General features: G+C 37.1%; 3 protein-coding genes and 2 long non-coding RNA genes across 17 annotated transcripts; 3 read left to right on the forward strand and 2 right to left on the reverse strand.

Moving 5' to 3' along the window:
- The first annotated feature begins 5,071 nt into the window (after window positions 1–5,071).
- On the forward strand, window positions 5,072–11,500 carry LOC127505156 (protein LKAAEAR1-like). Its single transcript, XM_051880496.1, has 3 exons — window positions 5,072–5,372; window positions 7,951–8,073; window positions 11,282–11,500. Exons 1-3 carry the CDS (start codon window positions 5,097–5,099, stop codon window positions 11,339–11,341), a joined length of 459 nt encoding a protein of 152 aa, XP_051736456.1. The 5' UTR covers window positions 5,072–5,096; the 3' UTR covers window positions 11,342–11,500.
- A 3,301-nt stretch (window positions 11,501–14,801) lies between these two features.
- On the forward strand, window positions 14,802–65,078 carry rgs19 (regulator of G protein signaling 19). Of its 12 annotated transcripts, none has more exons than XM_051879321.1 (7): window positions 14,816–14,992; window positions 24,340–24,376; window positions 28,195–28,305; window positions 51,231–51,370; window positions 55,038–55,121; window positions 55,275–55,509; window positions 60,266–65,078. In XM_051879321.1, the coding sequence occupies exons 3-7, from the start codon at window positions 28,291–28,293 to the stop codon at window positions 60,452–60,454; spliced, it is 663 nt and encodes a 220-aa protein (XP_051735281.1). In that variant the 5' UTR covers window positions 14,816–14,992; window positions 24,340–24,376; window positions 28,195–28,290; the 3' UTR covers window positions 60,455–65,078. The 12 variants fall into 12 exon arrangements, 11 of the variants coding, with proteins under 11 accessions (XP_051735277.1, XP_051735278.1, XP_051735280.1 ...); XR_007927401.1 differs by lacking the exon at window positions 28,195–28,305 and having other exon boundaries at window positions 14,818–14,992; window positions 60,266–60,990; window positions 64,830–65,078; XM_051879320.1 differs by lacking the exon at window positions 24,340–24,376 and having other exon boundaries at window positions 14,810–14,992.
- Window positions 24,311–28,179, reverse strand: LOC127504560 (uncharacterized). Its single transcript, XR_007927402.1, has 2 exons — window positions 25,046–28,179; window positions 24,311–24,779 (listed from the first exon to the last, which is right to left on the reverse strand). It is a non-coding gene; the product is annotated as an uncharacterized LOC127504560 (long non-coding RNA).
- Window positions 65,079–76,720: 11,642 nt separating the features above from the next.
- On the reverse strand, window positions 76,721–88,342 carry tcea2 (transcription elongation factor A (SII), 2). Its single transcript, XM_051879326.1, has 10 exons — window positions 88,096–88,342; window positions 87,563–87,625; window positions 85,838–85,943; window positions 85,497–85,590; window positions 83,101–83,237; window positions 79,561–79,617; window positions 78,881–79,035; window positions 77,971–78,117; window positions 77,571–77,642; window positions 76,721–77,355 (listed from the first exon to the last, which is right to left on the reverse strand). Exons 1-10 carry the CDS (start codon window positions 88,162–88,164, stop codon window positions 77,347–77,349), a joined length of 909 nt encoding a protein of 302 aa, XP_051735286.1. The 5' UTR covers window positions 88,165–88,342; the 3' UTR covers window positions 76,721–77,346.
- Window positions 88,343–88,409: 67 nt separating this feature from the next.
- Window positions 88,410–99,270, forward strand: LOC127504562 (uncharacterized). 2 transcript variants are annotated; one of them, XR_007927403.1, is made up of 2 exons: window positions 88,410–88,552; window positions 98,843–99,270. It is a non-coding gene; the product is annotated as an uncharacterized LOC127504562 (long non-coding RNA). The 2 variants fall into 2 exon arrangements; XR_007927404.1 differs by having other exon boundaries at window positions 88,428–88,552; window positions 98,846–99,270.
- Window positions 99,271–107,532: the final 8,262 nt, after the last annotated feature.

The raw sequence follows: 107,532 nt of genomic DNA on the forward strand, positions 1-107,532 counted from the left end.
GAGTGCAATGGGCTCAATTACTGATTCTAATATTTTCAGCCAAATTCTAATAGGGATTTCTACAGGACATTGCCATTTTATGGTGTAGAAGGCCCTGCATGCTTTGTCTCTCAGTTCTGTCACAGCATTATTAAAGTTTCCTGTGGATGTATGTGTTATCTGGTTAGTGCCTAATGTAAATGTGTGTTGTGTTCCCTGGGATCTGGATCTTTTCTGAAATACCATAATTTTGGTTTTATTCAGGTTGACTGTCAGGGCAGGTCTGGCAGTATTGCTCTAGCAGGCCCAGGTTCTGCTGTAAACCATGTTGAGTGGGAGACAACAGAACCAGATCATCTGCATACAGCAGGCATCTGATCTGTGAGTTGTGTAGGGTGAGGCCAGGGGCTGCAGATCGCTCCAGACTGCTTGCCAATTCACTGATGTAGATGTTAAATAATGTTGGGCTTAAGCAGCAGCCCTGTCTCACTCCACGCTCCTGGGAAAGATACCCTGTATGTTTGGTGCTGATTTTTATGCTACATTTACTTTCAGTGTACATTGATTTGATAAGGTCATAGGTTTTACCTCCTATGCCACTTCAATAATTTTGTAAAATAGTCCTTGGTGCCAAATTGAGTCAAAAGCTTTTTTGAAGTTGATAAAGCATGCACATATTTTACCTTTATCTTGGTTAACATGTTTTTCAATTAGAGTATGTAATGTATAGATGTGATCAGATGTATGACTGTATGTATGTATGACTCTCTCTCTCTCTCTCTCTCTCTCTCTCTCTCCACTATATACTAAAGTGCTAAGCAGCCTGCATCAAAGAGTGAGACCGTGTCAGATATTAGTGCTGGAAACCCACACACACTCAAGCAACTACACATTTCAACAATTTATATTGAAAGTTCAACTTTTTTCTAGCATGGTATGGAGTTTCTAAAGATTAATAAAAACACCCACAGAGACTGTGAATCATTTCTTCCAAGAGCTTTTAGAGCCTTTATAGGCTCAGAGCCAAACAGGGAGAGCTCTTAGAAACACACTTTTCAAATATGAACTTCTGGAGTAGATGGACAATTTGTCCTCACTCTATAAACAAAGGATGTGATAGTTTCAGTGGGTTGTTAAACAAATATTCTGGGTTCAGAACTAGTTAAATTCAATTGACAGCACTTATGACACAATGTTAATTTCAACTTGTCACTCCGTTTCTTTAAAAAAGCAAAAATCGATGAGGCACACAATGGAAGTAAATGGAGACTTAATATTATAGACTACAAACATTCTGTATTAAACCTACACTCAAAAAATAATAAACTTAATATGATGCATATTTGTTAGTCATACATAAATGAAACAAGAATGACATTTATGTAATAGTACTAATAAACATAATGTGTTTTAAATACAATAAACAGGTTTATATATTTGTCATTAATAAATCCATTTTATTATATGTAAACCAATCTTAAACATTTAACTAAATGAAGCTTGCTTGTTGAACCATGTTTATATTTGTAATTGATTAAATGTAATTGTTTGTGCTTATTCCAAGGAATTTTAATAAATAGATTTTGAAAATATGATTATTTATAAAACTGTTAGTTCCTGTCCTTGATTCTGATTCATGATAAAACACAGCTATGACCGCTTCACCCAACGGTTCTGTGTATCACTACACAACACCCTTAGCAACCACTCTTAGCAACGTAAACTGTTTGTTCTCAGTTGATATTGTTCATTGAATCTTACTGTATTATATAGAACTAGAAGAGTATTGTGAGAAAGAGATCGAGTGAGCGAGTTCATCACCTGCATTCAGATTTAGCATTTTCCTTCAGGTCAGTCCTATGTTCATAATAAAAAAAAATCTGTTTAAATGTCCGATGTATTATCTTGTCCTTTTAACAGTTAAGGGGTTTTCCCGTGACTGACAGCGCTAGTCAAAGCATTTGTCAGTTGCATCTTGTTCCGTGTTCACAACAATTCAGTCTTTTCAATGTAAAAGTCTTCGCTACTGACTGACACACTCATAAAGACGGTCTTTGCCGCCATCTAATGGCGTAATAATGTAACTTCTGTTGCTGTTCACGGTCAGGGTCTATTTTTTTTCTGGCGGAAGGAAGGCTTTAGTGAAAGTTTACTTCATGAAAGTTGCATTGATACATATTTTTGGCTTTAATATTTTCTATTGTGTGGTAACTGTTTTATAAAAGCAATAAGGTACGAGAGGCTAGTGCTGTATCGTGAATAAGTCATGGCTGAAGGGGTTACTCCGCTTCACGTCGTGCCTAACAACGCCCTTCAGCCATGACTTATTCACGATACAGCACAGCCTCAAGTACCTTATTGCTTACTTAAATAACATCAAATAGATGCAGATATTTAATAAACTATGCCATGATTTGTTTGTTTTTTTAGTATTTTAAATCAACATCATTGTATTATTTTAGCTGTAAAGTTTTTATTGTCATTTCACGGTCGTTTTAAGTTTTTAGTTATTGTATTGTCACGGAAACAAGTTGTAAAATAAGATGAAACTTTCCATTTTTTCCACATTATATAGTTCACAGATCACAGCGGGAGTTCTGTGTGTTACTGTGGGATCCATAGTGATGGTGAACATTGAACTTTGCACAGCAATCTGAGATCAATGTTAACTGCATGGCGACATGAGCAGCCAGTCCAATTTCCCCCCAGCAGCGCCAGCAGTGCACCAATTATAACCCAGCAGAGGGAGGTGAGAAGAAAGACATGCAGGTTTGAAGTTCATTTTCAGGAAGTGCGTGTATGTTTGAATTCCTGTCCTTGTTTGTTTACTCATTGCAGAACAGGATGCGAACAGGCAGCATGTATCTCATCTCTCATCTTCTCAGCACCTGTCGTGAGGAGGAGCTGGGACTCGTGCCAATCGCCCGCTCCTCGCTTCACATAAACATATTAACCAACCAAGTATCTTACACACATGCAAAACTCTCTTTTGTAATGCTTTATTGCAGTTATTGTTCACTTCATCTGTTTCATAACTCTGTTTACCTCAAAAAATACCATAACTCCATTAAAAAATGTATTGCTTTGGTACTGTGGTATCAATGACAATACCATGGGACTTAGATATATAACACGATAGCCCTATTCCTATAAGCCTACTCCATTCTTGGAAGAATACAGATTACCATATTCAGAATTTCTTTCATGTTGCGAGCTGTGGTTTTTATTCACTGAAGTGTGTTTCAGACTAATTGTAATAGGATATGAAACTACTGCAATGTCATTTCACCCATTAACACTTTCATGGTACAGAACTGGTTCATTGCTTTTGTCTACAAGACAAAGATCAAGTCTCCATGACGACTTTAGTAAACAGCGCGTGTTCACTTCTTCAACAGCAGAAGGGAGGCCTCATTTGAGTTTTGTGAGGTAAAACGTTTCAAATTATAGCCTCAGATATGTTTAGCATATAGTTTAATGTTTAATAGACAGATCCAGGAGGGTTATAAATCTAGAAAAATGAGGATTATGTTTTACTTTGATGTTATGAAGTTTTTGATTTATCACAGCAACTTGAATCATTTGAATTCATTCAACAAATTCAATCATTTGTTCACTGATCATTTCGGCATGTTACATTGTTAAGCCAACAGGTGGTGACATGAGTATCATTTGTGCGTTATGAATGACTCAAATCACTCTCTCATTCAACCAAAATATTATTTGTTTTTAACAATTAAACGTTAAAGCTGCAGTTTGTAACTTTTTTTGGTTAAAATGATCAAAATCAATTTTTGAGCAAGTACATAACCAGCCAGTGTTCAAAACTATCTCCTTTCCTTAACCCGATTCACAATGGTAAGATTGTAATAATGTTTTATAATCTGGATGGTACTGGTGGGTTTCTGCGGGAAATTCGAGCATGCAGCCGTTCGTCTTTGTGTCATTACATCACGTCTGTTTACATAAAGAAGGCGGATCATTTATAGCCTTTTCTCACAGCAACTGCAATAATTAAACTTATTTTGATGGCAATTGCAATCCAGAAAGGTCCAAATGACAATCATCAGTGACAACTGGAGATTCACCCAGTTAGAAGGAAAAGACTTCGGACTCCAGAGTGGCTACAGAAATTGAAATCTACAGGTAACGCAAATACACACTAAATACACATAGTCACGCAATGTTGATGTTGTTAACATTAACAATTTGAGAACAAAGTATAACAATAATAATCACTTGCATGGTTTGACTTGATCCGAGCTAAGCGATTGTTAGATTTAATCACCGTTGGCAGCGCGATTTATTGTAATGCTTTTTTTCTCAGTTGGTCAGAACAAAAGTGGCAGACGTTACTTACTTGTTGAGATGACACTTTCCGGTGAAAATTCTTATTTTGGTCATACTTCCAAGACATATAATCTGTGATTCCGAAGTACAGTATCCACATCGGTGCGGTGACTGACAGCAAACATTAGATTCATCCGCCTGAGGAGCCGTGCTGAGACACAACCCACGTAAAAAGAATAATTCCGCAAATAACTGCAATTGCAGGTTTCAAACAGAGATGGCGACAAAGACGCAAAACTTAGTACAGTATCCACACCGGTGCGGTGACTGACAGCAAACATTAGATTCATCCGCGCTGAGGAGCCGTGCTGATGCACAACCCACGTAAAAAGAATAATTCCGCAAATAACTGCAATTGCAGGTTTCAAACAGAGATGGCGACAAAGACGCAAAACTTACAGACTGCAGCTTTAAAAACAATTCGATACGGTCTTATTTTACTTTATTAAAAAATAAAATATGTATTTTTTTACAAATCTTTAACAAATGGTGTTCAAAGTGTGAGCAGTGAGTGAGAACAAATAATTTACCACTGGCAACATGGAAAATAAAAGTTATCTGAAAAACAGGCTATTGTTTTAGGATAACCTCATAGCCTATTCAAAGTTTGCTTTTCTTCCCTACAATGTACAAACTATTGTTATTGTTTTGTATGAAACAAAAAGTAGGCTATTGTGTTCTTTTCAATTTGAAAAGCTAATTTAACATAAATAAAATGTTGTTTTAGGCCTATAGCTTATAATTTCGCCCTGTTGTGGAAGTGAAAGATGGCAGGGCGAAAATCACGGAACAGTATTTCTGTGAAGATGTGCCCTCAGCAGAGAGCTCGTCACGAAGCCTACAACGAGCCGTCTAAAGAAACACAGAGATGGATGGCAGAGGCAAGACAGCGCGTGTGCACGCATCTAAATCATCAAAAATCCCGTCAGGTCTGCGACCCCACCGCTGCTGCCGAGCGTCAAAATCAACTCGCAGCACAATTAAAAGCCGCCGAGGCGAGGAATCGTGTTAGACAACTGAGACTACACTATCAAGACCTAAAGGCAAGGTGTTTGTTTGTTTGGTTGGTTGGTAGGTTCCCTCAGTATATTAGTTTTTACGTTGCCCTGGCCCATAGCAGTTAGTTATACAGCCGTAGCCACAGGTAGCCTATTGGCAGTGACATACATTTTGTGTTTCACAAAGTTTGCTGCTTGAGTTGTTGTGGTGTTGATTCACATTGTTTCTAGATAGTTCACCCAAAAATGAAAATTATCCCATCATTTACTCACCTTCAATCCATCCTAGGTGTAGGTGACTTTCTTCTTTCAGTGATTCTAGTTTATAAAGTTATAAATATGGATATTTTCCTTACAAAAATGCATCACTTCACTTCAGAAGATCTTTATTAACCCCCTGGAGCTGGATGGATTACTTTTATAGTATTTTTTGGGATTGAAAATATTCACTCCCATTATAAAGAAAGAGCCAGAATATTTTTTTAATAAAACTGAAAACTGCTTGTCATATACGGTCATACCAAAATTTTTTTTATATTTTTGATATATTTTTACTAGTGTGTGAAGGACACTATAGTTAATTTATGTAAGTGAGGATAGCAAAATAAAGTAAACTGTGACATATAAATTCTTCATACAGCGGACTACCAGTAAAATTGATAAAAATTTGGAACCAAAAATTATTTAGACACTTTGACCTGACCATGTTTTGTTTAAGTGTTATCTGACATAATTAAGATTAAAGTTTTCTGACACAGTTTAACTCTGAGATATTGTCATATTTTATTACCATTTTTTTTTAAACTATAGTGAATAAACTGTATTAATGAACGAAATGTTCAAGGTGTCTGAATACATTTTGGTTTGACTGTACACCTAGGATGGCTTGAGGGTGAGTAAATTATGTGATCATTTTTATTTTAGGGTGAACTATCCCTTTAATTGGCCAAAAGTGTTGGTTACCTCTGAAGAAAGTGCAGCCATCATTGCTTTGCATCATAATGGCCTCACATGCACGGAAATTGCTGCAAAAAATATTACGTCTGAAAGAACCATTTACCAGATCATCAAGAACTTCAAAGGAGAGAGGTTCAACTGCAATGAAGAAGGCTTCAGGGTGTCCCAGAGTGTCCAGCAAGTGCCAGGACAGTCTCCTTCTGTGTCACCACCAGTGCAGAAGTGCTCAGTATTGTCAGCAGGTGGGTGTGAGTGCATCTGCACGCAGTCAGGCCAAGACTTTTGGACAGTGGCCTGGTGGACAATGGCCTTTTTCTTGGAGAGAAGCCACTTCAGAAAAAGATCAAGGAAATTCTGCAGGAAGTACAAGGATTGGACAGCAGAAGACAAAGTTATTTTCTTTTTTGAGGCCCCCGTCAGACTGTTTGAGACATCTGGAAAATTGTTTGTCTAGAGAAGAAAAGGTGAACGCTACCATGAGTCCTGTGTCGTGCCAACAGTGAAGCATCCTGAGACCATCCATGTGTGGGGTTGCTTTTCACCCAAGTGACCTCTCTCAGAATTCTGCCCCAAAACAATGACAGGAATAAAGAATGGGATCAAACCGTCCCGCAAGAGCAACTTCTTCCAAAGAACCAAGAGAAATTTGATGATGATCCATGCATTTTCCAGCATGATGGAGCACCGTGACAAGGCAAGAATGATAATGATGTGGCTCGGAGATCATTACATTGAAATTTTGGATCTGTGGACAGGCAACTCCCCGGATCTTAATCCCATAGAGAACCGGTGGTCAATCCTCAAAAGGCAAGCGGACAAGCAGAAGCCCACAAATTGGAATGAGGAATGAATCGCCATCAGTCAGGATTTGGCCCAGAAGCTGATGTCCAGCATGCCAGAGTGACTTGCAGAGGTAATGAAGAAGAAGGGACAACACTGCACATATTGACTCTTTGCATATATTGAATGTTTTTGCAAATAAAGCCTTTAAAATTTATGAAATGCTTATTGTTTTAAGGTATACCATGAAAAAAAATCTACAAATACTGAAGCAGCAAACTTTGCAAAACACTAAATTTATGCCACTGCCAATTCTTTTGGCAACGGCTGTACATAGTTATCTGTGATTAATTAATTTATTTTTACATAATACATACAGCTGGGCGGCCACATACATGTAAAATAAAACTGCTTTATTGGGTTACTTATATGACTGGAGTCTTCATCTCAATTAAAGTTGGCATGAAATGAAATTTCACCCTTTCTATTTTCTAAGTGCAAGCTATTGATCTTACTGTACACAATTTGTGCATGCATATGTTTTTTTTTTTTACCTTGCTAATAATGTTTAATCAAAATGTTATAACTCAATCTTCTGTTGAAACAGACTTTTCTTGTAAAATGTACTCCAATTATAAGTGTTTTATTTACAATGTTAAGACAATAATTTTACAGTAATTTCATGTAATTTTATTTGGGGTTAAAAAAATAAAATAATAAGTGCACCTTTAATCAAAAAAACATTACATGACCCTCTGGATTCACACAAGCGTGAACATGTTATTGTTATAAATCTCACCCAGTTCTTTGGAAGGATACTCAATAGAGCATTTGCCTCTTTGACGCTTGCCTAAAAGTCTAATCTCTCTCTTTTGCAAATTTTCAGGAGCAGGAAATTAACTTAATGATTTCATGCCAGTCTAACGCGCAGAGGGCTGTACGCCTGGAGCATTTACTCACTGTGAGAGAGAGGAAGATAAACCACACAGACTGCATGGACCAATTCCAGGTGGATATTTTTACTTAAAATGTATTAAATCTAGGCCTGGGCGATAAAACGGTATCGATATTTATCGACGGTACGTCTTATTCGATAACAATAGAAAAAATGTTTGATATAACTCTCGATATAGTTTCACTTAAATGCATTAAAATTTAAACAGACATTAAGTTCAGTTGCATGAACAACTCTCAAGCTCGCTCCGTCCCTGGATCACAAACAGACGAGTGACAAGCAAACAAGTTGCTGGGGAGTTCAGATGCGCAATCGCCACGTGAGATCAGAACACACAAACAAATGAAAATGAGTGCTGTACCTGCCGGCGACGAGGAGATTGTGTTAAAAAAAGGACATATCAGCTCATCAGTGTGGCAGTTTCTTGCTTTACTTACGTCTTACAGTTGATCTACTTCAAAGTTCGTCTTGAGAGGGCAGTTGTCATGTAGGTATTAACAGCTGCACAAACAGTGTTTTCAACCACACAGTATCTTTATTTCTGTGTTATAAATATTAAAATTATCACAGAAGTACTGAGATAAAAGTTTATAGTTCATATAAAAACACTAATGTCTATGTTATCCATCAAAATAGAGCAAATAAGCTTTTGAAAGAAACTTGAACGCGTTGAAAATGACGCATTAATCGATTACATTGTTTCACCACCAGGTGGCGATAAGTGACTGTATTTGACGTTGAATCTTCATTCAACAGATTCTTTCAAATACACTGATTCATCCAGTAATGAAACAAGAGTATTTATGGGCGTGTCATTTAATCATAGGCTACATCCAAACAGATTTTTTTTTTTTTTAAATAATTATTTCAAATATATTTAATTTTGTTGCAAAAGACTGCAGCAATTAATGTTTTGTCAGAACCTCTAGTAAATTACGTTATTTTGTTTAGTTGACATTCAGAATTGTGATCTCGGTTTGAAACAAACAAAATTCTCAATTTATCCAGAATTGTGCAGCTCTAAGTTTCTTTAACACTTATTTATTTAATCTTCATATAAAATATAAGAAAGATTTGTTTACATTTTATTTAGCTTTGTTTTAAAAAGTATTATTGTTTGCCTTAATTAAAAATGCATTGGTTAAATAAAAAAAAATAAAAAAATTCTACTAAAATATTTTCAATAATTATCGATACCGATCAATATGAAACATTATATTGTGATATTTTTTTTAGCTGTATCGCCCAGCCCTAATTAAATCTCATAGATACCCAATAATTTTCTTTTATTATCAGTATAAATGTACTGTAGCTCCAGGAAATGTGCGAGTCAAGCCCCAAAATGTTCTTCGAAGCCTGCTCTACAACAGAAGTGGGAGCAGAGGGACTCTGATCTTTGCTTCATTTCCCCTTTCCCACTGCTGTAATGTCGTAATAACGTTAAGCAGCCTCCAGTTGACAATTTCTCATTGACCGTCACAGTCCTGATGCTATCTGCTAAATAAGCATGACCAGAGAGAGAGAGAGAGAGAGAGAGAAAGCTCCAGATCTCACATATTCTAACAGGTGGAGGGACATGTTCCAATTATCTCTCCTCAGCAGGCAGATATTTAAGTGATTGCTTCTGATTTGTCTCAGCCTTTATTTTACCCTAAAGGGTTCTTCAAAAAAAAAACTTCATAAGAATCTTGACAACAGGGGTTCTAACCTGACTGTCCTTTCAAAGTCATGTTATCTTTAGTAGTAAAATGTCAATGCAGTGCCAAGTGTCATCTGTGTAACATTGGCAGACTTGGTCAAACTGCTGCCATGCGAGACCCTACACTGATGGAACTGACAAGAGCACACTTAAATCAAACATGCATGATTTATTGATCTGTAGATCAATACTTGAGGTCTTCAATAAATATAAAACTTAAAACAGTTCAATTCAAGAGATGGTATGTATTTTTAATGCTAAATGCTTCTGTAAGCGTTTGCAGGTTCCTTTTTTTTCACTTAAAGGAATAGCTTACCCAAAAAGTTTGTCTTTTGAAAATGTTGTCATCATGCACTCATCCTCATGTTCCATGTTCCAAACCTGACTTTCGTTATTTTTCTGTGGAATACAAAAGTAGATATTTTGAAGAATATCTTAGTGGTTTTTGTTGCCCAAATAATGAAAGCAATGTTGTTTTAGTATTATTTATTTATCTATTAGTTTATTTAATATTTTAAATTAGCTTTTATATTTTCAGTTTTTCGTTTAAATTTTCGTTTAATTTTTAGTGATTTTGTTATGTGCTTTTTATAATACTATTTGTTTTTATTTTTTGTTTGTGTATTAGTTCAGTGTTTTTATTTATTTATAGTTAGTAATTTTATTTAAATCATGACAACTCTCTGAATAGTTTTAAATCATGACAACTCTCTGAATAGCATGTTATTGAATATGGCAATGTTAATGTATTCGGTCTTGGCAGACTAGATTTGCTATGCTGGCGCTGCCGCTGCTGCTGTTGATTATTGCTGCTGCTGTGAGAATGTAAGATATGCTGCTGCTGCATAAATAGACATACATAAACCCCGTAGCAGATCTAGGCAGGTGGAGCTGGGGAGGTTGAGGGGTTCAGACCTACTCTGATAGCACGACTACAACACTGAACCACACTATTTGAATGTTGAGCAAGCAATCTCATTGGCTGCAGGATAAGCGAAGGGGCCAATCAGCTCGTGTCATGCGGTAATAATGTGATTGATTGCAGACTGCATGTAAAGGACTTATCAGCCTGCGCCCTCTAGAGTTTCATGACTGAACCAGATATTAAGTTTTTCATCTAATATTTATGTTTTATTTTATTGCAATTAACAAAAAAGTTTTTAATAGTTTTAGTTTTAGTTTACGACAATAACGCTAAATCAAAGTCATTGTTTTGGACCTCACTGACTTATTTTTTATTGTACACACAAAACAGTTTTCAAACATTCTTCAGTATCTTTTGTGTTCTACAGAAGAAAGAGAGTCATGCAAGTTTGGAATGACACGAGGGCGATTAAATGAAGACAGAATTTTCATTTTTGGATGAACTATCCCCTTAATTCGACTGCTTATGAAACGTTTATGTTGTAGCGTTCCTCATTTGCAAGTCGCTTTGGATAAAAGTGTCTGCTACGTGAATAGATGTACATATAAATAAACTTGGAAGTGCATTTTTAAGAACATGAACTTTTCAAATACATTTTTGACATTTTCTGTTGCTTATCTTTTTTGTGTTCTATTTAGAGACGAAGAGTTGAAGAGATCCTAGAGGATGAGAAAGGCCTGACCATCAACCGCAGATGACTGAAGACAAAGAAACATATTTTCTGAATGATCTGAGACTGAAAATGCAGACTATATTGTGGCCCTGCATACCATTTTTTATGTTTGATTGTACTTTCTAGCCAATGAACTTTGGTTTCTAGCATGCAAGATATGAACAGTAAATGTGTTTCCATCATAGTTTATGCGCATATTTTCTTATCGGATGAAAAAATGTATCCACTTCAATTGAGCACATAAGATTTTTATGTGCATTTTTAGAATTTATGCTCATCTTGGTGTTTCTATCCAGCTGTGTTTTATGCGATATCCGAAAATGCACATAGGTGGAAACATAGCTAATGTTGCAAATTTCAACATTTTACCGTACTACCACAGACCAATAAAGCATTTATGTTTAGGGATGTAGGGGTTTCAAAATTCCGGATGAGGCAATAAGCTGATAATTATTTTCTCATTAATGGCCAATATTAAAGTTCTATAATATTTTGTCAAAAGACAACGAGCGCAGCGCTGAAAAGGGGCGGGGCTACATAAGCTCTATAGAGTACCTCAGGGATGACGTGTTTTTGTAGGCCAACCCGGAAGTTAGCGGCGCACAGGTTCCCTCGATCGAAAGCCTATGCATTTTTCCCATAGACTTTTGGAAAATCGCAAAAAATAAGCTCTGTGTTTAACAAAGGGTTATGACACTTTGTTCATGCATGCATTGTTCATGCATGCATGCACTCCACTTTGTATGACACACGTTTTGTCTATCAAGATTATCTTTGCAAGTTAACACAACATTTATACATTTTGAAGCCTAAATAAAGTCGTCAGATATAAAAAGCTAACAGTAGGCTATAAACGGACTACAGCACACCATGGTCGTGGATCAACGTCACCACCACCAAGCTTCCTCAAACTTTATTTAAAAAACAACTTTATTTAAAAACATGCTCGCTGATTATGATCTGCGCTGTGTATGAATACTTATCCATTTTTTCATGAGAAATGCTGTCCAAATGTCCTGTTTGTCATGATGACATCTAAAGTCCCCGCCAAAGGAAGTAGTCCCTTTTAGCAATTTGTTAGCAACCGCCGTTTTCAAGACACAATAAAGGTTTAAAAAATCACAAGTGGGTTATAACTGGTGTGTTTTATGTCATAGATCAAAACGTGAAAATATTTAGAGGCTTTGTTAACCACAGACCTTATTTCAGGCGATTTAGCAAAAACCCATTCAAAAAACCCATAGACTTTAGGCGATGGAACCGAAAGTACTAAAATGCTAACTGGCTTCCGGGTTTTGCCTACAAAAACACGTCATCCCTGAGGTACTCTATAGTATTCATTGTAATTTTAGTTTAAGTTTTAGTAATTTTATGTTCTTTTGCCATTTTTAATAGTTTTTTATTTTAAATATTTAAAATATATATATTTTGCCAAGGCAACATTTATAATTTTATTTCCGCTTTATTTCAATTAACACAAACACTTTTTAATACTTTTTAGTTTTATAGTTAATAATAACAACACTGGTTAGATGACAGCAAAGGTAATCTAAATGTAAAATATATTGAATGTATTGCAAATTGACTGGTATAGGAATACATCCTAAATTCTGTTCATTTTTATAGATATTAATTTATATTTGAGCAATATCAAATTAGAGGACTAGGACTAAGTGTTGTAGAAAATCCACTGTGCAGCACTTGCAATAACCAGAGGTCTGAACCTCTGTTCTTATTGTATCATATTTCATAGTTTCTGCTATATCTCCAAACTGGGTTTTGGAAACCAACAGGGGATGCCAAAGTGGAGACTGGATGTTCAGTAATACCATCTCAGCAGATTATGATCGAGAACAAAACACATCTAGCCAAAATGAAAGTCTTCAGCTGAAGCATGGAGGATTTCAGGGTGAAAAAAAGAAGAAAAAAAAAGGCCCAGACTGACATTACCGACAAATAGATGTGAGAGTAAAGAACAGGGCAGCTTGCCATGTCAGTAGCAGTCAAACACAGGATTCTGGCAGCAAGGCTTTTTGTGTGTGAAGTGTCTGTAAGCATCAGGGGGTGAATCTGGCAGCGGGGGGTCAGACGGAGTCTGTAAGGTGTGCATGAGTCTAGTGTCCGAGTAATAGAACTGCCCTTTAATCACCTTGATGTTATAACAGAAAGGGAGCGAATGATAGTTGCAGTGTGTCAAAGTGCTTTAAGTTGAGAATTACACTCATTTCTTCACCCTGAGTGAACATATTGGTTCTCTGCTTCAGAGAGAGGTAAACAAAGTCAGAATTCAACCTAATTATGGCTTAAAGTCATTATGTCAGTATTGTAATTAGAGGGGAGGGAGGGTGAAAGATTGGTCAATTTCATGTCTCTTAGATTAAAGATGGGGTGACGCTGAAGATGACAGGAAGCAGATAACACAATTAGCTGAGCTGCTAAAGGTGGGGAGAGAAAATTGCCTGCAGCCTTAACAACATAGACTATCATTAATTATACCTAAAGGAATGGCTTTTTAAAGACATTCTTATTGTGCTGTGCTTAACTAAATGCTCAACGAAATAGGTGCTTTTAGGAGGGATATGCGTTTAATCATATGATAAATCAAACTGCGGACTTAATGGTGTATAGGAGAGGGAGTTCAGCCCTACAATGAGGCAGAGAGCTTTACTGACACCAAGTGGTCGTCACATAGGTGTCCCCTCGTAACCCTCAGCCATTTCCTATAGACTCACCCTGTAACTGTTGAACAGTGGAGTTTTATCAAGAGCTACTTCAGTTAGTTCACAATAGTCTGTTGTAGCAGTATATTAGTAAAAGCACAACGCAATAACGCAATAAAACGAATCTAGATCATTTAAAGTAATAAAACTTGCATATTAACACAGTTAAGTTACATCTCTTTGATACTTATGTTTTTATATCTTCCGGAATCTTGCAGAAATGCTGTTGGGGGATTTTTTTCGACTCGTTGTTTTTCTTAGTGTTTGTCGCCCCCTGCTGGATATTTACAAGATTTCTATAAAGACATGATTATAATCTATGAAGTAATTTTGATTAAATTAATAGAAATTATTTAAATCATCATGTCTGCTTTGTGGTCAGTAAAACTGTTTATATAGTCTACATGTAAAAAAAAAAAAAAATCACATATTTGAGTTGGGTAGAAGTTATGTGAATGTTAGGGTTATTCACACACACACATATGTATAAGAGAGACTACATGAAAGGGAAATGACTGGCAATAGGTAGGCTACATAAAAGTCAGATAATGCAAGGCCCAGTCGGCGTTATGACTCTATGGCTGAAGTCCCAAACATTTAGTAACCCCTCCATAAAGTGCTTATTAAACATACAGTTTTATTTTGTTACTTTAATCAACACATTGTGTAGGGCACTATTTCAACTGTCTGATTATGGGCAGATCAACTTGAAAAGTTCCGCTGAAAATGACAATTACTGAGGAAGTCCTTCGTCAATCGACTGAATAGAACTGTCTAAATCAGCGCATGCGCAATTCATCCCCAGCCTGCCTCCGTAAGGGTGTCGATTCTCAAGCTGGAACATTGGAGGAAAAAAAAAGATACTGTATTTTACACACAAAACAGGCAAAAACAAACGGATGTGCTTCAGAAAACGAAACGGCTACCGCCCTCCAGATCATTTTAATGCCAAAATTGTAAGTATTGTCATCGTTAGCGTTTTTCAACAGCATGAACGTTGAGTTTCCAGTGGATGGTGGGTTCTTTTCCGTTTTTTTCCCGAAGAATGGGTCGTCCTCCGTAAATCCCAATGTTCTGTCTCTACATTTGTTTTTTTGTACAGTCTTATGGGCAGGAACTTACTTCTATTGCTTGGTGAAAACGAAGCTTTCTTAGAAATAGAGCGGTTGAATGTCTTCGAGAGAGACTACAGCGCTTATTCGCAGTCGAGCAGGGAATACCGCTTATTTTCGCGTCTCCCGTTTCGCTTCATCAGGATGGGATAGATATGTGGTTGAAGGGCTAAACTGAGTTGTCATCTGCTGTAAGATGTATTTTGTGAGCCCCATGCAGTAGTCGTGCGCCCGGTGTGTGTGTCAGGGGCATTACGGGTTTGATTTTTCCTCACAAAAACAATATTTGCATAACACATTATGGTTTCACCACAGTCGATGTTTTAAATCTCTATCCGTGTTGGTTTTGGGGCATTTCAGTTCACCGGAGAGTGAAAGCTAATGCACAGATTATAGCGTTGTATGAGGGGGATATTTTCAATTCAAACATCTAGGAAGTGGGGGAGGATAAAGCTCAGGTTATCATCTGTCACTGCCGTATTTCTATTTCTGTATTTCTATAAATTAACCGTATATTTTACGTAACAATAAGAATAAACCCCGAGCGCCTTTTTGCGTGTATTCGCGTGTCTTTTTCGTCTCGAAATATGTTCTTTTTCCATTTAGCTGGCTGTGTAGTAAAGCGCGTTCGCGATGCACGCGCGGGACCTTCGGGTGAATGAATTCTGTGTGCGCGTTCTCGTGGCTATCGGGGGGCGGGGCCCGTGGTGTCGCGTGGCGGCGTAGCTTTGAACGCGTTCGCGCGTGTCGCTGCAGAAATGGAGGGGAGACAGCGCTCGTGCACCTCTGACGTCAGAGAGAGAATTCCCGAGGTTAAGAGATATTTATGTCCAATCAATGACTATACGTGACCTTTTGGCTTATCTGAGGAAGTCAAGCCTGGATTTTTTTGTTGACCACACCACAGGCATGTCTGTTATTTGACGGAGAGGTGAATTCGGGTTGATTGGGACACATTTTTCCTAGTGATCCCAATCAAACTGAATTCACCCTAATCATCATAGTGTATGTAGCCTTCTTAGTTTGTGGAGACAACAGCAAGGTCTATATTTAGCGAAAAGAATGACATGTTTTGAAACACCAAGTAAGCTTCCACGTGGGCATGCCAGTCAAAGCTCAGCTGCTTTGATATCTTCAGCATCTCTGCTGTACCAGGAATCAGGTTTAGTGAGCTTAGTACATTTGTTCCACCAAGTTCACAGAGAATGTTTGCATTGTCTTTATTTTAATGGTGCATTTGGCATTTATTAAACCATATATCTCCTTAAAATGTGAGAAGAGACCAATCTAGTCAGGGAATAAAGACCTTGAAAACTAGCGAAACCAAATTTAAATCATCAACCAAGAACTAGAGGTTATTATTATTGGTGTTCTTTCTTGTGTTGATGTATTTCCCATTGAAAAAGCAAGTTTGAGCAAAATAATTCTCTCTTTTTTTTTCTTTTTTTTTTTAAATAAAGAATTTAGTTATGTCACAGCCATGAATCATGATTTGCTGCATAGGCATTTGGAGGTGGTATAGGGGGCGGGGCATTCTCATTCTAGAAAGCATTTGATTGGACAAAAATCTGTAGTGCAGGATGAGTCATTTTCATTTTTTTTTTTTTTTTGTCTGTAATGGCAAGAAGAGTAAAAAACATGTTTTAAATGCAAAGCAATGCAAATGTTTTCTCTATAGAATTTGTTTTTTTCCAAGAGTGGAGACCCCATCCTCACTTTAATATATATAAATATATATATTTTTAATTAAATTAACTAAATATTGAATTGATATCTCATTGTATTTTTAGTAAGTTCATTCAATGAAGGATTCAGTTAAAACCGGTAACTAATGCATCTTTCTAAATGCATTTTTCTTTTCCGATAATCTGAATGTCACGAAAAAAAAAAAAAGATTTGAGAATTTCATTGTGACTTTGAAAGAATCTGTTCATAAAGCCCTGGCTTCATTGTTTTACGTGTACTCTAGTGTACGCGCACAGTCGAACACAGCCTTGGAAAGTATACTTCATTTGACTCGTACGCATACAAAAGGCGTTCGACGCGTGCACAGTTTTGAGCAATCTCTCGCCACGAGTTACAACCCATGCAAACATCTTTGTATTCTTGCGTGCTAGAGTTGAGGGTACTTTCTAACCTCTTCACACAATCTCTCATCTGTGTAGGCCGTCACTGTAGCTTGCATCCGTTTCAGTCTGTTCTGTTTATGCAGTTTTTTTTTGACTACCTTGTGAATAGAGTACCTCAGGGATGACGTGTTTTTGTAGGCAAAACCCGGAAGCGAGTTAGCATTTTAGTACTTTCGGTTCCATCACCTAAAGTCAATGGGTTTTTTGAATGGGTTTTTGCTAAATCGCCTGAAATAAGGTCTGTGGTTAACAAAGCCTCTAAATATTTTCACGTTTTGATCTATGACATAAAACACACCAGTTATAACCCACTTGTGATTTTTTAAACCTTTATTGTGTCTTGAAAACGGCGGTTGCTAACAAATTGCTAAAAGGGACTACTTCCTTTGGCGGGGACTTTAGATGTCATCATGACAAACAGGACATTTAGACAGCATTTCTCATGAAAAAATGAATAAGTATTCATACACAGCGCAGATCATAATCAGCGAGCATGTTTTTAAATAAAGTTGTTTTTTAAATAAAGTTTGAGGAAGCTTGGTGGTGGTGACGTTGATCCACAACCATGGTGTGCTGTAGTCTGTTTATAGCCTACTGTTAGCTTTTTATATCTGACGACTTTATTTAGGCTTCAAAATGTATAAATGTAGTGTCAACTTGTAAAGATTATCTTGATAGACAAAACATGTAAGTGTCATAACCCTTTGTTAAACACAGAGCTTATTTTTTGCGATTTTCCAAAAGTCTATGGGAAAAATGCATAGGCTTTCGATCGAGGGAACCTGTGCGCCGCTAACTTCCGGGTTGGCCTACAAAAACACGTCATCCCTGAGGTACTCTATCGACGCCCTCAGGGCAACCGTGAGGGCGCCTTGTGGATAAACTAATTACTGCAAAAAAATAAAATGCACATGTGCAATCTTATAAAAATCTGGCAGCGCACTGACCCTCGCGTACGCGTAAAAAGTGAACTATACTTTGGGCTTTAGTGTCATTTGTTCATGAATCGGACTACTCTGGTCGTGTTTTATGTTTGTTTTTGTGTGCAGCAACAAAAACAACTGAATATAGAAAGATATGTTTTCTTCACATTTCACAGTACATTCAGGGCTGGACATATATGTCGCACATGTTACAAAAAATCATCTGTATATTGTCTGTATGCGATGAATAAATTTACCAGTGTAGCACACATGCGACAGTTTTGTACGGAGCCCCGGACATGACATGCAGGAAAAAAATAGTAGGCTAAATGGTGCACATGATTTACTAATTCGTTCCCTCGATTTACTAAAACATGCACACGATTTACTAATTCATTCCCTCGATTTACTAAAACGTGTGCACGATTTACTATTTCATTCCCTTGATTTTTAAATCATGCACACGAATTAGTAAATCATGCACACAAATTAGTAAATCGAGGTAACGAATTAGTAAATTGTGCGCACGATTAAATTTTTTTTCTTGCATGTCATGCGCGGGGCTCCGTAGTTTTGCATGTGTGTGAGACAGAGCAGTATTGCAGTGCTCTGTTTCCACTCCCTGCAGGCAAACTTTTTTTCCCACTCATATGCTCTGCAGCTTTCATGGTGACGAAACGAGAGCCATTTCATACATATCGCGTTATGTAAATATATTTGTGCAGCAAATTAGATGCTGCTTAAAGTTTATTGACACATTAGAGTGATAAAGAAACACGCAAGAATGAGAAAAAGCACAGAACGCTATTAAGCGCATGCGAAAAAACTCAATGCTGCCCTCACAGACACAATGACTCAAGCCTTGTTTTTACTTTCGCCTAGCACCGCTGACTTACACCTCAGTTGTGTTTATAGTTGACACACTCGCCGTTTTACTATTTTCTGAAATGATGGGGGGATGTTTGGAGAAAAAAATCCTAATCCAACAAAGTAGTGGTGAGAAGTATTTTGGTGGAATAATTTCAGATCATATTGTCAAACTTCAAATCTAGTTTTTGTTTTTATTTCAAGCATGTTATGGAAGATTGAAAAGCTGTTTTGGAAGGATGTGGATACTTATATTGACGCTGTTTGATAAAAATGTGTGTATTTCATGTTTGTTTGTTTGTTTTTTGTTTTGTTTTTTTACTTTAAAGATATTAATGGAATAAAGACAGCCTATACAGATTAATAATAAAGACATTAGGAATAAATATATATTATAAATATATTAAAGCATAATAGTGCAATATATAGCACAGTTAATAGTTTCTTGGGAACATACCATATGCACAAGAAAAATGGGCTCTTTATTAACCATATTTTTATTAGACGTCTATTCATGTTTATTTAATTTATTTTGGCCCATAAACTCAAAAAAAAAAAAAAATAGGCATAAGATAAAACAATATAACTAAATACTAAATACACTGTAAGAAAAAAAAAAATATTTTGGTCACTTCTCCCACCCGTAGACCCGTAGGTTATTGATGTGATTGATAACATAATTAGCATACATACATAGCATGCATGACGAACTTCACTATTCATGGTTGTTTTCAGAAATGGTTTCAGGTGTTTAATTGTGTGGCCTGTGCTACAGAACTTTCAACAGCTGTAGCACCAGTACTATGTTCAAAAAAAGTTAATGTACAGCTCTTCATTTCACCACATTCAATTGAGACTGCAGCAGGCACAGAAAGTGGCACAGGAAACAGTGCTATTTTTTATTATTAACTTTTAGAAGTGCACATATTGATGGCTTCAACGTTTATAGACATGGAGTAAAAGCCACTATACTAAAGTTTTGATTTTATGGGATTGTTACGCTGTTCTTTTTCAGTTGGGGTAGAGCTTCAGTCACTTTTTTTTATTTACAAGGGTGTGTAAAGTAGACAGGAAATCATGCTCTGACAAGTTTTCTGTTTCTGTTTCCTCACAAGTACATATTTAGTACTTTCAGATTTAGATTTAAGGGTTAGCACACCCAAAAATGAAAATTCTGTCATTAATTACTCACCCTCATGTCATTTCACACCTGTAAGACCTTCATTCATCTTCAGAACACAAATTAAGATATTTTTGATGAAATCCGAGAGGTTTTTTATCCTGCATTGAAAGCAACAAAATTACCACATTCAATGTCCAGAAAAGTGGTAAAACATCGTTAGAACAGTCAACGTGACTACAGTGATTCAACCTTAATGTTATGAAGCGACGAGAATAACAAAACAAAAATAACGACTTTATTCAACAATTTTTGCTCTTCCCTGTCAGTCTGTTAAGCAGTTGGCGCAGTGCTGTGTTTTCATGTTTGCATCTGAACGGCGGCTCATTATTTGCCGGCTCCTGCGTCAGCATCACACGCATGCCTCATGATGCTCACGTGAAGAGGCGTCGGCCAATACTGAGCTGGCGTTCGGACGTAAAACCTGGAAGCTGCAACGAAAATAGCAGAGGAGAGACGCGGAGAGCCGAATTTGTTGAACAAAGTCGTTATTTTTGTTTTGTTTTTGCACACAAAAAGTATTCTTGTCACTTCATAACATTAAGGTTGAACCACTGTAGTCAAAATAGTTGACTATTTTAAAGATGTTTTTACTACTTTTCTGGACATTGAATGTGGTAATTTCATTGCTTTCAATGGAGGATAAAAAAACATCTCAGATTTCATCAAAAATATCTTAATTTGTGTTCTGAAGATGAACGAAGGTCTTATGAGTGTGGAACAACATGAGGGTGAGTAAATAATGACAGAAATCTCATTTTTGGGTGAACTAACCCTTTAAATGATCTAAAAATTTGCATTGCTTTTGCATATTTTTATTAAAAATTAGGAGTTCCGTCAGTATGATTTGCAGAGATGATATCTTAAACCACATCCTATTGCAAGAAAAAAAAACTCATTCTGTTTGCTGTATAGGCATTATTCAACAGCAGTTCCTGAATGAACAAAACCAGTGAAAATAGAAAAGCAATGTGACCAGTCACTGGAGCAGAATCCTGAATAAATGATTCCCTTATTCAGGGCCTTCAGGGTTGTGCAGGGTTCATAAGGGGCTAGTCGTCCTCTCTGAAGCACTAATTCAATCAGAACACCGCTTAGCAAACACAGCTCTTTTAAAAACAAAAGTGTTTTGCCATTTCAAATTGCAAAGGAGGCATTTTTACATTATAGACAGTAAGCTAAAGTTAAACACTGGCTTTATGAGACAGTAGTTTCTCTGAGTTGTTGTTGCTATAGGGGATTGCTTGAACAGAGATCTGAAAGTGTTATTTCATTCACTCATTCATTCATTATTTTGCAGGTGGTATTAGGGGGCAAGACAATCTCATTTTTGAGACATTTGATTGGATGAAAATCTTTGTAGTGCAGTCATGACCTAAACATACTATATTTTTTTCTTTTTGCATTTCTGTGTTGTCAAAAGTAAGGACTTCGATACCAAGTCGGTGCTGAAATTTTAAAAATGTGACACTTTGAGCACTGTTGAGAGGATTCGTAAAAACCTCTGATTGGCCATTGTGTTCATGCGCTCATCAGATATGTCTGTGATTGGCTACAATGATCAACGCACGGGAGTGTTTGAAAGCACACGGAAGTGTTTGAATTTGAAAGCAGGAGCATTTGAAAGCAGGAGTCTGTCAGTGGAATGGTCCGCGATAGACGCCTGCTTTCAAATTCTCCCGTGTGTATCTGTGTCACACCGTGTCCTAACCAGACGCGACAAAAGGAATCTTTTCCATGTTAATTGGAGTTTTTGTCCTAATGAGCCGCAACGGCGACATGCAACGATTCTATTTTAGAAACGGTTTCTATCACCGTGTCCTAACCAGACGTGATGCGATAAGATTCCAGCGACGAGCAATTTGACTGTCCACACTAGACGCACTGGTTCAGTCACTCCGTATGTAGCTACTTTAAATAATGTTTAAATAGTGTGATATTTATGAATTTGACAATGTATTTGCCCATTTCATTGTGTCTGCTGTGCTCTTGCTGAGAGAGCCCGCCCACACTCTCTTCTGATTGGCTCTGTTTTTTGATTGATTTTATCACTTCTCATTGTCACGTTGTGTCTAGTGTGGACAGTCAAATTGCTCGTCGCTGGAATCTTACTGCATCGCGTCTGTAAGCGTGTAAGCGCTCACTGAAGAGCGTCATTGATGTATATTTTACAACATGTTTTTGAAGCATTGATCATTGTAGCCAATCACAGACATATCTGATGAGCGCGTGAACACAATGGCCAATCAGAGGTGTTTACGAATCCGTTCAACTGCGCTCAAAGAGTCACATTTTTAAAATTTCAGTACCAAATTGGTACCGAAGTAGGTACTTTTTGACAGCACTATTTTGAATTCAAATATTTTTCTATTGCATTATTTTTGCAAAAACAAACATACAGAACGACCAGTGAATGACTCGTTGAACTTTATGAATGGCGGGCATGCCAAAGCATTTTTGTTTCAAATCGCACACTAATCAGGAATGTGCTTTTGGTTTCTAGGAAGACTGTAGTTTCTTTGAATAAAAGTGTCAGTCAAATGATTAATTAGTTAGGTCTAATAAAAGTGTTTTATTGGGATTATTGACAAGCTTTATGTGTAAAACTGATTATTATTATCAATAAAGATAAAATGGTTGAAAAGGGAAGGATAGGGTTGTTAAATTGTCAGAAAGTTGATTAAAGGGACAAATGCTGTCCAGGAACAACCAAGAATGTTTTTCATGATGCTGCTTGTTTTATGATGAAACACAGTGCTGGTGTCTTTGCTCTGCAAAACCAAGCCTCGACTTGAACGCCTCGCTTGTCAAAATAATTCCAATAGGCATTGTTTTCACATCATATGCTGAAGTAAAACTTAACAAATAGTTTTACAGACTTTCATTGAGAAGTAGAATCAGGACCCAAAGTAGTTTTGTTGATGGTTTTCAAGGATGAGGTCATGTCATAGATCTTTTGACTCTAGCAAATGAAAAATGAATATGCGGCAAAATACAAACAAGCATTTTGCTGTGTCTAACTATGCATGATTATGTTGAACTTTACTATGTTGCATTTAGCATTGTTTATATCCCTGCTGTCCGTAACCCTGTCAGACCCCGAACAGAACTAATTTTGGGTCACGACCCAACAGTTGAGAGCCGAAGAATTCAAGTGTACACAACTTGAGTTCATTGCGCCATTGTTGTTTTGTAGTTTTTCATGTTTTGGTCTAATGAAAAAGGCTGGGGTGCAAGTCTCTAACAGATTATCCTGGTGTCGCTGTAAGGAAAAAACAGATTTTAAGGAGGAAGCTCGAGTCACTTGTGTCATTTTGGAGCCATATTGCTCTCTTTCCTTCACTCTCTCTCTCTCTCTTTTCTTTCATCACAGTCCTCTTTCCTCCTCTTGTCTTCACTCTCTTTCACAATCACATCCTTTCACATTCTTCTCTGTCTCTTCTGTGCTTCCTGTTTCTATTTCTCTCTTTACACTAATTTTACATGGAAATGATTATCACATTCTCCGTTTCAATCGATCATGTCTCGCAAAACATCATACTGGTGGCTATTTTCCATGCAGCTTTCAAGCTTTAGGAAAAAGGTCAAAAGCTCCATAAAAGTGCCATGAAGTGGTTTATACAAATATTCCAAGTGTTCTGAAGTCATATGAATCCTTTGTGTGAGAAATAGACTAAAATTTAAGTAATTTCAATAAAAATCCTACTCCGTTCTTCTTGATGCATTCATGAGAAATGTAGTAACATATGATTCATGAACCAGCCGTTTATTTTAAACAGATCATTTCACTGAATCAGTTGATTTGGTTCACAAAATAAGTCTGAATGATTGGACTCTCAAATTCAGAATTCTGACTCAGTGATTCAGTTGCATTGGTTCTCAAGTGGGGAAAGATTATAATCTTAATTATCTCAAATAATGATAATTTTAGTCTGTTCCTCTCACAAATCTGTTGTATGTAGAATTAGGTTAATATGAACAACGGTGCTTTTGTGTTGTTTTTGAAAATTGAAAGCATTCTCCATTCTATGTAATTGAATTGAAAAGAGTAACCAGCACAGTCTTCAAAATATCTTCTTTTATATTCCACAGAGGAACGAAAGTCATACAGGTTTGGAACAACATGAGGGTGAGTAAATGATGACAGAATATTCATTTTGGGTCGAACAATTCTTTTAACTCTTTGCTATGGAAAACCAGATTAGTTCCGGCATTTGTAAAGGTGTCCAAATGCAATTTCATGAATACATCACTGAAATATCACGTTGTGTTCGTAGAGAGGCTGGCTAAAAGAGATCACTCCCTCTTTCCCACTTTGAGCACTTATGTTTTTGCCTTCCATCTCTGCTTTTTCTTACGCATGTCCTCGCCAATGTCTGCTTTTCTTCCCTGGTCTTCCGTTGAACGTTTCCTCTTTTCATGTGTAGCTCCCCTTCCTCCTCTCTCCTTCACAGAGTTAAAAGGGAAGTAGGAGATTTTGGTCATAGCAGACTCAGCAGTGCCTTTAGTTCCCTACGTAGTCACAAACCCTTCTACAGAAGATATAGTAGAGGTTAGCTGACAGTCCAGAGATATTATCTACCCCCAAAACCTGAAACCATGTAAGTATCAGTCTACCTGATCTATAGTTCTATTAAAAGTTTATAGTTTTAATAATACTATTGAGGGTAGTAACAATATATTTGTCCTTCTTATAATGGAATTAACAGTAGTGTATGTGGAAGTACTATTAGAAACATGATATTTATTATATTTGAGATCACATGCCAGTTTCTCATTGGGTTATGAACCGACTGACCTTTTAGCTCGCATCTGTGTGTATCTGAGGGTGGCACAGGATCGTGGCAGCTGGCTGAACATCTGGGGCTGATTTTTCATGATTTGTAGGTGATTCTTGGCAGAACTTTATTTAACGTGAGAAGGCAGGACACAAGTTTAGAGAAGTGATATATGGTGATTTAGTAAAATTTGATATTGGGTAAGTTAGAGTTCTCAAAAGGTATTGGACTTGGATGTTTGGAAGAATAGATTTGATTTCATGTCAATTGTGTGGTTTTCTGTATCATATGAATAAATAAGCTTTCCATTGATGTATGGTTTGTTAGGATAGGACAATATTTGGTCGAGATACAACTATTTGAAAATCTGTAATCTGAGGGTGAAAAAAAAAATCAAAATATTGAGAAAATCGCCTTTAAATTTGTCCTCAGCAATGCATATCCACTCACAAAAATAAATTTTTTATATATTTACGGTAGAAAATTTACAAAATATCTTCATGGAACATGATCTTTACTTAATATCCTAATGATTTTTGGCATAAAAGAAATATCGATAATTTTGACCCATACAATGTATTTTTGGCTATTGCTACAAATTTACCCGTGTGACTTGTGACTGGTTTTGTGGTCCAGGGTCACATTTGATTCGATGTGGAAACAAGACTGATGTGTATGTTGATGTATAGTTTATAGTTTAGCCAACAAAACAATGAAAACACATGTTACCAGAGCTTTCCTTATAAAGTTCCAGTGGATGAGAAACTCCAGAAAATGTTGGTTGTGTAAAACAGACCTGACCTGTGACTTTAAGATACACCCTATTGAACAGACTGTACTTCATACCCAGGGTTCACATTGGTCCTGGAAAACCTGGAAATACCAGAGAATTTCAAAAATGTAATTTACAGGCCTGGAAAAGTCATGGAAATTGATTAAATCATAAAAAGGTGATTGAAAAGTCATGGAAATGTCTTTAGTCAGTGCAATTATCGATCATAAATGTAAAAGTAATGGGAAAATAATGGAAATTCACTGGTCAGAAAATGCAAAAACACTCAGAGCCCTTTCTCCATTCCTGTCAAATTAAGATAAATATGTAAGCTAAATAACCTGAGACGATGAGATGAACTGTCAGGTGTGGTTGAGAGATGAGGCAAGGACTGAAGCTTGGGACACATTTAACAACTAGCTAAAACATTCTAAGACTGAGTACAACACACAAAGACTGTTTCCTTCGACTGAAACAGATTTATGTACTTACACACGGAATTTGAACACCGACTGTAATCGCCGACTGAACGCAACTGGCTCTGACTAGACGCGTTTGAGCACGATCAGTCATACGTATTAATTTACATTCATAATCGGCCTTGCAATCGTTAAGTGTGTGCGCAGCTTTAGTTGCAGAGTTTAAAGGCCTTTTTATTAAAAACAAACAAAAACTACCCCGTAGGAGAAAACACTGTTCAACAGCAGGGCAAGGCTAGATACAATAGGGAACATATGATGACGATCTGACACAAGACAGAGCACACAGTGGGAATAATAAATAGGAAAGGAAATAAGGAGGGTACAGAGGGAGAGCAGGTGGGGAAAATGAATTACAATTATCTCTCCTAACGTTTGCTCACTCAATGTATTTGTGTTTTTACAATGGGGTAATTTTGTTGCACAGTAGCTTACACACAGCACAAAGGAGCTTGATTTCAAACTTTAAACTGAATTTACAAAAAAGACAAGTTGTCTTTTAAACAAATAAAAAAAAAAAAACAGATAAACAAATTGCAAATAGTAGCACAAATAATACAATATAAATATACAAATGAAATAAACAGTGTTTTAAGTTTTTCAGGTAGGTACAACAGTCATATTCAGCTACAGAAATACTAGAGAAATTGAATCAAGTAATCAAATGCCTAATAACACTGGATAGTCTTCATTGTAACCTGTAAGGATAGTGAGGGAATGAACACTCAACCTGTTTGCTCACAACAAAAGACAAAACATGGAGCATGACTGTCCGGACCTCGACACTGAACCAAAACTGATCTAGACAGGGATCCAGACACCAATCTCCACATGACACAGATGAGAGAGCACACAGCCCAAACACAACACACAAAGACAAGACGATACATGAGTGTCAGGCTTCTGTCACCAAACTAAGACCAACGAGAGTGACAAAACCCTGACATGAGCTTCCAGCAGAAAGTGCTTTGTTCGTCCACAATGAATATGCGGAAACTGCTTGATACAGTCAAAACAAATTAGAACATATCTGAAATTATTATAAAATCATTATACACTACCTTTAAAAGTTTGGGGTCTGTAAGATTTTTTAAATACTTTTATTCAGCAATGATGCATTCAATTAAATGAAAAGTAACAGTAATACCATTTACAGATGTTACAAAAGTTTTCAATTTCAAATGAATGCTTTCCATTCATCAAAGAATCCTGAAAAAAATGTATCATGGTTTCCACAAATATATTAAGCAACTGTTTTTGCCATTGCTAATAATAATAAATGTTTCTTGAGCAGCAAATCAACATATTAGAATGATTTCTGAAAGATTGTGTGACACTGAAGACTTTAGTAATGGTGCTGAAAATTCAGCTTTGCCATTCCAGGAAAAATTACATTTTATAATAACACATAATTAACACTGTTTTTTCTGTATTTGATCAAATAAATGCACCCTTGGAGAGACTTTCAAAAACATTGAAAAATCGCTCCCAAACTTTTGAACTGTAGTGTAAATGTGGAGGAGGAGTTAGGGTGGAGGAAATGGGCATTGGACAAGCAGTTTGGAAAATGGATGGATGTGTAAAATTCTCTGTTAAATCCCATACAGTGGTGAATTTGTTTGCAGATGTTCATTTTAATCTCTCTCTTACCAATTATTTAAAAACCTAACGTTTCTGCCAACATATACTTATTTTAGTAGACGATTAAAATTAACATGCCTGACTAAATTAGCTTAATTCCTAAAACACAGTCATAGATTTAATTGTGAGCATTTGCTTGATGTGACTAATATAAAGTCTTTCTCTCTTTTTCTCCCTCACCATTCTCTCTCCCTATTTGTGTGTCTGTGTCTTACTGTTGCCCTGTTTGTGTGTTCCTGTGCATTCCGGCCTGGGCTATATGTGTTTGTGTGTGAAGGAGAGGTCCGCGGCCAGCGGGGGGATGACATGCATGTGTCCAGGCATTTAACATCATTGAGGATTTTAAGACTAGTAGGCTGCCCTCCGCCAAGCCATGATGGACATTCTGGTAACTGGCCTTTTCTCTCATTGCTGTTTGTGTTTGGGGTGTTTTTGTGGTGGTTTGTTTGAGTGTTAATGGAGTGTTATGATGTGGTTTGTTCATTTTGGTTACTTCAAGTGGTGTCCTGATAGATACTGATAAACACTGTTTGTTGTATCCAGGTCCAGACGGAATTGGAATTGGAACCCCCATAATTCACAAAGTTCCCGTTTTATTAAAGGGTTAGTTCACCCAAAAATGAAAATTCACTAATGCTTTAGTATGGGGAACAATTCTCACTTTTAACTAGTTGCTTATTAGCTTGCATATTAGCTGTTTATTAGTACTTATAAAGCACATATATTAATGGGTTAGTTCACCCAAAAATGAAAATTCTGTCATTAATTACTCATCCTCATGTTGTTCCACACCCAAAAGACCTTCATTCATCTTCAGAACACAAATTAAGATATTTTTAATAAAATCCGAGGCCTGCATTGACAGCAAGATAATTAACACTTTCAAAACCCAGAAAGGTACTAAAGACGTATTTAAAAAAGTTCATGTCACTACAGTGGTTCAATGTTAATGTTATGAAGCAACGAGAAAACAAAATAATGACTTTATTCAACAATATCTAGTGAAGGGTGATTTCAAAACACTGCTTCATGAAGCTTCAAAGCTTTACGAATCTTTTGTTTCGAATCAGTGGTTCAGGGCGCCAACATCATGTGACTTCAGTAAACGAGGCTTCATTACATCATAAATGTTTCGAAATTTCAATAGTTCACGTGACTTTGGCAGTTTGATACATGCTCCGAACCACTGATTTGAAACTGTTTTGAAATCGCCCATCACGAGATATTGTTGGATAAAGTCGTTATTTTGTTGTTTTTTGGCGCACAAAAAGTATTTTCGTCACTTCATAACATTAAGGTTGAACCACTGTAGTCACATGAACTGTTTTAAATACATCTTTAGTAGCTTTCTGGGCTTTGAAAGTGTTAATTATCTTGCTGCAATGGAGGCCTCAGTGAGACATCGGATTTTATCAAAAATATCTTAATTTGTGTTCTGAAGATGAACGAAGGTCTTACGGGTGTGGAACGACATGAGGGTGAGTAATTAATGACAGAAATTTCATTTTTGGATGAACTGTCCCTGTTTTGGCTAATTTGATAATGCTACCAATAAGAGTGAAGCACTTCTAGCTCAGTCTACTGCATTTTACCAAGTTTAAATCCATTCCAGAGATTTTCCCTCCAAAATCAGTGCAGAAAATGTGAAACATGTCCGCAGACTCCATCTGGTCCTGGTTATACCCATATATCATGATGTTTAGCCTTATTTGTGTGTTTTCTTTTTTTCACTGACAATGCTTTTTGTTTGTAATACTTGAGAGAATAATTTGGTCCTTGCTGGAGATGTTTACAGCATGTGAAGTTCTGCTCTCCTCTCCTTGAGTCTCCTCTTTTCTCCTCGCATCACATCTGGTCTCCTCTGCTCTGTTCTCCTTTTGTCTCCTGTCCTTTCCCTGTTCCACACACACAAACACTCAAAAACCTCCCATAAACTTTTTTTTTTTTTTAGATTAGCCCAAATTAAGCTTAATTATAATTACTACCTCCCACAAGGCATCTTTTGACATTTTTTTGTATTTTAATTTAGACAGCATCTGTCTTTATCATGTTTTGAAGATGTTTTACTAAATTTCTGGCATTTTCAGAAAGGTGTCACTCCTCAAGCACACTTCCGTCCTGGCTAGTCTCGGTCCATCAAAGCTCACAGAACAGCAGAGATGGATGAAAAACAAGAGATCTATAGATTATCATTAAAAGACAAAGACTGCTAGGAAGACGGCAAGAAAGACAGAAAGGAGAAGTCAGAAAAAGAGGGAGGGACAAGTCACATGATTCATGGACAGTCCGGCATGGCATCTGGATAAAGTTAGAGGAAAGCAAGATTTAGATCTAAAAACAGACAAGCAGACAGACATTCATTCTGTTTGTGTGTGTGTGTAAGGGAGTTTTCCTCTTGTCTTTAGTGGCACAGAGCAGCTTACTCATACTGTATCTCCAGCAGTTTATTTAGTTGCACGTCTTTCTGCAGAGCTCCTCCCAGCTCCATAGACTACAGTTTGACTCATACATTTAAATATAAAGCAAACATCAGTGCACATTCTCTCTCTCTCTCTCCCTCCCCCTCTCCTGGGTTAAGTTTCTTGCCCTCAGGAGATCTCTGAGTTTCTCACGCTTGATGCCAGGTTGGGGGTTCTCTGTGCTAGTGCTCTCAAGCCTGTTGGTTTTGATACTCCTTTTAGAAAACAAGCGGCTACGTATTTTTAAAAAGGGATGGATGTGGTGTAGCCTAGTGGATCTGGGCTGGTTTCCAGAAAGCTGCAGGTTCCATGCCAACAAGGATTGATTCATGGTCACCATAGTGGTGTGCTGTAGTGGTCATGCATGAATGTTGCAGAAACATGTGCTATGTTTGGAACAGAATGCCAGTGCACTGCATACTGGTCATTATACACAGTGTCCTCCTTATTTTGCAATGCGGAAGTAAGCTATTTTCTTTAAATGTGTGAGATTTCTGATTTATTTTCCGCTATAGGTAAATAATTTGAAGAATAACAAAATGCAGTAAATGGTAAAACTATACTACATGTGTTTATGATTATGATAATTAAATAATACGATAAAATAATATGATAACAAATAAATAATTCAATTCAATGGAATCTTTATTAGCAGTAATGTGTGTACTAGTAGCTAACTGCTGAAGATACTGTTAAACTTAAATTTGTTCTCATTTTGCAAAGTGAACTGATGTCACCCAATTTGCCCAGTCGAGTGTTTCTGCTCAGCCTCATGCTGTAACCTCCAAACAAACGTGATAGTTTAGTCATGTGACAGAGTGGAAGAGTGCAGCTCTGTATTGCTTTAAAGGGTTGTTATGTGTGTTTGCAGTGATTTAAGACCAAAGTGTATCCAGTTCCTGGTGGGCCGCTGCTCTGCTGCGGTTGCTTTTTAGTAAAACCACTTCCTTTTCTCATTGGTTCTTTGAGGCAGCTCCCTTTTATTTTGAACTCTTACTTTCATAGACCACTAATGCTTCTGTTTTTTTTTTTATTCTCTGATGCCCTCAGAGTGTGTATGTGAAGTTTTAGCTCAAAATACCCCACATATCTTTTTTTATAGCATTTTAATGCCACTTTTTGGGGGTGAGCAAAAATGCGCCGTTTTTGTGTGTGTCCCTTTAAATACAAATGAGCTGCTGCTCCTAGCCCCCTTTCAAGAAGAGGGCGGAGCTTCAAGAGCCCACGCTCCGCCATACTGACAAGAACAAAACAGGACAATCTCATGCACTGAAAATGTAGAAACTGTCAGTAGCGGTGTTCAGTTCAAACTGGAGTCAGATAATGATAGGCACAGAGCCAGAGAATATATGCTGCATGGCGATAGAACAGGTAGGCCTATAGTTTAGTTCAGAGGTCTCCAAACTTGGTCCTGGAGGGCCGCTGTCCTGAAAAAGTTTAGCTCCAACTCCAATTAAACACACCTGAATCAGCTAATCAAGGTCTCACTATGTTTACAAGAAACTTTTAAGCAGGTGCGTTGGAGCTGGTTGGAGCTAAACTCTGAGTTTGGAGATCTCTTGTTTAGTTTAATTACGGTTGTATCTTATGTTGTTATATTGCTTTTATCCACTATTAATACAAGCCTGTTGTAGTATACCCCGTCCGAATGATGGCCAAAACTTTACTGATGAGTTTTGTGAAGTTTATTGTACATCACACAAAAGATGAAGCGTCCGTTTTCAATCCAGAAAATCACAGTAAGAGACAGAGAATAAAACACAGTACAAGAAGTGCACATTAAAGTCTTATCCATAAACTCTCTCTCCCCCTTGCATTATCATCAACATACACAGCGAATTACACAAAAACACTCGTTACAACTAACAGTAAACAAATGAATACAGACCTTATGCCTTTTCGGGGGGTGCTTAATAAACTAGTAAACTTTATATCTTTTAAAGCAACTCCGATGAACTGTAATAAAGTGCTTGTGACCAATATCGCTCTAGAGACTATATGTAGTTCCAAATGTAGATTCGGGAGGAGCCTAAACATTCAGTCCTGTCAATCATTATTACGAGCGTATATAAGCAGCAGTCACTGCGTCATCCTAGCGACAATTCTTCCAGCATCCCTCCTCCTCCCCATCTCCTCCTCTATTTCTCTTATTCTTCCTCTGCGCAGTACTGTTATAGGGGGGTTTAGCTCGGAGCCTCCTTCGAGGACAGCAAGCCAAGTTTGTTTACCATTAACTATTAAGAGTGAATGGGCAGGCGAACTCGTGAAAAGCTGGACCGTGAACAGTTTGTACTGATCCATCCTTGAGTAACTGTGTTTTGTAAACGCCATTTATTGTTTGAATTTCATGATAAAATGGACAGAATTTGAAAACTGAAACTTTAATTCTTATCAGAAGTAATAAAGCACAAATCTTTTTGCGATTATTGGATGGGAGGCGCTACAAATAATATTTGATGTAGGAAAAAAAAAACACAGACCTGGCAACCCTGGCTTGAACTACGGGTGATTCATAGGGTCAAAAAGAGTCTGCTTTAACGTCACTATTTTTAAACTGTTAATGCATTAAAATTCAACACAAGAGTGATTTTCTTCACACACAGTATGTATGAGTTGCAGTCTGAACACGTCTTTCCGCACCCTTTTGATTGACAGGATATAATCGGCCCTGACCATCGGCAGTTTTTAAACAATCGGCCGATGGCCAATAGTGATAATAATAGCTTTTATCGGCCGATACCGATTGTCAGCCGATACATCGATGCATCTTTAGTGCATTCCCTTCAAAAATAAAACTATTCCACTGCGTGGAGTTGTTTACGAGACATTCTTGTCTCTATAGCTGCCCCGGCCTGAAAAAAAATGGCGACATTGTACAACTCACTTAGGGAAACTATGCTAATACAGCAGAGTCCGGCAGCAGTCGTGGGTGGGGCCTAGGCATTTTGTGACATTGCAATAGGTAGAATCTGCAAACGGCTTGTTCTGAGACTTTGCATATGATTTATGGGGATTAAAAAAAGAGGAGTGGTGGATTTTTGTAATTATATAGTAGTTGTGTACACACACTGCCAACACACATTTATGTTCAAACACAATGTAAAAGTGAATTTTGCATAATAGGCATTTAAGTCCTTGTTTTTGCTTTTTACCTGATAAACGTGGAGTGGTTACCACATTGCCATCGGCTAAATTGAATTTCAATTCTCTTTACATGTTGATCCTATATATAAGCACTGATGTAAGACACCCTGAAGCTTCAGGACTAGTTCAGTTAATGATGACTAGAATCAAACAGTGTACTGATGATCATGGGATGGCATGTGAGGAGTTCATGCACTATTAATGGGAAAGGAGGCTTACGTGGCCACTGTTTACCAACTCCCAGCAGGAAGTTGAAACACTGTCAGTCTTGTTCAAAATTGGTGGATCCGGGAAAGGTGCCTTTAGTCTTCCTAACCTAATAAAATAATTTTCTTTATTCAGTCGCTTTCTCAGACTTGTTGTAACTGTAACGGTTGCAGACCTTCTGATCCCCCATAAGCTGCAAGAGAGGGGCTGTTGTATTGACTCACAGAGGAAGCTGCTACTTGATGCGGGCTGTAACCACGGGCACAGGATGCTTCTGCTTTTTAATGCCAGCTCTTTATGTGGCACATGTTAGCTCAGAAATCACTCAAGTGTCATGTGTAAATGTTTTTAGCAAACACTGGCAGAATCCTCAACTTTTCATCATGCAAATTGTGGAAAGTGTCTCAAACATTTATTTTTTTATTTTTTATATATAACCAGCAAGGACACATTCATTTGATCAAAAGTGAAAGTAATAAGTAATATAAGTAATATTTATAATGCTACAAAAATGTATATTTCAAATAAATGTTGTTCTTAAGTTATGAACTCTATTTATTAAAGAATCCTGAAAAAAAAAAAAAAAAAATTAATATAAAAAAAATATTAAGCATTGATAATAATAAGAAATGTTTATTAAGCATCAAATCAGCATATTAGAATGATTTCAGAAGGATCATGTGACACTGAAGACTGGAGTAATGATGCTGAAAATTCAGCTTTACCATCACAAGAACTAAATACATTTTAATATTTATTAAAATAGAAAACAGTTATTTTAAATAGTAATATTAAGTAAGTAATTAAGTAATCTTTGATCAAATAAATGCAGCCTTGGTGAGCATAAAAGACTTTTTAAAAAGATTATTAGAGTACAATAGAGAATGCTATTTCAGTCTTTCTACTTCAAAATTTCACTTTTAATTCACTGTGTTACTTGTCCTTTCTTTGTAATTTTTTTGTGAAATTTACTAGCCACTTCCGAGTACAAATGGTTTCAAAGTAAATCATATGCAATTTTCTTCAGTGTATTTGCTGAAATGACCAAATCTGCATCTCGAGGCTGCTGTGTAATAAATGGGTGTGTTAGATGAATAATTAGCTAACTCGTTGAGCTGTGTTGTGCAGAGATGTGTGCGTGCCTGTTATCTGATAAAAAATTGTGTATGTGGAATTGTGCGCAGATGTTAGCTTTAATTGTGGTGTTGTGAGCTCATTGTTTGTCAGGACATCTGGTTTGATCTGGTGAGAGGTGAGCGTCTAGAAAGAGGAAGAGGTTGCGGCTGACTCATTAGATTTCAAGCGCCGTGTGCCACTTACAACATCTGAAGAGTTACAACACTTCCTTTCCTCTCCTGTTCCTTTATCTGTACTCTTTACACTTGAAACACAATTAGCACAATGTCACTGTAAACTGTAAACGTAATTCTGGGTTGTACACTATTTCACGCTGCAAATGTGTAAACTCTAGAATGGATTAATGTTTTCATTTGCATATTTATAAGGTCAGTCACATTGATTGTGAACATTTACAAAGTGCCCACAAATATTTAATGAAATAATTAAAGAATTGAATTAAGAAATAATAATTAAAAATTATTGTTAATTAATATTTAAATAAGTATTTAATAGTTTAATCCACGGTCAAGCGGAGTGTACAAAGACTTATGGTGCTCATGATGGTTTTCATAGTTGAGGTCTTTGTTTCCCGTGTGACTGTACGAAATGAGCCGAAATTTACAGTGGGATCTCCTTACAAGGACATCAAACTACAACATAACTCCAGCGAATACTTACTGCAGCTCCTGGTATTAAAAATATCTATTGGCTCAATAAACTATTAGTGTGATAATACTATATGGCTGTTATTTCACACAAGGTTTTTGGCTTTTCCAGGGTGAGTTGATGATTTAAGAGAGAATGTTAATGTACTCTTAGCTCACAAATCTTTATGCTGACGCGTGTGTGTGTGTGTGTGTGTGTGTATGTGTGTGTCTGTGAAGTTCTGAAAACTCGTTCTCTTTGTTTCACTGGGAGCTTGAGTTTCAGAGCCTGTTAGAACAAGATCAGAGTTAGCAAATGCTCTTCTCTTCTCATCTGTGAAATTTTCTGCAGTGTGTTTTGTTGTGTGTTGTTTTTCCCCCCCGTGTGTAACAAGTAACTCTGTGCTGCATTATGACCAATTCTGATTTCAGACCTCTTTTTAGAAGTCTGTGACCAGTTCAACTTCGCCAGAGCTCCAAGTTTGACCCCCAGGTCTCCACAGGGTGGTGTCGGGGCACTGAGCTGCTCTGTCTCGCTCTTGGCCCCATTTATCTGGAGCGTTGAGTACTCATTCTGCCTGGCATTCTTTTGTGAGCATTAAACATTGCACAACTGCTGGACAGAACCAATTTTTAGGCTTTACATACCAATGATAGACTGATATTAGCTTGATTAATTACAAGGCAAATATTTTTAGTTTTTAAATTTAGTTTGTTTTAACATGGCAGTTTTTGTTTAGTTTTGTCTTGTCTTGTGATGTTTTTTGTTTGTTTGTTTGTTTGTTTTTTTTTGTGTTGTTTTTGTCTTGTCTTTTGTTGTTTTGTTGTTGTCTAGTAATTTTTTTGTTTTGTGTTGTTTTGCCTTGTTTTGGTTGGAGCTTTGAGTATTCATTCTGCCTGACGTTACTTTTATGAAAATTCAATGTTGCAGAAATGCTGGACAAAATTTATTTTTAGACTTATTAATGCTAGTAATTGACTGATATCAGTTTGACCAATTGCTTGTGAAATATTTAGTTTTAGTTTCAAATATAGTTTGTTTTAACTTTTTTAAAAATTTTATTTCATTTTATTTTATATTATTTTATTTGGGTGAATTTTCTCTCCATTAAAGAACATTAACTAAGAGAAAATTCCTCGTCAAATTGATTGCAGTTAAATCCGAAGTGGTGTTGGGGCTTAGCATTTTGCACCAGTGGAATAGCTGTCCAACGTTTGCCCTCAAAGCTTTAACCTTTGACACCAAATTCCCCCCTAAGGTGTGGCAGGGATGACTCACCAAAAGAGCCGGCACTAAGAGTTTCGATTTTATGTCAAAGTGAAATTCCAGACTCAAATATCAGAGTGTGTGTGTTTTCACTTGTTTTATATGTAAACTACATGTCTCTGCCTGTCTGTGGAATCATGCCAGCATTGCACATTTTAGTGCTAAATGCACACTTTTTTTAAGCAGCCTTGGTCCTGGACGTACTGTATATTTCCTATTAATTTTCTCCATATGCATTTAAAAAAGTTTTAAGCTTTAAACCATAGATGACTGACAACAGCATCAATTGAGATGAACAGGATATATTATTAGATATATTAGAACTCCTTGAGACTCGTTTGCTTAAAGGGTTAGTTCACCCAAAAATGAAAATTCTGTCATTAATTACTCACCCTCATGTCGTTCCACACCCGTAAGACTTTCGTTCATCTTCGGAACACAAATGAAGACATTTTTGATGAAATACGATGGCTTAGTGAGGCCTGCATAGCCAGCAATAACACTTCCTATTTCAATGCCCAGAAAGGTACTAAATACATATTTAAAACAGTTCATGTGACTACAGTGGTTCAACCTTAATATTATAAAGCGACTAGAATACTTTTTGTGCGCCCAAAAATAACAAAATAGCGACTTTATTCAACAATATCTAGTGATGGGCAATTTCAAAACACTGCTTCATGAAGCTTCGAAGCTTCACGAATCTTTTGTTTCAAATCAGTGGTTCGGAGCGTGAATCAAACTGCCAAAGTCACGTGAACCATTGAAATTTCGAAACACTTATGACGTAACAAAGCCTCGTTTACTGAAATCATATGACTTTCACGCTCTGAACCTCTGATACGTAAAGCAAACAATACAAAAAAAAAGATTCGTAAAGCTTCATGAAGCAGTGTTTTGAAATCGCCCATCACTAGATATTGTTGAATAAAGTCATTATTTTGTTTTTTTGGTGCACAAAAAGTATTCATAACATTAAGGTTGAACCACTGTAGTCACATGAACTGTTTTAAATATGTCTTTAGTACCTTTCTGGGCATTGAAAGTGTTAATTATCTTGCTGTCAATGGAGGACTTACTGAGCCATCGGATTTTATCAAAAATGTCTTAATTTGTGTTCTGATTATGAAAGAAGGTGTTATCGGTGTGGAACGACATGAGGGTGAGTAATTAATGACAAAAATTTCATTTTTGTGTGAACTAACCCTTTAATTTGCAATGTTTTAGGCAGGACTTTAGACTGTGACCAAAAATGGTTGCAAATGTGACAAAATATAAATATGTGCATGTGCAACAATAACTTTAAAGTCATGAAATCAAAAGTGACAATTCTTATTTTTTTTAAATTTTTAAAAAATTATAGAATATTGCAATATTTATTATAAATCATTCATCCACGCACAACATTATTTTTTTTTTTAGAATTCGTTTGCCCTCATAATCTTTAATCAACAAATTTATCTTCCCGCCCCCCTTACAACAAGACATAACGTCAACAAATGACTTTTATGAACTGGTTCCTCTTAATGAATCAGTCACGAAACAGTCTCTAACTAAATCAGACTCGATGTTTCGTTCAGAACCATTACAGAGGTTCTTACTTTAGGTTCAGTGTTACAGATCTAGTTGTAACATTGAATCATCTGTTAAAAAAAACAACAAAAAAAAAACACAACAATTTTCCACCCAGTTATGGGAGTGCGATCACAACTTTCTCTTTTACCATTGTGTAATCATGTGCACTGCCACTTACTGTATGTGTGTTTTAGAGCCTGTTTTCATTTGTCTGCATTGGGCTTGAATTCCCTGCAGTGCCTGGCGTTATTTAAACAAGCCTCTCGCTCTGACCCGGTCCTCTAGCGCTGATCTGTGTTTGATATTATGAGGGAATAATCACACAGATTAATTCTAAAATGAACTCTTAATTGCTTTAAGCCCCCGGGCATGAACAGCACAGCTTTATTCAGCCCTTCAGCACCAGAGCAACACCACCCAGAAAGACACGTCCCAGCATGCCTCCATTCCGGTTCTCACTATCTGAGTTTCACCCTCTGCCATGTGCTTCACAAGGGCCCTGGTGACACTGGAGCTCCCAGGAGCCTGTATCACTTTTACACCATATCCTGTCTCTCGTTCACACATTTAGCCTCTTCTCTAGTTCTCATCTGCAGAAATAGATTTCCCCTGGGTTGTAATTCTATATTGTATTGCTTCATTCAAGTATTTCCTGTTAAAACTAGACATTTATGGCAAATAACGATTATTCAACCTAGATTTCTAGATTTTACAAAGAAAATGTGAGTGGTTTTTGCCTGTGCAAAACTCACGCCACAAATCTAGGATTTGAAGCATGGGTATTCCTATGCGGTTGCTTCTGGTTGTCGCTAGGATGTTCTACACTACATCCTACGCCTTCCGTATTCAAGTTACGAAGAAAGTGTAAACTGACGTCGTGTCAGTTACACTTTTTCTGTAAGCTGAATAGGGAAGGCGTAGGATGTAGTGTAAGCGTTTTGAACTGCAAGAGTTTTACACTTTCTTTGTATCTTGAATACGGCAGGCGGTCTGGCGAAAGCTAGATATTTTACTTCATAACTTGTTAAATATGGATTTTTTTTTTACACAAATGCACCGTTTCACTTTGGAAGTCCTTTATTAACCCCCCGGAGCCACGTGAAGTACACGCTTATGATGGATGGATGCGCTTTTTTTTTTAGCTTCATACTCATTGATCCCATTCACTGCCATTATAAAGCTTGGATGCGTCAGGATATTTATTAATATTTCTCAGATTGTGTTCATCAGAAAGAAGAAAGTCACATACACCTAGGATGGCTTGAGGGTGAGTAAAGTTGGGGTAATTTTCATTTGAAAGTGAACTAATCCTTTAATCATTATTTCCAAAAATGTTTTTAAATATATTTTTTAAGATAAAAGTTTTTACAAATATCTTGAATTATTATTTCATAAATATCACTATGTTTCTGTGGAGTCGCACCACATGACATTTTACAGCCCGAATACATGTGAGTGTACACACCTTGATCATTATTTCCAAAAATGCGGTTTTTGCCAACAAACCGGTATTTCTGAATGGACTGATGCTGGGATTTAGCGGATTTGAAGCGAAAGTATTTGATGAACATATACTATGTGCGGAGAGCATTCACTCAATATCATTATCTCATTTTTGACGGAGGTGGCGTTTAGCGGCTTTTGCATCTGAACTCTTCATATTTCATGTTGCTGAATATTGGTTGGAGCACATGACTGAATGCATTTGCACCCATGTGCATGTTTATGTTTTATTAAAACTTGCTTTAGCACAGCCACCGACTAGGCATGGGCCGGTATGAGATTTTGACGGTATGATAACATTACGTTGCAGTCAAGTTGAGCCAGGCATGTGATCAGCTAAAGACAAAAAAGAAGGTATTAATATAGTTACAATGAAAATATTAAAAAAAAAGTATTATTATATGTTATTATAGTATTATATGTTATTATAGTATTATTTTATGTTATTATGATATGATAAAAATCATTATTATTACTTTTTGGCCCGGTTTCACAAACAGGGCTTAGACTAAGCCAGGATTAGGCGTTAGTGCAATTACAGCATTTAAGAAGCTTTTATAAATGTTCACTAGAAAAAGAAAGCATTACTGGGATGTATCTTCTTGAGACATAACAATGGCTCTGACATATTTTAAGATCTGTCAGTACAAGTTTCTTTCAGTTAAAACAGCTCAAACATGCATTTTAGTCTAGGACTAGCTTAAGCCTTGTCTGTGAAACCGGGGGGTTATTTTACAACAGTAAGATTACAATATTAACTAGGGATGCACCAATACCATTTTTTAAGGACCGAGTATGAGTACCGATACTTTTTTTCTAGTACTAGCCAATACCGATACCGATGCCTATACATTTATTAATTTCTCTCTCTCTCTCTCTCTTTTTTTTTTTCTTTTTTGGTGATGTTGCAGTTTTCCAAGCACAACACAGAGACTAATGAATGCAGCTTCTTTATAATTACTCTAATGAAAAAATAAATAATTTTTATGTGCTTGTCACAAACTAGTCAAAGGGCATAATTACCAATATATATAATTGTTGTTATATAAAAAGAAATTTACAAACAAATTACAAACAATACAACAAATACTATAGAGATACAAAATAAATAAACTTGTTTTTTTCAAATACAGTAGGATTATTTACCATGTATACATTTATTTAACATATTTTGTTGTTTTATTAACATTAATGACAAATATAGGCTACGGTCCCTTTAAGACCGAATCCATGGATACTGACACATATCCTGTTTTCACCATAATGTTTACGTCCACTTAAGCCATAACCGACTGTATTTACGTGAGATATTCCACATGATGGACATTTTGACAACTATGTGTGCATTTGACCATTCATGTGCGAGGAGAACTGATCACGCGCTGTCTGAGAGAACTGGGATCGCGCGCAAGAAAGAGAGAGAGCGCTTCTGGTCTGTGTCATTCAGCGCGATTCCGCCTATCCCGCCTTCACTAATCAATAACGAATTGTGATTGAAAGCATGCAGTTCGCAATGTGTGTGTTGTCATCATTAATTTTGAAGTATTTCCACACCTCTGAGGCTGACATTGTTTCTGCTGCTGCTGCCGCCGGCGTCTCTGTGCACGGAAAATTCTGTCAGTTACGTCACGTGAGGTATCGGTCTTTGGTATCGGGGGTATTTTTACGAGTACGAGTACAAGTACAAGTACATGAGCTTGGTATCGGCTCGATAACGATACAAGTATCGGTATCGGTGCATCCCTAATATTAACATTTATGGATGTCTTTATTTCTTGCTTTCAAACATTAAATCATTGAGCTTTTATTCTGACGGAAACCACAGGGAGATCCAGGAAAACATTTCTCTTTTTGCAACAGATTCATAAATGATCGTCATTACAGATGGTTGGTGCATGTTGCATTCACAAATGTAAATTATAAGTGACTCAAACACACAGCGCTTGCAGAGCTGCATTTTCTGTGAATCGAAGTTGAAAGTTGTGTTTTACTCCATGCAGCGCGTCACAATATTTATATAATTACATCACAACCATTGCGATTTGATGATCGCACTAAGACACATCACATTCTCACATCCATGCAGTGTCAAAATTCATTAAAAAGTTACCGGGCAACTTGTGAATAACACCATTTCAGTGCCGATTTTTACTCGCATTTGGCATTTTGAACCCTGGCAAACATGCTAAAACATGCTAATACACACAGGTGACTGACTGACTGCCCACACCAACCGGAGCGGGAGGGGTCGTATTGCTCCCTACGCAGCAACACAGCCGCAGGGATGGTGTTATGGACATTTTTAGTGGTTTTGAATCCGTGACGTTTTCAAACCACGGTATACCTTGAAACCGGTAACCAGCCCATGCCTACCACCAACAAGAATTGGCATCCAGATACCCATGAGGAATTATATTGCAACATGTTTTGTGATGTCTGCATTAGGATTTGTGTCTCAAGAGACACCCGGGAAACCACGGCATAAGTTCTTCTCTCACATCTACTTACTGTCTCTCTTGCGTTGTGTATTGCTCCCTCACTGTGGGTCAAATGAGATGGTATTTGTGATTGCCAAGACTTGACCAAATCCCCCCTAACAGGATTGGAGGGAGGGTTAACAAGCTAAGAATGGGACTGAGCTTCCACTTTGCCTCAGCACTAGACCCACACACACATTTATGTCTTCATATTTGGCAGAATCATATATTAGACCCATAAATACTACCCCTTTAAAGCATGTTATGGTTTACATGCTGTTCATTCTGCGGTGCTTACATCTGTGTTATATCCCTGTGTAATCTTTCGAGCATTTGGGGAAAAAAAAGAAGAAGAAAAGAAAAAAAGATGCAGACTAAACAAAAACACAAATGTTCACAGGACCTCAGTTGAGACTGTCATTGTGCAACGCTAAAAGGCAAACAGAAGAGGAGTTTAATACAGACAGAATCTCCGGAGGGAAGTACAACAGCACGCGCTGAGAGAATGAAGGGACGGGGATGGATTTATACTGTACCTTGTTTGCTTTCGACAGTATTTGTGAAGTGTGGAGTGTTTTGTCAAAATTTTTGGCCACCATTGACCCTGGCGCAGAAAATAGCTTTCCGGCAAAGAAAAAAGAAAGCTTGAGAGAGGAGGATGAATGGGGGTCTGCCAAAAGCTAAAAATACCTCAAGCGGTTGTAACCATTTTTACAGAGGAGAGAATTTCACGCACAAGGGGGAGTGAGGAGAGAGGTTGTGAAAACTTTGTGGAAAATAAAATGAAAGTCAGGAAAGGAAAACAGTGAGGGAGTAGGTGTTGAGGGGATGTCTCCTCCTGCCTCCTTTACAGCCTGTCAAAGGCTGAGAGAAAAGAAAACAGAAGATATAGCTCATTGTAGCTGCCTGGTGACTTGTTTTGTTTGGTGGACTGGCAAAAATAATGCTGACACATTTGACTAATACCTTAAATGTGCATTACATATTTATTTATTTATTTATTTATTTTATTTATTTTTTGTGGGGTACATGGTATACTGGTACCATATTGGTTGATATTAGAATTTCCTCTGTTTTTACATTTAGATTACTTCTGATGTTCACCTAAAGTTAATCTTTTTTATTATTATTATTATTACATTTAACAGTGTTATTAAATTATTAATCTTTAGCAGATCTCAAATCAAGATTACTGCCTAAATTCACTTGCATGTCAAAGAATTGATTATATTTCTTAGTGTTTTATTTAGTGTAACTTTAAAATAGTGTAGAATTTTAAAGTTGATTCATCCTATTTTCTAAATGCATGTTATTGATTTTACAGTGTTTTTTTTTTTTTTTTTTTTATGTTCTTGTAATTTTTAATCAGATTGTCATAACTCGGGCTTCCGGTGAAACTTATCTCTGGTGACATATGTAGGACTTCTCCAATCGTCTGCAAGCTTACATTCAGATCTGCCTCCATCCAGTCAACAACCGATGGATTGAACCAAGTCCTCGCCCTACATATTTTTCTTTTTTGATAATACATTATACTCGAATGTACATCATTAAATGGAAGGAAAGATTTGTAGCTACTACCATTTCATCACAACTTTAACATTGACCATTTATCAGTTATGTGCCAGAATTTTAATATTCAGAATAATATTCAGATCCTCTGTCACTTATTTGTAACAGCAGTTTTGTATATTGACACCTAGTGTGGATGAAGCATCACACACTCTTAAAATAAATGTTCTTTATTGGAATCTGTGGTTCCATGAATAACCATTAACATCCATAGAAACTTTTCATTGCACAAAAGGTTCTTTATAGTTGAAAAAGGTTGTGTAGATTATTACGATGTTCTTCACACTAAGAAAAAAATTAGGGATGCACGATATATCGGCCACCATATCGGTATCAGCCGATATATGTTCATGGTCACACTTTAGTTTAGGGTCCAATTCTCACTATTAACTATGACTTTTGCCTCAATAAACTCCTAATTACTGCTTATTAATAGTTAGTAAGGTAGTTTAGGTATTGGGTAGGATTAAGGGATGTAGAATATGATCATGCAGGAATTCATAAGGAATTAATATGTGCTTTATAAGTACTAATAAACAGCCAATATCCTAATAATATGCATGCAAATAAGCAACTAGTTAATAGTGAGAATTGGACCCTAAACTAAAGTGTTACCATGTAAAGTGTTACCATCACCAATTTTTTTAATGTTATCGTTATTGGCCGATAAGAAAATTTGGAAAAATTATATTAAAGCCCATAAATAATGGATTATTTCCTTCAGCTGAGACACAGATGCGCACTGTTCGTTATGGTTTTGAATTGCTTGAAATATGATTAGAATCATTTCAAAACTTAAAATACAGTTAAGTGCAACGTGCAGCACAAGTCAAATAGGCTACATAAAATTATAATGGGAACACAACTGTAAAACAGCAAACAGCTCAAACAGCAATGCACAACATTGCACAACAACGTTCTTTGGATTTAGTTACCGTGTTTCAGTGCGTTGTCACAGTGAAGAGTGCATCCACAAAAGGAGTTACACATTCTGACTAGCACGCAACTTAGTTCAAGTTCACTTGTGCATTTGTGTCATTTTGTGCAGATATAAGTTGTAACATTATGTTTATGTTGCATAAATATCCGATTAATCTCATGTGGGATGCATTAATTAACCCTCTAATAAAGCACTTCCTGGTGTTCATTCAGCTCTTCAGCTTCAGCGCACACAGCTAAATATTCATTATTGTCAATGCAGAGGCTATTCCATTTTATTTATCCATGGCACATGCATTTTGATTCTTTATACGCAAGTAATGTTGTCCAATGTTGGCCATAGGAGTGTAAAATTTATTTAAAACTTACACTGGTTCAGACTAGGCTATGTTTGATTTATGTTGAAGTGCCTGGGATATGGCTTTTAATAGTGAGACTTTTTTTTTTGTAATCAGGCTCTCAAAAATTATATAAAAAATTGGATTTAGATTTAGATTTATGGGGCAACATATCAGTTATCGGCTTTCAAATTTAAAAGAAATATCGGTATCCCTAGTGCATGCCTAAAAAAATGGTCCTTTTGTTCACAAAATGATTTTGCCATGGCATTACTGAGAAAACCCCTTTTAGAACCTTTATTCTTAAGAGTGTACCAAAGCTAATGTTTTCGTTTACTAGATGCCATTTTATAAATACCTTATTCGCAGGTGTATTTGTGATTTATTTATTAAATAAAAGTCTCTCATAATGGGACAGTTGCATCTCAACATGGTGGCCATCATGAGCGGACAACCTGCTTCAGAACCCTTCAAAGGGCTCCATACTCCTGGTTTCTTCCATAAAGGCAGACTCTCAAGGACAGGGACACAGTCTGCCACATTGTGCTGCCATTTTGGGTATGAAGTGCTACTTCCCCGTCACCCTCACGCACACTTCCTCTTGCTGTTTTAACTTGCGTTTCCTCATTATAGCGAACAGCTTTTCCAGGCTGGCACTCGAACTTGTAGAGACACTCAGGGGTTTGTTGTTGGTTTTGCCAGAGGCTGTGGAAGTTTCTAAGACTGTGGAGCAGTTGTGTGTCTGTGTGTATGGAAGTTTGGATTTTAAAACGCTCTCCATGCATATGAATATGACCGTGCTCTCTGAAGTTGTCATTAAACAACACAAAAGCCTTTTGTTTTAATGCTGTGTGGTTCTCTTTCCCTTCCTCAACACACACACATACACATGTACAGTATGTTTGTGTGTCTATTGTGATGGCATTAGAGATATTCAGCATGAAGTGGGACAGGGCCTCTCTATTTACAGCTGGCCCAAATGTAATTGGAAAAGAATTATGGCTTAGGCCTTTTAGAGAATTAAAAATAACCTCTGAATTGAGAAGGTCATATGGGGGGGGGGGGGGGGGGGGTTAAACACACCACCCCACTCTCTGTTCCACTTTAAAGGAATGTTCCGGGTTCAATACTGGTTCATTCTGTCGATTACCGCAGAAAATCATTGACTTGTCTCTCAGTTTGTAAAAACAGAGAAATCACATTTATTGTAATGCACATTTGTGCCATTTCCAGTCAAACTGTCATGTCAAGTGCTGAAAAGTGTGAGAATATATATATGTTTTCAAATTTCCTATATTTAGGATACATAAAAAGCTAGCTAAGAAATTAGTCTGACAAAGAAGTAATCCGTTTTAATCCAAAAAAAAAAAATATATATATATATATTATTTTTTTTTTTTTAGAACCAAGCGTATTGTACACAGAAGAGTTCACATAACCCAACATGTTAGGGATATATAGAAAAAACAACAGATAATTACAGAAAAACTTTGTACATGTTCAAGAGAATTTTAGATAGTTTCCAAATAGGTTTTAATATCAATTCCAATTCCAAAAATATGTTTAACGTTTAAATTGTTCAATTTTTTTCCATTCCAATTGACTTTATGAATACAATACTGGGCAATCAAATCCAATAATTATTATAATTAGTAATCAAATCCACTTTAAAGACTAGATTTTCACCATCTATTGAGAAACATCTCATCACATCAACTTCTACAAAATTTACAGAAATCCTAGCTTCTTTATGTAAATAAATTTCAGTTTTCTCCAAAAGAAAAATGTACCTTAGGAAATTTACAAAATAAGTTACTAATGGTCTCAATACAGTAATGGAAGAAGCACCCTTTAAATGTGGTTGGTTTATACATTTGTTTATTTGGGTTACTCTCAGGTTAACCCAGTCTCTATTGTATGTGTGCTTGTGGTGGCAGAAAGTGAACTACTCCCATATCGTGTGATGTATCACAATGGCCTAACCAAGGGCGTAGTTCTGGTTTGAACATTGGGGGTGTTGAAGTGTGAACCGTTTTAGAGGGGTCCCAGGGCACGATCACTTGTGACACCCCTGATATACTTCAAACAAAATTGAAGAACGAACTGATGTGACGTCATTTCGAACAAAATCAGGCCAGAACGAAGTTCGTTTTGGGAGTTCGAAACGGCTTGCCAAAGTGAACTCTCATGAAAAGTTCGCTTCAGCTGGTTATCACCTTCGTGCTACCATTGGTTCGTGACGATAACGTAATAGGAGGTGTGCGCTGAGGCTCCACCTTCTTTTACATGGAACTCTTCTCTGACTCATTTCATCTGTTGAGTCCGTCGAGTTATGCTTTCTATAAAAATGCTGTTTTTGTTGTTTATTTTGTTACTGAGAGGAAAGCGCACTTATTTACATATTCATCTAAACGCTGCTCTCAGCAGTGTGGGCGGCGTCAGATGTTCGAAAACAGTATATCGCTGCTCACGTATTTAGAACTTCGTTTTACCCCTAAACGAAGAACGAAAAAGAATTTAGTTTGAAGTATATCGGGGTCTTAACACTCTTCTTCTGTTCCCTGCATCTCATTTACCTGCTCTTTTACCTCATTATTGTCACTCACCAGCCCTGTGCCAAGACATCTAGGCTCTGATTGGTGGGGTCAGGTCTTATGTTCACTGATATCCTGTAGTCTTCATTCTGATTGGCTGCTTTAGGTGACAGGTTGAGTCTTGGCCTCTTTTAAAGGTGGATTGAGAGTGGAACAGAGGTGGGTAGAGTAGCCAAACATTGTACTCTAGTAAAACTACTTCTAAAAATAACTACTCAAGTAACAGTGAAAGTAATAATGCTAATAATTACTTGAGGAAGCGTAACAAAGTATCCAATGAGAAAACTACTCAAGTAGCACATTACTAGTTACTTTGGATCTAATTAAGGAAAATTCCTGAGAATCCTGAACCAGACTACATAGAAAGCTGTAAGTCAAACCTCTCATTGAAAGTCTGTCTATTTTGTTTATATAATGCAAAACCTGGGTTCACATGAAGCAGCATGAATTGACACACAAAAGTATTACCAGCTGTCAAGATGCTCTGTTCTGCTGTCCAAGAGGTTCTGAATTTTGGAAGCAGTATAGCTGCAGAAATCAGCTCTGGCTCCTCCATGACCTCTCCAAAACGTTTCAGGATTCCCTCTTTTAGGGCCTAAGGAGGGGTTGACTTTACAAGTATGACTCCAGCCTCTTCAGCTTGTCCAGCATGTGGAAAAGAGTTGGCAGCAGAAAACCCATATGGACAGATGATTCCCCTTGGAATATTTTGTGGGCCATTGCTTCATTACAGCAGCGTACTCTGCGAAAAATCCCATTTCAGCTAGATTCAACCTGCACCATGAATCACAAATAGTAAATAATAATAACGATAATAATAATGTAGTTTAGCTGTGTGATAATAGGGTAGACACAAACACACTATAAACATTAAGAATATCTTTTAAATGCTAACATGTCTTGCAACTTACGTTTTTATCTTTAATGCTGTTAATACATTTCGGATTGCTTATTCTCCTTGTTACTTCTGGATGCCCACCACCCTTTCTACAGCAATGAACAGTGAGTTCCAGCGGGTCTGATTGGGTTGCAGGAACTGAAATTTACACTCATATTCCACAGTTTCAGCCAAAGGCTGACTGTCACGATTGTGGTCTTCTATGTTGATATTCTGTTCTTTTTCTTTAGTTCCTGTTATCCTGGTTACTGATTATCTCCTCGTTTGTTTCTATGGTTACGTATAATTACCACCTGTTAGTTATTATGTTCGTCTTGTATTTAAACTCCCTGCTATGTTCAGTCAGTTCTTGTATGTGTTTAGTGGTTTGCGATTTCCCCTACATTTCCCTGTGTGTTCCTGAGTGTTATAAAGTTTAAATAAAGACTATTCTGAGTTCCCATTCCACCTCGTCGTGCGTGCTGCAGACCAAACCGTTACACTGACCTGCTTGTTTTATTCCACAATGCACTGCATTTTGCAAATGCTGACCATTACAGTCTCTTGTTTGAATCATTTCCAGCCTGTGGCATCAACAGTACTATTAAGACTGAGAAGATGGCATGTACACTTCTGATGTCTGGGAAGTTGGTATTCCAGGCCTGAGTCCTCATTCAAAATAGTGAACACGTCTTGGTACTCCACCTCCAAGTCACTTTCATCCTCATCCTGTGAATCCTGTGCGTCATCTTTTTTCTCCTCCCCATATACTCGAAAGTCCTTCAAAAAGTTTGAGCCACTCTTTGTAGTCATCATCGTAAACTTTCCTTTGATTTTGAGTATATTTCCTCTAAAACTGCAGCAATGACATCAAATGTGTGTGAACCTGTCATGCGTCTGCAAGCCAAGGCTGCCGAACATCTTTCTAAAGATGTTTTTGTTGACCCAATGGCAGGTAACTGCGCTGCCTGGTTGACCAGAAGTCTACTGTAGTAGAGATATAATCAACATCATTTAATTTCTTGACAAGTGTACTTTTCATATTTTCAGACGCATCCTGTATTTTGAGATGTAATATTTTCCTTGTCATGACTGTGCACTGAGGTTGCAAGGTTTCTATAATTTTCTTAAATGATGGTAATTCCATGACAGAAAATGGCTGGTTGCCTTCGCCCACAAAATTGACCAGCAGTTTGTCAACTACTGCCTGTGTTACTCTTGTAACAGGGGTGGAAAAGGCACTCATTATTGGATTTTTCTTTGAATGAGGTTCATCAAACACAGCTGATCCTCACTTTCTGGACTCAAAAAAGATTTGTATACACCTTTAACTTATTGGGGTGAATCCTCTGATGAAATAACAATAAGTTGCCATTGATTACAAATAATATGTAATTAACAGTACATTAGGTTTTATCATAATTTATGGTTTGAATCATCTATTTAATGGTAATTATTCATATACAGGTACCTTCCACAGAGTAGTCAGAAAAAAAAATAGGCTATTTGTATTTTTCATTTAATAAAAATAAAATGGTTATAAATAGTGTGAATGAATAGTGTGTTAGGCTAAATGGAGCTCTACAGTTTTCAATAGTTAAATATTTCCCTTTAAAAATACACTATATAAAAATACATACATTTGTACATATTTTCGATATTTATGCTAATATCCAAAGCTACTTACACTACAATTGAGGTATACATTTTATCAGTTACAGTTATGCACTCCTAAGAAATACTGCAGCATAATACACCATCAAGTTTTTATTCTGAAAACGATTTTTCAAGTGGCACATAACCAGAGGGCAGTTCTAGGGCGCTGTGTATGAATGTAAGATGTCATAAATGCTGCTTAGTTTGCATAATTTAGATCATTTGAATGGATATAAAATGCGCAGACATTTGGAATAAAATTTAAATGCGTGTTGTTTCTAGAGTTGACATATTTATATTTATCAAGTTGGAGCTGGAATTCGTGTATGTAGATAGAGCAACTTGTTGTTGGCATCACATTATTTTTCACTGCTTGGAATAAAAAGATCGATTGGATATGGGGTCATGGATGTCCTGCCTCCATCAATACGAACTCTTCATTCCACTCGGCCATATCGTCCAGAACTGAGCCCGCTTAAAAGTGAGCGGTTGATGCTTACGCATTCAAACCTCACAGCGTAGCTTGTACGTATGTAGCCTGTACATTCCACCTGTATTTAACAGATAACAGGTGGAACGTCACAGAATGTTGTGAAGTAAAAGTAAATTTCTGTAATTAAAAATTAACTTGAGTGTGAGTATAAGTATGGCCAGTTAAACCTACTCTTAAAAGTACATTTTTAAAAAACCTACTTTTAAAAAAGTTACTCAAGTGAATGTAACAAAGGAAATGTAGCACGTTACTACCCACCTCTGGAGTGAAAAGGCTAATATTTGTCTGTTTGTCAGAGGATTATGACTATATGGGGTTGTTTAGATGGACCGATTATGACCTCATGACCACGTGCATGATAATTTCCAAACTCAAGTCACCAGATGTAGAGGATTTCCTGTGTGTGTGTTTCTGCACGGGGTTTGGTATTTACTCTTAATATGTATCAGTACACAGGCCCTGTCCCGGCAGACCGCGAGTCTCCGATGACGCGGAGCGAGACGTCCCCCAGCCGCGCCCAGCATCCCTCCCCCACACAGAAACCCAACACCTGCTGCTTCTGCTGGTGCTGCTGCTGTAGCTGCTCATGGTACGACCCACTCACCTGTCTCTGTCTCCACATGGTACATTCCACTCATCACCGCTGCTAGTCTTACATTCCACGCCCATTCCTTCACAGAGATTATATTCACCTTCATATAGAGTGCTGTGGTGAGGACGTAATTTTGTAGGCCAACTGGAAAGTTGGATTCCCTCAACAAAACCCAATAGGATATTTCCATTGGCTTTTGGATTATTGTAGAAAACAAGCTCTGTGACCAACAACAGATTATGATTCTTTCACATTTTGTTTAACATCTTCACAAATGAACACAACTTCTATACATTTTTGAATCACCAGAAGTTAAAAGCTAAACATAGGCTATAAACAAACGACACTACGACCGCATTACTTCAGTGTCACCACCATTAAGCTTCTGACAACTCTTTAAGTCTTTATTAAAAAAAAAAAAAAAAAACATTTTCTCTGAAAGTTTGCTTTAGAATAGTTTGCAAGAGGACGATTATAAACACAGCAAGGCTTTGTAAACAGACTAGTGTGTAGATGAGTTTACCTTTTCAGTGTGATTGTTTAATGTCCCAGATAACCTCTATTGATCCATTTAGCCACTTGTTAGCAACTGCCTTTTAAAGAAATCACAAAGTGGTATTACTGATTTATTTTATGTCGTAGAATATAACGTGAAAATGTCTTGAGCTTGTGTTAACCACAGACCTTATTTCAGGCTTTTAACCAAAAACCCATTCAAAAAACCCATTGACTTAAGGACGATGGAACCGGAAGTGCTACTATGCTAACTTAATTCCAGGTTTTGGACTAGAAAAATATATCATCTATGCAACACCCTATTAGCTTGTTGTATAGATCGTCTCAGTTGACATTAAAGAGAAATGTAAATATATTTCTCTTTAAGTCAACATGAACTCAAAAAAGACCCTGTTCACTTTCTTAAAGGGTTAGTTCACCCAAAAATGAAATTTCTGTCATTAAATACTCACCCTCATGTTGTTCCACACCCGTAAGACCTTCGTTCTTCTTCAGAACACAAATTAAGATATTTTTGATAAAATCCAATGGCTCATTGAGGCCTCCATTTACAGCAAGATAATTAACACTTTCAGATGCCCAGAAAGCTACTAAAGACGTATTTAAAACAGTTCATGTGACTATAGTGGTTCAACCTTAATGTTATGAAGGGACGAGAATACTTTTTGTGCGCCAAAAAAACAAAATAACGACTTTAATATCAACAATATCTAGTGATGGGCGATTTCAAAACACTGCTTCATGAAGCTTCGAAGCTTTTCGAATCTTTTGTTTCAATTCAGTGGTTCGGAGCGTGCATCAAACTGCCAAAGTCATGTGAACCATTGAAATTTCAAAACACTTAAGATGTAACAAAGCCTTGTTTACTGAAATCACTTGACTTTGGCAGTTTGATACGCGCTCCGAATTGTTGAATAAAGTTGTTATTTTGTTTTTTTGGCGCATAAAAAGTATTCTCATCACTTCATAACATTAAGGTTGAACCACTGCAATATATTTAAATACGTCTTTAGCAATTTTTTGGGCATCTGAAAGTAAATTATCTTGCTGGCAATGAAGGCCTCACTGAGCCATCGGATTTTATAAAAAATATCTTAATTTGTGTTCTGAAGATGAACAAAGGTCTTACGGGTGTGGAACGACATGAGGGTGAGTATTTAATGACAGAAATTTCATTTTTGGGTGAACTAACCCTTTAATACATGTTCCTGGTTTTATTGTGCACAGTTCATCAGTGCACGTTATCCTAAAGAAATAAAATGTTTGTTTTCATAATATTTCATCAAACTTTAATTACTTTTCTTTACTGCTGTTTGGGGGGAAATAACATTAACCAATAAATATCACAGTGTACTTTTTACAATGCAATCAAATCCCTGTGCAAAATCAATCCTGCGTTATTTCCGACCAAATATTCAGTTTCACTTGGAAATACGCCACAATAAGTTGAATTTGTTATGAAGCTCTCCCTCCTTCTGTCATATCAAGATCCCTCATCATCACCACATTCAGTTATTTTTATACTTGTGTGAATGAGATGTGATATGTATTTCAGTATGATAAATTATATGTGTTTGTGAGTACAGGTATGCACATATGCACATTCATTTGTGTGTGTGTGTGTGTGTGTGTGTGTGTGTGTGTCTGAATGAGTGAAATTCAAGTGTACTGTTAGTCAGGAGAATAAATGTGTTTAAGATTGCTCTCGTTTCATCAGAAGCCCTGGAGGAAATAGGAGCTATGTTCACACCCACACATCTTTCACACACTTATTCACTCGCACTCATTCTTCAAGCACACCTGCTGCACATAGATATTAGTAGGGATCCAAACTCTGATGCCCTCTTAATGACAGAGCTTCATTAGAACTGCTTCTGTAGATTCTTCAGAAACCAATTATTTTTAGTGATGCAAAAAGCCTTGCAGCACAATCCGTGTGGTCTAACCGATTGCCAAATGAATGACTCTTATGAACTGGTTCTTTTTAGCATTTCAAAGCCATACAGTGCAGCCAGTGTAGTCTAACAATTTCTGAACAAATGATTTTTATGTTCCAGTTCTTTTTAGAGATTCAGAACCATAATGCAACCAGTATAGTCCAATCGATTCATTGAAATATTACTCTTCTGAACAGGTTCTTTTTAGTGATTCAATGCCATACAGTGTGACCAGTGTAGTCCAATTGATTCCCAAACTAATGACTCTAATGAACAGGTTTTTTTTAGTGATTCACAGCCATACAGTGGGACCAGTGTAGTCCAAGAGATTCCCAAATGAATGACTCGCATGAACTAGTTCTTTTTAGTGATTCAAAAGAATACAGTGTGACTAGTGTAGTCCAAATAATTCCCGAAATAATTACTCATATGAACTGGTGCTTTTTAGTGATTCAAAATACCAGTTCATGACCAGTGAAGTCCAACCAATTACAAAATGAATGACTCTTATGAACCTGTTCTTTTTAGTGATCATAACCAATCAGCATGATCAGTGTAGTCCAACCAATTCATGAACAAATGGCTCTTATTAACAGGTTCTTTTCAGTGATTCAAAGCCATACAGCCAGTGTAGTCCAACCGATTATCAAATGAATTACTGTTATGAACTTTTTTTTGTTTTTGTTTTTGTGATCCAAAACCATACAGAGAGTCTCTGGACTCAAACTGATTCCCAAACTAATGACATTAACCTGGTTCCTTTTAGTGATTCAAATCTGTACAGTTCAATTCAAAACCATAAAGTGAATGACTCTCATTAACAGATTCTTTTTAGTGATTTTAAGTGATTTGTACTCCAACTCATTCCTGAAATGACTCTTATCAAGCGGTTACTCTTATGAACCAGTTCTTTTTAGTAATTGAAATCAATTTAATTAGTGTATTCTAACTGATTCCCAAAACAAGTGACTCAGTGTTTCACTTAGTAATTCAAAGCCATATGGTGTGACTAGAGAAGCATGAGACAAAAGTTCATAATTATATCAGTATAATTATATAAATTAAAAAATCCTCTAGGCTCACATGAATTTACCTGAACATGAAGTTGAAGGGCCTTGCATGTTATATGTGAGTGTGTCGTCTGCCTGTAGGTTGTGTTGTTTTGTTCAGGCACTGCTGTTATTTCTCAATGCCGTTTTACCACCTTCTAGTCTCACTGTTAGGAGTGAAGATGACAAGCGTGGGCGGAGGAAAGCCCAGGAGACAAAGCTGGAGCCCTTTCCATGTGAAACTTGGTGAGAACACACACTTACGCACAGTTACACATTGCCATACACATACAGTCCCATATACTTTTTTATCACGAGGGTTGAGCTGTTTCTCTTAACCAAGTTATCATGGATTATTATGTTTATTATGTGCCTAATGTCTCTTTCTCTGTCTCTCAGCCCCAAACCGACGATGGAGGAGATTAAACAGTGGGCGCAGTCTTTCGATAAGCTGATGAAGAACCCGGCAGGGCGGAACAAGTTCCGTGAGTTCCTGCGAACAGAGTACAGCGAGGAGAACATGCTCTTCTGGCTGGCCTGCGAAGACCTGAAGAAGGAGATCAACAAGAGTGCCATCGAGGAGAAGACGCGATTGATCTATGAAGATTACATCTCGATCCTCTCGCCCAAAGAGGTACACACACACAGTTTTTCACCCATCTCTAAGGAATATTTATCGAGCAGTGATTCTCTGAGGCCCACTATGGGACCTTAGAAAATTTCAAAGGGGGCTGCAGGATGAACTAATTTAAATTAAACTCTTTTTTTATTAACGTTTTATGTATGAAAATAATGTAACTGAATTAAAATGCTAAAACATAATGATAAATTGATAAACTGCAAGGATATTTCTTCTTTTGTTTTTATTGAAGAACATACAGGTCTTGAAAAGAGTTTGAAACAAGCAACTTTGGGGCTTCAGTAATTGTTTTGACAATATGGGGGACTTCAAGTTAAACAGGCTGAGAACCACTGATATAAAGAGAAAGAGGCAGTTCTGCGGGTTGTGTCCTCTAGGTTTAATACAGGCAGGTATCTGTATTCTCTCCACATTAGCGCTATACTAATCTAGTAGGCTAATATGTTAGCTTGCTACAATCAAAGTAATTTAAAAGACACTAACATATTTTCATGATTACATATAAATAAGTATGTACATCCTTTCTAATCAGCCACCGAATACAATGTCCATAAAAAGTCCAGTCTGCAGTAACTGCAATGGAAAGATTGGTGGCTGTTCTTTATCACCTCTGTCTTGTCTCTCTTTTGTGGAATGCAGATTTCAGCCTCTCTGCAAGTCTATGATTGGCTGCATTCTGACCAATGAGAAGTGACTAGGGCCTGATCTTTAAAAACTAACCTTATTTTGAAGCTTGACTTGAACTTAACACCACTAAACGTTTAAGAGATGATGTGTGACAAAGAAACAAGGCATGAAGGAATTCTGCCAGATGAAGCTTAATGTTTTAAAGGCTCATTTCCTGAAATACAGGCCTCTAGCACCATATGTGGCGGTCGATCCTGCTTTCTATTATGATCTGTTTATGTTTTGTCTCCTGTCGTGTGAGACAGCGGGGTGTGCGTGTATTGTACACACTTGTTGCATTCTCAGTGCGCACATGTTCTCCTGGTATGTGGATTAATTCATTGTGTTGACACGTTAAATGTGATATTTTGCCTTTTTCATCGGCGTCAGAACTCACACCTTTCAACTTCGCCACTTTCTAGAGGCAGCTGAGGAAAGCGTACTTTCTAGAAGTAAATTAAGGAGCAAAGGTTGAGCAAAGGAAGCTATAAATTGATCCCGGTTGGACGCTCTACTGTAAAGTGGTTAAATAAATAGGCCGTAGAGTGCAAGAGGGAGTGAGTGAGTTCGGATGGATGAGCTTTGTTTTGCCCTGAGCTCCCAGTTTCAGTACTTGTACACTCGAGTGTCTATTATGAAATGAATCAAAGAAAAGGAATCATTAAATAGAGTCCTGGAAGAAAATAAACTAGAGAGGTCAGTGTAGTAATAGTCTCAGCCCATGGACTTACGGTGTACAGGTTTGGGAGGTTTATGGAATTGAATTTTAAAAGATATTCAAGACATTTTGAGGCACACTACCATTCAAAACTTTGGGGTTGGTAAGATTTATTAATGTTTTTGAAAGAAGTCTTTTATGCTCACCAAGGCTGATTTTGATTATTGAAATTATTTTATTCATTTGATATCAATTTAAAATTATTACTCCAGTCTTCAGTGTCACATGATACTTCAGAAATTATTCTAATATGCTGATTTGATGCTCAAGAAACATTTCTGATTATTATCAATGTTGAAAACAGTTGTGCTGCATAATAGTTTTGTGGAAACTGTTATACATTTTTTTCAGGATTGATGAATAGAAAGTTCAAAAGAATGTCATTTATTTGAAATAGAAATCTTTTGTAACATTATAAATGTATTTACTGCCACTTTTGATCAGTTTAATGCATCCTTGTTAAATAAAAGTATTAATTAAAAAAAGAATGTTACTGACCCCAAACTGTTGAATGGTAGTGTAGTTACGTAGTAACATTTTTTTTTTAAATTATTGTTTTTTGTACATTTTGTGAAGACTGATGTCATGCCAGACTGTGTCATTTTTCCACTGAGCAACCATTATACTACTCTGTGGGTTACCTTTTAAGGGAACTCATGCTGTGTTGTAAGTTTACGACATTATGGGAACGCCTCTGTGTGATTGCGTCTTGAAGCATGTGTAAAATCAGTCCAATGGTGTGACGAAATAGGCGGTTGATGTCACGACCAGGAAGGTATAAAGCACCCCCAAACCAAACAATGTCAGCTTCTGTGTCTTCAGCAAGCAGTCTGTGTTACTCTGTCTGTCATATTTGGTGTTGTTTGCCACTTTATCAGTGTGTGTATATATATATATATATATATATATATATTATGGCGCAGCAAGCATTTAGAGCATGTGCTCCTCCTTGCCCTCGTTTCATCACGGGCAGTGATACACACGTTCTTTGTGAGTTGTTTGGGAGCGGAGCATACACGGTCAGCTCTCGAGGGAGATGTGTTCACTGTGAGCAGCTGCCGCTGTGCATACTCCGCTCTCGCCTGGCGCTCTTCAAGGAGAGCGCCCAGGCTCGTGTTGGAACAAGAAGTAAAAGCTCTCTTGGTCAAGGGGGCCATAGAACATGTTCCTCCACCAATGAGAGAGTCCGGTTATTACAGCCGGTATTTCATCCTTCCAGAGGATGGGAGGTTGCGTCCAATTTTAGATCCATCTAAATCGTGTGGTCAATAGGCTAAAGTTCAGAATGTTAACTTTAAAGCAAATCGTGACTCAACTCAAATAAATTGCCTGGAGATGATGGCTGTTTTTCTGGCAGATCTAAAGGGCCATCATGTTCTTGTCCAGTCCAGTCCAGTCATCAGGGGGGCCTGCAATCACTCCTGCTTTACAAACTGCCGCACCAGATCCTCCTTTGGGCCCAGGGGAAGTTACTGTCTCTGAGGGCAGCTTATTTCCCTGGATGCCTAAATCAGGGGGTGGACTCCCTGTCGAGACAGGGGCTGAGGCCCGGGGAGAGGAGACTTCACCCTGAGGTGGTGGGTCTCATATGGAAGAGGTACAGCCAAGTGGAAGTGGATAATTTTGAGAGATTCCGATCAGGAGGGACCTTCTATCTCAGGCGAGGGGCTCAATATTTCACCCCCACCTAGAGTTATCGAACCTCATAGTGGCTGATAGAGGGTGGTTTATTAGGGACCTGTTAGTATCTAATTTCCTCAATGGCACTTTGAAGCTCAGGCCTGCAGCTCACACAAGGGTTCTGGCATGGGATTTGGCCTTAGTACTGGAGGGCCTTTCGGCTGCTCCCTTTGAGCCTATCGAAGAGGTTTCAGAAAAGTTTCTGACCTTGAAGTCTTTATTTCTGTTGGCCATTACATCTTTCAAGAGAATTGGGGGATTTACAAGCCCTTTCGGTTTCCCCTTCGTGTTTGGAGTTTGCACCTGGCATGGTGAAGGCTTTTCTTCACCCTCTGCCAGGGTATGTTCCTAAAGTCCCCAATAATGTGGCCAGATCTATAGTGTTGCAGGCATTTGTCCTCCGTTCAGACATCAGACAAGGAGAAATTAAATCTGCTTTGCCCTGTTAGGGCGCTTGATGCTTACGTTCACAGAGCTGCCATGTGGCATAAGTCTGCTCGACTTTTTGTGCTTTGGGTCAGCCAGGAAGGAGTACCCAGCATCTAAGCAGAGAATGAGCAAGTGGGTAGTCGAGGCTATTTCTCTTGCTTATGAATTGGCCAGTCAGCCTTCTCCTTTGGCTGTTCGGGCCCATTCTACCAGGAGTATGGTGGCTTCTAAAGCCCTGCTTTCGGGTCTTCTCTTCATGACGTTTGTGCAGTGGCAGGCTGGTCCTCTCTGCACACTTTTGTCAGATTTTATGAGCTTGACCTGGGGTCCACTCCAGGGTCCCAGGTGCTGCAGTCCTAGTTGTGCTCCAAGCAGGATCAGCAATGCATAGTGGGTATTAACATTCCAATAGTGTTGCAGCACGAGTTCCCTTGAAAGGGAACGCCTCGGTTACAACTGTAACCTCGGTTCCCTGAAGGGGGAATGAGACGCTGCTTCGCCCTGCCATACTTCCGGTGTGCCTGTGACCGACTTGCTTCAGCCTTTCAGAAGCTGACATTGTTTGGTTCGGGGGTGCCGTCACACCATTGGACTGATTTTTCACGTGCTTCAAGATGCAATCATGCAGAGGCGTTCCCATAGTGTCGTAAACTTGTGACGCAGCATCTCTTTCCCTCTTCTGGGAACCGAGGTTACATTCGTAACCAAGGCGTTTTCTATAGGTTATCTTTTTTCAGTATGGGTTATCTTGGTTAATGTTCTTATTTGCATATTTATGAAGTTAATGAGACAAGTATTATAAAACCTGTATCTCTATAAAATGATTGTACAAATACTCATGCAGTGATCATGAATGACAGGAAGAGTAATCAAAATTCATTGGTCAAAAAAGGGTGATAAGAGAAGCGTTTAATGTCACTGTTGAACATCTTTTATGTTTTCCTCAGATGCTGAAACTAAACATGTAAATGTAAAGTGCATTAATATTTAATGAGGTAAGCATAGTTTAGTTTCAGTTTGGTTGATTTGATTCTTGTATATGGAATTTGAAAGACCTTCATAACATAATAGGGGTTAAAAGTCTGAAACATTGTTTAACCCAGGCTTAAAAAGGCTTAAAAACTCTATTAGCATATAAACGACTATGAAATTATTTCTTTCTTTTTTTTTCTTCTTCTTTTTTTTTAAAGCAATTTATTTTAATATTATCCTTACTATGTTGCTCAACATTCACAATGCTCTTTTTCTGTCTTGAAGGTAAGTCTGGACTCTCGCGTCAGGGAAGTGATCAACAGGAGGATGCAGGATCCCACCCCTCACATATTTGAGGATGCACAGCTGCAGATCTACACCCTCATGCACAGAGACTCCTACCCACGATTCCTCAACTCCTCCGTCTACAGATCACTGGTGCAGGGAGGGTCGCGCTCCTCGTCTGAGTCATAGAACCCTGACCCCCTCCTCTTTCTCTCATTCTCTCCATCCGATTTCTCCCCATTTCTCTCCATCTCACTCATTGCACAACCACTCGAGGAGAAAGTACTCCTTTTTTTGTGTCGTCACGAATGGATTATCGTTTTTGTTTTTGCTTAGTCCATGTTCCTCTCTCATTTTTGAGGGAATCCCTCATTTCTTCTGAACCTGCACAGACTGAAACTGGAAGACACAGGGTTGAAAATGCAGTTTTCATTTGTCCAATCCTTTTTTTTTTTGCCCTCGTTCCAGCATCAACTACTGATTTTCACAGCCATTTTTTTTTCACGCAAACATGCTTCGCTACTTGTATTTTCTGACGTCTCTAGTTGAAGAGAGCTGAGAGGGCCTCTGCAATAACATACACTGGAGTGGCCTGACCAGTCTGATCCTCTCTCCTCACCCCGACCTGTCCACTGTCTGTGCTCTGATTGGCTCTTTGAGGCGAGAAGATTGGTGGCATTGTAAAAGAGAGGGACAGCACTTTTTTCCAGGTGCTAAACAAATAGGTACAAAAATATCCACACACTATTTTGAATGCAAATCAATTCTCAGGCCCAGGCGGAATCTGCGGACCTTTCCGGATTTTCTGCACTGATTTTAAGGGAAAATCTGCGGAATGAATTTAAATATGGTAAAAAAAATAAAAATAAAATAAAATTGGGGTGCATAGTATTTTGTAAATGTTATGTTTTAGATTTCTGTGTATACAGATTTCGTTTGGGCCTGTTGATTCCAAACAACAGATATCAACAACATAGGAGAGAGAGAAGGACCAACAATTTTAGAGATATTAAATAAAACAAACATGAGAGAGTTGAGAGAATGCCATGGTCTTAATTAGACTGGTCACTCACATTTTAAAAATTAGTTTTGTAATGTTATTTATTTTATATTTTGTTAAACTGTGACCTGATTTGTTTTTCTTGTACAAAAATTAAAGAAAATCTGAAACATATGCGGCATACCGAGCAAACTGTTAGTCCTGAGTGCTCAATTGCGCTGTATCTCTCTCTCTCTCTCTCTGTCCTCGCTGTGTTTGAGCGCATGAATGTTTCTGAGGTTGTATGGTGTGAAAATCACAAGTCTCTCTGGCGCCTCCTGTAGGCAGTTTCAGGTACTGCAGTTCTGCAAGCCGTTTCGCTTCAGTTCTGCGAGCTGTTTCTCAATGTTCCTGCCTTTTCTTCAGTCAGAAAGGCAAAAGCAAATGCTCTTAGTCAACATAAAATCAAAAATAACTTTATTTAACTACTTTGATCAGTGCACGTCAGTCTTTGTAAACTTCTAAAAGCCTCTGAAACAACTTTCTAAAATTGCCTAAAATTATGGCAAAATTAAATGTAGTAATTTAATCCCCAATTTATGTTGTTGTACTAAAAGTTGCAGCAATAATAGCGAATAACGACACATTTGAATTTAAGCGTTACCATTGAAAATCATTTTAACATCTTGCTTTTTGCCTTATCACGTCATCACAGTGTTTTTCTGTCTGTTTTTCACACAATGTACGTAAGGAGAATATCTCTTATTTGTCAAGATTGTTTGTCAGAATAAGTATTTTATAGTATTGTACAGGTACCTTTTAAAAAAAGACGCCATTAGCTGCTGTAAAATCCATTTTAAAGTCCTCTCGAGCACACATTGATTTCACTGGTCCAGTACACTTCATTTATTCACATAGTGTTACGTCTGCACTCGTGCTAAAACTCATTTCCTTTACAGATGCCTTCAAGAGCCTCTGAACCCACTTGATATTAAAAAAATAGTAGGAATAACGGAGAGTAACCGGTTTGATTGATGTTAACACTGTGAGCTGTGATACCACTCCATATTTATGGATCACTAAATATTTCATAATGTGAATCTGAAGCCAACCAGTACTGTGTGAGTGGGTCCACAATAATAAAGTTTTGTTATAGAGTTAATTTTTTTATATCAGCACTGATCTGGAAATCTGGTGTTCATATTTCCCCTAAACATTCTCCTTCCTTAAGCAGTTCTTTTGGTTTGAGCAAAGAAGTCTTAATATCAGATCTTTCATTTCACATTGAAATGAGGTAAATCATCCACATCCGCCTGGTACTTCCTGGTACTTTCAGGATTTGGTTCTTTGTAAATATATACGTATAGCAAATAAATGTATATTGAATTAAGGACTCTAATGATGAGATTTCAAGAGTCGTGTGTCAATTTAGAGGAACTTCATGTACTGTAGTACCAAAAAAAAACAAAAAAACATTTGATGCCTTTATTTTTTTTTCCCCCCATCAGTTGTGCATGAAGATGTACATTTTGGAATATGTGTGTAAAATATGTGTGTATATGGTTATATATGTACATGAACATATATTTAGTATTGCTCTTATTGTCCGACATGATGTGACCAGTCTAACTTAAGCCAGATAGAGTGAGTGAGTGTGTGTGTGTGTGTGTGTGTGTGTGTGTGTGCATGTGTGAGTGTTAAAAGTTAAGTGAACTTTCTTAAGACAATAGGAGAGAGATGTCAATGTCATTGCGGCCTTTGACAGCAAACACTCAATTACACAGGGATATGCACAGTTACTCAAAGCTCTTTAAAGACACGGTCAATGAGGGAAGCTTGCTGGTGGACCTCTTAACATTTCACATCACTTGCACTTTGCGTTCACACTGAAAGCGATTTAGAGGTCACTGTAATGTACTGTATCAGCTGATCAAATGAGCACCTCTGTTCACTCCTATTGGTTGGTCCTGTTTATTTGCATAATGTTAAACTGTCACTCACATCAACTCAAATTGCTAAATAACATTGAATGTTACTTCAGATTGCTTTGCAAATCGCTGTCAGCGTGAACACTTTGTAACCAATGTGATTCAACAGATTTAAATGTTCCCAAAACTGATAAGCTGATGAATTTCATATTATGGCTGCTATTAAAATTCTATACTATTTTGTCTAAATAAATTTTAAAAATAAACACTAAAATCAATTGGTTAAATGCTACAATTGAATTTAGGCATCACAACATTATAATGTACAGTATGAAAAATGGATATTCATTTATGTATATTTGATCATTTAGTGCCAAAGATTCCATTAATCAGTGATATTAAATTATTAGTATTTTTAAAGATTAATCTACAGACAAATAGACATAAATTTAAGATTTATGTAATAGAATTGCATCTAAAAAATTTATCTATTTGGATATTTAATTGGGTTTTAAAAAATCAACTTAATGTGATACATATTTGTTAGTTATACATAAATGAAACAGGAAAAATTTCTGCACTCAAAAACTCATTTCATAATTTATTGCATCTATTTGACTTTATTTAATTAATAACATTTTCAAAATGCAGTTATTCAAATGGCTTAGAATCTGCATAATCTGTTAATTGTGAAATATGAACATGGTTCATTCAAATGTATCAGATTGAAACAAACTGGATTTATTGATCTGTAAATCTGGTTATTGCGTATTTAAAGCACATTGAGTTTATTAGTACTATTAGAGAAGTCTTACCTGTTTAATTTATGACTGACAAATATCACATTAAAGGGATAGTTCACCCAATAATGAAAATTTTGCCATCACTTACGCAGCCTCAAGTTGTTCCAAACCAGCATTGAACACAAAAGAAGAATGTTGGTAACCAGACAGTTGACGGTAGCCACTGATTTCCATAGTAGGAAAAAAAAATACTATGGAAGTCAATGGCTTCCATCAATAACCAATATGGTACCAATATATCATGCATATAGAAAGAACACAAAATGAATGCATCGCAACACGTGCTTTGTTATAAGAGTGTTTGAATTTGTTGTATCACTCACTAGCAACTGTCCTCTTTCAACAGCTGCACAGAACAGACAGACTTTCACAAACTTGTATTTGAGACAGGGACTGTGACCTAGAGCTGCTTATGTTTACATACATTTCTTTAAGGTGCCAAAATTAATCTAGCCTTCTAACAGTCTCAAACAAAGGACATTTGCGCGGAGGAGTGAGTCTGTCAGTAAGTGATGTGTTTCCATCATATGCATTATGTCATCATCAAATGGTCTTGCCGGTCTTTGTTTCAATATGTTTTGGTTTTTTTGTCACCTCACATGCTAGCCTCAAGGTCTCGCCATCTCATTGGCCTTCCCTCACTCTTTCTTATGTTCTCTCCGGTCACTCTGTGAGATTTGCAGTGCCATGACATACAGCAGTGAGATCGGTCCCTGACTCATGGACTTCTATGGACACTTATTTATTGACATTAGCATTATATTTTGTATTAAAATAAATCAAGTTATGTTTTAAAGAGTATGTTTATGGATTTCTGGACCAATTTTTTTTTTTTTTTCTTTTTTTCCCCAAAGTCTGTGACCATTACTGTGTAACCTCCCCTCGCCCTTGGGTGCCATAGCAGGACGCCCTCTTCAGGTTGTGGTTGGGGCCGACTTGAGGTCCCTTTTAATCCAGGCCAGCTCATTGCCGGAGATGAATTAATCAAGAACCCGTCTGTAATATTCCATAACCTCTGACTTGGTTGCAGATTTTTTTGAATGTTTTTTAAAGAGAAGATATGACTATAATGATAATAATAAAGATGTTTGTGTTATTATTCATTTACAGCTTGCCAAGAGATTTAATTTTTCTGCGGCTTCCAGAAGGGCTTTTCACACTGTACTCAACCCTTAACTGCTTAAAGTCACTATAAAAATCAAAAATGACTATTCCTATTCTTTATTGCTGTATTTATTATAAACTATTTATCTGTGCACATCATATTTTTTTTAAAATCTATGTGCCCTCGTAAACTTAAATCAAAATAACTTCTCCTCCCCTCATCTTTTCTCTGATGACGTTTTTCAGCGCGAGGGCGGGACAACCTGTCACTCACATGACATTACAGCAATAGCAAAACACGATTCTATCAATTTCCGATGAACAAAATCAAGTCCCATCCTACATTTTTTCTTGTTCAAGAAACTATTTCAATCGGATATATGTCACAATAGGGAAGAAAAGACTATCACAACTTCAATTTCATGCCAACTTTAAAGTCCAAAGTATAGACCTTAGTTAGGGTATACACCATATTGAATTTAACATGGATGAAATCCATGCTGTGAGGGATAGACTTACAGTTTTTACAATGGCAAGCACTAGATCACGTAATTGAATGAATCAAACTGCCAAAGTCACATGATTTCAGTAAACGAGGCTTCGTTATGTCATAAGTGTTTCAAAATTTCAATGGTTCACGTGACTTTAGCAGTTTGATACACGCTCCGAACCAATGATTCGAAACAAAACATTCGTAAAGCTTCGAAGCTTCATGAAGCAGTGTTTTGAAATCGCCCATCACTAGATATTGTTGAATAAAGTTGTTAATTTGTAAAAGTATTCTCGTCACTTAATAACATTAAGGTTGAACCACTGTAGTCACATGAACTGTTTTAAATATGTCTTTAGTAGATTTCTGGACACTGAAAGTGTTAATTATCTTGTCAATGCAGGCCTCACTGAGCCATCGGATTTCATCAAAAATATCTTAATTTGTGTTCTGAAGATGAACAAAGGTTTTACAGGTGTGGAACGACATGAGGGTGAGTGATTAATGACAAAATTTGAGTGAGCTAACCCTTTAATGTTATGAAGCAAAGAGAATATTTTTTGTGTGCAAAAACAAAACAAAAATAATGATTTTATTCAACAAATTCGTCTCTCCCCTGTCAGACTTGTACACAGTTGACGCAGTGAAAGCATTTTAACCCTTCCATGTTTACGTCTGAACACCGACTCATTATTGGCCGGCTCCTGCGTCAGCATCACACTCATGCATCACGCTGCTCACGTGAGGAGGCGTTGGCCAATACTGAGCCGCCATTTTGACGTAGAACCTGGAAGCACTGCAACGAAAATAGCATAGTCGAATGACAGGGGAGAGACGAATTTGTTAAATAAAGTTGTTATTTTTGTTTTGTTATTCTCGTCACTTCATAACATTAAGGTTGAACCACTGTAGTCATGTTGACTATCTTGATGTTTTTACTACTTTTCTGGACAATGAATGTCATAATTTCGTTACTTTCTATTGAGGATTAAAAAAAAAAACGTCTTAGATTTCATCAAAAATATCTTAATTTGTGTTCTGAAGATGAACGAAGGTCTTACAGGTGTGAAACGACAAGAGGGAGTAATTAATGACAGAATTTTTATTTTTGGGTGAACTAACCCTTTAACCCACAATTTACAAATTCTACCTATAATCACTAAACCAGTCAAGTATACGAATAGTGTGAAATATGGAATAGAATAACATTAACCCAGGGTGCAGAATCACATGGGCTTAATTTTAAATGTGAAAAGCCCATAGGAAAGTAATATGATCTATTGTATCCCTCTAAATAGCATTTATACTTAACTTGACCCCCTTCTGCACATCTGGTTTAACTTTAAGGAAGTTGACTGGGATGCAAGGAGCGTTTGTGGATTTTTAAGAGCTCTAGATGATGAAAATGTCAGTTGTCTTTCCTCACGTTGGCTCCTTAATATCAGTTAGTTATACATGTCACATGTCTCATTATTGTGTTGATTTGATCCTTTTAACTCTGGACTAACTGTGACCCCATATCTAAACCAGTGTGAAATGCCAAATGTATCTTTAAACGCTCAGGGGTTTTCTCTGACTTTATCATTCTTGTTGCCTTTGCCGAGAACATGTATGGAAATATTGTCATATTGCCAAAACAAACACAGACAGCAGTCAGGCGGCTCTACACACTCTGCTTCTGCCATGTAGGTGACCGCTGAGTGAAACAGCGATCAGTGTACAAAAGCTTAATGCACGTATCAGCACTGTTCAAACATCTGCGTTGCATAAAGTTTGAATGGATGAAGGAAAAAACAAATGGCTAAAAATGCAAGACGGAAATACCAATACAGAGACATTTTTCCCTCCCCCTTCAAGTTCCACAAACATTCCTGGAGTTGAACATGAGGCTCAGTTCACGCTGCCATTCCAACAAGAATCTAGCGGTAAAGATGGTGGTGATAAAGAGAGTGACTCGTCATCTGGATAGAGATGATTAACTCTTCAGAAAACACTCTCATTAAAACAGATAAGTTTAAAAGACGGTAACAGACCCTTAATAGACCAATAAATGAGAAACTCACTCTCTATATAAAGTTGTCACGAAATGAAAATTTAAAATATATTTTGTAAGTGCATAATATTTATATTATTGTAAATGATTCATCTATCCAAGTTCCCATATTATGCTATTTTAAAGGTTTTGTTTTGGAGGTCTCCTACAATAGGTTGTACATCCAAGGTCAAAAAACACGGTAACACTTTATAATACTGGTGCACTAATATGCATTAATTCATGCTTAACTAATGCACAGATAATCATGTGTTAATGTATGACTCATGAAGAACTAAACCATTAATTAATGATTACTGCATGATATTTGTGTGCAGCCCAACTTACCCATCCTTCAAACACATTCTCTGTCATTACACTCACTGCATGTGCAACTGTCAAAACCCATTAATGATATATTACTTAACAATTAGTTAATAGTCATGTGCCTCAACAAGTAAAGTCATAACATAAAGATACATTTGCAAATCATTAGTTAATGATTAATTAAAGCAGACAACTGGAAGTTGAAGTACATGGCTTCAAACCATTGTGGTAATTAACACATTAACTTACACTATTAGTTAATAAAATATGTTATTAAGGAATTAATACATTATGACACATTTAATTAATAACAATTCATATATTACTTAATCTATTAATCATATAGAATCTTCATTAGTTGCTGATGCAGTAATCATTAATTAATGGTTTAGTTCTTCATGAGTCATACATTAAAACATGATTATCTGTGCATTAGTTAAACATGAATTAATGCATATTAGTGCACCGGTAAAGTGTTACCAAAAACACTTTATTTTCTCATAGTCTGAGTCTGAAAACAGTTCTTTTAAAGATTCAGTCTTTCTAAATCCCTCCTTACCGCCAACCTACTCTGCTCTGATTGGTCAGACGGGCCAGTCTGTTGCGATTGGTCTACTCTGCTCTGATTGGTCAGATGACCCAGTCTGCTGTGATTGAGCTAGCGCTTGCAGCGCGTGTCGGAAACAAAACACCTATTACCATATCTGAATTGATACAGTGATGCGAATGGTAACAGTGGCGTTGATGTTCCAGAGTGTTCAATTCCAGAGTGAGTCCTCATCCTTTAGGAGTGCATGCAAAGTGGATTCGCAGGGCTGAAAACAGGGTCTTCTCAACATGTCGACAGCACAAACGAACCTTTTCCAGGCCTCAGCAACAATACTGTTTGAGGGCGGGTCAAAGTAGACGTTCGTGGGCAGCCAATGGAAACCATAGGCTGGCATTATGCAAATTTGTTACATTGTTACGTAGGTGTGTAACAGGAAGTGAAACTGGAATTGCTGATGACTCATTTCAGCAATTCAGAATCGAGTCTTTCTTTCTTTCTCCTGTGGCCTCATGGGATAGTAAAGTGTCTATCGTATGCGCACTTCAGAATCTTGCCAGAAGTAGTAAGTCATCCGGATACTTTTCGCCTACTATTTTTCGAATACTATGAATTCGGACATACTACTCTGTTCGCATACTGTTTTTCGCGTACTATATAGTAGAGAAGTATTCTATTTAAGACGCAGTTAATAACTTTATTTGTCAGGCACTTTGATCTTTAAAATGTTGTAACATTTGTAAATGGTTTGAAATCTCTGATCAGATTTCATTGAGACTCTATTAAACATTGCAAATGTTACTCATTCCCATTATTTATACTGTTGTCAATGATTGTGTTTATATTTAGATACGGAGACTGAGATCAGTTTCAACTAATTTTTCATGTAGTCTACATGTTACAAGCCTCCTTTCTTCTTCACCTGAGGGTCCTACAGTACATCCATGGTTTACTCCCTTGAAAGGCCTGGAAACTTCCTCCAAACACTGAGCATTTTAAATAACCCAGCCATTCATTTTAAATCAGCAGATCAAAATGCTTGCTTAGTGACCCTTTAATTCCCCCATGACTGGGGGCTATTTTGTCCCTCAAACGCCACTGTGGAGACTCGATGGAGACAGTTGCTTGGGAGAGTCCCACTGTATTCTCTCCAACCCATCACAGGTTCAAAACTCTCTGTTGCCTGATCTGGCAGGTACTAAACCCAAATGTTTGGTTATTTAGGAGCACCTTCTATGATCCCCTCAATTCAAAACCAGATCTGACAGCATTTATTTTTGGTCAACATAATTAAGAAATGTTGTGACAGCTCCTAGCAAATTACTGCTCGGGCAAAGGCCAGAGATATTTCACCAGCTGTGTCTTATGCAAGTCACAAAGGGTCAGTTCTATTCTCAGATTTGATTAAGATATGAGGACACTGCTAGGAAGTTTCCAAAATATAGGACCAGCTTTATGTACAAGTCCTCAGGATCAAAAGCATCAAACACTGGATTAAAACATCAGTCTTATCTAATCTTGCTTCAAAGTTCACACATATGATATCAGTGGAATATAGTTGTTCAGTGTTTGTTCTGAGTATTGGCTGACTGCTCCCTCTAGTGGAAAACATCTGAAGCACAAAAAAGAAGCAGCAGTCAGACTACTAAATATAGATTAATTAAAATTCATTTACTCACCTTCAATGTGACTATTTGATTTTATCCCCCCTGTGGAAAACATTTTCTATACAATGATATTGTCATTGCAGATGAGGGCCATTGAGCTCCAAAATGTGATCCATATAGGTTAACTCATGTACCAGTGATGCCACAATGTAAGTGGTTTATCACTCTAAATATCATTGGTTCCAATTGCCATTGATGCCAAACTTGTTGTGATGTGTCTTAAAGCATCATATTTAAATACAGTTGACATCCCTACTGTTCAAAAGATTTGGGTCAGTACAAGTTTTATTTATTGAAAGTCAAGTCAAGTCACCTTTATTTATATAGCACTTTTTACAATGCAGATTGTGTCAAAGCAGCTTTACAGTGATAATTATTGGTATTTAAGTTTTGGCTGCACAGCAGCTCTTAAAGAAAATGGTGTCATTGTCCAGCTTAAGTAAATTCAGTATTGATTCATTCCATTGTAAGAATCAATAGTTATTAATTTAGTTAATTTATCTATATCAGCACTGGAGTAAACAGTGATGTCATCACCCAGCTCAGTTCAGTTCGCATACAATGGTGTCGATGCAGGCAGATCAAAACATTGTTGAATATCAAATGTCAAGTGTCCCCAACTAAGCAAGCCAAAGGCGATGGCGGCAAGGAACCCAAACTCCAACAGGTGACATCAGGTGGCAAACAGATGTTAAAATGGAGAAAAAATCCTTGGGAGAAACCAGGCTCAGTCAGGGGGCCAGTTCTCCTCTGGCCAACAGCGAACAGTGCATGATTATGATTCAGGCAGCTTTCATAAGTCCGATTGGGATCGCAATAGTCAAAGTATTTATTCCAGTTCCATCTAGTTGAGGATTGTATTCATCACGCTGGTATGGGACGGTTTGTTGAGGATCTGTGCCACTGGCTGTCGTGTCGATGAGGCCTTCACAGGGGATGATCTAGTTGACACAATCTCTGCTGACACTTCAGAGCTGCGTTGTCGTCATGTCTAGGTGCACGTCCTTGATCTCACTTGGATACGGCCCGGATCCGGCTGAGTACGGTAAACCTCGGGATAAACAGAGAGACTAATATTAGCGTAGATGCCATTCTTCTTCTGATGTAACGAGTACATCTGGTATTATAGGAAGTGTTCCTGGTTCCGGCTGATCTAATTTATGCAGCCTAACAACAGCCTTTAACAGATTTGAAAACATCAGTTGATAATGTGTTATGTGTAGGCCAGGATAAAGAGATGCGTTTTTAGTCTAGATTTAAACTGACAGAGTGTGTCTGCTTCCCGAAAAATGCTAGGAAGATTGTTCCAGAGTTTAGGTGCCAAATAGGAGAAGGATCTACCACCTGCAGTTGATTTTGATATTCTAGGTATTATCAACTGGCCTGAATTCTGAGATTGCAATAGACGTGAAGGACTATAATGCGTTAAGAGCTCGCTCAGGTACTGGGGAGCTAGACCATTTAGTGCTTTGTAAGTAATTAGCAAGATTTTAAAATCTATACGATGTTTAACAGGAAGCCAATGCAGTGTTGACAGAACCGGGCTAATATGGTCATACTTCCTGGTTCTAGTAAGAACTCTAGCTGCTGCATTTTGTACGAGCTGTAGTTTGTTTATCAAGCGAGCAGGGCAACCACTCAGTAGAGCATTACAGTAATCTAGCCTTGAGGTCATGAACCCATGAACTAACTGTTCTGCATTTGTCATTGAGAGCATATGTCGTAGTTTAGATATATCTTTAAGATGGAAGAATGCGGTTTTACAGATGCTAGAAATGTGGCTTTCAAATGAAAGATTGGTATCAAAGAGCACACCCAGGTTCCTAACTGACGACAAAGACTTAACAGAGCAGCCATCAAGTGTTAGACGGTATTCTAGGTTATTACATGCAGAGGTTTTTGGTCCAATAATTAGAATCTGTTTTTTCTGAATGTAGTAGTAGTAGGAAATTACTGGCCATCCAATTTTTTATATCAGCTATGCATTCCGTTAATTTTGTGAATCGGTAAGTTTTGTCAGGGCGTGAAGAAATATAGAGCTGAGTATCATCAGCGTAACAGTGAAAACTAACGCCATGCTTCCTAATGATATCTCCCAAGGGTAGCATGTACAGAGTGAAAAGCAACGGTTCTAGTACTGAGACTTGTGGTACTCCATACTGAACTTGTGATCGATATGACATCTCTTCGTTTACGACCACAAACTGATAATGGTCAGATAAGTATGATTTGAACCATGGCAATGCAATTCCACTAATGCCAACATAATTTTCGAGTCTATTTAAAAGAATATTGTGATCGATAGTGTCAAATGCAGCACTAAGATCCAGTAACACTAATAGGGAGATACAACCACGATCTGATGATAAGAGCAAATCATTTGTAACTCTAATGAGAGCAGTCTCAGTACTATGGTACGGTCTAAATTCTGACTGGAAATCCTCACAGACACCATTTCTGTCTAAAAAGGAACATAGTTGAGATGCTACTGCCTTTTCTAGTATTTTTGACAGAAAAGGTAGATTCGAGATTGGCCTGTAATTGACTAATTCTCTAGGATCAAGTTGTGTTTTTTTAATAAGAGGTTTAATAATAGCCAGCTTAAAAGTTTTGGTACATATCCTAGTGATAAAGATGAATTAACAATATTAAGAAGAGGATCTATGACCTCTGGAAGCATCTGTTTCAATAGCTTAGTCGGTATAGGGTCTAACATACATGTTGTTGATTTTGATGATTTAACAAGTTTAGACAATTCTTCCTCACCTATAGCAGTGAATGAATTGAATTTTTCCTCAGGGATACTACAATGCACTGTCTAATGTGATACTGTAGTAGACGGTTGCATGGTTATAATTTTCTCTCTGATATTGTCAATCTTGCAAGTACAGAAGTTCATAAAGTCATTACTGCTGTGCTGTTTGGAAACATCAGAAGTCGAAGCTTTATTTCTTGTTAATTTAACCACTATATCAAAAAAATACCTAGGGTTGTGTTTATTTTCTTCTAAAAGATTTGAAAAATAAGCACATCTAGCAGTTTTTAAGGCCTTTCTGTACTCAATCATTCTCTCTCTCTCTCCACGAAATGCGAAAAACCTCTAGTTTTGTTTTCTTCTAACTGCACTCCATTTTTCTGGCTGCTCTCTTAAGGGCCCAAGTGTGCTCGTTGTACCACGGCGTTGGATTAATTTCCTTAATCTTTTTTAAGCGCAAAGGAGCTACTGCGTCTAATGTGCTGGAAAAGGGAGAGTCAATAGTTTCTGTTGCAACATTGAGTTCTTCTAAGCTGTCTGGTATGCTAAGGCAATGAAACTGATCAGGAAGATTATTTATAAAGCAATATTTAGTGGTAGAAGTGATAGTTCTACCATATTTGAGTGAGGCGGTTTAGCAGCCTTGGCTAAATGTAGTATACACGAGACTAGATAATGATCTCATCGCTCTGCTGCAGAATTTCAACGGCATCAATATCGATTCCATGTGACAATATTTGATCTAAAGTATGATTACGACAGTGAGTGGGTCCTGACACGTGTTGTCCAACTCCAATAGAGTTTAAAAAGTCTGTAAATGCCAATCCCAATGCGTCTTTTTCATTATCTATATGGATATTAAAATCACCAACAATTAGGACTTTATCCGTAGCCAGTTCTAACTCCGATAGGAAATCAGCAAATTCTTTGATAAAGTCTGTACGGTGCCCTGGTGGCCTGTATACAGTAGCCAGCACAAATTTAAAATGGGATTTGTCACTTACATTACATAATGTTACATAAAGCACCATTACTTCGAAGGAATTATAATTGAAAGACTTTTGAGTAATACTAAAGATATTACTATAAATTATAGCAACACCTCCCCCTTTGCCTTTCTGACACAGTTCATGTCGATAATAGTAACCTTGAGGACTAGACTCATTTAAAGTAATGTAATCGCCTGGTTTTAACCAGGTTTCTGTCAAACACAGCAAATCTAGATTATAGTCTGTGATAATATCATTTACAGTGCTTTTGAAGAAAGGGATCTAATATTCAGCAACCCAAGCTTTATAATTTGTTCATCAGTATTATATTTGTTTTTTATTTGTTGAACATCAATTAAGTTTTTACCCTTAAATGGGTTTGGGAGTTTTTTGTATTTACTAATTCGGGGTACAGACACAGTCTCTATGTGATAATATCTAGGTGAAAGAGTTTCTATGTGTTGGGATTTATCTGACTTCTGTGACGTGAGACAACTAGCAGACGGTTGGTTTAGCCAGTATGTCTGCTTCCTGACCTGGGCCCCAGTTTGTCATGTTTGAGCTCTAAGATTATGTGCCATATTACTAGAGAGAAGAGCGGCACCATCCCAGGAGGGATGAATACCATCTCTTTTCAACAGGTCAGGTCTGCCCCAAAAACTTTTCCAATTGTCTATGAACCCTATATTATTCTGCGGACACCACTTAGACAGCCAGCCATTGAGTGATGATAGTCTGCTAAGTATCTCATCACTCCGATGAACAGGAAGAGGGCCAGAGCAAATTACAGTGTCTGACATTGTACTTGCGAGTTCACACACCTCTTTAATGTTAATTTTAGTGATCTCTGACTGGCAAAGTCGAACATCGTTAGTGAATAATAATCTTAGAGTACTTACAATTAGCATTAGCCAGCACTTGCTTTGATGTTAGCCGCTCTGGCTCCCGGCAAACATATGACTAAGGTGACTGGTGTTTCTATTTTCATGTTCCGTGTAATAGAATCGCCAATAACTAGGGCACTTTCAACAGGATTCTCAGTGGGTGCGTCACTGAGTGGGGAGAACCTGTTTGATGTTCTAATCGGAACGGAAGAGCGGTGTTTTTCCCCACAACTAGGCTGTCTCACGGTCACCCAATTGCCCTGCTGTGCGGGCTCTACAGCCGGAACAGAACAATGTACAGTGTTCACTAAGCTAGTCGCATCCAAAATACATTCTTACTATCCTCAATAAAAGTTTGGATGCGTGTCTATAATTTTGAGATTTTCTCTGTCAGCCTAACTATCTCCCTACATTTATGACATGTGAATCCCTCGTCGCTGACAGAGAGAACTATGCTAAGCATGTGACAGGCAGAGCAAGTAACAATAGAAGGAGAGGATGACATGACTCACCGTGTTTGTAGACCGATCCGACTTACCACAGCTGTTGAACGCGTAGAAAAGGAGCGCGCGAGAGACTGATGACAAGTTAACAAGATAGCGAAATGCTAACACGTTGTGATAGCGATTTAGATTAAAAGCTAGCGTCGTCAGATTAATGTGATAGGCAATATTAGATATATGGTAATGATGATATAAACAACAAGAAATGATAAGAGATTCAAAAACAAAGCTATACGGAGCTACATAGGCAAACCACTCTGAGCAGCGAGGCAGACAGGAGCAATCGAAAGAAATTAATACCTTTATTCAGCAAAGATGCATTAAATCAAAATTGATTTTCTGATCAAAATTGACAGTAAATACATTTATAATGCTACAAAAAAAAAAAATCCATTTCAAATAAATGCTGTTGTTTATGGAAGCTTATCAATTTAAAAGATAATTGCGTCATTTTCCGCCGGTTTCACAGATGAGGCTTAAGCTTAGTCCTAGACTAAAATGCATGTTTGAGCTGTTTTTGACTTTTTTTCCCTCAGAATTGCGAGTTTATATCATGCAATTCTGACTTTATAACTTACAAGTGTGAGTTTTATATCACGCAATTGTGAGAAAAAAACAAAAAAAAAAAAACAATTGTGAGGTAAAAAGTTGCAATTACCGTTTTTATTTTTTTTATTCGGTGGTGGAAACAAGCTTCCAAAGTTCTTTGGAATTTTAAATTCATAAAAAAAAAAAAAAAGTATAGTTTCCACTAAAATATTAGGAAGCACAACTGTTTTCAACACTGATAATATGTAATGTTGATGAAAAACACTGGAGGGTTAGGGCTAGGGTTTTAACCCTAACCCACTGAAAATTTAGCTTTGCCAAAATTTTTTAAATATATTATATTATCATAACTCTCAGAATAGTTTTAACATATATTTAGTTATTTTTGTGTTACATGTCATTTTATTGAATATGGCAATTTTAATGTATTTGTTCTTGGCAGACTATATCTGCTATGCTGCTGCTGTTGAGCATTGCTGCTGTGAGCATGTAAGATATGCTGCTGCTGCATAAATAGACATACATAAATCCTGTAGCAGATCTAGGCAGCTGGAGGGTCTCAGAGGAACTCTGAAAGCGCACTGCAGGACTGGACTACAACAAACACTGAACCAGACTATTTAAATGTTGAGAAAGCAATCTCATTGGCTGCAGGATCAGCAGAGGCCAATCAGCTTGTGTCATGCGGTAATGATGTAATTGATTGCAGACTGCATGTAAAGGACCTATCAGTCTGTGCCCTCTAGAGTTTCATGACTGAATTAGATATTAAAATAGAAAACAGTAATCGTAATTTGGAATATTTCACAATAGTACTTTAGTTTGTACTGTATTTTTACATCATACAGGTGAGTCTGGAAGGATGAAGTAAAAAAACAATAACACTCAAACCACAAAATATTTCTAGTCAAATTTACTGAGACAAAACAGTCCAATTATTCATATAATACATATGAACCTTCGATCATGTACCACATTCTGTTTTTCTCTTTGTCTGGCTGTCTACAAGAAGCAAACTATCGCCTACATTAAGACTCAAATATTAACCGTAATCCTTTAAGACTTCCTAAACTCTGGAAAAGCAACCAACCTTTCAAGATTTGGTTAAATAAATCATCTGCGAAGTGCATAAACTGCATATACATATGAAAAGCACACGTTCAAAACAAACAAACAAACAAACAAACAAAAAAATAGTATGTGTACAAATTCTTTTAGCAATTACTTGGCACTCAGAGCAAAAAGGCACAAGCAATATATCAAAAGGCAAAGCAAGAATGAACAAGCCAGCTGACTTACTAAGTCTAAGTTATTGGCAGTGCATGAAAGGCAATGATATTACACCAGTAAAAAAAACTACAGAGCAACACTCATATATTACAAAGCTATGAAAATGAATGTATCAAAAAAAAAAAAAAAAAAAAAAAAAGACAGATTCTTTTTTCCTCAAAAGAAAAAAAACAGTTCCTTTCACTATGAATTCAGGTCATCTCTTCATATGAAGAATCCTGCTCACTTTAGTCTTTAACAAAACTATGAAAAGAGAAAACAGAAGACAATAAATATACAGTATTCAAAGTATTTGAGGTTAGACTACAGTGAGTAAATACTGCCACCATGTGGCGACATTGTAGCATGAAGACACAAGGCACGTGTTTATCAGTCGCATAATAAGTTTTTTTTTTTTTTTTTTTTACTCCAGTCAACCAATGGCTTTTGCACTGCCAGGTGTGTAGGAAGATTCTTACCTTCCACCGGTTTCCACACTCGTTGCACAGCACGAAGGTGGTCATGGGTTCATCTGCGCTGCGTGTCTGGACCTGTGGGGAGAGATTGCGCATTACATTCCTGCTTGTTTCATGCTTCAATGCAGCTTTAGCCCATTTGTGAACTTCCTTTCAGACATGCAAACGGATCAAAGACTTGTGCGAATTTGCTCTGAGCACAGAAATGTGGGGCTGTTTGTGTTTCAGAAACTTGATCCGCCCTCATTTTCTTTTTTAAAGTGTGGCTTAAGTGTACAAATACTTGTGTAACCTACTGCTGTGTCACGCTCAGATTGATAGTTGTTTTTATAATGATGGCAAGTATAAAGACTTCTGGTAATAAAACAGTCCTAAACGCTGGTGAGATGTTGTAACAGCATACCTGAGTGTAAGTGCAGTTCTTGCCCCTGCATTTTCCACAGATGAACATGTCAGTCTCCGTGCCGCCCACTTTGGAGAGCTGATGCTCTCGAATGGACTCCTTGGTCAGCGCTTTTCTGATCTCTTTCAGCTCTGCGCTTGCCATCTCCTGCCAAACATGCAATTAACACAAACACACTTCACATCGTGCAGAGAAGCTGCAATTTACTAGACCTTAAAGGGTTAGTTCACCCAAAAATGAAATTTCTGTCATTAAGTACTCATGTCGTTCCACATCCGTAAGACCTTCGTTCATCTTTGGAACACAAATTAGGATATTTTGGAAAAAAAAAATTATAATCCCCCGTAGAAAGCAACGTAATTAACATGTTCAAGGTCTAGAAAAGGTCCGAATTTCATCAAAAATATCTTAATTTGCATTCTGAAGATGAACGAAGGTCTTACGGGTGTGGAACGACATGAGTACTTAATGACAGAAAATTCATTTTTGGCTTAAGTTGGTGAACTAACCCTTTAAATGGTTTTGCGATAATCTTTTCTACCCTATTGTGACATTTTCGAGTGAAATGGCTTCTCAAATCAATGTAGGGCGGGACTTAATTGTGTCAATTGGGAATTAATTGGATGGTTGTGGTTTGCTATTGGTGGATCTCATGTGAGTGACAGGTTGTCCCGCCCTCACACCAGTACACACGTCATCAGAGAAAAGAAGAGATGACACTGCAGGAGGGAGGGGAAGTTATTTTGATTGAAGATTACAAGGGCATGTGAATTAAAAAAAAAAAAAATAATAATGATGTGCATAGATTAATTATTTATAATAAATACTGCAATATAAAAAAAATAAGAATTCTCATTTTAATTCCATGGTGACTAACATTTCTCAAGCCAAAAATCAAATCCAAACGTACCTCTGCGGTCATACTGGCGATGCGGTCTGGCGAGATGTTGCCACACAAGACGTTCCGCCGTAAGTCTGGGTTTTTCTGGTCCTTGAGGTTGGAAATGCGACTCCTCAGTCTGGTCTTGTACTTCATGTCAGTGGATTTGAACTCCTGGTAGATACGTGTGTCATGAAGTCCAGTCAAGGAAGCACAAAGTCATTATTTTACGTACTCCTTTGAAGGAGAAGCAAGCAGTTTTTCAAATATTTTCTCCTTTCGCAGTTATGCAGAGACTTCTGTAAGTAAACCATTTGTTGGCGGATTTCAATAAAAAGTGTAAACACTGTGGCGCTATCAAAACATTGCACTGTTTGAGGTAAGAGGTCACAACCCCTGCTGGTAGATGTTGTAACTACAAAATTTGCAGGCAAAATTCATCCTTTTCTTTACAGAGTTTTTGTGTATTCAAAATAAATTTTACCAAGCAAAATATGAAATCACCAACATTTTATACACTGCCGTTCAAAAGTTTGGGGTCAGTACACTTCATTTTTGTTTTTGAAAGAATATATTTTTATTCAGAAAGGACACATTAAATGGTTTCCAAAAATATATTCAAATAAAAAATTATTTTATTTCTTTTTAATTGCAAAAATATTCCACAACATTACTGTTTTACTAACTATCTTTCGTAATGAGAAGGATATAATCTTCAATCTGTGCTGCCAGGTGTTCACAGTCTACTCCGATTGTCTGGTGATCACCTGAGAAATACATACAGAGAATAATTTATTTAAATGTAAAAAACAAAAAAAAAAAAAAAAAAAAAAAACCACTGCTTTCAAAACACTGCTTCGGAGCGTTATAAATCTTTTGAGTCGAATCAGTGATTCGGATCGCGTATCAAACCGCCAAACTGCTGAAATCACGTGACTTTGGTGCTCTGAACCACTGATTTGATTCGTAAAGCTCCGAAGCTTCATGAAGCAGTGTTTTGAAATCAGTCATCACTAGATATTGTTAAAAAGTTATTTTTTTTATTCATTTATTTTTTTATTTTTTTGGTGCACAAAAAAAAAATATTCTTGTCACTTTATAATATTAAGGTAGAACCAATGTACTCACATGAACTGATTTAAATATGTTTTTAGTATCTTTATGGATCTTGAGAGAGGAAGTACCATAGCTGTCTATGCAGGCCTTGCTGAGCCATCGGATTTAATCAAAAATATCTTAATTTGTATTCCGAAGATGAACAAAGGTCTTACGGGTGTGGAACGACATGAGAGAGTAATAAATGGCATCATTTTCATTTTTGGGTGAACTAACCCTTTGAATAAAAATACAGATAGGCCTGGTTTCACAGACAGGGCTTAGATTAAAACAGGATTAGGCCTTAGTTCAATTAGGACATTTAAGTGGCTTTTATAAACATGCCCTAGGATATATGCATTTTAGTCTAGGACTAGACTTATGCCTTGTCTGTTAAACCAGGGGCAAATATAATAGAATTACATATATTACATACAACCCGAAAACTAAAAAAGACTTTCAAATCACATGAGCCAATATTTTATTCACAATAAAACATAGATAACAAATGTTTAAACGGAGAAATTTTATGCACAAAATGAGCTCATTTCAAATTTGATGCCTGGTACAATAGTTGGGACAGGGGGCATGTTTACCATGGCGTAGCATCTCTTCTTTTCAAAACAGTCTGAAGATGTCTGTGTTGAAATTTGGTCCCATTCTTGCCTGATATAGGTTTCCAGCTGCTGAAGAGTTCGTGGTCATCTTTCAGTTAATGATGCGCCAAATGTTCTCTATAGGTGAAAGATCTGGACTGCAGGCAGGCCAATTCAGCACCCGGACTCTTCTACGACAAAGCCATGCTGTTTTAATAGCTGCAGTATGTGTCTTTGCATTGTCCTGCTGAAATACACAAGGCCTTCCCTGAAATAGACGTCATCTGGAGGGGAGCATATGTTGCTCTAAAACCTTTACATACCTTTCAGCATTCATAGTGCCTTCCAAAACATGCAAGCTGCCCATACCGTATGCACTTATGCACCCCCATACTATCAGAGATACTGGCTTTTGAACTGATGCTGATGACACACTGGAAGGTCTCCAGGACACGGCGTCCGTGATTTCCAAGAAGAATGTCAAATTTGGACTTGTCTGACCATAGAACACTTTTCCACTTTGAAACAGTCCATTTTAAATGAGCCTTGGCCCACAGGACACGACGGCGCTTCTGGACCATGTTCACATATGGCTTCCTTTTTACATGATAGAGCTTTAGTTGACATCTGCAGATGGCACGGCGGATTGTGTTTACCGACAGTGGTTTCTGGAAGTATTCCTGGGCCCATTTAGTAATGTCACTGACACAATCATGCCGAAGAGTGATGCAGTGTCGTCTGAGGGCCCGAAGACCACAGGCATCCAATAAAGGTCTTCGGCCTTGTCCCTTACGCACAGAGATTTCTTCAGTTTCTCTGAATCTTTTGATGATGTTGTGCACTGTAGATGATGAGATTTGCAAAGCCTTTGCAATTTGACGTTGAGGAACATTGTTTTCCACAATCTTTTTACGCACTTTTTCACAGATTGGAGAGCCTCTGCCAATCTTTACTTCTGAGAGACTCTGCCTCTCTAAGACATACCTTTTATAATTTATTTAATCATGTTACAGACCTGATATCAATTAACAATTAGTTGCTAGATATTCTCCCAGCTGAATCTTTTCAACATTTTTCTTTTTCAGCCATTTGTTACCCCCGTGCCAACTATTTTGAGACCTGTAGCAGGCATCAAATTTGAAATGAGCTCATTTAGTGGATAAAAGTGTACAATTTATCCCTTTAAACATGTTATGTTATCTATGTTCAATTGTGAATAAAATATTGACTCATGTGATTTGAAAGTCTTTTAGTTTTCATTTTATTCAAATTTAAAAAACGTCCCAACATTTCCGGAATTCGGGTTGTATAAACTACAAATAACACGGTCCACACAGTAAGACCCAATAAGTTACTTTAACTCAAATCATTTGATGCCTTAAAGCATTTTTAAGGTCTTGTCAAAATCTATATTTATGACTAATGTGAACATGTTTTATTTGAGTTCACTAAAAAAAAAAAAAATTGTATTTCTAAATATTAAAGCTGCAAGCAGCGATGAAAGGGCCCTCGCACCCAGGCTCACCGCCACCCGTGACATGGGTGACATGCATGTAAGCGAGTAAATACAAGGGAAATATGGCAAAGTCATTTCAAAGTGCCACACTTCCTGCTGCCAACAGGTGGCGCTTTGACTGTAACTGAATATTGCCATGTAGATGTCTTCAGGCCAAGACTGTTATCAAACATGTGAAGTTTGGAGCAGATCAGACATTGTATGCCTGAGTTACAACAACTTCCTGTTTCATGGCAAAACATCAAAATTTGTCAGGCCGCAACGGACACACCCTTCAGCGAAAACTCTAGATCTTCGCAATTTAACGTCTCAAAGGCCTTTAGATTAGACTGACCAAATATGACATTGATCTGATTAAAGCCCTAGGAGGAGTTCGCTAAAGTACAAAGTCTGGAAATGGCAAAAACTGCCAAAATTTTGCAGAGAAAATTCAAAATATCTCACTTCCTGTTGGGTTTACAGATTTTGCACCCGAGGCTTTTTTGTAGGTATTGGGCTGTTACATCTGTCTACTGAATTTGATACCTGTACGTGAAATGTAGCGCGAAGGGCGCTTAATTGAAATTTTTTAGGTGGCGCTATCGAGCCATTTTGCCACACCTAATTCTGAAACCCATATCAGACGTAATTTTCACCACTTCTGACGCGTGTGCAAAGTTTCATGAGTTTTCAAGCATGTTTAGGCCCTTAAAAATGCTATTGAAATATTGAAAAATACTATTCAAGTTGAAGTATTGAAAAGTACTATTCAAATACACAGTGTATCTAAAATTTAAGTGAATTTAGTAAACTCAAATTTTAAATCCCAACATGAAAATGAAACTTTAACAGATCTACCCCTTTAGTCATTTATTGCAAAAATACATTTTATAACACTTAAATTTCAACATTTTAGTTCACTTAATTTCACAGTAAGAGTTCATGTAACTTACTTTAATTAAGTGCAATGAACTTTCATTTATATTTGAGCAAAATTAAACTTGTTTTATTTAGTAAATTTCACAGTGCAGTTACTTACTCAGCTTAATTTGTTCAGGGCTTACCATCAGTCTGTAGGGCCGCCACCAGCAGCTCTCTGCATTTGGTGCGCACACTGTCCGTCGTGACGGGTGCAGGTGGGAAGGAGGTGAATTTTGGGGTGACTGGGGTGGTGGGAGTTTTTGGTGTCTCTTGTTTGTTACTAGACAACATGGGGTAACAACATTTCACCGTTTCGTAAAACCGCTTATAATGATATGTATTGTAAAAACACAAAAACACTTTTAGCATACAAAAAAGTATTTGCTTTCTTTATATTTGTTTTTTTTTTTTTTTTTTTAAACAATTTCTTTATTTTCAAAAAATACTATAATAGGATTCAAGTATCAAGAGGTTGCTATCTATAGTATAAATCTGTTTATTTTTTCCACATTATTTTTTATAGTGATTCATTTTCAAATGATGTATTTTAGTAAATTTAGTAAATCCATATCCAATCAACCACTAGTGACAAGTAGCTTGAAGATAGTGCCTACTTTACGTTCCTAACTGTTACGTGGTCTTTTATTTATTTATTTATTTTTTTAAATAAAACATGCACAGATTAATTGTATGGAATTGCCGTGGAATAAAAAATAAATAAATAAAAAGATAATTGTGACTTTTTATATCACAATTCTGACTTTTTCCCCCCTCACTGTTGTCATAATGTCAGAATTGTGAGATATAAACTTGCAATTCTGACTTTTTCCTCGCAATGACAGATTTATATCCCGCATTCCGACTTCCTTTCTCGCAATTACAAGTTTATATCCTGCAATTTTAAAATTTTCTTCACAATTGCGAGACAGCAATTCTGACTTTTTTCTTGCAATTATGAGTTCATATCCCGCAGCCGACTTTTTTCCTCACAATTACAAGTATATATCCTGCAATTCCGACTTCTTTTCTCACAATTACGAGTTTATATCCAGCAATTCCGACTTCTTTTCTCACAATTACGAGTTTATATCCAGCAATTCCGACTTCTTTTCTCGCAATTGCAAGTTTATCTCTTGCATTTCTGAGTTTTTTTTCCTCGCAATTACGAGTTTATATCCTGCAATTTTGACATTTTCCTCGCAATTACGAGTTTATATCCTGCAATTTTGACATTTTCCTCGCAATTGCGAGACAAACTCGCAATTCTGACTTTTTTCCCCTCGCAATTACAAGTTTATCTAAAACAATTCTGATTTTTTTCTCGCAATTACGAATTTATATCCAGCAATTCCGACTTCTTTTCTCGCAATTGCATGTTTATCTCTCGCATTTCTGACTTTTTTACAAATACAAGTTTAACCGTTAACTGTTAGTAAGAATTTTCCGTGCTCAAACTCATGCATAAAGCTTGGTGCAAAACACCGATGAAAGTAATGAATGTGTCAGAAAAAAAATAGCAAGGATACAGTTTAACAACTTATTAATAAACTGGTGATTTCTATGTCAGTGTCGGCTGTGAAGTTGACAAAGCTCTCATCTCTGCAGGACAGTGGATGCGCCTTTGGAGAGAAATGCAACTTTCATACAGATTACATAATCAGGGAGTATCTGTTTTCAATGTGAACTGGTTAGTTTAAGATTAGAAATTTCAAGCTTTCAACAGATAAATTTGTATTTGTGGGGCAGGTATATGCTGAGTTTCGGTTCATTTATAAGATGGAGACAGACGGCAGAAAGCTCATCCTGATTGCTTTCTTTATTTTAAAAAAGCACAACATTTTGTTGTTATTGTGAGTATACACAAATAGCAGATATTTAGTTAGTTTAGTTTTATGATGTATTACTCTTATCTGTATGACGGAGTATTTTAAGTTGTTTTGGAGTTATTTTAAGTGATGGCTCCATGTCTCACAGTCAAGCGCGCAAATCCTTTAACTTTCACCGTGCAGGTGTGTGATAATTTGACAATGTGTGAATCCTCATGTTCTGTTGTTCTGCTGTTTGTGCAAGTAGGGTTACAAAAAAAAGTTTTATTGTTTGTCACAGACACTTGTCAATTCTATTTTTATTTAATACTAAATTTAACACTCAAATCTTATCAGTTAACGGTTAATGGTCCGTTAACAAGCATCGGTTGTCGGTCATGAAGATTAACCGAAATGAACATCCCTAACCGCAGTTCTGATTTCTTGTCTTAGATATGCGAGATATAAACTTGCAATTGCGAGATATAAAGTCCAATTCTGAGGAAAAACATCAGCTCACAATTCTGACACTTTCTTAAAATTGCGAGTTTATATCTCAACTCCAAAAAGTCAGAATTGTGGGATAAAAATTCGCAATTACCTTTTTTATTTTTTTAATTCAGTGGCGGAAACATGCTTCCATCGAATTGTTCACAATAAGATATATAATATGCATTTAGAAAATAGGATGAATTTTCACTTCTTGCCGACTTTAATGGTTAGATCCCACACACCTGGTGTCACTGGATCCAGGACAGTCTTTAGAAGACGAGGACTGGAGAGGAGATCCTCCTTTTTTCTTCTCCTCTGATTTACCTTCAGAACCATCTACATAAAAGAAGATTCACAGTCCAGCTTTAACATCAGACACGCTCATTGCATTCACTACCACCAAGTTAACTTCCTTAATATAATAACAGCAAGAAATCAAACAGACAGCAGCCTTGTCCCACCACTTTTTATAATGAAACTCTTCAGTCTCTTTCTCAATTGTTGTCATTCACTCTGAAATAAGGAAAACCCTCATCTAAACTGTCTTTTTTAAGCTGTCTGAGTGTGAATGGAGATGCAGTACCCAGCAGTTTCTTCCAGGTCTTGATGAGTGATTTGGCCAGCGTCTGCACCTCCTCATCCGAGCTCTGCTTCCGCACCGCATTCACTGACATCCCGATCCGCGTCGACTGCACAGTGGACCACAATGAAACAGTGGGAAGATCACATTTGTTATAATAAATATAACACACATCACATCATCCAAATTATGATATATATTGCAACTTATTATGTACATTTTGTTAAAAATAACCATCTGGTAACCAATTATAAAGATTTGCTTAACTGGTCACTCTTCTGCTATGAAATGAGAGAGGGGATCATAAGTAAATAAAAGAATGAGCAAATGTCCGCTTAAGATTTTCAGTTTTTGACAAGTTTAGTACATTGTGTATCAGGCACGATATCCTTTACCGTTTTAATCACATTAAACCAGGCATTGATCTGAAAAGACTAAAGGCCCATTCACAACAAAAGCGATAACTATAACTATAAACAAGTCCTAAATAAATATAAAAGAATAGCAGAGTCCACACCACAACTATAACGGCACAGAGGAATTATATTGTTGGAATCACTTTCAAAACGATTTTTTATAGCTGAAGAACGATAAAAACTCTGACAGCCAATCAGAATCCAGAATCCGTCCTTCTTTAAAGGGACAGATGACTGAAACTGAAACGTGTGCTTAGAATCATTCGATATCATTCGCTGGTGTGAACGCTAATATAGTTATCTTTACAGTTATTATTCTAGGTGTGAGTGGGCCTTAAGACACAGACGTGTTTCCCCAGTGTATTCATTTTTCTTCTGTGTGTAGCTGCTCTATTGTGTTTGAAATTCTCCTCAGGGGCCAATAAGGTCTGTTTGTCTGTACATTAACTCCATCCATACTGACAGAATCCATATACTACAGTAAATGCACTCATATAACATGCATATAAAGCAGACAGCAGCAAATGTACTGAATACCACATTTGAAAAACGCATCGACACTGGCTCTGTTCAGAACGGAATACTAGCATACTGCAGTATGCACTGTGTACATGGTCTACTGTTTTCTTAAAGAACATATGAAAAAGTATGCAACCTATGCGTCGAAGGCATAAAAATATTCTTTTTTTAATTAATTATTTATTTTAAATGTATAAATTCTCTTGCGTTTTTTTTAAAAATGCTGCAAATTTTGGCAATGCAATCAAATGGTGAGTCCAAAAATAGACAGGATTGATTGATCACAACAGAAATGTAAGGTCGAGCACATTGCATTGTGGTATATTCCATGCAATATGTTCTGTTGTATACTACACCAGTGTTTCTCAACCACATTCCTGGAGGCCCACCAACACTGCACATTTTGCATGTCTCCTTAATTAAACACACCTGATTAGGGTTATCAGCTCATTAGTAGTGACTCAAAGATCTAAAATGGGTGTGTCAGACAAAGGAGACATGCAAAATGTGCAGTGTTGGTGGGCCTCCAGGAATGTGGTTGAGAACCACTGTACTACACTACACACATGTAGTAGTTTATCCAGATATTCTATGCATGCATACATACATTTTGTATACTTAGTACAGATTACATTCTACACACTGCAGAAATAATACGAGAAGTACGCCATTCCAAACACAGCCAATAAGAAAAGCAGCATGGGCTTCCCTGACTGGAAGAGAACGAGATGATTATGTAATCTAACAGCACATGCTCTGCCCACAGACGCTGTCTCCAGTCCAGCTAAGATACCTGCAGGGTCTCCAAAGACATCTTCATGTTCTTTAGCTCCCGAAGCAGGTCAATGGCACCATCCTGAAGATAAAAACACATGGAGGAGAAGAGACAGTTACACAACAACTTCTCAAATGCGGTAGTAAACACTGGCTTCTTCAACTATAGGTTGGTTCATATAAAAACACAGCCAGACTGCACATAAATGCTGTGTTTTGGGGACAAAACTGGGACTGACTGGTGTGAAGTGTTGGATAAATGAGTCTTTTGTTTGCGCTGGAGAAATTTGGAGAACAACCAGCTGCCAGCTCATCACAGTACACAAACGCTTCAAACGTGAGAGTAAACGCCAAATGTGTGATTGTGCATAAAGATTGTCCAATACAAGACCGGCGGTTGTCTGGATGAGGATGAAACAGGTGATAATCACAGTTACTAGATCTCGTGCTTGTTTAACGAAAACAAACAGAAACGAATGCGTGGATTAAATCAATAGTTCCCCCCATTCGTTTTTCAGATGCTGTAGGAATTAGGAAATGTGTCACACTTACGGTGTTTTTCTTGTGCACCATTTTGTCCAGCTTCTTTGCGATGCGCTCCACTTCTTGGTCCTTCGCCATGTTTACAGGTTTAGGGCTGTTTGATGGCGCCCGATGGTCGTGCCTCCATTTATGTGGGGAAAATGAGCCCGTCTCTGTGTGTGTGTGACTCTTTTAGTGGCAGTATGAGAGGAATCCACTGCCTTTCTCTCTGCTCTCTACTGTTATGTACCGACGTCCGATTCGCGAGCAAATTGTTCTTTTGAGTCGAATCTTTTCAAAGAATCAAATGAACCTGTTCATAAAATCGGTGTGAACGATTCCTTTACGAATCAGACTGAATCGGTTAGAGTGGTTCTCGAGTCAACATCTAACAGGAAACCAAGAACAGCGTCTTTTTCAGTATGTTTAATTCGTAAATGAGCCAAGACGTGAAGAAGAGTAAGCTGATAGCGAGAGCGCTGGAAAAGTAAGTTACTTTAAAAGCGGTAATGGTATGTAAATTATGACATTTAAATGTTTGAGTTAACTGTTTGTAGATTTATTTACATACAGATAAACAAATATCGAATGTTTAGTAGACGTATCCTAGTTCAGTTTGTTGCAGCCATACACGAAATTTGATATATATATAAAAAAAAAAAACAGTTGTGACTACATATATGGCGTTATTGAAACGTTTAAGAGCATGTTATATGGCAGATGTCTGTAGTCATCTGTTGACATATTTACGCGGTAACGTGTAAAAAAAAAAAAAAAAAAAAATCAACCGGTTCTAAAAACGATTCAGTAATTTTTTTACACACACACACACACACACACACACACACACACACACACACACATATATATATAAAATTACTGAATCGTTTTAGAACCGGTTGATTCCAGACGCTGTTCGAAAGAACCGATTCGCGGAAATGACATGCACAGCCCACCGCTTCTGTTGTGAAGCAGGGCGTTATGGGAAGTGAAGTTTTTATGACCCAGCTCAGCAGTAAGGCAGTCAAACAGCTTTATTAAATAAATAATTTTTAATTTTCTGAACAAACATTTTTAACAGTTCTGATATTTTGTTTTGACAGATTTTATGAACAACTTTAATGTTTAGTTTTGACAATAGTCACATTTTTTACAAGTTTATTTATTTATTTATTTATTTTACAAGTTTAATTTAAGTTATATAAAAGTAGATAAATAGGTCAATAATGTAACCTTATCATGACAATAGTTGACTTAACCTGAAGTTCACAGTTCACTTATTGTTACCGACTTTGTTTTACTGACCACAGTTACAGTAAAACAGCATATTAAGCCTCGTCTCGACATCATGATAAGGAATAAAAAAATGAAATAAAATAAAAATGCGTTCACTATATGACACTTTGCAAAATAAGGACAGTATTTTGGCCTACTGTGTGTTGCATGAGCAGGTTTTAGTTTAGACTGGATTAATCAGTAGAGGGCGTCATTGTAACAAAAGTGCTAATGTATTTGGACACCTAAACCACAATTTAAAATGCACTAATGTCATTGCATTAGACAACAAAATATTAAACCAACCATTTATTTTAACCTTTAATTTGTCTCAAGGTCAATATTTTGAATAAAATCTGGCTCAAAAATGTTGTTTTTTATGATTTGACAATGGAGCTCAAAGTTTAAAAGGTCCCTGTGATATGCCATTTTCATTGTTTGGGTATTTTGTTTCCTAATGCAAGGAAATTATTGATTAAAAGAGCATCTTACATGTTTCAGAAAAATAATCAGAGATATACTTTATACTTAACAGCATGTTTGATTCACAGTAAAGGGTCTTAGTGCCATTCAAGTTTGGTAGGTAGATTTAAGGAGAGAAGTGATTTTTTTTTTTTTAAGACACAAAATGTAGATGTATCAAAAATAATTTATTCATCAAATAAAGAAAATATCAGAGCAAGTCACAAGTCTCAAGTCCCTGTAAAATCAAGTTTCAAGTAAGTCTCAAGTCGCAGTGAACGCAATACCAAACAGAAACAAGTAGAGTTTATACTTATATTTTTCCCTCAGACATGAACTTTCTTAATTATACATTTACACTGTAATATTATTAATAATAATAATATAATTTATTGTAATACATATTTATAATTATTAGAATTTTGAATTATTATTATACTAGCAATTATAAGAAAAATGATGAAGATAAAACAGTTGATAGTAAATTCACAAGTGTGACACATTAAAGGGTTAGTTCACCCAAAAATTTAAATTTTGTCATTAATTACTCACCCTCATGTCGTTCCACACCCGTAAGACCTTCGTTCATCTTCAGAACGCAAATTAAGATATTTTTGATGAAATCCGAGAGCTGTCTAACTCCTCCATGGACAGCAATATAATCACCACTTTCAAGGTCGAGAAAGGTACTCAAGACATCGTTAAAACAGTCAACGTGACTGCAGTGGTTCAACCTTAATTTTCCTATGCTGTTTACGTTTCACGCTTCCAGTTTCTATGTCAGAACGCTGACTCATTATTGCTGACTCATGCGTCGTGCTGATCACATGAACAGCGTCAGCCAATACTGAGCTGCCTGTTCAGACATAGAACCTGCAAGCGCTGAACGTAAACAGCGTAGGAGAATGGCACAAAAGAGAAGATATTGTTGAATAAAGTGGTTATTTTTGTTTTGTTTTTGCGCACAAAAAATTCTCGTCACTTCATAACATTAAGGTTGAACCACTGCAGTCACGTCGACTGTTTTAACGATGTCTTTAGTACCTTTCTGGACCTTGAAAGTGGTGGTTAAATTGCTATGCAGGTGTCAGACAGCTTTCAGATTTCATCAAAAATATCATAATTTGTTTTCCGAAGATGCACAACAGCCAATGAGAGCACAGGCGTCGATCCCGAGCACCCATTGAAATGGCGAGCACCCACGGAAAAACACGAGATATTTTCCATTCATTTTAACCAGTAAGTTTTAGATTGCAGCGTTCAGACACGACCTTTTTCTCATTTTTATAGTTCATTTGAGGCTGTTTCTATGGCATTATTTTAATGACAGTTGTCGAGAGTACATTATTGTAATGCGCAAACGCATATATGTAACGAATCTGTCTGCTCACAGGCGGATTTATTTCACTCTAGCACAAAACTGGACGTGCGCTCGCAAATATATCTAGAGTGGTCTCATGGCTTCGCTCTCGCTCAGATTTTACGTCTGCGCGCTCACTAGAATTGAAAAAGCTTTGAACCACCACACTTTCACGATTGACTGATGAAATAACACAGTGTAGCCTACCTTTAAGTTCGCCATTGTTTCATGAGATAGCATTTACAAGCTGATTTTAGTCATCCTATTCTCTAGTAAATTTATTTTTTAATAGTTATTTGTGAGTTAAGTACTTATTGTAAATAGGTAGCCTATTAAATGAATGAATTTATTTAGTGAACCGCTACTGATCATCAGATATCAGCGTGAGCGCGACTTCCTACAACACTCATGGATGGAATGTGTTTTTGTTTGGTTGGTAATGTGTTTGCAGTCCATGCGTTTCTCTTCGCGAAACACGAATAGGCTAACTTTTGTGTAATTAATTCATCAGGCGTATCACTGAATGGAGAAAATGACTGTACTGAAAAATGAGAATGTTAAAATGTTGTAAGGGGCACTTGCGTATAATATTTCAGTTATCATTTGCTCATGAAAACTGGAGGTGAATAAAAATGTGTTTTATATATTGTTTCGCGTCATTTCCTGTTCCACTTCTAGTGTGTGTTTTCGTGATAAAATATGGTTTGGGATCCAGTGTCGTGAGAAATTGAGTCCCCTCCAGGAATCGGGTCTCTTTTAGGACCCAGGCGGTAATGCCTGATCAAAAGATGTTATTATGATGTCTTTACTAATTAACCTGTTTTACTATTGTATGATGTTTATTACATTAAGTGCACAAACAACATTTTTGAAATATAAAATGAATGCCTATGTATTCCATAATAAAACAAACTGGAAACAGATATTGGAAGCAAAAAACATACCTAATATAAGCTAAGCTAGCAGGCTAATCGGGTTGATATATGATATGCTAGTACATAAGCTAACTAAAAAACAGTAAGAATGAGAAATGCTTGATTTCACAACCTATAGCTTCAGTTATATACTAGTATATGAACCATGTAATTTAAAATTAATGGTGATTATAACGCATTTTAAACTATACAAATCATAATGTGATTTTGCAGGAATTATAATCAGGCGTTAAGAATACTAAAATTAAAAGTCTGTTAAACCAATGGGATCACTCAGGGGCATAAAGGACACGTGATTCCTGGGGGAACTCGATTTTTCACCACACCGGATAGAGTCGTTGGGTGACAGAGCTGTTGTCCGCTCATGTAGTGTGTGATTATTTATGTAGTGTGAACACCACAACGACTTCAAGACTCCACAGCAAGTCATGTAGTCTGAACAGCACAGCGATCTGCCGGCGTTTAAAGATGTGTAGTCTGAACTAGGCATTAGTCAAGCAAGTCTTAAGTACTTACATTTGCGTCTCGAGTCAAGTCATGTGACTTAAGTCCCCCAATTCTGGAAAATATTATATTCATATATTGTTCTGACTGTTGTGCAGGATCAGATCGATACAGATTTTAGCATGTCACGTGACACAAGACATTAAGCTTGTTTGACTTGAAGCAGCGCTGCACAGACAGATCGGTGTATGATGTATGATCAGTGACTTTGATGTCATACACCGATCGGTTTGTGCAGCGCCGCTTCAAGTCAAACAAGCCTAATAGTGGCACGTTGCATCAGAGCTCTGAGAGTTAATGCCCCACAATGCCCTGTTGAACCCAGGTTATGTGTACACACAGCCAGGATTTAAAGCCTCTATATATGAGTGAAGGTGACAGCATGGCATGTTCTCCAGCTGAGGAAACCCCACCTCAGCAATGAGGGAATGTGTTCAGAGGGGAGGGGGGGGGAAGTCCCTGAAACAGCCAGCTCAGGCCTCAGTCACTCGGGCAGGAAACCCGGTCTTCATCACCCTGCTGAGGTCATCTCTGATTATAACTGGACCGGGATAAGGCAGCCTGATCGGCTCGCTAGAACATGCCCTGTTCCTGCCATACATTCCCTTTTTAGAGGGATACAGGCGGTGCCATTCTTACTTTGGACTTTTGTGTGGTTCAGAAATGTGCTGATTGATTGAGGTGTGTGTTTATTTCACTTGGCTTATCAGTTTGAGGCTGTTGCCGACCACTAATCTGTCATTACGAGACATGGGGTCAAACTGATCTTAGATGGGGAAATTAAGAACATTAAAGGGATAGTTTACCCAAAAATTATCCCATGATTTACTCACCCTCAAGCCATCCTAGGTTATCTTCTTTCAGACGAACACAATCGGAGATATATTTAAAAATATCCTGGCTCTATGGAAGTGTGAGCAAAAATAATGCATCCATCCATAAAAAAAGTAATCCATACGACTCCAGGGGGTTAATAAAGGTCTTCTGAAGCAAAGTGATGTGTTTTTGTGAACTCAAATTCAAATTGATGATACACATTTTAATAAAAATAATTTACTTTAATTTACTGACCAATATTTTTTAACAATTATCTGAATTTTTGTTTTGATAGTTTTTCATAAAAACATTTTGTAAACAACATTGTATATTTTCAGTAATAGTCCTTACATTTTTAATCTAATTTATTTATTTATTTATTTAGTTTAATTTAAGAACCTCTCATTAACATTGATATGGTTTTGTTGTTATAAGCATATGCATATAAGGATCAAAATATTATAAGGAAATGGATACTTGTACCTACTTTATAATAATAAAAAATGCTATCTTTCAAATATGATTAAATAGTTATATAGCAATATTAATAAAGTATGTGAACACTGTAAAAAAGAATTGTTGGTTTAACTTAAAAAGGTAAGTTGGTTGAATTGAAATAAAAAAAAATGAGTTAATACAATGAAGGCGATTGGTTTAATCAACAGAAACTCAAAATATTATGTTATCTGAACCACATTAATTAAGTTGATTTGACAAAAGAAAAAAAGTTGTATATTTTCTTTTTACAGTGTACGATCAATATAACAAATGTGTTTCCATACTTCCATTGAACTGCTATGCATATTATGCTCTGTATTTAAAAGCTTCTCCCAAAAATCTCTGTTCATTTTAATAGTTTCAAGCATGTACATTTGTTTAGCTCTGCTTAAAGCACACAGGGGAACAGAGCTGTGTGTGTTTGAGTGGGAGAAAGAGAGCACGAGAGGGTGACATCTCATGCAGGCAGTATCATGTGTGCTGAGTTTAAACAGATCACTCTGTCAATAAGCACTTTCAAATTGAAATCAGATGCTGACCACTTCTAGTCCCAAACTTACATCCTCTTAACAATCACAGAGGAAATTTAACATCGAGGGAGTGCGACCTGTCCAGTCCAGTCAAAAAGCCTATGTATAATTGCAAACAGTTTTAGGAAAGAAACCCAAGGCTTGGAATATCATCATTTGTGCTGTGCCGTTACTGTAAGCGCATCGGTATGTGTTTATGACGGGCGAATGATGCAAGATCGCCCTGGCACAGGGCGGACTTAGACACAAATCTCGGGCATAGACAAAATCAAATGGCGAATGTTAGATGCAGCATATCTGTTTGACCTAAATGAAAGCTAATTGTGTTTATTTAGCTCACTGCTGTGTTTCTCCTTCTCCTCGTAGCCTTTTTTTTTTTTTTTTTTTTGTGCTGTTGTTGCTGAACCAAGTTCTCATGTTACCTTTATAACAAATGTATCTTTCACTGGCCGTCCTCAATATGATAACAAACTCCAGTCGATGCCGTATTTAATGTCTAGAGTAATTTTTCATGGTGTTTTTCACTCTCAGGCAGTGAGATACCGTAAAACATGTGAGCCTGGTCGAAGCGAATGATGAGTTACATAAAAACTCAGGGAGAAGGGGACTGAACATCATCCAAGATCTTATTAGAGACAAAGAAGCATTCTCCTCTTCTCTGTCAAGGGTCCTCTCCGTCTGAAAGGAAAGTGCATGTTCTTGATTTTTAACACATGTATCAGAACACATAAAACAGTGTCTGTAGGACTGCAGGAACAGCCCCAGGCATGCTCTTGATGTGCTGGGAAAGAGATTTTAGGCCAGCGGTGATATGCAGAGCACACATATTACAATTCTGCTCTGATCGTTTTCATCCTGAAATACACAGCAACAAAAGATTCTGCAGGACGCAGAGCCTCTAAACAAACGTATTAGTGGTGTTTGCTTTCTGGACAGCCGTGGTTAAAGCCCAAAGTATACTTAGTTTTTTTACGCGCACAGTCGAATGCACAGCCTTGCAAAGTATACTTTATACAAAGTATACTGCAAAGTACATGTGGTTACAAAAATCCGGTGGTGCACGTACAGTACTTATACAGTACTATACTTTGGCTTTAACATTGACTTTAGTATTTACACTCCTTTTTGTAAAGGAATGGAACATTCTAAAATGCTTAACGTGAAAAACGCTTTAATGTACTAAGACAGTGATATTGAGGATCAAATTTAGTACACACCTTATTAATAAAGCGTACCAACGCTATCTCATGACCAATTCATACGTATTTTACGAGGTGGCTCACTCGTACGAATTCATATAATTTATCTAAACCCCAGTGACGGGTAGGTTTAGGGGAGGGGTTAGGGGTAACTCATTCGTACCAATTCATACGAATTTGGCAACTCTTAACATACGTATGATTTAGCAAAAAAAATGTAGGAATTGTGAGATAGTACGAATTCTTATGAATTAGCCACCTTGTAAAATACGTACAAATTGCTGTGAGATTGGGTTGATTGTGCTATTTACAGGTAAGCAGAAGAACCCAGAATATGAAAGCAATGCACTAAATTGCACGTTAATTTTTTTTTGGGAGGAAAACACTTAATGTGCAGTTTAGTGTGTTACGTTTGCGTTTATACTCTGGGTTCATACTCTGGGTTATACTCTGGGTCTTAATGCATTAAATCACGTTAAGTGTTTTCTTTATAATGACTTTTATGGGGAAGAAAATGTTTGGATTATGGTGCCATTGCATTAGCGTATTGTGTATTGTTAGTGTTTATGATGAGAAATGTGAGAAAAAATTGTTTTTCACTGGTTGTTGTTTTGGGACATTAAGCCACGTTAAGCATTTTAGAATGTCCCAAAGAAAGGGAATCAATACTTTTATTTAGCAAGGATGCATTAAATTAATAATAATAAAGAAAATAAAATACATTTTTACTAAAAAATAGTAAAATAAATTATATTTCAAATAAATGCTGTTCTTTTGAACTTTCTATTCTTCAAAGAACCCTGAAAAATGTTTAATTGTTTCCACAAAAATATTAAGCAGCACAACTGTTTTCAACATTGATAATAATCAGAAATGTTTATTTAGCTTCAAATTATCATATTAGAATGATTTCTGAAAGATCATGTGACATTGAAGACTGGAGTAATGATGCTGAAAATTCAGCTTTAATCACAGGAATAAATTACATTTTAAAATACATTAAAATTAAAAATGATTATTTTAAATTGTAATAATATTTTACAATATTACTGTTTTTACTGTATTTTTGATCAAATAAATATATACCAGCCTCAAATCTTTGAATGTGTCATTAACAGACAAGCTTCAACATAATACTATACAAAATTACAGTAGTTGGCAATATTACAACCTAAACAATAATCCTTCTCATTTCCTCAAACCTCATTGGTTCTTGCACGTCATGTGACCCACTGTCTTGACGTTTGAGGTGTGTGTGTTGACCTATTTTATGAAGTCTGTCTATGGGTGCAATTGTTTTGATTTGATTTGAGAGTGAATAAAGGCACAAATTTCATATTGATTAATTTCAATCCTGGTGAGACGTATCGATTAATTTTATTCTGCCTTTATTAGTGTTATTGCAGTATTATTAATATACTATTTATATATTTGTTGTGAGTGGTCCATTCTTATTAGCCCAAGTAAAAAGAGCCCATCCCAAGTGAAGTTTAATACGAAGAGTTAGGAGTTTGTTCAGATTACTAACCCTAAGTGTGAGCAATATGATGCTTCCCTTAGTAAGCACCGATTGGGATGCCTAATGATATCGCCATTTTCCTTTTGGACTCATGACAGGCATTTCGCCTTCAACAGGAAGTACAATAATGCAGCCACACAATAAGTCATTAAACACATCACACACACATCAGCAATCACAACTGCCCCGGCACACTAACCTTCTGTTTTCCTGCCGCCATCCAACCTGATATGTATATATAAAGAATCTTCACACTCCATTTTTCATCATCCTTCACTTTTCATAAACACTATCCCAAGACATCAAATCCCACCTTCTGCTCCAAAAGAAAATGTTTTTGCCCCAATCCAGTAACAAAGCATTATTATTATTATTTTATAAAAATCTAATCAACAAAACATTCTTCTGTTCTAAATGTAGTGTTAAAAAATCTAATTATTATTATTATTATACCAAATAATAACATATTAAATTATTATATTAAAGGGGACCTATAATGCCCCTTTTACAAGATGTAATATAAGTCTCTGGTGTCCCCAGAATGTGTCTGTGAAGTTTCAGCTCAAAATACCCCACAGATCATTTATTATAGCTTGTCAAATTTGCCCCATTTGGGTGTGAGCAAAAACGCGCTGTTTTTGTGTGTGTCCCTTTAAATGCAAAGGAGCTGCTGCTCCCAGCCCCCTTTCCAGAAGAGGGCGGAGCTTTAACAGCTCATGCTTCAGTTGCTCAACAACAACAAAGCTGGAGAATCTCACGCAGCCAGAATAAGGATTGTCAGTAACGGTGTTCAGCCTTATATTGTTCAAACCGGAGTCGGACACTGATGGAGAGACTCAGGAAGAAGTTACAACTTTTAGAATGAAACTGGACATTTCTGAATGGTTAGTGGATAAATTTATGTAGTTGCTGTGGAGTTGATTCAACTCATCGACTAGCATGTGGCGTCATGTTAATCTTTCTGGCAAATCCAGCGTTGAATTGACCCTCATTTGTGAAGCATTCCGGCGTAAAATGACGGCATGGCAACAACACTAAATTTTAGGGTTTGTGATGTCACTAACCCAGGAAGAAGCTCTTTGTAGTCCCTACCAGCTGTTTGTTGTAGTCCTTAAAAAGTGATTTCTGTAAAAGAAAATATCTCCCTTTGCATTGAACTTTGAGTGTTGTAACTTTGCAGATGTTGTTTATGATTAAACAGCAACATTACACACTAACTAAAGTTAAAAAAAAGTGAAATCATAATCAATGAACCCTTTAAATAATAATGATGATAAAAATAATATCTAAACATAAATATTTTGGTCACACTTTATATTAGGTGTCTTTAACTACTATACTAACATTTAAATTAATCATTTGATACAGTGCAATTATTGTGTCTATACATTTTTATATTGCACTTATATTTTAAAAAAAAGACCTGCATATAATTAATTTCTGTAATTACATCTATAATTATCATGTTGACCCTTCTTAAAGTTAACCATACCACTAAACCTGTCCATAAACTCACCTGTATCCCACCTCAATTGCAGTAAAAGTACATTGTACCTAACAATTATTTTTGCAAACCACCACCTTCATCCTCTTAGTTTAATCTTCCACCCCTTTCTATTGCCCCTATTCCCTTTCCAGTGTTTTTCCACGAGACTCATTGAAACACTTTCTCTCTCAAGCAGAAACGCTTCAGCCCTGTCAACACGTTTAGTGTCTGACTCAAGACACCATCCTCAGCTCACCGACCCATTTCAGCAGCAAAATGAAGACGTCCACCCAGCCTCATCTGATCACCCCTCCTCTCTGGCCAGCCTTGACCCTCTGCGTCAGGGGAATGGAGTGCTTCCCCTTGGCCTGTCTCAGCAGGGTTACTGCGCTGCTGTGCTGCAGGGCGCTGTGTGGGAAGCCGTCAGCCCTCTCACTCTCACACGCACCTCACGGCTCTTCCCATTCAACATTTCCTCCTGCTGCCGGCCTGCCATCGCGCTCACACATGGCTTTTTTGTTTTTTTGTTTTGCTGGTTTTGTTCTGTTTTCTTTTTTCTTCTCTCCCTCTCTCCTTCTCTCTCCTCTGGGATCGGCAGAAGAATAGGGGGACAGTAAACCTGAGGTGTGCGCATTTCCTCTGCTGAGGCGCTGGTGAAATTAGGACTCCAGTTGTGTCAGCATCCCTGCCTGCTGCCTGTCACTCTTGCTGTTCCCCTTCCTTCATCATCTTCCTCCTTTAAAGGGATAGTTCACTCAAAAGTGAAAAGTCTTTCCAAACTCATAGAACTTTATCGCTTCTGTGGAACACAAAAGAATACATTTTGAAAAATTTACTAGTCACTCTTTTCCATGAAATTACAATAATTGTGTGCGCTGTGTGAACATGATGGTTATTGTAGAGCATTTACACATCTCACTGGCACAAAAAAAGATTCAGTATACCTCAAAATGAATAGAAAATTGAAATGCAAACTCAGAATATTACACAAACCAGCAATAATTAAATATGTTAAATAGCACAAATATACTTTATGTATTTAATCTCACTTTATTAACCAATGTCTTTGCTGCTGACTTTCGATAATCCAGTTCAACCATAGTAATAAGCAAAAATGACTTAAGATAAACATCACATTTGTGTTTCATTTTATTTATTTATTTATTTTTTTATTGCTGAAATAAGAGTTTCTTCTCCTGTGTCCTATTCTTATTTAATCCAGAATGGCAGCACATCTGAAAAGTTTTTTTGAGCTGCGCCCTCTACTGTACAGACGTGAATTTGCATTTTCTTCAATCTGAGGCTTCATTTCACTTTTGGGGCCCTCTTTTAGCGATCTAAGCACATGGTCTAAAGCATACGGCGCAGGTGCACTTAGGGCGTGTCTGAATCCACTTTTGCTAGTTTAACGATGGGAAGAATGGTCGGCACACCCGGTGCATGGTCTAAAAGGGTTGTCCCTATCCTCTTAATGAGTAATGGGTGTGTTTTGGGCGTAACATGCAATAAACCAATCAGAGTCTCATCTCCCATTCTCTTTAAAAGCTAGTTGCGCTCGCACCATGGTGGATTCGCTATTTACATGGTGGAATTTGAAAAACTGCAGAAAAGCAGAAAAACTGAACACTTCTCTAGTGAGGAAATGGGTCTGCTCGTGCGCGAGGTTAAAGTTATCAGTTATTTTTCAGTCTATTTCAGTTGTCTCAAAATAGCAATGCGCCAACAATGTGCCTGAACACCTCGTTTTCAGACCAGCACACCCATGGATGCACAAATAGGCGCAAATGCATTTGCTTTTTAAACAACGTGGCGCAAGCCGTGAAAATGATAAATGTGTCGGGCTGAAACTAGCAAAAAAACACTTGCGTCGCACCTGGTGCCGCATTGCGCCGGGTGTATGATAGGTGTGAAAGGGCCTTTACAATTGCCAAAAATATAACTTTTTTTATTTGTTATTAAAACAACAACAACAACAACAAAACAAGCCTATGTGAGAAAAAGTAATGTAATGCATTACTTTCCATAAAAAGTAACTAAGTAACACTACTTTTTTGGGGAGTAACCGATTATTGTAATGGATTACTTTTAAAAGTAACTTTCCTGAACTGAGTGCAGCTGACTGCAAACAAGACACAAAAGCAAAGTAGTAGGGACTGCAAGACCTGAGGTAGGTGTGTCAGATAAGGGCAACATACAAAATGTGCAGTGCTGGGGGTCCTTCAGGACAGGTTTGGGAACCACTGACCTACACTTTAACACACTAGTTTTACTTAATTATAATTCGGTCAAAATTATATTATGATTGCAGAATGTAATCATAATATGATTAAAAGATACAGAATTGTAGTATGATTAAAACTTTAAAGAATAAAGTGCACTATAGCATGTGATATTTGATATATGACATGAAATGTGGGAGCAATCGTGCTTGTAATTATCTCTTCATTTATTTTGTAGTTAACATGATTAATCTTACATGTGGAAATTGCAGAAATTGTAATATTGTTATTATTGATATTATTATCTCTATTATTATTTTATTAAAACATATCTAAATATAAACAATATTTTTCTGTTTGAAATGTAGTGTAAAATTTTGAAAATTGCTGAAAAGTATTATTATTATTATTATTTTATAAAAACAAATGTATAAATATAACAAAATATTTTTCTGTTCTGTTTCAAATTTTGAAATCGCTGAAAATTCTTAATATATTTTATAAAAACAAATATCTAAATATAATATATATATATATATAATTTGCTTTTAACATGTAGTGCATTCAGTTTCATTGCAAAGTGACTTTTTATGGATTTGCTGATAAACAAGAGGAATTGTTTTCCATTTTTAGACTGTTATACTGTTGCTGTGATTGTTTACAAGAACATACAACAGACTGTAAGCTGTATAATCCATTATACATACTGGCTTCATAGAAAAAGTGTTACCAAATTTACTAATGTTCTTCAAAAAGCCCAGTTCAAATTTGACATCACTTGTGTTTTTGGTGCCATGGCACGCTCAGCTCTTTAAAAGGTCACAGGGAAGATAAACCTGTAATCCATCTCTTTATAAATTGTTTTCATATTGTTTATGATCCACTTCCAGCCCCATGCTGTTTTATTTTTACTTAAGTGAAGGCACTAATTCTTTGCATTCATCTCCACCCACTGCTGATCATCACCATAGAGATTCATCCATCAGCCTTTCTGGATCCACCAGAGAACAGATCTGCTCGCAGGAATCTCTGTGTATGGGAACTCTCAGCACTGTGAAATATTTAGGATGATGTGTCTCGTGAGCTCACGGCACTTTGATTCAATCAGACTCTGGGAGAGTTGTGTGAGTAACGGACAGATGCGTCAGTGAGCGGGGGACGTGTGGCCGTTATATTTTTCGGCATGCCTGCACACATTGTTTCAGGTCTTGTGGCATGTAACTATGGTATTGTTTTTGAATGGCCTCCTGGGAGTGTGTGAATGTAAGTGTGCGAATGTGAGTGTGTGTGTATGTGCGTGCACGTGTGTGTGTGTGTGTGTGCACGTGTGTGCGCGGCTGGATGGAAGCCATGATCTTAATTGGTTCTGAGTATATGCTTAAGTGCATATTTGTGTGTTTGTGTTTTGCTGTGTAAAGGTCATATGTACCAGGTTCTGTGTATGTACATGTATTTATATGAATGGTACATGTAGGGTGAAGCTAAAAAGTCCAGTCATGAAACATTTTTTTTTTTTTTTCATAACCTTTTTAAATAAATTTTGACTTCAACAAGCATAGCAGTTGCATTCCAACTTGCACTGGGGTATGCAAAATATTTGTTTGAACATTTTTCATTTTTTATTTATTTATTTTTCTATTTTTACACTAACATGACAATTTTTTAACAACTTAATAGTTATTCTTTGAATAAAATGTGTTCATCTAGTGGTTTTATTTTTATTTAATATGCAAGAGGTTCAAACTATTCATATTCAAAAGTTTGTGTTTGGTAATTGTTTTTAAAGAAATTACTTTTATTCAGCAAGCATGCAATAAAATGATCAAAAGTGACAGTAAAGACTTTTAAATTGATACAATTTCTCAAATAAATGCTGTTCTTTTTGACTTTCTATTCAGTATAGAATCTTGAAAAATTATGGTTTCCACAAAAATATTTAGCAGCACAACTATTTTCAACATTGATAACTATAATAAATGTTGCACCAAATCATCATATTAGAATGATTTCTGAAGGATCTTGTGACACTGAAGACATGAAAATTCAGCTTTACCATCACAGGAATAAATTAAATTTAAAGTGCATTAAAATAGAAAGTGTTTATGTTTTACTGTATTTTTTTTTTTATCCAATAATAAATGCAGCCTTGGAGGCTTAAAGGGTTCATTGATTAGAATTTCACTTTTTTTTTTACTTTAGTTAGTGTGTAATGTTGCTGTTTGAACATAAACAACATCTGCAAAGTTATGACGCTCAAAGTTCAATGCAAAGGGAGATATTTTCTTTTAAAGAATTCTCTGTTTAAGGACTACAACAAACGGCTGGTAGGGACTACAACGAGCTTCTTCCCGGGTTAGTGACATCACAAACCCCAAAATTTACATAAACCCCACCCCCAAGAACACACAACAAAGGGGGTGAGGCCATGTTGGGTTGCTTTAGAGAAGAGGAAGAGTTGTTGTAGTAGAGTGTTGTTACCATGCCATCATTTTACGCCGGACTGCTTTACAAACGAGGGTCAATTCAACGCTGGATTTGCACAAAAGATTAACATGACGGCACATGCTAGTCGATGAGCTGAATCAACTCCACAGCAACTACATAAATTTATCTACTAACCGTTCAGAAACGTCCAGTTTTATTCCAAAAGTTGAAACTTCTTCCTGAGTCTCTCCATCAGTGTCCGACTCCGGTTTGAACAATGTAAGGCTGAACACCATTACTGACAATCCTCATTTTGGCTGCGTGAGATTCTCCAGCTTTGTTGTTGTTGAGCAACCGAAGCACGAGCTGTTAAAGCTCCGCCCTCTTCTGGAAAGGGGGCCGGGAGCAGCAGCTCATTTGCATTTAAAGGGACACGCACAAAAAAAGTGTTTTTGTTCACCCCCAAATGGAAAATCTATAATAAATGCTATAATAAATGATCTGTGGGGTATTTTGAGCTGAAACTTCACAGACATTCTGGAGACACCAGAGACTTATATTACATCTTGTGAAAGGGGCATTATAGGTCCCCTTTAAAAAAAAAATATTGTACCAACCCCAACATTTTGAATGGTAATACAATAATATAGAGAGTGTGTGTGTGAGAGAGAGAGAGAGAGAGAGAGAGAGACCCACTACAAAAGTCTGTTTGGTTGGACATGCACAGCAGTTGCTGTTGAGCGTAAAGTAAAAACTGCACTTATTTTCCAGGAAAACAAATGTTATCCCCTTCCACCCTTTCTCTTTCCATCCCTCTTTCTCTCTCACACACATTCACAGCCATACCAGTGTCAGCACAATTCCCAGAAACACCCCCATTCCTCCACCACCCTGTCAGGGCCTAGAACGCCTCGCTCTCCAGAGAACAGGCATGCCAGGCGCCAGGTCCGCGCTCACACATAAACACACACACAGAGGCCATGCCCACGGTCTAATGACCTCTCTGAACATGCCACATGCTCATATACAGCCTCAGTCTCTTCTCTTGTCTGTGGTGACCATGTGCGTTTTGTTTGTGAGTGTAACAGTAGTTCTACTACGCGAGTGTGTTTTCCCCTGCTGCGCTGGACTGCTGACTCAGCAGCGTGTGGTGTCTCTGTGCTTTCATGGACGTACAGGACAGTGTGTGTGTGTGTGTGTGTGGCCTCTCTGCACTTTATTTGCCCTGAGGTCTCGCGTTCAAACAAACCACCCATTGCCCGGCACAGCAAAGTCCTCAAACAGTGCGTGACCGGTAGTTTTATGTGTGTGATGGTACACTATCTATATTTAAAGTCTAATTTCATGAGCGCGTGTCGGTGTGTTAACACTGCTCCATGACAGCATGAGTGTTAGTTGTGCCAGTTAAAGTCTATATTTAAAACTAATTGTTGGGGAGACGCTTTGTTTACCCCCTCTGGAGCCATGTGGCTTGTCCGTTACCAAACCAAATTTATTTGCACCAAGTATAAACACACACATGCTTAAAATATGCTCATATATATAGTGTATGTCGACACATTTAGAAAATTCCTAAGTTACGCCATCTTATATAGTTGTGTAAAATGAACATTCTTCCATCATTTGTTAACCCTCAAGTTATTTCAGACCTATATGAACTTCTTTCTTATGTGGAATACATAATAAGAAATACAGTGTTATCTGTCAGCTCTTTATAATCGGAAAAACTGATGTCCAATTTGGAATGAATGAGTCTTTTGAATCAGTTCTGTTCAAAGAATCTGAACTGTTCTGAATCATCAAAGGTGTCAGTTTTATTTTTTATTTTTTTATTTTTTATTGAATAACAACTCAATTTTAGTCTGTTTGTCACACAAAGTGATCAAGTGATCTCCGATTCAGAATGAATGACTGTGAATCAGTTTTGTTCAAAGAATCAACTGAACTGTTCTGAATCCTCAAAGTTGTCAGTTTGAGTTTTGAATCAAATTGTTTGTAATTAACAATTAACTTTAGTCTGTTTGTCACATAAAGTGATCAAGTGATTTCTGATTTGAAATGAATGACTATTTTGAATCAGTTCTGTTCAAAGAATTGGCTAAACTGTTATTAATTATCAAAGTTGCAGTTTGAGTTTTGAATTACTATTATTATTATTATTATTATTATTATTGTAAATAAATGTTAGTCTTTTAGTTACACAAAGCAATGAACTGATGTCTAATTTGGAATGAATGACTCTTTTGAATCAGTTCTGTTCAATGAATCGGCTGAACTGTTATTAATCATCAAAGTTGTCAGTTTCAGTTTTTATTTATTTATTTATTTTGTTTTGTTTTGTAAATAAATTCTAGTCTTTTAGTCACACAAAGCAATGAACTTATGTCCGATTTGGAATGAATGGCTCCTTTTTTGAATCAGTTCTGTTCAAAGAATCGACTGAACTGTTATTAATCATCAAAGTTGCAGTTTGAGTTTTGAATTATTATTTATTTATTTATATTTTATTGTAAATAAATTTTAGTCTTTTAGTCACACAAAGCAATGAACTTATGTCCGATTTGGAATGAATGGCTCCTTTGAATCAGTTCTTGTTCAAAGAATTGGCTGAACTGTTATTAATCATAAGTTGTCAGTTTAATCAAATTTTCTGTTAATTTTAGTCTGTTCGCCACACAGAGCGATCTTTAGTAGACTTTAAATATAGTGCATGAATTGTGTGGGCAACTATTATGATAATTGTATGTTGATTCTTTCATCATTTTGGAGCTTGACAGCCCCAGGCCTCATTCTCTTTCATTAGATTAAAATGAAGGGCCAGCACATTCTTCCAGAATTCACTTTTGTGCTCCATCGAAGAAAGTCATACAGGTTTGAAACAACACAAGGGTGAGTAAATGATGACTGAATGTTCATTGCTGTGTGAGTTATTCCTTTAATGCACAGACAACAAACATTATCTCATAAGACGAAGGAGTTTGCAGGGAACCAGTCCTCAGCAACATTCATCACTCATCCACACACTCCCGAGTCAAGCTGAGAAATCCCCTCCCTCACGTATTTAACATTTTCCAAATAGCTGTGCAAACCACAGAATAGTTCCCCTCGTTTTGTGGCAAACATAAACATTGGAGACTCTCTCCCCTCGAAGATGGCCGCCGCATCACATGAAGAGTTTCCAGCGGCCAACTGCAACTCTACTTTCTCATTTTGGGGGACTGACAATTATATAGCATGGACACCACATCGCCTAACAAAGTATTATCTAGAAGTCTCAGAGTCTAGTATGTCTCACTTCAGTATGTAATATCATTAAGTCTAGAAACTTAAATCAAAGCTCACCCTTCCCAAAGATAAACAGCACTCAAAATAACACCAACAGAAAAACCCACAGTCGTCTGAGTGAAAACTGACCCACGAAGCAAAATCTTATATCTCCGTTCTCACGGCAGCTCTGACTTTCGCATGTAAAAAATCTCAAAAAGACAAAGGAAGGAAAATGTCACATTACACACATGTAAGATACAAAGGAACAATGTACAAAATATATAACTTTTGTGATACTAGGCCAGCTTGAACATACATTTTGTTTGCAGTATTATTGTGGAATGTTACTTTCAATAATAACACATTAAAGTATCGTGTCACTCTGACCAAAAGTACCTTATTGCGTTCAAAATCTTACTTTTATTGAAAGTAGCATGTTAGCATTTTACATTTGGGATAAGTAACATACTAACAAGCAGAGTTGGGGAAAGTTACTTTGAAAAGTAATGCATTACATTATTGCGTTACTCCCTAAAAAAGTAACTAATTGTGTTACTTTTTATGAAAAGTAATGCGTTACATTACTTTTGCGTTACTTTTTTCTCACCTGGGCTGGGCTTGCTTGTTTGTTTTTTAATAACAGCAAAAAAATTATATTTTTTGGCAAATGTAAAGGCCCTTTTACACCAAAAGTGAAATTAATAAGTTTCATATTGAAAATTCATATTGAAGTTTCATAGTGAAATTCATATTTTCTCCTGTACAGTAGAGGGTGTAGCTCAAACAAACCTTTTAGCTGTGCTGCCATTCTGGATTAAAGAAGAACAGGATACAGGAGAAGGAAGTTCATGTAATGCGTTGCTCGTGTAGGGATACACACGACGAAGAAGATAGATTCAAATGTAAGACTTTACTAGGCAATCCAATAGAAGATACAGGAACAGGAGTTTACACAACACAACACAGGACATAT

This window comes from Ctenopharyngodon idella, chromosome 22 (genome assembly GCF_019924925.1).
Source record: "Ctenopharyngodon idella isolate HZGC_01 chromosome 22, HZGC01, whole genome shotgun sequence".
Lineage (NCBI taxonomy): Eukaryota > Metazoa > Chordata > Actinopteri > Cypriniformes > Xenocyprididae > Ctenopharyngodon > Ctenopharyngodon idella.

What these genes read in the sequence shown, in the direction of transcription:
- LOC127505156 (XM_051880496.1), top strand. Translation starts at nt 5,097, where the DNA reads ATGGCAGGGCGAAAATCACGGAACAGTATTTCTGTGAAGATGTGCCCT. An exon ending in TACACTATCAAGACCTAAAG is followed by an intron (nt 5,373 to 7,950) that starts GCAAGGTGTTTG and finishes GCAAATTTTCAG; the next exon opens with GAGCAGGAAATTAACTTAAT. An exon ending in ACTGCATGGACCAATTCCAG is followed by an intron (nt 8,074 to 11,281) that starts GTGGATATTTTT and finishes TGTTCTATTTAG; the next exon opens with AGACGAAGAGTTGAAGAGAT.
- rgs19 (XM_051879315.1), top strand. Translation starts at nt 14,823, where the DNA reads ATGCGCAATTCATCCCCAGCCTGCCTCCGTAAGGGTGTCGATTCTCAA. An exon ending in AGGTTTGGAACAACATGAGG is followed by an intron (nt 24,377 to 51,230) that starts GTGAGTAAATGA and finishes AATATGTATCAG; the next exon opens with TACACAGGCCCTGTCCCGGC. An exon ending in TGCTGCTGTAGCTGCTCATG is followed by an intron (nt 51,371 to 55,037) that starts GTACGACCCACT and finishes ACCACCTTCTAG; the next exon opens with TCTCACTGTTAGGAGTGAAG.
- tcea2 (XM_051879326.1), bottom strand. Translation starts at nt 88,164, where the DNA reads ATGGCGAAGGACCAAGAAGTGGAGCGCATCGCAAAGAAGCTGGACAAA. An exon ending in CCTGGATCCAGTGACACCAG is followed by an intron (nt 83,238 to 85,496) that starts GTGTGTGGGATC and finishes CATGTTGTCTAG; the next exon opens with TAACAAACAAGAGACACCAA. An exon ending in GGCAGCACAGATTGAAGATT is followed by an intron (nt 79,036 to 79,560) that starts ATATCCTTCTCA and finishes TTCATGACACAC; the next exon opens with GTATCTACCAGGAGTTCAAA.